Source organism: Diuraphis noxia, unplaced genomic scaffold (genome assembly GCF_037042655.1).
Source record: "Diuraphis noxia isolate RWA-SAM2 unplaced genomic scaffold, SU_Dnox_SAM2 contig0001, whole genome shotgun sequence".
NCBI classification, from domain to species: Eukaryota; Metazoa; Arthropoda; class Insecta; order Hemiptera; family Aphididae; genus Diuraphis; species Diuraphis noxia.
This window is the reverse complement of record NW_028301711.1, coordinates 31,458,788-31,566,042: the sequence shown is the minus strand read 5'-3', so window position 1 is coordinate 31,566,042 and position 107,255 is coordinate 31,458,788. Positions and strand designations below refer to the sequence as shown.

General features: G+C 31.1%; 9 protein-coding genes and 1 pseudogene across 13 annotated transcripts; 6 read left to right on the top strand and 4 right to left on the bottom strand.

Annotated features, from left to right (window-relative positions):
• Window positions 1–14,716: 14,716 nt before the first annotated feature.
• On the top strand, window positions 14,717–21,049 carry LOC107170383 (uncharacterized). The gene is made up of 4 exons (XM_015520483.2): window positions 14,717–14,987; window positions 15,051–15,348; window positions 18,430–18,560; window positions 19,610–21,049. The coding sequence occupies exons 2-4, from the start codon at window positions 15,129–15,131 to the stop codon at window positions 20,576–20,578; spliced, it is 1,320 nt and encodes a 439-aa protein (XP_015375969.2). The 5' UTR covers window positions 14,717–14,987; window positions 15,051–15,128; the 3' UTR covers window positions 20,579–21,049.
• A 1,647-nt stretch (window positions 21,050–22,696) lies between these two features.
• Window positions 22,697–26,823, bottom strand: Rab1 (RAS oncogene family member Rab1). 2 transcript variants are annotated; one of them, XM_015520489.2, is made up of 6 exons: window positions 26,400–26,823; window positions 26,196–26,333; window positions 25,940–26,060; window positions 25,618–25,665; window positions 23,923–24,150; window positions 22,697–23,774 (listed from the first exon to the last, which is right to left on the bottom strand). In XM_015520489.2, the coding sequence occupies exons 2-6, from the start codon at window positions 26,207–26,209 to the stop codon at window positions 23,559–23,561; spliced, it is 627 nt and encodes a 208-aa protein (XP_015375975.1). In that variant the 5' UTR covers window positions 26,210–26,333; window positions 26,400–26,823; the 3' UTR covers window positions 22,697–23,558. The 2 variants fall into 2 exon arrangements, with proteins under 2 accessions (XP_015375975.1, XP_015375976.1); XM_015520490.2 differs by having other exon boundaries at window positions 26,196–26,330.
• Window positions 26,824–32,648: 5,825 nt separating this feature from the next.
• On the top strand, window positions 32,649–46,364 carry MTA1-like (metastasis associated 1-like). The gene is made up of 13 exons (XM_015520487.2): window positions 32,649–33,253; window positions 33,558–34,133; window positions 34,212–34,414; window positions 36,753–37,286; window positions 37,973–38,161; window positions 38,281–38,414; window positions 39,107–39,297; window positions 39,491–39,712; window positions 40,557–41,624; window positions 42,388–42,705; window positions 44,048–44,419; window positions 45,030–45,462; window positions 45,606–46,364. The coding sequence occupies exons 1-13, from the start codon at window positions 33,172–33,174 to the stop codon at window positions 45,988–45,990; spliced, it is 4,707 nt and encodes a 1,568-aa protein (XP_015375973.1). The 5' UTR covers window positions 32,649–33,171; the 3' UTR covers window positions 45,991–46,364.
• A 135-nt stretch (window positions 46,365–46,499) lies between these two features.
• LOC107170388 (uncharacterized) lies at window positions 46,500–55,998 on the bottom strand. The gene is made up of 3 exons (XM_015520491.2): window positions 54,598–55,998; window positions 48,911–51,076; window positions 46,500–46,950 (listed from the first exon to the last, which is right to left on the bottom strand). The coding sequence occupies exons 1-3, from the start codon at window positions 55,055–55,057 to the stop codon at window positions 46,871–46,873; spliced, it is 2,706 nt and encodes a 901-aa protein (XP_015375977.2). The 5' UTR covers window positions 55,058–55,998; the 3' UTR covers window positions 46,500–46,870.
• A 15,715-nt stretch (window positions 55,999–71,713) lies between these two features.
• On the bottom strand, window positions 71,714–72,832 carry LOC149060555 (uncharacterized). Its single transcript, XM_089229556.1, has 2 exons — window positions 72,693–72,832; window positions 71,714–72,614 (listed from the first exon to the last, which is right to left on the bottom strand). The coding sequence occupies exons 1-2, from the start codon at window positions 72,830–72,832 to the stop codon at window positions 71,714–71,716; spliced, it is 1,041 nt and encodes a 346-aa protein (XP_089085682.1).
• Window positions 72,833–73,209: 377 nt separating this feature from the next.
• Window positions 73,210–81,533, top strand: LOC149060553 (uncharacterized; annotated as a pseudogene). Its single transcript, XR_016189602.1, has 7 exons — window positions 73,210–73,326; window positions 74,271–74,421; window positions 74,548–74,750; window positions 74,936–74,957; window positions 75,477–75,678; window positions 80,547–80,684; window positions 80,943–81,533. The product of XR_016189602.1 is annotated as an uncharacterized LOC149060553 (transcript).
• Window positions 78,615–80,071, top strand: LOC149060554 (uncharacterized). Its single transcript, XM_089216793.1, has one exon. It carries the CDS (start codon window positions 78,650–78,652, stop codon window positions 80,033–80,035), a length of 1,386 nt encoding a protein of 461 aa, XP_089072919.1. The 5' UTR covers window positions 78,615–78,649; the 3' UTR covers window positions 80,036–80,071.
• A 4,720-nt stretch (window positions 81,534–86,253) lies between the features above and the next one.
• Window positions 86,254–89,225, bottom strand: LOC107170385 (uncharacterized). 2 transcript variants are annotated; one of them, XM_089216791.1, is made up of 9 exons: window positions 88,941–89,224; window positions 88,690–88,818; window positions 88,183–88,214; window positions 87,908–88,123; window positions 87,422–87,565; window positions 87,049–87,253; window positions 86,835–86,982; window positions 86,676–86,762; window positions 86,254–86,619 (listed from the first exon to the last, which is right to left on the bottom strand). In XM_089216791.1, the coding sequence occupies exons 3-9, from the start codon at window positions 88,208–88,210 to the stop codon at window positions 86,491–86,493; spliced, it is 957 nt and encodes a 318-aa protein (XP_089072917.1). In that variant the 5' UTR covers window positions 88,211–88,214; window positions 88,690–88,818; window positions 88,941–89,224; the 3' UTR covers window positions 86,254–86,490. The 2 variants fall into 2 exon arrangements, with proteins under 2 accessions (XP_089072917.1, XP_089072918.1); XM_089216792.1 differs by lacking the exon at window positions 88,690–88,818 and having other exon boundaries at window positions 88,941–89,225.
• Window positions 89,226–91,608: 2,383 nt separating this feature from the next.
• On the top strand, window positions 91,609–96,561 carry LOC149060552 (uncharacterized). Its single transcript, XM_089216095.1, has 9 exons — window positions 91,609–92,044; window positions 93,792–94,228; window positions 94,290–94,421; window positions 94,550–94,704; window positions 95,137–95,193; window positions 95,270–95,453; window positions 95,519–95,851; window positions 95,994–96,334; window positions 96,398–96,561. The coding sequence occupies exons 1-9, from the start codon at window positions 91,676–91,678 to the stop codon at window positions 96,559–96,561; spliced, it is 2,172 nt and encodes a 723-aa protein (XP_089072221.1). The 5' UTR covers window positions 91,609–91,675.
• Window positions 96,562–100,383: 3,822 nt separating this feature from the next.
• LOC107169185 (protein OPI10 homolog) lies at window positions 100,384–103,221 on the top strand. 2 transcript variants are annotated; one of them, XM_089217776.1, is made up of 3 exons: window positions 100,384–100,781; window positions 101,306–101,435; window positions 102,190–103,221. In XM_089217776.1, exons 2-3 carry the CDS (start codon window positions 101,345–101,347, stop codon window positions 102,612–102,614), a joined length of 516 nt encoding a protein of 171 aa, XP_089073902.1. In that variant the 5' UTR covers window positions 100,384–100,781; window positions 101,306–101,344; the 3' UTR covers window positions 102,615–103,221. The 2 variants fall into 2 exon arrangements, with proteins under 2 accessions (XP_089073902.1, XP_015374329.1); XM_015518843.2 differs by having other exon boundaries at window positions 100,385–100,770.
• The last annotated feature ends 4,034 nt before the right edge of the window (window positions 103,222–107,255 follow it).

Here is a 107,255-nt window from a genome sequence, read left to right as displayed (position 1 = left end):
AGTAAAAAATTGTTTAAGAATAAATTTAATTTGTATCTGAGAGCTAATGATTTAGATGCAAAGCCAGAAAAGCTTAAGGTTGCAATTCTACTCAGTGTCATTGGATATGATGTCTATGAGTTACTGGAGACATTAAATATTACTGAAGAATGTTCGTCGACAGAAATAATTTTTAAAAAACTAAGGGAATATTATGAACCAAGGTACAATGTTATAGTAGAGCAATTTAAGTTCTTTAGAAGAGATCAAGAAGAGGCTGAATCGTTTGATAAGTTTCTTAGAGAAATTAAAATGATTGCAAAGCGATGTGAATTTGGAGCATTAGAAGATAACATGGTCAAGGTTCGCATTGTGTTGGGCGTAAGGAATTTGGCATTACAAGAAAGACTACTGAGAGTGCCAGACCTATCGCTTGATAAAACAATTGAACACTGTAAATCGGCTGAAACAGCTAAGTCCCAACAAATGTTACTTCACAATCAAGTTGCAGAAGTCAATTATACTGTTGTGAAAAATGAAACTACTTATCAACATCAAGGCTGGAAGGAAAAAGAAAAGGCTAATGGATCAAGGGTCAAGCCGTCATCAAAAAAAGAATATGATTGCAAGAAGTGTGGCCATCATCATGGACCAAGAAATTGTCCAGCGTAAGGGAAGAAATGTTATGATTGTGGCAAATTAAATCATTTCAAAGTGGGATGCAGAGAAAAACAAAATGTAATGGCAATCGGAAATAATGTAACGGGTAATTATAATATTAATAATAATGGTGGAGAACACTTATTTGACACTTATGTTATTAATGTTAACAAACTAAGTGGAATAAAGAATGAAAAAGAGCGGTTTGAAAATATTAAAATTAATGGTATGGATATAAAATTTAAAATAGATACACGTTCTGATATAAGTATCATACCAGAAAAAATTTTTAAAAAAGTAAAAATTAATGAAAAAATACAAAATTTAAATGCTAAAATACAAGCGTATGGGGGATTTGAGATAAAATATTTGGGTTTAGTAGAACTTAATTGTGTAGTTAATCAAATAAGTGTTAATCATCAGTTTGTTGTAGTAGATAATAAAAATAAAGAATGTGTACCTATTTTAAGTTTAAGTTTTTGCAAACAAAATAATTTGATTAAAAGAATTGAATCTATTAATTGTAATAGTGAAATAGATGAAGTGTTAGAGAGATATAATGTAGTGTTCAAGGGATTGGGTTGTTTTCCAGGTGAATGTAAGATAAAAATTAAAGATAATAGTGAAGCTAAACTAAATCCTCCAAGGAGAGTAGCTGAGTCTATTAAAAAAGAGTTAAGTAAAACTTTAGAGGAAATGTGTAAAGAAGGTGTAATTGTAGAAGTTGAATGACCTAAGGGATGGTCAAGTAATGTGGTAATTGTTAAAAAACATAATAAGACATTAAGGATTTGTTTAGATCCCATAGAATTAAACAAAGTAATTATAAGAGATGCTTTTTTAATACTAACACTAGAGGAGTTAAGATTTAGCTTAAATAAAAAAAAATGGTTTAGTTCATTTGACCTTAAAGCAGGATTTTGGCAAATTAAATTAGATGAAGAATCAAGTTATCTATGTACATTTAGCACTCCATTCGGATACTACAGGTGTACTAGGTTACCGTTTGGTTTGTCTTGTGCTCTGGAGGTATTTCAAAAGAAAACGTTAGAGTGCTTTGTTGGAATAAAAAATGTATTTGTATACTTTGACGACCTTTTAATAGCAACAAAGGATGAAGAAACACATGATGAAACCCTAAGGGCAGTATTAGAAAGAGCAAAAGAGCTGAATGTCAAATTTAATAGTGAAAAAATTAAATATAAACAACATGAAATAAAGTCCATAAGTATGAAGTTTAATGATGAAGGTATGAAACCAGACGAAGAAAGAGTTAAAGCATTAATGACTTTAAAGCCACCCAAAAATAAAGTAGAGTTACAGAGATTGTTGGGAGCATTTAATTATTTAAGACAGTTTATACCAGACATGTCCACATTAATAACACCGTTAAGGGAGTTGTTAAAAAATAATGTATGTTGGTTCACAAACAGGATTGGGGTGCTGTTTATTGCAAGGCAATAGACCAATTGCTTTTTCATCAAGAAATCTGAATGAGGCAGAAGAAAGATAAAGATACCCTCAAATAGAAAAAGAAAAGTTGAGTATACTTTATGCATGTAAAAAATTTCATAATTACATTTATGGAAATACAACATAAGTGATGACAGATCATTCGCCTTTAGTACAAATATTTCAAAAGAACTTTAATAAAGTAATATCAGTAAGACTTCAAAAAATGAAAATGAAGCTAATAATATATGACTTATGTGTAGAGTATTTGCCAGGAAAATTAATGTTTATAGCGGATCTACTGTCAAGAAACTTTATAGACATTAAAGAAGAAAGTGACCAGGAGTTGGAGGGGGTAATACATGCAGTTGAGTATAGAAATATAAATTTTCAAGAAATAGCAAAAGTTACTGAAAGTAATGAAGAGCTGAAAGTAGTCATTAAATTGTATGAAAGAGGTTGGCCTAAAAGTAAAAAACAAGTGCCTGAAAATATGAGACAGTACTGGAATTTAAGAGATAGTATTAGTGTTGAGAATTGAGTAGTGTTTTATGAAAGCAGAATAGTAGTCCCAAAAGAATTAAGATCTAAAGTACTAAGGCTCGTTCATGAAGGCCATAATGGTGACTAAAACAATTTTAAGAGTGAAACAATTAGTATATTGGAAAGCAATGGATAATGAGATAAAACACTTTGTTGATAAGTGTTAAACATGTGCTAAATACAGAAATGCTAATGTAAAGGAATCATTAATCTCGCATGTAGCACCTATGTTGCCATTTGAAATGGTAAGTTGTGATATTTTTACATTTGGAGGAAATTACTATTTAATTGTTATAAATCACTACTCAAAGTGGTTGGAAATATGTAAAGTCCAAAGAAAAACTGCAAGTGAAATGATTAATCAGTTTATGAATATAATAAGTGTTCATGGATGCCCCAGGGTGTTACTATCTGATAATGTACCATTTGGATTTAGTGAGTTTAGAAAATTCTTAAAACCATTCAAATTATTAAGTATAAACGTCTGCACATTTACGCAACACACCACGTACCAATACAATTTTTCTGTGCTATCTCACTGTATAACAATGTGTAAGTAATTCTACCAGTCGTCCGACCAACAATAAGGTAACAAACGGATATTATCTGACCTAAGATAAAATAGGTAGTATTTATGCTATATATTTACGAAAATTTAACGGATAAACCAAAAACTGTCGGTTTTGTGAAGTACCATTTAAAATTAACAATAACTTATAAAAATTAAAAACGTTAGTTAAAAAATATCGATTTCTAAAAAAATCTATGAATATGCAATTATATGCATTATGTCCAAAATATGCAAAAAAAATTGGTCCTATTTAAACGAGAATAAACCAAATCGTGGACAAATCTGACAACCAATCAATTTGGACTAAAGGAAAAAAACATGCAAATGCATATAAATCCTAGCCCTAGTCATAAGACATGGTTCTTTATGTAATAATTGAATAAACCACATGTATTTAACCATCTTAAGAAGTATAATTATTAGTTAGTTAATGTATAATAAACAATACAACAATACTAATTGGATGAAACATTTTATATTTTTATTTTAATAATTTTTATGTTTTTTCTTTATGAATGATTCCATATATTAGAAATACCTACATAAATAAATTCTTACTGATGAATATTTATCAGTATATGGCCAAATTTAAGTTTTAATTAAAATGCATAGGTATGTTTATTTTTGTGTTTTGTTGTATAGACTCATATACTTTGGTACTTAAGTGAATCTAATGATTGGAAAGTACTGTATTATTGTCTGTATTATAATAATTATAGGAAAATATTATTTGGATATACATATTAGAGCATTGTTCTTTGGCTTTTGCATCATTTACCTCCTTGAACCACAATAATTCATTTAGTAGTATTAGGGCTGGCTAAACTGTGGCTCATGTCTTAACATTTTTTATAAAATAATAAGTATTTCTTTTCCTGCTCTTCATGTTATTTTAAATTATATTGTTACTAGGTACATAATATGCCATAAGACAACTTGAGAATAATTGAATAAGAACAATTCATGAGAAACCTTGTATTAATTTTTTTAACTGCTTTTGACCAAACATTTGTCTAAATGTCTAATTAAATAATAATTATTAAATAAAAGTTGCAATGGCGTACCCAGGTGGGTTGGGTCCAATGATGGTTATAACTGACTTTTAAGGGGGGGGCGGAAATTATAAAAATCATAGGACAATAATGAGTCGTTGGAACTTTTCCCCAATATTTTGAAATAATCCAAAATAGGTTCACCTTATACTTACAATTAAATAAAAAAAAGTATAGTCACAGATGCACAGTTAATCAACCATTTTAATAATAAAAATCTACAATAAAAGCATATTATGTCTTTTTTTTTGTTTAGCAAAACGTATAATAATATTTGTGAGTTTATGAGTATACAGCGTTTATTATATTTTTAGATTTATATTAAGAGGGTGCTACATCCACATGTGTTGTCTCCGTCTTACAAGTGCGTAACATTGCAAAAACTGTTTCGCGCGGGAAAGAACCGAGAAAGCTACTACAGTTATAACTAAGAAACAAAATTTTCACCACATAAAAAGGAGAATTTTGTCTGTGCAATATTGTTTTTATTTTTTCGAACTACAAAATAATGCTTAAAAAACACAAAATTAATGTATTATAAAACAATAAGAATTTTTTTTGTTTAAGTGATATCGAAAAAATAAAAACGATATTGCACAGACAAAATTCTCCTTTTTATGTGGTGAACATTTCGTTTCTTAGTTATAACCGTATCTTTCTCGGTTCTTTACCGCGCGAAACAGTGTTTGCAATGTTACGCACTTGTAAGACGGAGACAACACATACGGGTGTAGCGTCCTCTTAAAATTATCGTAATATCAGAATGGGAAATGCATTACATTATTGCGATTATTCCTAGCAGCCATATATATATAATATATAAACAATGACACGCGACGTTCCGAATAACATAATACGTAGAACGTACATATTATACTAATATACTATAATAACAAAAATTAATAAAATGAACTACAATTATTTAAAAATATACGGTATTATTTTGCGCAAGACAACTTTACATATTAAACCGATACTATTTCTATAAATTAGAAACACAAAAAAATAGTACCATGATTAATACTTCTTTCAATAATTTATTATAAAAAAACACGGACCAAGGGTTAGGCCACTGTATAACCGCCACTGGTTGGGTCATAGAAAAAAACGATTGAACTGGATGAAAATCCTACTCCCCACTATTGCCCATATTATAATTATTTGAAACAATCAAACGATTTCCTATTCCTATTAATTTACTTAATTTAAAAACGGTTTTCATAATTTTTCATTTTAAAAATACAGGATGAATATTCTCGTATCTCCAAAATTTGGTTTAATAGGAGCCAATGTAAAATAATTTTTTTCTAAGAATTCTGTAATGAGTATTGTCCACATTTTTTACACCCGTTTAAATGTATTAAGTCAATAGTGAATAAATATTTAATATATATTGAAAACCTAAGAAACTACTCACTAGTTACGTTATTTAATAAATAAAAATTATTCAATAGGTAGCTAACTAAAAAACAATAGTGATGTACTGATGTGGGTAACCTCCAGACTTATAGAGACCCTATAAATTCATGAAATATTTAAAAAAAAAGTCGAACATACCACTACAATGCGTAATGCGTACCATATATTATACCAACTAAATACTTTCATATAAAATTATTAAAATTATTAATTATTGATGAGATTATTGTCATTATTATTTGTGGTATCTAGTATCTACTATCAAAGAACAAACAAGAAACGACACTCTGCCGGGACGGGTACAGTTTTCCCGATTTTGATAACAACTGATAACATCGAACCTGATAAGAACGAAAAAAAAAGGCTCTTGCCAACCTATAAAAGTTAGCACAAATCCGAATTCCCGCATCGTTAACCAGCAATTATATAAAAAATAAAAATATCAGTTTAATACCAATAGTGATTTTTCGAAAAATTCATACCAAGAAATTTAGTCTTCTATAAAATAAAACCCTGTTTAGTTATATTTTAATCAGTGAAGTTAGGCTTTAATCATTATACATTTAAATTTTATTTTAATTCATTGATCAATGTCCAATTATCTTAAAATTATTTTAAACTTTATATTATGATTTAGATTCATTTTATAAGCAATTTGGCTTTTAAAATCGTACTAAAGGTTACCATTGTATTATAATATATTATATTATTATAATATTGTAATCTTTTGATTGAAGTGCAGCTAATATTAGAGAATGTATTTAAACTTACTGAGCTATAATAATTAAATTGTGTATGCAAATTTGAATATGCCAAACAAAACTAATTACTATTTAGTCATATTTATTAGAAATGTATATAATTTATTTTAATTTTTAAAAACATAATTAACTATGGTAGTGTAAAAATATTATTAAATTCTTCATAGGCTTAAATTATGGATTACATATTTTGTTAATCAGTGGTTGAATTGGTAAAATAAATAAAGGTGGGCTCTAAATGAAGTTTAACAATTAAGCTAATCAATTTAATAGTAACCCTATTCCTTGATGAATATAATAATGGGGTACGCTTTAATTTGAAGAAAAGATGAAGAGTAGCTCAGTCCCTCCCGCGTCCTCCCCCAATTCAACCACAGTTGTTAATTAAATAAAGGTAGCATAGCCAAATAGAAAAAATTTAGTAAAACAATATATTATAGTATTCATACATCCAGTAATTGAATTTTCATGAAATACATTTTATTTGTTTATTTGTAACTTTATAATAACATACATTTTTGTGTGATAAACTATTCTATTTATTTATTTATTTAATAGATATCAAACGTTAAAATAATTTTTGCTGTATTGATAAGTAACAATAAAATTGTTAGTAATTTCTTATATGTTAATAGTTTTTAAAATATTTTATAAACAAAATTATTTTTTGAGACAAGTATTTTTGTAGATAATAGGTATAATAACTATAATATAAATATAATTTAAATTATAAACTAAACTTGTAATAGGTGTTGTTTATATTATAACAAAATGGTAAATTGCTATGTGCTACAAGCAGTTTTTTTTACTTATTTATCAAATTTATAATAACTATAATATTTATGTACATATTCTTATTGTGTAAAATTGTTAACATAATATGAATTATAGGTATCATGCTTTTTTTAGTTGGTAAAAAAATGAAAAAAATGATATTTATTTTCTTTAAATTTTATATACTGAGTTATATTTTTAATTGTTATATAAATTATATAGGTATTGTATTTTCTTTATAATATTACCACAGTAATAATATTATTACATTGTAAGTAATTATTTTTATTGTTTTACGTAAAATCATATTTTGTTTTAAATACGAGTATTTAATATTTTCAAAGTGTTACATTTAATTACTTTTCTAATTGTTATCTAGTGTTATATATTTTATTTTCCTTGTACTATTCCCTAAAGCGATATTAGATATTAAGTATTTATTTTGATTTTTTGTAATAAATCATATTTGGGTTTTTTAACATTTTTAAATTATTACATTTAATTAATTATTATGTTGTGTTCCTGGTAATTTGTTTGCCTATACACTGTTACATAGGTGGTAACTATAATATAATACTGCATGTACAAAATCTATTAGCTTATACATTTTTCTAGTTTTTCAATATAACTAATTATCTTAACATTAATTACGAATGTTCAAATACCTACTGTGTTAAAACTAGGTTAAACTGTCCAATGACTGATGTTTTAAAACTGAACTTTGTGTTATTTTTAATGTGTATGATTCAGTATCCTTTCAAATGTGTTTATTATTATGTATTATCCATATATTTTGGAAAATAAATTAATAATACTGAATTTTTGAACAAAATATTAAGTTCAACTAGTCCTTAATTGTTAAATAACTGGAATAGTTATCCTAACTTGTTGTCTAACATGAATTTATAATATATAAGTACTTATAAAATAAGCATCTAATTATCTTAACATCAACAATTGTGTTTAAGAATCCCATTATAAAAATGTAACTATTTTAGATACTTAAAAAAAAAAATGTAATCTGCAATGTAACGTTTACGACTCATGGCCATTGTAACCGATGTCTTTTGATTGATAAAAAAAAAATGTAACTATAATGGATTGAAGAACACAACAGAAATAGAAGATATTCTAAACTAATATTTAGTATAATAAAATAATATACAACCTATACAGAGTGATTTTTTAAACATGCTCACCTAATTTGTATGCATTTATTCAAATTCTGATTTTTGAATTTTTAAATATGCTTGAAAACCATATCTCAAATTTGAGATTTTTGTACCACTTAAGAATGATCCTGTAACAGACAACAGTACAAACTTCTGTTTTTTTCAAATATGAACTTTATTTGCTACTTATTATTCAGCAGACATTTATTGATGTACTTATCTAAATAAAAATTTAGTTGTTCTTAAGTACCTACTATGTATTAATTGGATTAAGTAGCTACTAGTTATCAGTGTTAGATTAAATTAAGTTAACCAATAAGTAATAACCCTGTGTGGCTGTGTCCTGTGATCTATAATAAGTATATTATTATTGCTTTACAAATTAGAATTAAACACTAATTATATATTCTAATTACCATAATTCAACATTTCAATACCTAGTATAGCAGTTTGTGCATAAATAATAATTAATAATAATTGTATTGTGGAATAATTTAATTACTATTTAGTATTCATTCTTTTTTCGTGGTTATATTTGGAATTGGAACGCAAGTACGCAACTAGAATGCAAAAAATATTTTACTTTTGAGTTTTTGATACCTACTCAGTTTATGTATTTTATTAGGTACATATTAAACATTAAAATAAATTAATGTACCTATCGTACGTATAAAAAAAAATAAAAATTCGTTATTAGAATTAAATTAGTAGGTACCTAGGTGGCTAGGTAGTAAGGTATGTAAAATAGACCTCAAACATAGACACTGAGAATAGAATGATCGAGAATCAACAAAACAAACTACAGTTACGTTGTTGGATTAAGATTAACATAGGTGCCTATCTACTGTTAAATACGTTTTATAATATTCAGGGAAGGTAATAGTTTTGTGATGTAATCGTGTAATAAACTAATAAATATAATAATATGTGAATATTAAAATGCTATTTCCACTAACTTTCAAAAATTATCATAGTGTGCAGTGGCACCGAACTAATTTTTTTTAGGTGTGGCAATGGACATTAATTTATATCCACCCACCTACCTCTATGCAGTATGAAACCTAAGCCATGGGGGGCAAAGCCACCACCACCCCAAAGACACTACAGATTTTTTAACTGGGAAAATATAATTTTCATAAATAAATACCTATATATTATTTACTGCATTTTTGCATTATTTCAGTAGGCTACCCCTTTATAAATGTACACACAAAAAGTGGGGGTAAAGTCTATGTACAGCATAACTAGTCGAAATAATCCTTCAATTTCAAACTTTGGGGGTGGTTTCCAATGTAAAAGTGAACATCCTTGGTGCATTATAATGGTCAAAAGTTAACATTTTCCAACAATTTTCAAAAAAATGGAGAAAAACAAAAAAAGAAATGAGCAAAACCAGTTTTCGACCAAATCGGTTTACTTATATGGTTGCAATTCAAAAACTAACCACTTTAAATACTTGAAATTTTCACCAAATGTTTATGTTAGTATTATCTATATACAGTTTAATTTTCAAAATGCTTTGACTTTTTTTGAGTTATTTATAGACCACTGAAATTTTCGATTTTTATGATAATTTTTTTTTGAAGGGTCAGTAAAAAAATTTTGGATGACCAAAAAAACTTGAAAATTTAAAACAAGGTTCCTCATGAGTTATTCTTATTGTAGCTAAAAAAAGTTAAAAATCATTAGAGACAATTTTTTTTTATAAGCGTTTATAGTTGAAATTTTTACAAAATCTGCGAAAACGCGAAAATTTGCAAGTAATTTTGAAGTTGAAAAATTATAAATTTTTTTGCGTTTATAACTAAGGATTAAAAATACAACACTAAGTTTTCTATAAGTTTTTCTTCAAGCAGCTATAGAAAAAACTCGAAGCATCATTAAAGGAAAAATTTTAAGTGCTTTTGAATTTTAAATTTTTACGAAATAGCGTAACGATAACGATTTATCCTCAAACGATTTTAAATATTTGTTATTATTCAAAAAGTATAAGTTACTTGAAAATTTCACCAGTTATTTAAATTGGCATTTTCTTTACATGATTTAATTTTCAAAATATTTTGAAGTTTTTTGAGATATTGATAGACGACTGAAATTTTTAATTTTTCTGAAAATTTTTTTTTAGAAGTGTCGATAAAATTTTTTTGGCCCTATCAAAATATTTGAAAATTCAATACAAAGTTATAAGTTATTCTTATAGTGATTAAAAAATTATAAGAATACATAGGCACAATTTTTTTTTAATAGCATTTGAAGTTCAAATATTGACAAAAATTCGTCAACTCATGAATATTTGCAAATTATTTTGTAGTTCAAAATTTATAAAATGGTTTGTATTTATATCTAAGGTTAAAAAATTCAACACTAAATTTTCCATAAGTTTTGCTTCAAATAGCTATAGAGAGAATTTGAAGTGCCGTTATAAGAAAAATGTTTTGAGCGTTTGAGTTTTAAATTTTTATGAAATCGCGTAACGATAACGATTTATTCTCAAACCAGGTATATGTTATATGTATATGTATGATATAAGGTATTATAAATTATGATAACTACATGCAATGTTTTTGGAAAAATTGATTAACCATGCCTTATGCAAAATGCGTCCTAAAATATTTGTTTCAAAATAGAATATATGACAATATTTAAATATAATATATCCTAGATTGACAAATCATCTCCGTTCAGAATCGTTTTTCGTATACAATGATACCTATTATTGCATTCAAATTTAACCTACCCTAGTCAGAGGTCCACCCCGCCCCCTAATGTACAGCAGAGCGACATCCACTTACCCGCTTTTTTCTAGTTACTAAAATATATTAATTTATAATTTTTTGGAGATGAGTGTTCAGTTTATGTGAATAATTTGGCCATTGGCTGAACGAGGGGGGTGCAGAAGTCCCCTGTCCAAGTTTAAAATGTGCACTCCCAAAAAGGGGGAAAGTGACTGGCCATCGTCATATGAAAGTATACCAAAAATGATGAAAAAATACCCTTTAAATAGTTGGTCTAACTTTTTTATTTTTAAATTATAGGCAATTAACTTTTTTTATCAAAACTAACCTATCGCTCATTTGTTTATATATCTTAAAAACTTTTCAACATTTTGACTTAATTTTGGTATTACAATAATGTTTTCTTTTTATACTGTTAGAAAAATGTCTACCAGAAGTAGTGCTTCGATTTCCACATATTATATAGGTAGTATCTTTTTTTTAGCAAATTGGATCCAGGTGGTACTTAAAGAAAGTAATTTTTTGATTCTCTCTTATTTAACGCCACAGTAAAAAACCACTGAAAAATTACGAAAGAACTGGATTTCAATTTTGCTTTGCAAAAAACGCTTTATTTATCACCATAGAAACGAATAATATTTAAATATCAAATAAAATAAAATATTCTTTCGTCCGCTCAGAATCGTTTTTTTATCGAATGTAATCATTGCATTCAAATCGAATACTGTAAGACTACACTATCCTGTCCGAGGACCGAAGGGACGATGGACAAACTTTCTACACCGCAATGCTGACCTACTCTTTTTAATTTTAAATCTATTTCAGTGTTGTATAAACTACAATACTACATTACATACACGCAATTAAACAAGCAATGTGAAAATGATTATTATTAAATGGAAAAAAGTTATCATTTACTAATTTACTCGTAGTAAATATTAAATTATTTGGAGTACCTACCTAATCCTTTTAAAAATTCAAATGTTTGATAAAAAAATGTTTACTTTTTCAAATTAATAAATCGGCAGGACCTAGGATCGACTGGAAGTTTTTTGAGGACATGGTGAAATGTGCGGATATATTTTATTATAATGGTTAATATATATTCGTGGAGATCATGAAATTTTTATTTGAATTAAATTAAAAATAATTATATCTACCAATTTTATTCATCTAATAAAAACATTGTCTACCTACAATATTAACTGTAGACATAGCTACACAGTTTAACACATCCATGTAGTCTTGTGTAAACTACTTTTGAAAAGTGTTTGGAATAAATACTCGAATACTTATTATGAAAGATATATTTTATATTTTGATTTGTGTCACTCTATTCTTTCAAGGGCTACAACAAAGATTGTTACCAATTCATAAATATTAAATATTGAGCGATATATAACAAATAGTTTGAAAAGTGAACAAATTTCAAATAAATATAATTTTCATTCAAGCAAAATCATGTTAAAATATTTAGTTCTCATTTTGATCATTTAATTTTGTTAACCTATAAATTGTATTAGGTACCACTATAAAAACAAAGTATGTATGTTATTGTATATATTTTACATTGGCAGTTATTTTTTTTTTATAAATGTAATATGAAAACTAATGGGATGAATGGTGTGGTGGTGTGAGGGCTTTGCGGCTTTGCCTCTATGGGCCAGTGAGCTTTTCACTATTTGTGCACCCCAAAAAATATTGGTCTAGTTGCGCCCATGAATTTGGCATTAGAAGTTCTTTTCATCACACATTATGGTAAAAATTAATTTAACATGATAAATGTTTATTCTAAAATGTTGTTGTGTCTTGAGGTATATGTTTCATTACTCATAAACTTAATGTTCATTTTAATCGAACTTAATTTTCAATAGCTTATGATTACATTCTATAATTCTCAAGCACTGTACTAAGGGGTGGCAAGGGAAGGCTTTAGTCCTCTCTAAAAATGGTCCAACCCAAATAAACCAAATATAAAAAATATAACATAGCCCCACATGTTATTTTTATAATAGATAAATTATTATTTTTAAATACTTATAAAATATATTTTTTAATTTTTAAAAATTAACAAGTATTTTATTTATTTATTAGTTAGTTTATTAAGTAACTACTAAAAACAATAATTTAATTTATATTGATCAAACAAAATTAAAAAGTACCTAGTTCAATAATTCAATCATAAAGGATCATCATGTTATAAAACTAAAATTAAATATACTTTAATTTGTACATCATTTTTAAAGTTGTTATTTGAAGTCTGTATTTAAATATTTCCTTATTTACATAAAACAAAACAGCCTTTTAGCCATATAGGCAACATTATTAAAACATTGTACCTACAATGCATATATTATCTATTGAGAACTTAGAATTAAAAAAATTTGGTATAGTGTTATAAAATTTAAATGTGTGGTATATGTTAAAATAAATTAAATTATATAATTAAGTAGTCTCTTTTGTTTTTGAAAAAAATAATGCATAAAATGTATCTGCTCAGCTCAGAATCCCTTGAAAAAAAAGTTTAGTGCCAATGTGTCATTATACTATTATAGTTAAGTACAGTATAGTGTAGGAATATTGCAAGAATTTGGATTTGTTTTTTAAATTAATGTATTATTTTGATTATTCTGTTTATTAAACACAAAAGAAATTCACTATATCAATTAATTATTTTATTATCATTGTAGCAAAATACAAACAAATCTAACAAATTTTATATACTTATACAATTAAAGCAATTATAATATTTAATATGCCTTATTATACCATTTATTTTGTAATTTGTTGTTAGTATATTGATAACCATTAGTTATAATTGATAAGCGGTAGTTAGGTTTTTAGATATTTTAAAGGCGAATAAAAAGGATTTTAGTATTTTTATGTTGGCAAAGTTGGTCGGGTAAAAAAAAGCAATATCTTATGCGGGAATTTTATTTTTCCAATGTTGGCTAAACTGATCTCCCGAATTTTGATTTTGATGATATCTGCTGTTATCAAAATCGGGAAATCTGTACCAGCCCCCACTCTGCCGTGTGATAACATAGTGGAGGCTCGGCCTTGAAGTTATGATCGAATTACTGGAGGCTCCACCTTGAAGTTGGTACCGATTTTTGTTTACAATAAACCACATGTATAGTAAATGTAAAATGACAAAATTGTCATTATAAGTAAATTTTAAGGTTTGTTCTTTGTTATAAGTTAATTGTTAACTTTTAAGTTTCAAATGTAACAAAAATTATTGTGTATATTATTATATTTACAAAATCATGAAAATAAATTAATTTGTTATCAAGAATCAAAATTGTTTAATTTCTTATCAAAACTTTTTGGCCAACACGGCGGCACTTGGCGGCATCCAAGGTCACCCATTTATTTAACATAAAAAGATAGGGAATGTCGTACCCCTGCTACTATCTAGTATCTACGAACAAAATGCGAATGGAGCAGGCTGGTGACTAGCTGGTGAGAGACTAACAGACGTTTGTCAAAATGTCGCGCACGACAACTGTAGGGATAACGCATCTCTGAGATGTAATGTTGCGCCATGACGTTCCAAACTTCCAACTATTAAACTCGCGGCAACGGGCAACCACGGTGGTCGTCGGGTCGTGGTTTATAACCTAAAAAGAGATATATTGTAATATTGTAGGATAAAATATTAAAATATCTGAATTTAAGATAAAAAAACTAATGATAAAATAATGCATTTTTATAAAAACTCGTTTTACTAATCATAGTGTCTACAATTGTCGTCTTTATTAATATTTATTTAAGCTGAAAAATTTTATCATCGTCTCACGTACATGTGCCTGATAAGTCGTCAATAACACCACACAAAATAACAGTATAAACACCGACTTTAAACAGTAAAATAAATAATAAGTAATAACGGTCGTACAGTGTTCGCCTAAACGATTTAAATTATTTAGTAAGGAAAAGGAACCGTGATCCGTCGCCAATGATGTGTGGCTGTTGTCTGTGATTCATCTGGACCTTGAACTCCCATAATGGACAAGTACTTGAAGTGCATCAAGAGAAAAGAAGACGAAACGGACGCAGACAAATTCTACGTACCCCTAGGCCAGTGGATGGCTGCGGACGCTGCTGCGGACTGTGCATTAGGCATTCAACAACCCGCGGCTCCTCAAAAGTCCGAAAGACCGGCCACGCCGCCTTCGCCGATTTCGTGCTTGTCGCCAGTATCTGAAGACTTATCCTCGTCGAAAAGTACGTACTAAATTGTCATTGTCAAAAACAACAACATATTTACATCTATATTGTCCCTTTGCATTGAGATCATCGAAGAGCGCTTACTAGTATCATTCCTCGTGGGCCACCAAGTTTTTTGTGCTTGATCGGTCCACTTACAAACTTAATATCAACTATACTTACAATTATATACTATGTTTTATGGCCTGTACAACACTTAGACTCCATTTTTTCAATTTTAAAACACATTTTCAGTCGGCAAATTCATGACTCATTCGGCCCATCAAGTTTTAATCGGTAACCCGCCGGATCTATCCGACCCTGCTTCATCAGTCTATTGAAAAATTAACAATTACCCGACTATTTCATTGATTTAAATTTAACTTAAAAACCAACGTTACAGTAGATCAAAATACATTTAATACCTTGACAGACATGATTATAATTTGGGAATCACTCTGATTGAATGTATATAGATGTTTTTGAATATTTGATTTTTTTTTTTTCACTAAATAATAATTGCACAATAGGACACTAGATAATTTCCAATGTAGTAAAACCCTAAGAAATAGCAGTTGCATTAATGCATACAACACTAATGTCATTTTAAGACTTCTAAATATTTAACTGTTATAGTAGTCATGTCATGTTATGGCTTTTTTTTTATTATGATTGCTATAATAGTGATCATCTTTTAACATGTTGTATTTTCTATTTGTTATAGGATATATAAACTATAACTTTGAAAATGTAACATTTATGAAATTTGAGGTAAAATTTGGTAATTTTCTATGCACAATGATATGCGATGTATTAAGTGTTAGTGAAGACTGATTGTATTTTGTATTTTATTCTGCTATATTCATTATATTATCAATGTATTATTGATTACGATAGCTGCTTATACTTTGAGTAAAGTAAAACTATTATACTTGATATAATACACATAGTTTTCGAAATAGTTGTTTAATAAAGGTTATATTCATATATATCATATGATAAAATATGAATGGCGGACAATTCCCCCCCGGACATTTTCTCCCCGTCTGTTTTTGGCGTGGTAGGACATTTTCCCCCCAATATATTTTCGATGCGGACATTTTCCCCCCATTTTTTTTTTAAGTTTATTATTGAATAACATAATATTATTTATTATTTAATTAAAAAATTATTATTTTTTGAATAAATATAATCAATTATACTATAATTAACTTTATAAATTTATACTATAAATTAGATTTTTTTTTTTTCATAAACATAATAAAAATTATATAATAAAACGTAAAACAATTATATAAGTATAATAGTCTAAAAATTTCGACATAAAAATGATATAGGTATTTTGTAAAAAACATTTAATTTCTGATTCTTTTTTATATCTAAGCACATATTTTGTAATCGTCTTTCATATTTATTTTATTTTGTGAAAAACCGTACCTTAACTTTTGTAGTGCTTCAATGAACATCCAAATATTTGGATGCTGAGTTCTCACCAAAGTTTTAAATTTGTTATTGAAACCTTCACTTATATTATTTGTTCTACCTGTGTTTTCTTTATAGCATTACGTATAAATAAGGAGGAATAATATTATTTAATATAAAAATATTATTTTATTAAACAAAAAATAATTTCTTATTAAACAATAAATAATATAATATTATTTAATAATAAACTTAAAAAAAAATGGGGGGAAAATGTCCTACTACGCCAAAAACAATCGGGGGGGGGGGGGAAATTGTCCGGATACCATAAAATATATTTTGTATAGAGATATCCATTCAAAGTAGGACATCAATAATACAAATGACTCAGTAAATTAGAAATGAATCTGTGTATTACAGTGTTTTTGCTTTTGAAATTGGTTAATATTAAAATTAAATAGACATGAACTCTCTTCATTTATTTTGATTGTGTTTCCTGTTTGAGTCTAGATGATGATTGTATGAGGAATAATTTCAGGCAAATAATTTTTATTTGGGCCATCTATTTAATAGTAAAGTATTTATTTATTTTATCATAAAACTCAAATAAATGAAAAGATCTGGTATGAATGCAATTTTTTATGAGGCCTATTGCATGAATGATACTCATTAATTCGGGGAATTGTTACCTTTTTATTGATCGTCTTGGCTAAAATACACTTTACCATGCCCCTCACGAATTTCAAAAATTTGTTTTTTTATACTGATTTAGGAATTATTTGGATTTTTTTGCGGAAATCATTATTTTGGAAGTTATAGCCCTCCAAAGTTTGCGATTTTACGTTTATACGCTTTCGTGCCACTCTATAATTTACTGCGGCGAAGAGCAACTCGAGGTTTGACGACTGTAGCTGGCAGACGAAGAAAGGTTCCTTTAGTTTGAAGACCGGAGCCACTTGTGTGTTACTTTAACTAACAAGGTTCAGTTAACTTGTTAGGTCATTTGTCTGACCGTAGTGCAGGGACCTCCTCCCACGACCCCAAAGTGGTTGTCCTCCCCACACAGGTTAGCTATTTAAGTCCCGGGGGGTTTGGAGGCTAACCTCGAGTTTGGCGTCTAGAACAGGCAGGCGAAGGGAGCCACTATATACTTATTTTACTTTAACTGACGAGGTATACAATATACTCATTAGCCTGTCTACTTGTTGATAATTGCAAAATAACTTAATAGAGCTTATTTTATTATCATAAAGATAATTTAATTAACAATTTAGTAATAATGAGATAGTTATAAAATAGTGATATTGATATAAATATAGAACATAGTCAAATTAAAATTGAGCGCAATTGGTGTTGAGTGCCAAATTTGGAAGGCTATAACTTTCAAAATAATAGGTTCCGCACAAAAATTCAAACAGTTTCGAAATCAGCATTGAAAAACACGTCTTTTAGAAAAAAAAATTTCAAAATTTGTGAGGGACGTGGTAAAATGCATTTGTTCCATCGTCTTAAATGATATAGCCATTAGGATAATGTACACATGCCACAATATTAGCATTGGAAATCAATGTTTTCATTGGTAACTATTTCATAGAAGATAATGTGTAACAACTACTAATAAATGTATAACATTAATAATTGATAAATATAATGATAATATCTTTTATTATATTACAGAAAAAATTGGACAGATAAAACGCACTTCTAGACGTTTGCTGTTTGATGATGAAGAAAAAGTTAGCCTAAACAAGCCTGTTAATCAACAAAATATGATCATCTCTCAACCAAATGATGTCTTGGAAGAAAAGGTAAATAATAGTAAAATAATAAGCTAACCAACAGTGCAGTCTTAATAAAGATGAGAGGATAAAAAATAGCCTTATTTGTTTTTTTTTTAAATATGTCTGGTATATGGGGTGATTCACCAAGCATTCCCACCTCCTTTTTTTCTTATTATTAATGCAGTTATTCAAAGTCTGATTTTTAGAATCTATAAATACACTCGAATTTAATATTGTTTTGTACGACTTAAGGTGTGTCCTGTAGTGATACAACTTTTGTTTTTCAAATGAGAATTCCAATTTTTTACTATAAATTATTTAATTGATATTTTTTTTAAGATTTCTTATGTATTGAAATCAAAATTCTAATGAGTTGTTCTTAAGTTATTTAACTTTGTGTTCTAAACTTTGTGGTTTATAAGATATGTGGTCCAAGGTAGATTTGAAAATATTAGTCTTTAATATTAATGTATCAACATAAATAATCTTTAAAAATGACCTAAGTATCGCAAATATTAGTTCTAACAGTACTACTGTATTTTATACTTTTGAAAACAATTTTTAAGGACTATTATTCTTAGTACAAATATTTTAATAACTATGAAACTACCATTCTAATTTTCAATTAGGTACATACCTACATTAAAATTTAAAAATAATTATCTTCTAAATAATTTATAGTAAAAAGGGGGTTCTCATTTGAAAAAACAGAAGTTAGTCGCTACATGACACTCCTTTAGTAGTACAACAAAATCTCAAGAATTTGAAAATATGGTTTTTGAGTATATTTGAAAATTCCAAAAGTTAGAATTTTAATAAATTCATTATTAAAGGAAAAAATGGGGATGACTGGGTGAGTATGCTTGGTGGTGACTCACCCTGTATGTATTATATGCATTTTATTAAAATTAATTGTTTATTTGTAATTTAAATTGTCATAAATAAATGGTCATTAATATTTAATTAATTTGCGATTGTATGATTTTTATTGAGCTGCTGCACAATAATAATTTATGTTGTCACCAGTCCTTGAGCTTGAGGTTGTTTTAAAAACAAAATAATTTTTTGCTTTTCAGACTACTTCAGAAGATAATTCTTATCAGATTATCATTGACTCTCTGTCATCTCGTGGTTTTGTCGTGAACAGTCATAGTTCCTGTGATGACTACTGTGAATCACTTGGACAGTATGGATTTCGAATGTCGGCAGGCACAGATCTGCAGGCAAAGGATATGATAAGAGAAGTTGATGCGGTACAGACTTCGTTGTCACCCGCATGTGACCAGTTTGAATGTCTGTCGGTGTTTGAGGGCATTACTTATACTGTGCGCGTGGCAGCCGTCGGTTTGGCTGGTGATAACTTAATTGAAACAGCAAAAGTATTGGCGACTGTTGGTCCACACCCACACATTGTCTCATACTTTTGCAACTGGATGGATCCACGTTATCATTACATGCAAACTGAACTATGCCAGTCAAGCCTGCAGTCATTGCCCATGAACAACATTGTCGACTGCCGGACTGTGTTGGAACACATTTCGTGCGCACTCCACTATTTACATGACGGCAAAATGTATGCACACAATCGCGTCATCCGCCCGAATATCTATTCAGCCTTGGATGGTGACCGTGTCCTATATAAGCTAGGTGGTTTTGATGCGGCCACTAAGCTGTTACTGGATAGTAGCGCCGCCGTATCTGATGTCCGATCTTTGTGTTTGATGGTGTCGGAGCTGATTAAGAATGGTGATGGATGGTCTGCAGGCGAGGAGGATCTGCAACTGTATCTGTCAAACATAGAGGAAACTGTAAATCCAGCCGTCGTGAACGCTCTGGCCGTTTGGCGTTGGTGTTGTAGTGCCCAGCATCGGCCACCACTACTACAATCGAGCCAGACCAGCTTGTCAAACATGGCATATCAGAAGTTTGATACAAGAAACAAGGACAGAAGAAGTACAGCTGATCAAATTACGGTGGTGCCATCACTCAGAAAAATCAACGCTCGTCGAGCTTCAAAAATTGCTACGGCCTCTTTGCCACGCTAGTGATAATAAATTAATAAAAACATTTTTAAACAGAAAAATTAATAATTACCAAGGTCGGTGCTATTTGTTGCAAACTAACCAGTTTTAGTTTTTGTGTTATGTTTTGTTAAGTTATTGAATTATAATATTAACTGTATGTAGTTACATTTTGTGTGACAAAATTTAAAAAATTTGCGCAAAAATGACGTTTAACTTTTCTTTGATGCGCAGACCAAGTAGTTCCTGTTGTTTATCCATTACCTTTACTTTTATTGTTGAAGAATCTTGTATATTGATTTTTTTTAATAAGTGTACCTACTATTGAGTAGTGATTTTTTTTTACTATTATTATTATAAGTTTTATTTTGAGTATTTTGAACAAATACTCTATTATTTTGTGTAATTGAATTTGTCTTATTGAATTGTAAACAAACGTTAATCAACAGGACGTTGATGTAATAAAAGTTACTAATAAAATTTTTTAATTTATTATTTAAAGTTTATTTCTAATGTCTCGTCAGTTATCTCCAACCTTCCCAAATTTCATGTGGTGTTTAAATTAAGAGGTTGTGATACCCGCATGACGTGTTGTCTGTTTTACAAGCGTGTAACGTACCAAAATTTACGCTTAGCAGATCATATTTAGCTCCACTAGTTTAAAAATTGGAGTGAATTGACCTCTTAAAAAAATTAAAAGATAGGAGTATTATTTAAGCGACCTCTTGAGTTTTATACTATATTTAAATTTTCAAGCGGAGTTGTGAATATTTTAAAATTCCAAATTTTTTGTACACATTAAAATACTTATATCCTTTTAACATATGATGATTCAATTTAAACATTTTGTACTATGCTGCTGAATTTCAAATAGTCAGTAGACTAAATTTAACATTTATGTTATCCACATTGTAAATAGTTGCAGCAGTTACCCTAGAGTAGAAAAAAGATAGGTATTAATCCATTCAACAATTAAAATTTATCACTTCAATTGTTTGTTATGAGATGTAATTGAAATATTTAATTCTTCACTAATGATGAACATCCAATTATGATTGATTTATACAATTTTTTTTATCATTTTCATTGATTTTGTTGTTAATTATTTATCTATCTAATGAGCGTACAGGAAGACCTGACAAAAAATTTAAAAAAGATGCTACTTTAAATATGACAAAATTGTTAAAATAAAATTAATAAGGAGTAATTCAAGAAATATATGTATGTCTGGAAATTCACAATTATACCTGTGCACAAATATTTGTTGTTTCAGTATTTAGTTAACTTATATATTGTAATCAACATGAACTAATAATATTACCTTCCATTTGATTAAACTTAGACATTTAAAAAATATAATAATACAATTTTATGTTAATACAATAAATTGATCTTTAATCTTTGGTTGTTGATCCTGACAGATAAAATATTGCAAGTTAACTCTGTAATATGTAATGCTATAACAATATACAACTTAATATCAGCTCAATATATTTCAATAAACTTACATAATTAGTTATAAAAATACCAACGTTTCCTATAGTTTATTTTAACCACAAAACTCCATTCTACATATAGAATATATATATATATATATATATATATATATACAATTCTTATTTATTTTACTTTAACATTTAAAGTTATTTAACTATAGTTATATTATTTATTTAATATTTTAAATTAAGACGATTAATAGATTTTATTATGATAGTTGGTTGGATTTAGGAATTTGTTGAACATTATTAAAAAGTTGTATCATCCCATATTAAAACTTCATATAATCCACGTACCATTAGATAATAATATTACATATATTTCAAGTATTTGAAATGTTGGATGAGTAAGACTTAATAATAAAATATAAATATATAAATCAGCAAACACATAGGTAATAATAAAACATTCATAGAAAATAAAAAAGGTTAATTTTGTTACTTGATTTGACATTTAAGTGTTTTACCTTGTAGGCATTGTATAATTATGATTCTATCAAGGTTGGTTACATACATAAAACTAAAGTAACGACGGTCATCTTCATTTATTAATTAATTTCTATTTTTATATTATTGTATTGTATAAATATATATATGTATATATATTTATTAATGGTGTAACAAAAAAAGAAAATACCACGACAAAAACTATTTATAATAATTATAATAATAATAATAATAATAATAATAATATATAAAAGTACATTCATATGTATACAGATAATATATATTAATTAACTGTTTGCTGGCAGGCAGATAATATGTAGTATATTATATTTAAAAAAAAAATTTAGTTTTGCAGAGTGACTTTAGTAAATTCTAGAAAATTGAAATTTACACAATGTGCAAAAGTGCGGAGGGAGGGTTCGCATACAAATCTATGTAATTGAATAATAACAGCATATAAGTGTGTTGTGTAAGGGATTAAGGAGATTCATCGACAAGTTGACAATAGGTTGTTGTCGAATTATTTTTAAGCTTTTTTTTATCTGGTTGAGCACAGAGATAATAGGAATGTTTTTGGTATTTTGGAGGAGGTTGTATGCGAATAACATTGACGATTATTATAATAATATAAAGAAACGGAATAAAAATAATAATAATAATAATAAAGAACAAACCACGACTGATGCTGCTATGATGACGTAATTAATAATTAAAGGTAATAATAATAATAATAATAATAATAAAATATATAATATTATGTATATGTACACAAAATAAACGCGTTGAAAAAATATAATAATTTAAGACAGTAGTGGGCAGGGGTGAACTGGCGGTGAGCATGCCAATGGCACACTTCTATTTTATTATTTTTTAAATGTATTTTGGATTCAAAAATGTATTTCCCCAACTTGAAATTTGTTTTAATTAGTAGTTGTAAATATATATATATACATATATATATCATCTATCTCCGTCTGTAGCTCGGTTCTTCATCATCAGTAACGATAGTAAGTTGTCCACAAGCGTTCTGCAATGCTTACGATGACATTGTCATGGTATCATTAACAGCAACCACCTGACCCACCAGATGTGTCGGATGATTTTGAATCAATTGTTACTTTTCCAACCCCATCAGCTGCCCCTCCTGGCCCTTGGCTATCTAGTGGTCCAATACGGTTCTTAATCTCGGCAGCCATAGTTAAAAATGCCAATTCCACATTAGTTGCTTGTTTAGCAGACGTTTCCAAGAACGGGATTTTTAGATGGTCAGCATATTCCTGTTTAGGCATATAAAACATTTGTACATATCTTATGTTATTTATATACTTTTTTATTTATCAACAATATTTAGCTGGTATTTTGCTATATATATAATGACAACTAAGACTATTACATGGTAGACCTGTATTTAACATCTATACTAACTTTGGCTGTTGCTTCATCCACAGCACGCTTGTCGTGCAAGTCGCACTTGTTACCCACCAGTAACTTGTTGACATTATCACATGCATACCTAGCTATTTCCTCTAGCCACTGTTTCAGATTAGTGAATGTCTCCATATCTGTGCAATCATACACGACAATGATGCCATGTGCTCCACGATAATATGATGATGTGATTGTACGGAAACGCTCTTGCCCTGCAGTATCCCACTGAATAAAAAAAAAAATTAATAATATATTATTTAGTAATAATTAATAACTTATTGGTAAGAGGTTTTCATAATTTGTAAATATTAAGAAGATACTACACACATATTTGCTGTCTCCGTCTTACAATTACATACCATACCAAATTTACGCTTAGCAGATCACGTTTAACTCCGTTAATTTAAAAGTTAGAATTAATTGACCTATTATGAAACTTGATGGTAAGAACATATTATCTGTGTTTGTAAGTGGGTTTTTTTTATAATATTTTAATGTTGTAGCAAGTTATACGTGTATAAAAAAGCACTAATTAAAAATTATCATAACTCACTTAAAAACTAAGTTATTGTGAATATCCAAATATAACAAATACAGATAATGTTCTTACCATTAAGATTTATAATAGGTCAATTTATTATAATTTTTAAACTAACAAAGCTTTATGTAATCTGCTAAGCGTAAATTTACTTTGTTATGCACTTGTAAGACGAAAACAATTAATATGTGGATAGCGTCCTTTTAAATTTGATCTATACCAAGACATAAGAATTTTTTGTTCAATTAAAATTTGAGCAACTATGCTATTGAAGGATTCGTATTATATCAAAAAAACAATGAGTGTATGTAGTGTTCAAAAGTAGGATATTTTAATTAAGGAAAATACCCTACACTAAAATCTAAGAGTGGTTGAAGCATTTTTAAGATATGATAAAAATAAAAAATAATTTAAAGAATGAATAAGACTCTTGAGGCTTTTATTTTTACATAGGTAATTATGAAAATAGTTTGAAAAATGCAAAAATACCAAAGGTAAAATTATAAACTTTAATGAAAAAATAAAATTATTCATCAATATTACCAACAATTAACAATTAACCTATTAACTGAACACAAGAAGAAGAAAAAGGACAAAATCTATGTGTATTTAACCAACAAATGTTGTTTGGTAATCAAGTGTTATTTTTCATTTACTAGTATTGATATTTACCTTCATAAAATTATTTTATTAATATTAACTGTTAAACATTTTGAAAATACTGAAAAATATGTTATTACTAATAATAGTATTCTAAACAAAAAGTTATACTACTAAGCACAAATGTTAATCTCATAGGAATGTAAAATATTTAAATTACTAAGAAATGTTTCAGAAACTTATAAATATTTTGTTAGGAATTATAAGTATATTTTTATAAAAATAAAATGTTTTTTTCTATTATATCATTGACCTATAATCAAGCCTATAATTATAATTACATATGTGACATAGAAATTGAAATATATTTAAATCATAATAAGAAAAAAATCAAGGTTGTTAGGTTTTCAGTACAATATAGAACTTAGATCATTTAAACCTTAAAGTAATTGTTTTAACAATCTTGATTTTCTGAATCGTAATAGATAATTCAATTCACAATTATTAATAAAAAAAAGTAGGTATTTAAATAAGATAATAAATATAATACTCACGATTTGAAGCTTCACAGTCTTATTGTCCAGTTTGATGGTGCGGATTTTCTATACGTATACAAGTATATATATTATTGTCATAATAAAGTAATTGTTAATATCATAGTAAGTAAAATAGTGGAATATTATTACATAATACATAATATTTAACACTACTGAAATCTTATACAAGACTTCATAAAAAAATCAGCATTAGAATATCATCAGAATTAGATAGAGAATAGTTCAGTGGCATATCAAAAAGTGTAAAAATATGTACATGCCACAAACAAGTAAGCTCTGGTCACCAACCGTTATATGTTCTAAATATAATTGAACTTACAAAATCCACGCCAATGGTGCTTATGTACGAATCGGTATATGTATCGTCGGCAAACCGCAAGAGCAAGCATGATTTTCCAACGCCTGAATCGCCAATCAGCAGCAGCTTGAACAAGTAATCGCTAAAAACACAAATGGACACATCATCAACGACACGATCCGAATATCGAAAATGACATTGAAGGGAGTCGTGTGGCGGAATGAGGTGCAACGACAAATTAACATCCCCGAGATCGTGTTTAACGCGAGATACTTACTAATCCGGACTCATGTTGTCAAGTTTTGTTGGTAAGTTTTTCAGAGATGACGACTACAATGGCGACGAAGATTGCTTGCGGCAGAGGCTAAGGGGCGTTCGCGTAGATACGACAACGACGTCGAGTGATAACGAGCTGCTGCGGAATGTTAATGAATATATTTGATTGCCTTGTAGTCGATTGCGTAGTTATAATAATACGTACGTTTTCAGTCGAAACGGGACGAGAACGGTCACGAGCGACGTAAGTGAGTGATGTGCGCCGTGGAAACGAGTCGTCGGGATGCGGAAACACAATAAGTGTGATTTCGTGTGCACTGTGTAAAGACGCAATATTGTTACAGCAACGGCGGTGACTATGGCAGTATGGCGCAATGGGCGGGTGTATGTGTATATTTTTTTCTCTCTTTATTTCTCCCGTTTGATAAAACGTCGATGATACACAGACACGGCGGCAGACCTCCCGAACTCCCGACACACACGTCACACAATAACTGAGCTAATAGGCAGGCGGGGCAGGGGAACGGTATGGGCGACAGCGGTGGCGGAGGGGTGCCGATGACGACGACGACGACGACGACGCTTGAACAAATATGGCCGACGGACACGACGGTTGTCTTTCGAGTGTCATGCACCATGCATGCAACCGCAGTACCGCACACCCCGGTCCCCGGAACGCCCACGTCAACCGAGTTGGGCCGACCGACGCGATAACGGCGGGTACAGTCACAGACAACTCGATTGTATGTGCAACGTCATCGCTGTACCGGCTTGGAGGTGACGCGACGCCGCAACGGACGCTGACCCGTTCGGGCCGTTCGTTCCGATACGCTCCGTGACGAACCGCAACGCTTCGCCGGTGACGGATCTGTCAGTATAATCGCCGACCCGTGTTCGTAACGTTCGTATGATGGAGGTAGGATATTATTTTTGGTGAGATTACAATGATTTATATTTCATCACATCAAATAGTTCCGGCAAAATGTCAAAACTTAGTATACAAAATCGTTTGCCACGTCACGGTCGTATAGAAAACATCGATATTTTTAAACTTTGAACACGTGCAATATAAATAGACATTTTTTTTATATTTCGCAACATACCGATAACCAGTGTGGACGTGTAGTAGAAGTTTAATTGTTTAACATAAAATTATATGTATAATCTATCATGAATCATGATTCACGATGCCGGTAGAGGTCATAAACGAAGAATCGTGGAAATCCCCCTATTTTTTTTTATTTTCTATTTGATAACTTTAAATATAATATCAAAATATTGTTTATTATTTAATATGTAATTTTGTTCCCCTTTTGTATCAATGAAATTAGTGGTCCACCTATAAACATCACAAAGACTGCATCAGAAAAATGTATGATTCGCCTAAAAGATTGATATTATTGATCGTACTACTAAAAACAATTACATTCACAGTGATTAAATTCTATGTTAGATTGCCAAAATTCTTGATGTTATAGAGCATTAGAGCCAACAAACTACCTTGTTAAATTGATAATAGTTGTATTAGCATGATCAATGATACAAAACCAATTATCATTATAATCGTAACTATTGTCATTTTAACTAGGTTATGTAAAGTTAATAATGGATTTTATTGATATAACAAAATAATATTATTATAGTGAAAATACTTAACAATCAGTATAAGTTGTGAAGACAATATATACAATCATGATGAATGATAATAATTATTTTTGTACCATTGATTATATACTATTTGTTGAGTGTAATTGTATCTAAAATCTAAGAACAAAATACATTTTCAAATATGTTATGAATACCTATAATAAATTATAATTGTATGTATAAAATTACTGATTATAACTAAATCAATTAAATAAAAATCTGTAATATTTGTAGGTATCGTACCGATATATAGTGTTTGAATTGGAAAAATAAAAGAATCGTTCCTTACATCGATTAAGCTCAATCTGGCCCTTTATTAGAGAGCTTTTCTCCGTCACCGCCAACCAGTGTTGCAACTAGGATCTATTTTAAGAGGTTGTGGGGGGGGGGGAGGAAGAGTTATACAAATAAAAAAAAGAAATTAACAACAAAAAGAAACAACGTAATTCACCGTGATAATAATATGCTGTCTAAAATGATAAACTAAATCAAAGAATTTACACACAAACACGAAACCTAACTTAACCTTACGACTTAATTTAATGTTTTAGATTAATAATGCCAGAACAACTTCATTGGAAGTGATTTCAATGATTCCATCAACGTATAAAGTATTTATTATTTATAGCTATACTGCTATAGCATGTAATATATAATTTATCATAATATATTAATCATATTTATAAAGACCTTTCACCTTTGGGTCATTTAAATAGTAGATAAAGCCCCAGATCATTAAAAAACTTTTCTTTTCTTTTATATAAAATTTAAGATTTACCTATTTTAAAGTTAACAAATAATATAGTGTGGTTTGGTGTAGCCGAATGTGTATTCCCAGTTGCGTAGGCACTCTGAGTAAATGCACTGATCGGCGTCGTTAGCTCCTGGATGGGTGACCACCAGGAAATTTTAACTACAAAATATTTGCCACATATTATATACGTTACGTGCTCTAAACCAACGACCCCTTCCCCCAACAAACAGCTAATGACCATAGTTTCCAGACTTGAAAAAATAAATAAAAAAATAGCATATTAATTTAATAGAGGTCTTACAGTTTTAAATATATATAATTATAATCAAATGAATTGCTGTAAGTACTTATATATTTTAATACTTTAATCGATGACGAAATCCAACAAGATAATTATTTTTATGTTTATCTAATGTTCCATTACGACACAAAATTTTAGTTTGCACATTTATTATAAGAATATAATTGATTGCTAACACATTTAATATCAAATATAGTTCAATTCAGTTGTAATTTTAGGAATGAATTAAAATATTATGATAAGACGTAATGAGTGATAGCTATCAATAACGGTTATCAATAATTGTAATGTGTAAAAATGTATATTAATTAATAAAATAATGTTTTTATTGTTTTTAATCACCAGTCAAAAAAATTGAATTAAAAATCGTGAGTAGTATCTCATAAATTCATAACTAATATTTTTTTTTCCTCATGTTTATAAGTTAAAAAAAAATATAAGAGCATATTTAAGCGCATATATTAGGATTTTTAAGCGCATAAGTGCATACATATTTCGTTAGTTTTTAGCGCATAAACTTCAGGGCCCTAGTAATAATTATTATAACATACCTATTCTATGAATATGCAATATATTAAAATAACCATCATCGCAACTTGACATTTAAATAAGGTGCTTTAGCTCTCGGGTTTTTAGTGACTTAGTGGGACCCAACTTTTTAAACTATTTTTTAGGGTGCTAGTTACGAGGGGACGAGTAAGAGGACGTCTCACCCGCATATATTGTTTCCGTCTTACACGCGTACGACATATCAAATTGTACGCTTAGCAGAACACGTGTAGCTCCATTAGTTTAAAAATTGGAGTTAATTTACCTATATAAAATCTAAAGGTAAGATTATTATCTAGATAACCTCATACGCTTTTTATTATATTTTAATTTTAAAGTGAGTTATGAACATTTTAACATTGTAAATTGTTTGTACATCTTGAAATAGTCATAACTCGCTTTAAAATTAAAATATAACAAAAATCTTAAGAGGTTATCTAGATAATAATCTTACCTATATAGATTTTATAAAAGGTAAATTCACTCTAATTTTTAAACTAACGGAGCTACACGTGTTCTGCTGAGCGTACAATTTGCTATATAGTACGCGTGTAAGACGGAGAAAACAGATGTTGGTGCGACGTCCTCTTTAATAGCTGAATAGATATTTAAAAATTAAAAGTTAGAATGATATTTATTTATGGTTTGTTCTATAAACCATAACATAGGTAGGTAATATTGGTTTAGCTGGAATTGGAGTAATTCATTTGAATTTTGTAATGTTCTTGACTTATTTATTTATGAATGAAATAAGATTAGGTTATTTAGTAAGTTATGATAGTTATAAAACATTGAAAAAACGTCGAATTGAAAGTGAAAAAAGTGAGAAGATCTATCCCACTCAACACCCTCTTTCCGTTTCCTTGACCGCAAATAATGATCCTGTAAGTTATACATCGTGTAACTAAAGAACTCTAAAAGCGAAAAGAGCTTTTTATTCTTTGATTAGGTAGTGTACAAAAAGTCAAAAAGTAATAGTACCTAGTATTTAGTTACTATCTTCGTCTTCGAATGCCGTATTCGTTATCGAACGTTGACAATCATGTTAGCTATTTGATCTCTATATTAACGACTGTTCTGAATAGAGATATCGTTGATAATATATTGAACCACTTTCGAAGGTTGTCCATTCAAGAAATTTGTGGCCTTCCACGGCTGCTTCTTCCAGCTACTTTGCCTTGTATTATTAATTGTAGTTGACTATATTTTTCTGAATGTCGCATAAAATGTCCCAGGTCTACGTGTTTTTATTGACTTATTGTTGTCACTAATCCCAGATTCTTGTTCATTTGTTCCAATATTGTGACATTCGTTATGACGTGATCGCACCAACTTTTATATTTATTGATTCCGCCGGCTATCAATTTCGGTTGTTGATTCCACTGATTGTATATTTTTTAATCAGTAGTGTAGGTATAAGATAACCTAGTTTACCATAATTTTTTAAATTTAAATACAAACATTCCAAAAAACAACTCAAACATTCTTGTAAGTAAAATTTATTAAAATAGTAAAATAATATGTTTTAAAATGTATTTAGTTAACGCCAAAACAGCTAAAATAATATAGAAAAAATAAAATAAATAATAGTAAATAGTAACTAAAATGCAATAATAAAATATAATAATTATATTGATTGATTTAGTTTTCAGAATAGTGCTTTGATGTCAGTTTTATATACTTATAAATCTATCAATTTTTTTATTTAAATAGTCTTCAAAAATTGTTTCAATGTATTTATTTTTTCTTTCACAATTTTTATTTTTATTTACTTCATTATTATCGAGCCCTTTTATTATTATATATGTATCAGTTTGAATCTTTAAATTGAATACATGCCACATGCGTAAACAAAAATATATTAGGATGTGCTTTGTTGAATTGAGCATTCTCTAATATTATGCATTTCTAATAATATCAATGTACCTACGTGTAACAAAATATGTCTACAATTTTATAGATTATATTGATTAAGATATATGAAAACCGATGTGATTAAGTTCGGCGGAGTTGATAGCCGGCAAAATCAATACATAAAAAGTTCGGGGGATTCAATAGATTTTTTACAGGTAAAAAGGTAATTTCGGTGGAATCGATATACGCCCATAGGGTATACCTACAGGTAATACGTATAGATTCTGAATCACTCTATTGTGTCTCATAACCTTTATTTTAGTTTGTCGATTGTGTCCACACTCAGATAGGTAAAATTATTTTTTCGTACCTTTTTTTGTTCCATATGGCGTCCTATATTATATAATATATATAATATATATTATATATATAATATATTATATATTACAGTATTACACTATATGGTTTTAGTACTGACTAATGGACTAGGTATTGAATCATTCATGTTTTTAGGATTGATACATCGAAAAATAAATAGTAATTACTTATTAGTCATGATTTTTAATTATTAAATTTTAATTTACTATACAAAAAGACGCAATCGTATAGGTACCAATATATCCTATGTACTGATGCCCTATACCGGGCTATACCCTACCTGCATTGAATTGTATTATTATTGTATTTGTTTTATAATGACATAACCATTACAATAATAACATATTTTGTTTGAAGTTTGAAAAATTAGTAATTATTACATACGACCACGTCATAATACATTAATACCACATATTTAGTTTTCAATAACTAAAAATTGCAATAAAAAAAGTTTCTTTTAAGTTTATGACAGATTAAAAAATGCTTCACAAAAAAATAAAACATACGAAATGACCATGATTAAGAATTGAAAAAAATAATTTTAAAATAGTTTTAAATGACTAAATTTTGCAAAATAAATGTTTTCAATATTTTTTAAAATAATGCATTGTCACCTTGTACAAGTCGTGAACACGCAACCTATAATTACTGACGATAACTAATTGAAATCATTTATTGTAAATAGCGATTGTCAAATGGCATTTCGAAGTCCTATCTTATTGGTATACTAGAGAGCAGCTCCATAATAATAATATAATACTCGTGCATCAGTGCATAGGTACTGTAGCCAGTAGGGACAGGGCTTCGCCAGCCTCCACACCGGTAATGGAGGTGACGCTGCTGCGCTAACAGTGATTATCCGACGATTTCGACAATTAAATAAATTATAACAACAAACGCTACGCCGCGCCGCTGTCGCATACTCGCGTCGTAAACCGCAAAACAGCAGCGTGTTGTGCTGTGTGTTGGTACATTCGTGTGCGTAGTGCGTGTTCGTGCGGGCGTGCGTGTGTGTGTGTGTGTGTGAACGCGGCGTCCGTGCGTGTGTGTGCTTTTGCTTGGTGTGTGTGTGTGTGTGTGCTTGAGTTTTTGTGTGTATGTGTGTGTGCAAAGAATAACAACACCGACGTCGTAGGTACGTACGTGTTTGTTTGGTCGTCGCCGTTTGTTTATTTACAATCGTGTATTACTGTATTGTTTGTGTTTTCGTTGTTCGACACAACAGCGTAAATAGCCCCGCTTGGTAAGCGGTATTCGCTCTTCAATACCGTCTGAAAATTATACCGGCCGGCGGTGTCGGCGGCGGCGGTTCGCAATACACGACAGTAAGATGCCCTAGCGGCGTCAGCGGCTTGTTGCAGCCAGTACATATTTTCAATTGACCTAGCCAACATCATTACCAGTCAGACGTCGAATTTGCGTTCTTGACGAAAAGTGTTTTCGTGCCCCAACGAGCAGTCAAATTCGATTCGTGTCACAATACACGCTACTCTCATGGCGACCATAAACAGTGGCAGTAACAACAGCAATAGCAACAACACGAGTACCGGCGGCAGCAATATGTACCGCGTTGGAGGTGAGTTTCAGTTGAATTTGGGTTGACACATCGTCTACATTGTTTTGTCGATTTGCGATGTTCTCGTTTATAGTATTAGTTGTTCTAAGTCTTAGATTATTTATGAGATAAGTTACTTAAATAAACTTTGATGGTAAAAGAGCTTATATAAGTTGAGGCAACGTATATAGCAGTGATAGGTACCAATTTGTGAACTAATTACAGGTGTTGAGGGTATATCGTTATACAAACCATATACCTAGGTGGATGTAAAATATCTTTATAGGTGTATATTTTGTTATTTACAAACACATATTTTTTGTAGATTATGTATACTTTGAGGCTCAACAACAGCAACAGCAGCAGCAACAATCTATGCATCATCAGCAGCAACAACCTTTCCAAATACGTAGAATCGAAGAGCTCAATAAGACTGCTGGTGGCAATGTGGAAGCCAAAGTCATGTGTTTCTATAGGAGAAGAGACCTTCCAGCTCAACTTGTAGCGCTGGCTGATAAACACCAACAACACCAGCAGCAGCAGCAACTATCTTTGACTTTATCATTATCTCCTGGTGGAAATAGCACTGTTAAAGGTGGTGGTAAGCAATCATCTATAATCAAATCTTCAGTCACTGATAAAGATGCTAGTACGGATAAAAAAGAACAAGACACTAGTGCTGGTGGGGCCTTACCGATGGTAAAAAAAGAGCAGCAGAATGAAGAACAAACTGCCAAAAAAATAGAAACATCTGAAGTAAATGAAATTGTAAAAGAGGAACAGCAACAACAGCAGGATGTTGAGATGTCAGATGAAATAGAAATTAATTCTGCTGTATCCGCTGTTGTCAAAAGTGGAGATGCTCGAGTAGATGGTGATGATGTTGAAACCAATGATAAATGTAAATAAATTGCTTATATTTTTGTGTATTGTTGATATTAAAATTATGTGTGTAATTATTAATAATTGTGTGTAACAGCTTCAGATATTGTAAAAGACGAAGATAAGACAACTCAAGGCACACAACCACAGCATGACTGGTGGCGTGGTGAACAGCTTAAACAACGGGAATTGTTCTTAAGCAGGCAAGTAGAAACATTGGCTGCAACACATATACGTGGAAAGTGCACAGTAACATTGTACAATGAGACTGAGTCGTTGGACAGTTATTTAGAGAGAGAGGTAAGTACTGAAAAAAACTTATGTGTCTACTTGGGTTTCTATTATTAAAATTAAATTAACTAGGTAAATATTGTAAAACTTTTAAATTCTTTTATTTGAATACAATTTGATGGTGAGAGTACATCACTTATGAACTTTTATGATTGTATAAGTATTGTACTAAAAACAGTTAGGTACCAATATTGATTTGGATATAGGTAGGTTAGTTTATTTTTCTATTAACACGTGAACATTTCTGTTAAAAACATCAAATTAAAAATTATCGATATCTCATAAAAGATAGGATAGTATTTTTAATATAAATTGTTGTAAATTATTATTATTATTATTGTCACTGATAAACAATATTTTTAATTTACCAAGTAATAAAGATTTAAGTGCACACAGGGACGGATCCAGGGGGGCCTAGGGGCCCAGCACCCCTCCAGACATATTATTTCTCAAATTTTTTTTATAATTCTACACATCATGATATTACTATATTTCAAATCACATATATATTATATATATTTATATCTGATAATATAAGAAAATAACTAATACAGGGTGATTCCTGATGCGTAAAACACTCATTATTTATAAAAACTATTTACTTTTTTCAAAATTTTAGATACATGCTGTTCTAAAACTATATAAATTTTTAATATTTTTCACCCTTATATTTATTAGGTAAACCATTATCAACTTTTGATTTTTAAATGGCAACCTATGATAAAAATATCATAAATTAATAAGGCTATTTTTTAAATAAATTTTCACGTTTAAATTTTCATTTTTCGTTAATCCGTTGACGAGATATAGTCTCCCAAAGTTGGATGGTTTTGGGGTGGTGTTTATCCTGTGTAAATATGTTTACCTATTTTGGGACACAACTTAGGCTTAACTATCATACTTACTGAATTTATTTGAAAAGTGTATTGTGTTTTACGCTAGAGTACAAAAATCACAATTGCTGCGGCCGCGGTACTGACATGGTATAACACCTCGTATAACACATTTATACACAAACACCACCCCAAAACCATCCAACTTTGGGAGACTATATCTCGTCAACGGATTAACAAAAAATGAAAATTTAAACGTGAAAATTTATTTAAAAAATAGCCTTATTAATTTATGATATTGTTAATATAGGTTGCCATTTAAAAATCAAAAGTTGATGGTGGTTTACCTAATAAATATAAGGGTGAAAAATATTAAAAATTTATATAGTTTTAGAACAGCATAGATCTGAAATGTTGAAAAAAAAAAATTTTTAAAAAGTAAATAGTTTTTATAAATAATGAGTGTTTTACACCTCATGAATCACCCTGTATATAATATATTAAACAAGGTGTATATATATTATATATATATACATATACATATACATATATATATATATATATATATATATATATATATATATATACAATACACACCACAAATTAAAATATTTTAATTTGTGATACATATTACACACTTTGGTTCTTTGATTTGTACGTATTATCACAGAATAGTTACTTATTACTTATTACCTTACTTCTTTGTGTTTACTATGTGTTCATAGGGAAGTTAAAGTAAACTATTAACCAAATAATTGATAGATTTGGAAAAAGCGACAATGTTAAAAGACGTTTAGATTTTATTATTTAACATATAACATTTATAAATTAAATAATCTAAATAATTTATTTATTACATTGATTACCTATGTCCTAACCTACTATTATGACAACATTTTTAAATTATAAATAAAGTACCTATAAAAAATTTTTAGGGCCCCCCCAGATTTTTTCTCTGGATCCTATGCTTGAGTCCACGTTATTATAAAACTATTATTGAATACTACTATATTTTAGAGACATTATTTGGCGAACCCTTGGTAAAATAATACAATTAATATACTCAAATACTATTATATTACAGTGTTTAAAGTTAATAATAAATATTTATATTCTCGGTTCCAAGTACAATTTCAATCATAGATTTCTGGTATTTAACTTTTTTTAAACTTTTTCTATATCAATTAAGTATATTAAACTGTAAAATGAAATAAACACTGTTTAGTGTGAATTATGTAGTATTTAATTAATTATTATTAATCAATACATTTCATTATTTTACCTCAATGTTTTAAAACAATACTTACCATTCACTATTCGTTTAAGAAATAAGGTATGAATTATGTGTACTACAAGGTATAATATTAATGGTTTTACAATTTTTGAGGATGGAATTATTCATGACTATCTTTATGATATATCAACAATTTTTACAAATAGTTCCATAGCTTTCACTCATGTTTTAAGTGTTTGTATATTACCTTAAATAAATAAATCAATTTTACTCCTAACAGGATACATTTTTCTATTGTCTGGTATTTGATCCCGTCCAGAAAACATTGTTGGCAGACAAGGGGGAAATCCGTGTTGGCCATAAATATCAGGCTGAGGTACCACCAAAAGCTCTCTTTAATCATGGTAGTAGTGATGTAAATACAAAAGATACAACGACAAAACTGATAAAAGGAGAAATATTAAAAGAAGAACACACTACTGATGGTGATGGAGAAGTGTCTATGGTTACAGAATGCAGTCGAGACAATGGTGATGATGATAAAGATATTGATGGAAAATCATCTACTGCATTAACTACTGTGACAGCATTAGGAACTGTAACAGCAGTGACAGTAGAAAGCAATTCTGATCTTGAGACTTTGATATGGACATGCAGGCCGCAGTGGAATCGTTTGACTGATAGGCAGATAGATCAGTTTTTGGTCGTTTCCAGATCATTGGGGACATTTGCTCGTGCTTTAGATTGCACCAGTTCAGTAAAACAGCCTTCGTTACATATGTCAGCAGCTGCTGCATCACGAGACATCACATTGGTGAGTTTTTCATAACATGTCAAAATTGTTCAATGGTAATCAGTGGAATTTGGGACTTATTGACCTATTGTACTAAAATTATTGGAAATTATGCATTGACATATATATCTAAAATAATCGAAATATTAATCTAAACATTTTTTTTAAATAGCATTAAAAACCTTTTGACAATGTGTTTAAATATATAATTTTATTGTTAATGTCGAGTAACCAAATATTGCTTCCTTTAAATTCACAAAACAAAAAAACAAAAAAAATTATTATAATTTTTACTTTATGTATAATGTTTAAAATGTTGTATAATGCAGTAAAGATAAATACTATAAATTATCAAAATGTCTACTTTAAACGTGAAAATGTATACATATGCTAAAAATAATGTTTAAATGCCAATATTTTGCAAATAATAAATAATACTTTTGCAAAGTAATAAATTATGCAATATACATTTTTGTGATTAATTTTGTACCGCCCAAAACAAATTTAAAACTAAATATTCTACAGCCATAATTATTAAAGAAAATTCAAATCAACAAGTTCCAAAACTGGTAATTAATTATGATGTATCATATTATGTTTTTTTTTTTTTTTAAATTTGACTAGTGTTGTTTTAACTATTAGGTTAGTGTTCTATTGGCTATTAAAAAGCTATTAACTCTAATTTTATTTTGTTCTTAAAATAACAGTTTCATGCAATGGACACACTGCATAGGCATGGTTATGATCTAGGCTCTGCCACCTGTTCCCTAGTGCCTAGTACGGGACCTGTATTGTGCCGCGATGAAATGGAAGAATGGTCAGCGTCTGAAGCAAATTTGTTTGAGGAAGCGTTGGAGAAGTATGGCAAGGACTTTGGTGACATACGTCATGATTTTGTTAGTATATCATGCTTTTAAGACCTTGATTTAAATTCCAGTAGTTATCGCTTATATGTACTGTATTACTTGTTATTCAGAGTAAATAATTATTGATTTATATGAACATGATGTTACAGCTTCCTTGGAAAACACACAAAAACATAGTTGAGTACTATTACATGTGGAAGACCACTGACAGGTATGTGCAGCAAAAGCGTGTTAAGGCCGTAGAACAAGAATCCAAGTTGAAACAAGTGTATATACCTTCTTAGTGAGTATTTTTTGTAATATTTAATGTTATCATGAAGCTTAGATCTTAAGGTTGAGTGTATTGTTAAAGATTTTTAAATATTAGTCAATAACATGGCCATAAGAAATAGTTATAATATATCATTGTTAAATGAACTTTCATGTGTTAAGATGTTAACTTTTGATAGTTATCAGTGTTTAAAGCTCTCGTGTGTGTAATTATATTTCATTATTGCTTGTTGATTTATTTCTTAGCAGCATACTATTGACACATATTATTAATGTCTAATTATGCACTCAGAATTTTTGCTCAGGGAGACTTACAAATTGACCTTTTTTCCCTTACATAATTATATATAATTTAACATTCATGACATTGATAATTAACAAAAATAATTATGATTTTTATTCTTGTTATCAATCAAGGGTGACAGTCTACACCATCAAATTAAACCACCACTTCACAAATTTAAAAATAATTTTTTAACAATTTAATCAATTGATGATTTCTATAATCTTTATTATGTACAACTATTAATCTGTGCCTAGCATAGTAATTAAATTTAAAAAAAAATATATTTTCCTTCTATGATGCTAAGTCCAATATAAAAAATAGTTAATAAAGGCTTCAGCTCTAAGCCCCCTGCTTTGGATAATATGCTACTGCTGTCTAGAACAACAGTTTCATGATCCTCAATTTTATCTCTTGTGTAGTAATGGAACAAGTGGTGGAAAGCAGCAGGCTATAACATCGGGTGTAACAATAAAATCTTCACAGCAGCAACAACAGCTTGTAAATGGTAACTCGGCAGCTGTGGAACTGTATTCCCCCAAAAATAGTAGCGGTGGATTATCTATTACAGGGGAGGGACCATTACAACCAGGATTATGTGATCTATGTGATGGTGAGAAAGCATTTATATAGATAGTAGATACTTTTACATTTTGTCAATAAACTATGACGGCGCCACGAAAGCAATGCGAAAGCAATTCCCGCGGCGTCGTTAGTTAAAAACTGGAAAAAAATAAGATATATTTACATTTATATTAAACATACAAAATAAATAATTATTGTGTAACTTATAACCATAAAAATAGCTGTATCCTCGCATCAATGGTATCCAAACACCATTGGAGCTACAACCGGAACCTCAGCAATATCCTATCATCAACAAAATGGAGGACTGTCTTCAACAATATCATCTACATTATGTCACGAGTGCTGGACTCATTGGAAAAAATATGGAGGTCCCAGAACTGCTACTTCTGAAAAGAAAGTTATTGCAGCTGCTAGAGGAGAAAGCATGTCTGGAGATGAAGGTAGTAATAATGACATAATTAAAACTGTATGCTTAATACATCTTAGCAGAAACAAATGAAATATGAGTCAAATTTTTAAAAAGTTCCTGATAAGTATAAATACTCATTCAGTATAATATGTTACGGTAAATTATGATGTTTAGGTATTACCAAAATTATTTCTTCTTTTATAAATTTTTTAAATTTAATATTCATATACACATATTTAGTTAAGTTACCTATACTAATTATAGTATTGATATCTAATAATAAGTGAATAACACCATTTTCTTAGTTTTACCGTAATATAATCATTATTATATACAATATGTACTATGAATGCATGCTGGTTACATTTTCAATTAAATCCTTTAACATGGTTTTCATTACAAGATATAAAGGTGTATATTTTTAATTTATAATTCTCAGGCTTGATATGCAGCTCAGTGATGGCCGGCCCCCGCATAGTCGAGGTCAAAATGAGTGATGCTGAATTTTCTTATTTAAAATAGTTAGGTACACTGCTTTTATCAATATTTCCATTTTTCGACAAATCACTTACTCAATATGAATACTACTTCAGAGGCTCCATTTCAAGTTTTAATATAAAATAATTTAATTTAATTTTTACTTGCATTTTATCTCCAAGTTTTATGTTTTTGCCCTGATTTACCATTTATATGTTATCTCTACTGTGAAAGTTCTGTAGTTATTTTTTTTACTTTTTGTTTTCTAAACTAAGAATTTTTTGATGTGAGTTATTGATGAGTCAATAAAATTAATTAAAAACATCTTTTTTTTTTATTAACTCATAGCTAACAAATATTAAATTATGTTTTGATGAAATTGTGATGTTTGTAAATAGATCGACCACATTCAAATGCATCATCCAGTTCTCTGGCAGCAGCAATGAACTTAAATGTATCAGCTGGCGGTGGCAGATCTTCATCACACGGACCAACCATGTCGACTCCACCCCATCACCATCATCATCTTATGCACCTTGGTGGTAGTGGAAGTAGTCATCATAGTAGTTATCATCATCAGTCCCAGCACCACCACCATCAACAGCTCCACCATCAACAACAACAACATTTACAGCAGCAGCAGCAACAACAACAACATCAGTCCTCAGCTTCTTCACCAGGTGGTGGTGGTCTATTACTACATCAACCACACATTAATTCATCTGGATCAACGACAACTGCTCATAGATGTACTATTATTGGGTGTCAAGCGGCTCCATTCAAGAGTAAGTCTCAGCTGCTACGACATTATAGTACAGCACATGGCATCGGGATAAATTCCAACAGCAGCAGTAGTCCTAGTGCTATCATCACTTCAATTGGTGGTAGTAGTAGATCTTCTGGTAGTGCTGGTATTGATGGTGGTGGGAGTGAAAAATTATCCCCACAGCCGCCACAACAGCAGACTGTTCCTGGCGCAGGACTCCTCCACCACAATTCTGGAGGGCCTTTAAACTTGAACAGTAGTAATCCGATTCAACATTCTATCGGAAGTAGCTCTGCCAACCAAGTAATTAATCTCATTGCATCGTCTTCTTCACCACAACAGCAGCCTAACAACCTATCCACAAGTGGTGGGGGCGTAACAACAACTGCAGTAATTACAGCAGGAGGAGTAGCTACTGCTACTGGGCGGCCGGTTATGAAGACAAGAACAGCATTTTATTTGAGATGCACATCTTTGGCCAAAGCAAGTAGGCGCCGAGCTGCGCAACAAGCTGCAGCCGCACTATTACAGCAACAGCACCATCAGAAAAAAGCATCTTCTAGTGGAACACAATCGGCATCGGTATTATCACCAATAGCTTCAGCCATGGTTCAACCTGGATGTTTAGCTCGTCCTAGAAATGTAGCTCGTAGACCATTCATCTGTGTTCCACAAACTGCACACTCTTACAAACATGAATGTGAGTAAAATAGTAAGATAGTTATAACATTTTGTTTTATATTACTAATGTACTAAACAATTTAAGTTCGGTATTTATCAATAGTGTAGAGTGAATTTAATGCTCGGACAATTTAAAAAACTCATAAGGTCAATAGAATTTTTGTATAAAATAATTTATTTAATTTGTATGTACTTACTTGTTTTATTTTTAAATTTGATACATACAGTTATCTAGAATTAAGTAGGGAGAATAGAATGAACTTTCTTAATTTTTTTTGTTTAAACTGAGGTCATATTTTATGTTAGAATATTTAAATCAAATGAGATCAAGAGATTTGATGGCAGTTTGGAGAGATTTGGGTTCTTGAGAATTTACCTGATGTTTTTAAATAACACTAAGTTGTTTAAACTTTTTAATTTTAATTCAATATCTATCACAGTATATTTGCATTATTTTTCTTTACTTTATAAACGACATTTTAAATTTAAATAGCTAGTGGTCGCTGGCAATATGATAGCTACTTTTTTTTCTCTAAAATTAGCAATTCACCAACTGATATACAACATTATTTTAATACATTTGCTTTAGGTAATTATTAATTTTTTTAGTTTGGTTATTAATTATCTATATCTAATATTATTTCAAAATGAGGGCACTTGATGTTATGAAACCATCAGAAGTTTATTATGAGAAATGTGCTCATCAGTGGCCACTTTTCATTCTTTCGACTAATGTATTGGGATTTATGTATATTTAATTTGAAATATATGCTACATTTCAGGTATGTTGTCAATGCAACATGTTCCAGTCCATGAATTAAGAGCGTACTTGAGGGCTGCTGCTGTTAAAGCACATGCACGCCGACCCGGAGTTACTCGAGTAGCCAACGCTTTAATAGCAGCTAGAAGAGGTCGTGGTGGAATGAATGCAGCCACTGCTGCTGAAATAGCTGTACCAGATTGGCTGTCTCTGCCTTCCCAACAGCATCAGCATCAGTCGTCTCATCATCATATCTCGTCTTCATCAAAACATGGCAAACATTCTTCAAGATCATCAACAGGTGGACGTGTCGCTTTTCCCAAGCCACCAAAAGCTCCTGGTCAGTATTTTAATAAATTAAAATTTAGTAAGTAACTCTTATTAAATATTTTAAGTCTAAGAAAGACAAAAATTATTTTAGACTGAGTAAAATGAAGGTAAAATAATAACCAAGAACCTATTTAAAACATATTTAAATATTATAAATAAAAACATTAACTGTTTTCTCTTTAAAATATAAATAAGTAAAATAATAAAACAAATAACAATAATTAAAATAAAATATATCATTAAAATATTCATTGATTAAAATATCAACCTAATAAACAATTATTTTAATTATTTTCCTGTCACTTATGTAGATGATTCTAATTAAAGTCCAGGATCTTAAGATGTTAATTAGTTGAATTAAGATAATTTTATCCATTTTTCTTTCTGAATCTTCATATTACATTGATGTTAAATTAGTTGCATAAGAGAATTACAATCTTAATATTTACACAAGTTAAATCAAATAAGTTTGAGAATTTATAATAAATTATTTTTTTCCCTTATTTCATTTATCTTTAGAATAACTGTATGAATAATAAATATTTAATAATAGTCACTATTAAATTATTATTGACTTCATTAAAAGTGGGGTTAGCTATAAGGAACCTATAGATACTAATATTATTCATCAGATGTTCAAATTTAAAATTATTATTATTTTTGTTATTTTAAATAAAGTTTTTGTTGAATAATTTTATCATCTATCTACCTCTCTGTATTGTTGACTGTATTCCGAATAAGAAAGCTACCAGGTGGCTACAGATTTTTGTCGCTGGTAGTCAGATGCTTCTTCTACCAACGTTGGCACATGATTCAAAGCTTCAGAACGCACAAGTTGACCACCCGGTACTTTTTTATTCTTAATAAAGTATAAATATCAATGGTTAAAGATTTTTTTCAATTACTGTTCATATTGATTTATTGGTGTATATATTTAATAACTTTTATAATTTTAAAACTAAAAAAACTAATAAAATAATCTCAACATTGTTTGTTAATGCTTAATATAGTAAACATGCTCTTCAACTGTTAATGGTTTAGTATAATAAACCTTAAATATTACTTAATAAGGTTTCAATAAATTAATGTAATAGATAACTTTTATGTTTTAAGCATACCCTTGCAATTTCATTTTATAGTAATAATGGTTTTTTTGACCATCTAATTGCATAATATCTGTATAACATTGTTAAAATCGAGTATAAATCAGTATAATATATATTATAACGACCGCAATAGTATAGTATGTAATATTTTTTGTTGATTGAAATATATGTATTTCAAAGAATAACTAAAACAACGTACTTCATCATAATGTTATTTTAATAATATGTGTGGATGTATAATTGTAGATGGCAGTTTGCTATACGAACGAGTGCCTAATAAGCAGGAAGCGGCTGCGGCTGCAGCAGCTGCTACTTCTGCGTTGAATAATCCATCTGCGGCTGCGGCAGCAGCAGCAGCTGCTGCAGCTGTTGGACTAAATCCAGCTGCAGCAGCTGCAATACTCGGAGCTTTAGGTCCTCCGGGATCTGTCAATAGTAGTAATTCTGGAGGGACATCTGGTTCAACAAATGATCAATCGGCCACGGGGTTTGACGTGGCAGCTGCGGCCGCTGCTCTATACCAACAGCAGCAGCAACAACAACAACAGCAACAGCAACAGCAACAACAAAGCTCTTCGTCGTCAAGCAACAAGAGGCGGTTATATGAAACTGATAGTGGTGAGTGTAATTGGGTATTGTGCACCAATTGTCTTACAAAACATTTGTAATAGTAATGGACTGATTAAATGCTTTTGTGATTTCTGTTAGATTTGATTGATTGATTTTAATCTGCTTAAAATCTAAATATTAAAGAAACTACAAAGAAAATTATAGTGGTCTTAACTCGCGATTCTCAAATTTTTTAGTTTACGACACTTTTGGGCGCTGTATAAAAACTCCAATGTATCTTTCACACTACAATATTATGTATAAATGTTTTATGCTTTCAATAATTTTGGGGCAAACCAAGCATACTAGTTGAGAACCATTGATTTTTAACTCTTCAATTCAGATTTTTCTGATAATTTAAACTTGAAATCCTGAGATTTTGTTTGAGTATTGATCTGTATTTGAATACCACCTCTATTATTTTTAAAATTTTATTTAATACAATAAAGCTTATGCTGTTTACACTTTTTTATAATAATACATCTCTAATAGAATAAGATTCTTTAGTGGTATTTCTAATAAGAGATCATTTTTCATACAATGCTTAGATTACAAAGTAGGAGAGTAAGAGGAGTACTATTCATACAAATTTTAATGTAATTATGAATATTTTTCTCAGCATCTATACAACAGCAACCACAACCACAAGCTGGGCCACCATCAAAACGTATGCATCGCCAGCAACATCACTCACAGCAACAACAGCAATCCACTGGTCATCTCCACCACAGCCAGCAGCACCTACAACCTTCATCAACATCACAAGGAGGTAGTGGAGCTGGCGGAGGTGCCGTAGACGGAATGCTGGCATCAATTGTGGCGCATCAACAGCAGCAACAACAACGAGGTAGTATGTCAAGTGGAGGACCTTTACAATTAAACGCCTCTGGGAGTGGTGGTAAATCCAGTAGCACGGCAGGCCACCACCAGTCACAGCATCAGCAGCATAATCATTATAGGACACCATCAATGGCTCGGACTGGAAGGAAGCATGTTATATCGTGGACGGATGCTCCTGATGACTTGTATTATAGATGCACCACATTGTCGAGGTATGATAATTATTTAGCCTATTACCACAGCACAAGTTATGTGGTTTTATAAAAATGTTAGCTCAATTTTTCATATTTAGATTATGGTTATTAATCTATTATGATTATTCGAAACGTTTTATTAATTATTTTATTATATGTAGATCATTGCGGAAAGCTAGGATGACGGGTAAAGAGCTAAAGCGGTCAGCGCGCAAGCCTTGGCAGCCAATCGCTGCACTTCTCGGTATATCATTTGCAATGCCGCCTGCAGCTGCTTCATCGTTGGCAACACCAGTAGGAACAGCAGGGACTACGGGATCTCCGGCACCACCAACTGGTAATACAACCGTGAATTCATCATCAATTGGGCCGGCTACACCATTTGACATGTCCACTGGCAGTGTTGCTAGTGGTGGCGCTGGCGGTAGTAATAGACAATTGTCTGCCATGTCGAATCAGTCAGCGGCACCGATAGTAGCACCATGTATTAGTGGCACACTTTCAATGTCATCACGTACCAGTGGCGGTGGTAGTAGTCATCACTAAGTACCACGATTTTGTGTGGACTTTGTGCGCTATTGGCGGCAATCACCATCAACCGTCTGAACGATAATTTAGAATTTCAATTTTTTTATCATCATCGTACTATTTTATTTTTATACATTAACAATTTATAATCATATTATTTTTAATCCGAATCATTTTTATAGGTTGAACCTAAATAATATGCTGAAATTATTTTTATTATTTTTTTTTTTTTACTATTATTATTTTATTATTACACACACTATGATTATCGAACTTTATTATTATTGATTACATAATACTTGTAACATTTTTAATTAATTAGGTGATTTTTATTTTTTTGGCTACACTGAGTATTTATATTAAAATTAAAATACATATGATTATTACTTTGATACTGACTATATTGTAGTAATAATAATGAAAAATATTGTAGCTTTTAAGATATATTTTTACAAACAAAATTAGCTGTCTAGCAGCCATAGTTTTTTTTAGCTTAATTAGTAGTTGCGATTTAAAAGAAAACAACCTTTGTATGATTGATTGTTTTTTTTATTGTAACAAATAATTTTCTTATGACTACACGCACATGCGACTTTTGTTTTATGTCTATTTACAAAATAATAAAACAATAAGACGCGACATTTGAATAATTGATTATATATATATATTTATATATATATATATATATAGTATCATTTTACATAATATAATATATGTACGCATGAATATATATTTACAAAATACAATATTGTTCTTTTTATATTCATACATACATTTTTGCAAATTCAGTACATAAAGTATTTGACACGATAATGAAATAGTATACTCAGTTAGCCTTTATGAAATGGCCAAACAGTCTAATGCTAATAGCTAATCTATTGAAATTTCTGCTCGAGTGTCACCTGACTCTTGCCGTTGGACTAGTACCACTGACATTTTCAGTTATAGAATCCTTGGATAGATTGAGCGGCACACAATCTAAAAGAGTAAAATAAAAATATTAAATATATAATTATAATATTATGTATAACTAACATGCATAGAAGTTAATTTTTCGGTTAAAAATTAGAATTTAGTAAATATTTTCACTCAGCAGAACACAATTCACTCTGTTAGTTGAAAGTGTAGAGTAAATTTACCTCTTATAAAATGTAAAGGCACTATTATTATCTAGGGCGTTTCATAGGCTTTTATAAAATTACAATTCAGGTTAATTTCCAAACTAACGGATCTAAACATTATCTGTTAAGCGTACAATTAGACATGTAATGCACTTGTAAGATGGAAACTATGTCCCGCTTACTCAACCTTTTATGATGCCCACCACAAGATTTTGCGTTTCTCAAACAAAATATTGAAGAATACTAAGGAAAGAAAATCATGTAGAAACTGATAAGAAGCGCCAGAATGACATTTTGAAAATAGAATGTAGTGTTGGACGAATATTGTTTTTTTAATTTCGAGTCGAGTTTAGCATTCGAGTACTCGATTTATTCCGAGTATGAAAGAAATAAAGTCGAGTACTCGATAAAAGCCGAGTATTAAAAAAAGTCGAGTACTTCACAATTTCTGAAAATTAAAAATAGTCAATCATTGACAAAAGTATTTGGAGTACCGGGAATTGGTTTAATACTCTAGTATTTTCAATTGTACTAAAAATAGATTTTCCGATCTTTCATGCATGCAGCAATTTATTTTTATAACTTAAAAATTACTCGATTCAAGTCGAATACTCGACCAACACTAACAGAATGTTAAGAATAATGGAATACGGAGTCATATATATTGATATTTAATTTTATGAATAATATAGGCTGTTTTATAATAATAATAATAAAGGTTACTTGGCTTCTTTATACGTGCGATAAGATTAGGACTGGGAAAAATCAAATCCGATAACTGAGGATAGTTAACTTCGCTAATCCTACCATATTATTTGATCAAGAAACATGAGAATGTCGTCACATCAAATAAATTGATAGTAGAGATGCAATACGAGATTCAAATGTTCATCGAATAAACTAAATAAATACTCAAAATAATAGCACGGACTGCCTTCGTACCATAGACCTTAAAGTATAAGATCTATGCTTGGCACATCCAAATTAGCCACAACAAAATAACGTCCGATCTTCTACTCCCAGCAATACGTAGGCGCCTTGCAATAGCTATCGGAGTAGCAGGCAACGGCAATGTGTGAGGTAAGTTTAAATGGCAAGGACTTATTATTATAAGTTAAGCACTCATAGGATTTAACACTAAGTCACTAATTTGTGAACAAAGTTTTCGTACTGAGCGTGATATATGTATGTCTGCAATATAAATTCGCCATCGAGCGAACATACTTTAAACTTTCTCAAGTTACTTCTTATAAAATGTATACATGGTAATACAAAGATCATAAGAGCCTTTTAGACTATAAGAAAATGAAGAGGTCATTACTTGTTCATAAAATATTAGGTGTATTAGCATTCATTTCAACAGCGAAAATAAAATAGAAATCAAAGCAAGTAGATTAGTAGAATCTGGTGCTGTTAAATAAAGAACATACCGAGGCACAAGGTAGGAAACTAATTGCACAACAAAATCATGGGCAGTTTCACTGGTAGACGCACCCCAGAAGTTTAGACAGAAACGCAGATAATGCAGACGCCTTTTTTAACAACTTCCGATGGCAAAGGGTTTTTAACAATTATTGATGACTATTTTACACTAACAGATACCAAGCGGTCGTATTTTAGTGGGTGAAAACTTGTGACGAACACATGGGAGTTATCATTTACAAACGTCAAGGATGTGGATAATGAATATCGTAAGCAAATTAACAGAATAATAATTGCACTGACATCATTAACAATTTTATGATAAATAATTATCTTGTAACGTAAACTTTGGAAAATTCTCCATATAAAGCAATTCGAGTTATTGGTACACTTACCGGCAGAAGAGGATGACTCTTCATCTAGGGTAGCTACAACTCCAGAGTTATTTTCTTCTATGCAAACGCCATATTCAGTAGCACCCAACGCCATACCACTTCTTTTTTTGAAGCTACTACCCTGTTGTCGATGGTTGAGCTGATGAAACGATGATGGTTGTCGTTGTAACGTGGGTGCTGGTTGATACTGCTGCTGACGGTGTAACAATAAATGGTGACGGTGAACATGATGAGGATGCAACATTAATGGAGGAGGTGGTGGCGACGGAGTAGCAGGTGGCAATAAACTACTGCCATTGACAGTGGCAGCTACCAAAGGCGAAGAGTAAGGTGCCACGACCGTGGATGTAGACGAAGGGATGGCGGCGTTGGTAACTCCACTTCCAACAATCGCTTCTGGTTGATGCACAAGAGACGGCTGCCGGTTCAATTGACGTTGCCAAGTGCTACTGGTACCACTGGTGATGGGAAATTGTGAGGACAACAAAGATGGTGGTTGAGATTTAGGTAACGGCTGAGGCAGTTGTGCGTTGGTTTGATATGCCATAGCAGCAGCAGCCATTGCGGCTCGATGGTACAACACATTAAAGTAACCAGCTGCGGCTAACTGCCCAGCAGCCGGGTGGTGAATAGTTGGAAGTTGATGAAGAGCAGTTAGAACGGCAGAAGTATTATCTGATGTATTACCACCAACAGATGGTATAGAAATGGTCGGAGTTCCGAGGCCATTTTCAGCTTTAATGGCAGCAGCGTTAATAGATGGTGTTGATAAAACAGCTGTAGATTCGACTGATGATCTTTTTCTGCTGCTATTTGTATGATGTCTATATCCAATACCATTTGTACTAGTAGTTATAGGTGATGAACCACTTTCACAGCTCGGACTCTTAAGCAACGTACGCAATAAGGATAGCGGCGCAGGTGACGGCGTATGAAGGTTTTTATGTGGTGACAATACTGCACTAGTAGTAGTAGTTGTGGTAACAACGCCATTTTCTGGATCCATTATCATTGAAACAGCACTGCTAATACTAGAGCGTTTGGCCGCAGTCGCACCACTAGACAATATAGCAGTTATACTATGGTCGTTGGTGGAAATAACTTGCGGAGGAGGTTGTGGAATAGCTTTTTTCGCAATTTTATCTACTACCACTCGTCGTTGCGGTGGTAGTATCTGTTCTGTCGGCTGCTCGTATCCTAATTTATATTTTTTGTGAGGACTACTATTGCTACTTTTATTATTAAGGGTCATTGAAGCAGTGGTGATAGGAATTAGGACAGCGGTGGAGGGCGATGGAGAAACCATCGATCGCCGCTTGCTACCTCCAGTATTGGGACAAGCGGCATCGATAACGCTTGGCACAGAAACGTGGCGTGAAGCCACCGTGTGGGTAACATCAACAACAGTGGAAATAGTAGCAGTAACATTGTCTCCACTATTGTTGATCGAGAGTTGCCTGCGCAACAATAATTCCGTTGTATGTCGCCGACACCACAGATTCCGTATAATGCATTCTAAATTAATTTGTGGGGGATTAAGTTCTTGTAACAAGGAGTTTTTAGTCATCGATTTTCTATTTCGTTGACACCAGAGATGCTGCTTTTTTGGCAATGACAATAAACGCCTCTGAACCTTGATTGCCTCAGTGGCAACCATTATGAACGACTGATGTTGGTGTTGCTGTGAGCGTCTCGGTAAACCTCGAAGTTGGGTTGGTGGTTGACAGCGTTGATGTTCAAAATCGGTAATATTTTCTGCTGTTACAGTAGTTGAACACTTTCTAGAAGGTCTGCGAACAATATTTGTCGTTGTTGCAACTACTATTCCACCTGTATTAACAGCACCGTCAATGAGAGAAAGTGGAGGGGGCGTCGTTCTGTGTTGAAAATTCGGTTGCTTCCGTTCACCAATCCTTACAGTTGGTGGTTGTGATTGCTGTATCGGTTGAGGTGTGTTACTGTCAGGGGTATTATTGGTAGCCGAGTAAGGCCATATTGTTTTATTTTGCTGATGCTGTGACCATTCACCTATGCCCTTAACATTATTTTTATGCTGCTGTATCACTGTCGGAACTGGTACCCAACGGCATGGAGATGTCAAAGCAGACGGATTGTTGCATGGATTTTGTTGGTGATGTGCTGCTAGTTGGAATATAAACTTGCCGTCTGTAAACATGAAACCAAAAAGCTTATTTAATTTACATTGACATATTTAAATGGTAGCAACTAATAATCTTATATTCATTATTAAAATCTATTTTTATACTAAATTAATACTAACATTTCAAATTTAATTAATTCATACAATACATCAAAATCTTAAAATAATACATACTTACTCAGTAATTGATTATTTTAAGATAAACATGTAAAAATATTTTTACACCTGAACATATCAAATATTATATATATTATATGAAAAATTGTAATCAGTTACTAAAAAAATATTTATCCAAAGTAAAAACGAAATGTCATAATAAAAATAAATTTAACTACACCAAAAAGTCAAATATTGGATTAAAATTCATAGGTAATAGTTGATATATATATATATATATATTCTTATAATATGTAAGTACTTATAACGGCTGTAATTATTATGCAACAAAATTAATCCAAAATATTTACGATAATGAGTAATTTGCATAATCTCAAATTGTAAAAAATATGCATTGTAATTTGCACTAAGTTTTAAATAGATTATTTTTTTCGATAGAATGTATGCACATTTCAATGGTAGAGTATAAAATATTGAATAATTGAGATTTGAGATTTGAGAAACTAATAACTGTAATAAGAAATAACACAGAATATTCTGTTTTAGTTTCTTATTTCACACTGATACAGTATTACTGGCTTAATTAAATATGAACACTTTCAATATATTATATAATCACCCTAAACATAGGTAAGAATTTAATTTATGTTACTACCTTTATTTATTCAAAATATTTAATATGCACGCTAAATATTTCATGTTTAAGATCAATGTGACATTTGTTTAAGAACATTACTTTGTAAACGATATAATTTTTAATTAATAAGAACAAATAGGATTTGCTTAGACAGAATACATAAGAAATTGGTTATATTTTGTTGCATTTAAACAGGCATAAGACATTGAATTTATATGTAGAATTTGATAGCATAATAAATCATAATATTATAAAATGTAATGCAAGTTTACTTAAATAAATTTTGTTGATAGTTCAAAAAGCAAAAACTTTTGTAATGGCTTTTTGATATACATAAGTAAGTTATGTATAATTAAAATAAACTAGTAGTACCAACACAAATAAAAATAAATTTTAAATTGTATTCTAACAAACAACAGACTTAAGTTAGAAATACATGAAATAGTATTTCATTCAAAACTTCAATAACAATTAGGCAGTATTTATCATGATTAAGACTTATCTCAAATAAAAATGAATACAATTAATTAATAATCTATAGACTGTTCAAAACGTTGATTAACTATACCAGTAGTTCCCAACTTGTTTTTCTGCAATGGCTTTTTTGGACCAAATACAGCCGTCCTGTTGTGAATACCATGAGAGACAGGACTTGAGAATACTCATCAATAATGAAATTTTGAGTCTTAGACCACGATGCCCTTAGAAAATGCTAGTGGTGCTTCTAGTTCACAGTTTGGGAACCACTGAGCTATACTAATCACTTTTTTCCAAATAATTGGTACTAAAAATGTAATATGTCTAATGTCTTAACTTTTTTTTCTGTACCTATATTATATTTTTAAGAACTAGAAAAGCTTAATCAATAGAATAAACACCTATATAAAAACTGATACCATAACTCTGGTTTAAAGATTACTAAGAATATTCTAACCTATTTAAAATCCAAAAACTTCATAGTGAAGTCCTTTAAGAAAAATTAAGTAGAGTTATGTGTAAGACATATATAACTCATACATTAACTTTAACTTAGTATTATGAGGTTATTATTAAACTTTAGGTACTTTAGTATTAGCTCTTTTAAAAAATTATGAACAAAAATAAAATAAGAGGTGTGCATAAGCAGGCGCGTAGCCAGGGGGGGGGGGTGTTACAGGTGTAATAACACCCCCCCCCCCCCCCCTTAGCCGTGGAATACTTAATACTTCTTTTATCAAGATAAAGATGCACGGGATCATAAGCACAAATTATCTTACATCATGATTTATTTATTTATTTATTTATCAAAATTAAGTATATTAGTTTATATTACGATAACAATAATGTAAACATGTAAAGCATTAAAGCCGGGATCCAGCATTAATTACTATTTTAGACCGTTCTGTGACGTTTTATCGATTACTCGTTTCATGCACGATTTAAAATATCTTTTTATGCAGCGTGTAAGAAAACGTTTACAACTTCTTAATTATTGATTATGTGATTATGATAAACTATCGTATACCTACGTAAAGTTATCAATTTTGTGTTTATATTTTTTTCAATTAATTTTGAATAACAACCCCCTAAGAAATTTCTAGCTACGGGCCTGTGCATAAGTAATGGAAGAATGAAAAATAAAAGAAGTTAAAAGTTTCTAAATTTAATGGTTATTCAAGTGTAATTCATAATATTAAATAACTTATTATACCTAATATACAATGTATTTTTATCTAAACAAAAATCAAATTAATGAAGTGCAATTGGTATCATCAAATTATAAAATTAATGTGTTATAATAATCACGTTATTTGTAAAACATTGAGTAAAACATAAAGGTAGTATTTCAATGTCGTTAAATCGATAAAATATCATTATTATAATTATTAAAATCAAATTTGGTAGATATTATTTGATAGGCTATCAAAGTTTATAAAAATTTTAATGATGATAGGTAATATTGTACAATATTAGGAATATATTATATTAAATAAAAATATCTAAATATCCTTTACATACTTTAATGTCCACTTGGCATTAAAGAAATATTGCAAATTAATCAACATTCAAAATTAAGTTTCTCACAGCTGGATATTGAGATCATACAAAAATATATTAGAAGTTATTAATGAAGTTAATAGAATTAATAAATTACAAATTTTTTAAAGAAGTATATCAATAATTTTTTTCATGTCATAAGAAATAAATTTACCTAATACCCATAAAATACCTAATATTGAAACACTTATTTAACAAAAGTTTTATTTAACAATTATAATAATAAATGTTTAAAATTTAACTATGTTACCTATAATAAATAATAAAAAAATGGGGAAACCATTTTAAATTGAATAATATACATATGGATAAGCTTATTAAGTATTAGCTTCGTAATATTTTTAATGGAATTTTTGATTATGCAATATGCATAGATATATGTACAACTTTCATATTATGAACTCAGCTAACTTTAAATCCTACCTCAAATAATGCTGATGTCTAAGTATTGAAAAATGAGTTGACCAATTTCTTATATTATAACATTAAATAATAGAGATGGTTAACAAGTCCGAAAGTGTTTTGTGTGCATAAGTGTTAATGTTCAAAAACAATAGATTTTACATTTATTATCTTAAATATAAGTATGGTATAAATTAACTGAATATCCATTATATTATAAAATATAGCAATATACACTTATCAATTTTATCAAATAAGAATGACACAGACAGTAAGTATTGGTATATTATCTAATAAAACAATACCTACATTATTTTTGAATAATTAACTTACCTTTATAAAACGTTAGACGTCCTCCAATATTTGTTGGAGCGGTTATCATGGCTGCTTCATCGCCATGACTACTGCTAGAAGAATCTTTATCACCATTATTATCGTCTTCCTTTTGTTTGTGCAATGACAGTGGTGTTGGAGTCTTGATGGTTGTAGAACAACTATCATCAATTGCTGTAGCCAACCGGGTAACAGTAGCAGAATCGTCATCATCGCTACCACTTCTACTGCTACTACTGCTACCACCAAAGCAGCTAGTTGTTGTTGACACTTCAGATGAGGATTTGAGGCTACCACCTTCATCTCCACCACCAACGTCATCATTGCTAATTGATCCGCTCATAGCAATACTGTTTGTCATCAATGTTGAGGCATCGTCCACTACGTTGGATGCCGCCGATATAGGGCAGCGGCGGCGGCGGTCGTCTAGAGCGGCGACCGCCGCCGAATCTCGTGTCATGGTTATTGCCACCACAACTATTATAGAGACGACGGCAGCGATTCGATACTGGTGCTGTTGGTGCCAATGGCACTGCTGTGGCGAACGATTGCGGCAGATTGCAATGTGTTGTAGACTCGGCAACTGCGACGACAGCACCACCACGGCTGCGTACCATGGTATCGAAAAACCATTTGATAGATTATATCGCTGCTGTCCACGGCCGGTAGATACGCATATATATAATGGCGGCAGATTATAAGCAGGCTAGTAGATGAATATCGTACTGTACACGGCGGTAAGACGACTTTACGACGACGCGAATAACGCTCGTTTCCGTTGCCGACAGTGAACGATGCTACCGTTGTAAACTGTGGCTTTCGTGGACGTTTGTATCAGCATAGTATTCACGATCGGTAAGACAGATGGATAGTACGACTTAGGTAGGTACAACAATTTCACTATTGTTCCGTAGTATAAATACGTTAGTGTTTCGTATGGCAATAGGATTCTGAGGACTGAGAGGCCAGACGACGGTGCGGTGATATTGTGACTTTTGATAAAACAATATGCGACATTTAGCGACAATGACGATTACCCCGATCGCCGGCAAAAAATGAAACAAAAAACACAATCGTTAGTTAAATTATTATGAATCTCGTTCAATTTTATATTTTTATTCGTCCGCGACACGCGTGCACGGTGGTGAAAAAATAAATAATTTTATATTTTATCTATTATATTTTAGTGGTAGTAGTCGTAGTCGCATTTGTAGATCAAGATGTAGTAGTAGGTAGTGGAACTGTAGAAGTAATAACAAGTAGTAGTTGTAGTCGCAATAATAGTTATAGTATTATTCACTGTTCAGAACTTCAGAAGTAGGAGTAAACGTAAGTAAAAAAAACTTCTCGACGGCACACTCACAACTCACAACTACGGCCTGGTAGATAAGTGATTAATAATAATAATAATAATAATATGGAATGGACGTACTGCGGTCTACGGAGGTAACTACAACGTTTGTGTGCGTGTGTATAACATTACGTTTGCGTGAAGCGTGATGTAACGCGCACGCGCGACATGGTTGATGACAAACATTGAAGATGAAAATAATAAATATACTCCAACAATTTATGACAGTACATTTTGATATTTTATGTAATCATGTCACGGGTTTACCTTATCGGGCACTGTATGGGTGACTAGATGCATTTGACCATCGATTATTCGTTACCTGTGATATACGGCGCTGTTGGGGGGGAGGGTACCTACACTGTATCGTATGTACTATGTAGGTATACTAGTGATGATTTTAAACGAAAGGCATTCATTATTTCAGAAAGAACTTACATTTTTGAAAATATCTATTTCTGTTACATAGTTTTCAGTCTGTTACGGACCGTCGTTACTCGACGTATCGTAACCGTAAATGAATGTACACGATTTGCATACAAATAATGCCTTTTATTGTAAATTTATATATAGTACAATTAATTATGTTATATACATACGGGATAAATTATACCGGGCCGCGCGGCTGGCTAGTGGAAGCGGGTCGCGACGGGCGGGTTCGGACCTGTAGAGGTGCGAAGTAATTACAGGTATTGGGTGTTATTGGTCCATTGGTTATTGTAATTAATTATATAATCATAAATGGAGAGTTAAGCTCGCTCGTGCACGGACTCAAGCAAGTCGTGTTCCGCGCGGTACTTTCTCGTAGTGACGCCTAAGCAGGCGCACCGAGGGTGGCAGGGTGGGACGTGGTGTTGTGGTTGGTTCTGAAAAGAACCAATTTTTTTGACCGCGCTGCGAGGTCGGCCGTTGATATATTATCTTGATACCGTTGTTGTTGCACGGTTGGCTTCGTTGTCTCGTTGATGTGCTCGTAGGTCCCGGCCGGTTAGTTTGATTCGCTTACGTCGATATGCTCGTGTTATGGACGATCCTGAGATGTCCTCACAAATAAATTCACAAACACTTTAGGACTGATTTTAACTTTCTGTATTTGTAATTAAGAATAAACGTACAACTATATCAATGAAAAATAAGGCTCTGAATGTTCTGTACAAACGTAATGCTCTGTCTCCAATCCTGGACTGCCGCACTCGCCTTCTATGCGCGAGGCGTCCAGGCCGGTCGTCGGGTCTCGATGGCTTCATCAGCACATTCCTTGAGCCCGACGACGGCTCACACATATACATATAATAATATTAACATATACATATTAATATATTATACTAATATTAACATATACGTATACTAGTTAAAACAGTGGTTCTTAACACCCCCTAACTTAAATGAAACATATATAGGGACTAAATAGTCCCACATGTTTCTTATATAATATAAAATTTTAATAAAAAAAAAAAAAATAATAATAATGGCGGAAAAAAAATATTCGTGAATAAAAACTTATTTTAATCATTTTGATTTCCTTTAACTTCTATTTCGGCTAAATCCGGGTTGTACAACTTAACATTTTTTTTTTTTTTTATATATACTTATACGCTAAAATAATTGTAATTGTAAGGCTTACAGTCAATGTACTATACATTATGGCTAGATGAAAGCTTACATTAATAATAAAAGAAGGTTCTGGTATAATTGTTTGTAACTTATCTAGTTCTTTCAACTGTTTCGCAAATTCTATCAAGTCTTTAATTAATTGAAATTTTGTAAAGTTTTGTGGTATAACTACTATAACTGAGTTTAACATTTCCATTACAAAAAATTTTACATTTACTTTTGAATTTTCAGGAATGATATCTAAGTTTTGTTCTAAATCTGATTGTTCTGATGGTAACAAAATTGAATCATGTGTGTGAAGTTCACACGAAGATAGGATGGTCAATTTACCTACACCAGAGATCTCTAATTCGTAGGTTCCGGAGAGATCATTGCAATTAACTACTAGAGTTTCACCTTGTGTATAAAATAACCACGAGTTTGATGATATCAAGTGATGCCAAATAGTTATATTTGACATTACAAATTTAATTTTTCATGATCGAGGGAGGGTCTGTGGTTTTTTAAGAATTGCTAATTCACATAAATTTGATTTAGATCTATGGTGTAAGAATTGTCCACCTTTACATAATGTGTAATGGCTTAAAGGTTTACATGTTTCCCATTGGTTATTTGTTAACGTTAGGAAACGTTCGCTATCCTTACTGAGCGCAAGATTTTCTATTTGTGTTTCAATTAAAATCAAACTATTCCCTTCATAAATTATTGGTAACGGAATTGGGCGGTATAGCATATACTCGTCCTCTGATATTAATGGAATGTTTGCAACGAATATTAAAAAATAATTTCTTTGAAATATTGTAGTCTCAGATATACTAATGAATTCGGAAATGGATTCTGCAGTTACATCTAATGGAAGGTGTGTTCCTTTAGGTAGCATAAGTTTAATTTATAATAATTATTATTATAATAAGAAATTTTTTTAGGAGATTATGATGAATTCTCTGATGTTTTCCTTTTTTTTTTAGAATAACATTATTTTGTTTAGGATCTGTTTCTAGTATCTCAAATGGTCCTAACCATCTGGGAGTTAATTTATTTTTCGATGTCTTATCTTGTAACAAAACCTTGTCTCCTACGTTAAAATCTTGTCGCTTTGAGTTTCTGTCATAATATCCTTGGGATTTTTCCTTGGCTTTCAACAAATGATTCCTGGCTAATGATTGTGATTCTTGCATCCGTCTTTTTATTTCATATTGATAGTCGTTATAGTTGTATTGAGGCTCTGGCTCGTTCGTGAGATATTTAGAGATTGTCACTGGGTTTCCATAAACTAAATGGTATGGTTGATATTTTGTGGCTGAATGGGTGGTTGAGTTATGGCAAAACATCGCGTAAGGAATTTTGATATCCCAATTTTGTGGATCCTTCTCAATGAAATTTCGCAAATACTCCCTGAAGGTGAGATGGCTCCTCTCAAGACTCCCATTACTCTGGGGGTGGTACGGTGTGGTTGATGTCTGGCGGACTTTGAGAAGCTTACACACTTCTTTAAATATTTTGCTCAAAAACTCCGTACCACAGTCAGTTACGAGGCTTTGTGGCAATCCATGCAACCACACGAATTGAGTCACAAAGTGTTGTGCTACTGTATTAGCTTCATGGTTCTCCATTGGAGAAGCCCATGCAAATTTGGTGAGGTCGTCTTGCATTGTCAGAATGAATTAGTTTCCATTATGAGATCGTGGTAAAGGTCCGACGACGTCGAGGAAGATCTTTTCAAATGCTCTAGTCGCTGTAGTGGTAATCACCATAGGTTCTTTTGGTATCCGCGTAGCAGTTTTATTTATTTGGCATGACGGACATTTTTTTATAAATTCCTTGATTTGTTTTCTCATCCCTTTTCAATGATGTTCTGCGTACAATCTGTTGAAAGTTCTGCTTACCCCTTGATGTCCCCCCAAGGGATTTATGTGGAGTTCTTTAATTAATTGCATTTTCTCTGTTTCTGTTAATTCGTCTTTCATATAGACGTAAACGATAACTCCTGAATTTTTGAAAATATATCGCAACATTTTGCGAACAGTTTCCAATTGCAACCCGTCCAGCCCACATCCCATTCTTGGGCATGCAAGACTGTTAATTTCTAACTCGGTACATAGTTCTTTGAGTCTAGTTAAACTAACATAGATCGACTGATACGTTGGTTTTTGCCAATGATGTTCTTTAGTTATTAAGTAAAATATCACTCTCTGTTCCAACTTAATGACGGCTACATCAGTGACTGATTTGTTTTGTTGACGTAATTGCTCCATTCCTCCGAACTTCCGTCTCATTTGGAGGGCAATGCCCTGAGATATTTTGAAATCAGCGGAAACGCAGTGTACCAATGAAGTAGTAGGCTCCGTATCAAATAGGTCTCCAGTTAATTCGATCATGCTTGGTGTCGGTTTGTTTTCGGCATTGAGGAACCGTTGATAATCATTCTGAGGTTCTGTGTTGCATGGAGGTTCTGGAGATCTTGAAATTTCTGGAAGTTCTGTATCTTCTGGTTTCTCGATTTCTTCGGAAGATTCTTGAATGATTGCTCGGTCTTCTTTTGATTTTGCTCTCGTTGTGACGGTTCTAATTCGACTTAACGCATCTGCATTAGTGTTATTGACTCCTGGTTTATATTGAATTTCGTATTCGTATTCGTATTCCTCTAATTTCAGTCGCCACCTAGTTAGTCGGGATCCAGGGTCTTTTATATTGAATAACCAGCTTAATGCTCTGTGATCGGTTATTAATTTATTATATTAAATTTCTGTCCAAATAGATAGAGTCTGTATTGTTTCACCTCCCAGACTATAGCACAAAGTTCTTTTTCGGTAGTATTGTAATTTTGCTCAGCTCGGTTTAATGTCCGAGATGCATATGCTATAGGAGGGTCATTGCCAATAGGCCCTTGAGATAAAATACATCCTATTGCGAAATTATTAGCATCGCAAGTAAGGTCGAAAGGTCTCTGGAAATCAGGATATTGAAGTAAGGGTTCTTTGAGTGAGTATGATCTAAGTTCATTGAATGCTGCTTGACAAAGGTCGGTCCATTGAAACGGTACATCTTTTTTTAATAATGATGTAAGAGATTTGGAAATACGGCCATAGTTTGGAACGAAACGGCGGTAGTATCCCGAAAATCCAAGAAATGATTTAATTTCTTTGGCATTGGTTGGAACTGGGAACTTTAAAACGCATATAATTTTTTCGGGATCTGGTTTTACACCTTTATCCGTAATGATGTGTCCTAAATAGGTTACTTCTTTTCTCATGAAAGAACATTTGGACGGTTGTAACTTAAGATTGTATGCTCTGAGTCTGCTAAATACTTCGTTTAATTTTTCGGAATGGTTTTTAATACTATTTGCATAAATGATTATGCTATCTAAATACACGAATGCTTTTAACCCGGTTAATCCGGTTAAAACTGTATTCATCATCCGTTGAAATATGGCTGGGGCTTCTTTTAATCCAAATGGTACTCTCAAAAACTCGTAATGTCCTTTATCAGTCGAGAAAGCAGTTTTCTGCCGATGCTCGGGATGCATTTGTACCTGGTGATACCCTTGCGCCAAATCTAAAGTCGTGTAATACTTGGACTTACCTAATTGATCCAAAATGTCGTTAATATTCGGGAGAGGGTATGCATCTCCTGTAGATATTTGGTTCAGCTTCCTGAAATCAACGCACACGCGATATTTAACAATCCCGTTTCCATCTGGTTTCTTTGGAACTACCAAAAGCGGTGCGTTCCATGGGCTCTTACTAGGGGTAATTATGTTATCCTCTTCAAGTATCTGTACTTGTTTATCAATCTCCTGTTTATGTTTAAATGGCAGACGATATGGACGCTTGTTAATGGGTTGTGCCGCTGCACTGGTTATAATCTCATGATATACCTCATCTGTGCAGGTTAGTTTATCCCCTTCTAGATGGAAAATGTCTGAAAAGTTTCTGCATAGATTGAGTAATGATTCTCGTTCTTCTTGGTTTAAATGTTCCGTTTTCACTGATTCTTCGAGTATTGAAATTCTGTTCAGGACACTAGGAATTTCTGGTGTTTGTTGAATGGCATGTATCTTTGCTTTTTCAAACTTCTCGAATTGTACTGTCTCTACTAAATCACTGTTGATAGTAACAGAGTAATCTGTTGGGTTAATTACCGATAGTAGTATTTGTTGACTTTGTACTCTATTTATTGTATTGCAGCATATTACTGTCTCCGTAATGTTCTGTGCAGGGATTAGAAAGGTCTCTCCTTCTTCTTCCTTTCGGAATGGAATGGCAATTAAGGTTTCGGTCCGTGGTTATAACTCAATGTCAATAGGATCTGTGAAAATCAATTCCTTAGTTCTAAAGTTTAAAATAGTTTCTCTTCCGATGATAAATGGTTTTCCCAATAATCCATCATGAGGAATCGGAAAAGCTGATTGTACTACATGAAATTCTGTAGGGTATATTAAACTACCCATTTTCAACTGGAGTATTGTCGTCCCTAATGTACGCGTTAAATGTTCTGTAATCCCAGCAAGACTGAGAATAGTGTTTTCGTATACTATGGTATCATCTTTCAATGCAGATATTTTGATAATGTTTACCTCACTACCCGTATCAAGCATTAATTTAACTTTATCATTAATTGTCTGAATGCTTGGGCAAATTACATGGTCATAGTCGAGTTTCTTTCTTGTAGCTTCTGGAGATGTGTCTAACACGATCCTTGAAACGAAACAACGGCTGTTTTTACACTCGGTGCTTGGGAGTTTTCCGACTTCTCTGGTTGATTTGAGTCATTTCTTTTCGAATTCACGTACCTTTATTTTCGACATACATCCTTCGTGTGTCCAGGTTTTCGACAATATTGAGATGTAACAGCAAATACAGTTTTAGAAGTTCCGGATGACATGTTTGTGCTTTTCTGATTGTTATGAGAATTAGGTCTCGCGGACCTACAATCGCGAGCCCAGTGTCCAAGTTTATTACATATGTTACAAGATCCAACTGTTTTTTTCGTTGTCACAGGGTTGGTCTTGTAGAGTTTCTTGGATTCTTCTACCGATGATTTAATCCGTTCTTCCTCCCTGGCGGCCTGTATGGCTTTTTCTAAAGTAGGGGATTCCTAGCTTTGATGAAATCCTTTAAGTTTCCTAGCCCTTCCATGAAAACTTGAATCACCTGCCGTTTTATAGACCTTTCCATAGCCTGGGCTACTTCGGATGAAAGATCTACGGTTTCCTGTTCAACTTTGAGGTTCTGTAGTGTCTCTACCCTCATGGAGTAAGATAAAATGTCTTCACCACTTCTTTGTTTAGTGGCATACAATTCTAAAAATAGATGTTGGGTGGTCCTTTGAGGTTCCAAGCTCGTCTTGAGTGTTTCTCTTAACTCTTCCCACGTGTCAAAGGTTTTGAATTTAGTTATTTGCCGTGCCTTTCCAGTTAGCCTTGTTTGAATCGCCTGTAATAATCACGGTATTGAATTTTCTACCACAGAACACACGACTAATTCACATTTTCCCAAAAAGATTTCTAAATTTTCGGTATCCTTTCCATCGAAAGATTTTGGTTGTAATCTAATGGCATCTTGTAATCCAATTTGGTAATTTGCCATTGAATCACTTCGCCTTGGACTAGTATTATCCCTAATACTCATTATTTCTTGAACCTTCAGATCGATTAATCGACTTAATTCTGCATCGCTTGTGCCTTCCATTACAGGCGGCTGATTGTTGCCACTACTCGCTCCCTGACCTTGGTTGGAATCTATGATTTTTATGGAGTCTTGATTTAAAAACCACCTAATATTTGGGTTTGGTTGCTGGGTCTCGTCACCCGCTGACCAATCCAAGATTTTCTCTTGATTGTCTGAATTTTCAATTTGTTCTGTAGGTGTTGGGACGTTGTTATTTTCTTGAGTTTTGGTTAAACTTGATTCGTGATCTACGCGGCTTAAACTCTGATCTACTTCGGATATTTCTTGAGTAACTTCTACCAATAAATTATTCGTCGCGATAGCTAAATCAGCTTCCCTAACTAATAAATGGTCAACTGTTATCTCATCTACTAAACGCTCTGTGTTAGGTTGGTTAGGATTGGCAACCCTTATTGTCAAACTTACTCTAGGAGGGGGGATTGTCGAAAGAAGCTTAGCTGTATCAGCACCCCCGAGAATTTGACTCTGGTCCGGATTCTGGCTCATTAATTTTTATTTTATTGAGCAACAAAATGGTCTGTGCTATTCTTTAGAACGTTAAAAAACGTTGGGAAACATGTATTTAGAACACTGTTATTTTAATAAGAATACTAAATATATATATTAATATGAAAAAAAAGAAATTTTTTTTTTAGTTAAATATTAAAATCGGTTCTTTAATGTTAAGGCAGAAATTGTATTAGGTACTCACGATAACGCTGTTTGAAACTTGCCTTTGAAAGTGAGGACGTTTGGTAATGATTTGAAGCTTGAATGAACAGTAAAACAGCTACCAAAGTTGTTGGACCCCTTCGTGGAAATGTAATATGCCGATACTCCTTTTCGGCTACTATTTGAATTGATACGAAATTCTACGCCCCGAAACTGCTGGCGCAGGGACCAATAATTAATTATTGGGTTTCACTTCGATGTTCAGATTTAGTGACGTGTATTGTAACAGTTTAATGCTAATGTTACACAAACGTCACAGTGCGCGACAACACTCTCGTGTTTGTAAACAAACGACGGCGGCGGCGGCGATGTCCTTCACAGCTCGTACGCGCTCGGAGGCAACACGACCGTTTGATGAATTGCGTTCGAAGTCCCCGGTCGGGCACACTCGTGCAATCACGGTTTCAGGCGGCACCCGATGACGGTTTGTGCGTCTTCGAAATTATGACGGCGACAGTTGCGACAATATCAGTAAAAATTCTACGTATACGCTGACCACGCGTATTTGTTTGTTCGTATTGTAGACGTATATAGTTATATATATACGTAATACGGCCAACACGTAATATATTATACAATTATATAAATTTTATATTATATTCTGCGTGTTTTTTTTTTTTTTTTTAAATATTATTGAAATGTAATATTTCGTGTTTTAAATATTACCGTAGTTTTTTTATGTCCTTGGTAATAATTTTCTGTTTGGAATGATCTGGTTCGGTTGTTCGTTTTTCTTTCAATATACCTTTGAAAGTCTCTGCCCGTTTGATGTCTGTAATAGCGAGATACTGGTGTTTGGCATATCCCACCACTGCCACCAAAAATGTTATGGACGATCCTGAGATGTCCTCACAAATAAATTCACAAACACTTTAGGACTGATTAACTTTCTGTATTTGTAATTAAGAATAAACATACAACTATATCAATGAAAAAAAAGGCTCTGAATGTTCTGTACAAACGTAATGCTCTGTCTCCAATCCTGGACTGCCGCACTCGCCTTCTATGCGCGAGGCGTCCAGGCCGGTCGTCGGGTCTCGATGACTTCATCAGCACATTTCTTGAGCCCGACGACGGCTCACACATATACATATAATAATATTAACATACACATATTATACTGATATTAACATATACATATACTAGTTAAAACAGTGGTTCCTAACACTCGTGACTACCGTCTGGTCGGTCTAGATCGGCTTTGTCGAGGTTCGTTGACGTCGGCCGGTCGATCCGGGTTGATTACGTCGATCAGTTTGGTGGTGCGGCGCCGGCTGGTCGAACTGGGTCGGCTTTGTCGAGGTCTGTTGTCGTCGGCTGGTTGAGCTTGATCGGCTTCGTCGAGGTTTGTCGTAGTCGGCTGATTCGTTGGCTGGTGGTCTTCGGGTCTTCTATTCTTCCAAACTGTTTGAGTTGTTGACTGGTGGAAGATGAATTGAACACTGATGATGATCCTTTGCTTTTCTTTGCTTTGTTGGGGGGGGGGATGGATATGCCGTTACTATTCCAGGCTTACGCCTCTACTAGTGGATGGAAGTTTATTTGGAAGGTTTAGGTTAGTTTTATTGATTTACCCAGGTGAGTGGGTAAGGTTTGAGTATGCGTTTGGTAGTTGGAGGAGTGTGAGTTTTGCCTAGAAGTCGGATGTGGTCATGATTTGAGAAAGAGTTTTTGTAGAACATTGAATTGGTTTGGGAACGAATAGAATTTTGAATAAATTTGAAATTAGTGGATTTTAGAAGGACCGAGTTTTTAACGAAGGAAGGCAAAACCGTTCTAGTGCGTATGCCGATGTTTTGGACGGATTTAATGCGGTTCCATTGTGAGGGACCTATGAAGGGAGTCCACGAAGAGCCAGCGTACGTTAGGATTGGAGCGACATAAAGTTTAAGAATGGTTAGTTTTGTTGTCGTTGGGACGGGGCTAGTGTGGTTTAGTATGGGGTAAAGCATACCTCGGGTGCGGGTGGCCTTTTTGGTGATGTTAAGGATGTTTTTGCCGAAGGTGAGTCTGCGCCCTATGGTAATGCCGAGGTATTTCGCTTGGTTGGACCAGCTAATGGGGTGGTTGTCAAGTAGTAGTGGTGTTACATGTGTGGTATTTGAACGTCCGAAAATGATACCTACAGTTTTGGTTGCGTTTATTTTAATTTGCCATCTGTGAAACCAAGTGGTCGCCACGTTAAGTTGTTGTTGTAATTGAATTGCTGCACGTTTTTGGTTTTTGTCGTAAGTAAAGAACATAGTGTCGTCGGCGAATAACGAGAGATGAGCTTTAGGAGTCGTTGGTATGTCGTTTATGTAGGTCAAGTAGAGAGTTGGTGAAAGGCAGGATCCTTGAGGGACGCCTGCGAGAATGTGTCTGATGGACGAGAAGGAGTCTTCGATTTTAGTGATGAAAGTGCGGTCGGTAAGAAAGGATTCGATGATTTTAACGATTTCGGTCGGGATATTGAGTTGAGAAAGTTTGTAAAGGAGTCCAGCGTGCCAGACTCTGTCGAAAGCTTTCTCCACGTCAAGAAATATAGAAGCTGTGTTTATGTTGTTGTTAAAGTTCTGGCTGAGTTGGTGAGTGAGTTTTGCCAGTTGCTGGGTGGTAGAGTGCTCAGCTCTGAAGGCAAATTGTTCTGGGCGGATTTTGTCTCGAAGGTTGTTTTGCAGGTGAGTGAGGATGAGACGTTCGTAGATTTTAGATAAGGAGAAGAGGAGAGCTATTGGTCTGTAGTTTGCGGGTATTTTATGATCTTTGCCTGGTTTAGGAATGGAAATTATGAATGCTTTTTTCCAGGCAAGTGGAAAGTAGCAGATTCTGAAGGAGCTGTTAATGATTCGTGTTAGGGATGGTAAAATATTGTTAGGTCGTCGCCGGGGGTTTTCTTTTTGCGAAGGTTGCTTATGATGTTTTGGATGGTGCCGGGGGTGGTGAATAGATTAGAATTTGTGGTATTTAGGTTTTGTAGTGATTGGTAGTGAGCGGTTACTTCTGGTATGTCGGGACCGGGATTTGTTTGGAATTGTTGCTCGAGGGACTCCGCTATCAGTTCGGATCGGTCTTTGGCAGGAAAGACAAGGCCGTTTGGGCCGGTCAGTGGATGGGATGCTGGACGTTTGTGGAGGAGGCATTTGTTTAGTTTGTAAATGGAGTTGTCATGTGGGTCAAGAGAGTTAAGGAAGGTGTCCCATTGGTCAGTTTTGTGAGTTACGAGTAGGGTTCTGATTAGAGAGATTTTGGCGTTAAGTTGGCGTTTAATGGTCGGGTCACAGTTTCTTTGCCATAGACGGCGTAAGCGGTTTTTGTCGGTTATTTCCAGTTTTAAGTAGTCTGGTAGTATGAAGGATGAATTTTTAAGTTTGGGGGTAAATACGCTTGCTTCAATCGCTTGTTGTAAGTTTTTGGTCAGACAATCGATTGCTAGGTCGATTGACGGTTTGTCGTTGGTCGGTAGCGCGGCAGTGTTAGGTAAATTGGTGAGGTATTTGGTCCAGTTTATGAAGTGGTTTGAAGCCGAAGGAGACGATGAGATCGGCGTACATAATGTCTCCAGAAGAATTGGGTTGTGGTCGGAAGATAGTTCGTTGAGGTTGTCGATTTGCGTTGCTTAAGGTATTCGTACGAGTGCGATGTCGAGTATGTCGGGTCTGTGGCGAGTGTAAGTCGGAAAGTGAGTGGGGGATGAGGGGGCAGTAACGGAATAGTCTGTGAGTTGTACGTGATCAAAGAGGGTACGGCCGGCCGCGTTCGTCGAGTAGCTGTGCAACATCGGGTGTTTGGCGTTGAAATCGCCAGCCGAAATTTGCCATTCTGCGCTTTGAGTTAGTAAGTCTAAGTCGTTTGTTGTGAGTGTAGCACCGGGAGGTTTGTATACCGCTGAAATAAGTAGATGACGGGCGCGACCTTACGCCAAGAGCTGGAGGTTAGGATGATGAGCGGAGGTCTGGAGTTTGTTAGTTTAGTCGGAGGTTCGATTGTAGGAGAAGCTAGGGAAGGAGTGATTTTTGGGACGGAAGTTAAGTTATTTTTCGGTACGGATGGTGAAGCGGGTTTAGTTAATGCAGTTAAGGTAGGAGCTTTGTCAGAGGAACAGGATTACATGGTGGAGGAGCTTGAGTCAGAGAGGGACTCGATTGTCTCGGAATCGGAGGAGTTTGGCGGTGGTGAAGGGGAGGGAGGCGCTGAGTGTTGGTGAGCTAATTTGTGTTTTGGGTTTGAGGCAGAGGCGCTACCTCCTTTACGATTAAGCGGTTTACGACCGCCTATCACGAAAGTGGCAGTATTTTTACTCGTCGGATCCCAAACGGCTCCCGTCTATTGTTCGCTTATTTCCAAACGGCTCCGTCCAAAAAGGTCTAACGAACAGGTAAATTCCGAAACGGCTCCTGAATAAATGATTCAGTCAGTGGGACTTGCTTCAGAATTCAGAGACAAAGATTCTAGAATCGGAAGAGCGTTGAAATATTTATTTGGCCTTCCTTATTTACCACCGTCAGACGTCTTAGATTATTTTACAGATGATTTAATGGCTATAAAACCTATAGATGATAAAATAGACAAAGTTTTCGACTATATTTTTGAAAATTACATAACTTCAGATAGTCGTTTCCCTCCTAAAATGTGGGCTGAGTGTTCATCTGCTCTTTCTTTGACCACAAATGGATGTGAAGCGTTCCACAGTAAATTCAACAAAGAATTCAATACTACACACCCAAATATTTTTAAGGTTATTGACATCCTACTCAATATACAATCTGAAACACAAATTAAAGCTCGAAGTTATTTTAATACACCAAGATTGAAAAAAAAGCAAGAGTTCGTCGAAAAAATCATTTGCGAGGTTTCATCAAATAAAATATCACGCATAGACTATATAAAAAAATTGTACCCGATATATGATTTTTTTAACATTTTTATTTATACATTTTTTACATTTTTTAAATATTTTTTTAACGTTAAAAACTTAAAATTTAATATTATACTATGCACTTTTTTTTATATAATTTTAATAACTTACATAGTGTATACCAAGACATTTTTAACCACACCTCTTTTGAGACAGTCCTAAGTCTGTATTAAGTGGGAAGGAATTTGTGGTGTACAAAACCGGAGCCGTTTAGGAATTTACCTGTTCGTTAGACCTTTTTGGACGGGAGCCGTTTGGGAATTGACCTTTTTGTAAAACGGGAGCAGATTAGAGAAACGGGAGCCGAATGGGCTACGACCTTTTTACTGTCGCTCTGAAAAGAACGTTTTATTTGGGGGGAGTGAAGGTGTTGGATGGGGGTGTGAGTTTCCTGTTTCCGTTGGTTGGTAGGGATGGGATGCTGTGGCAATGAGGAGGCGCGGCCCCACGACAGCTGTTACGGAAGTACGGTTTGCGACGCTTTCGCGGCTTACGTGTGGGCGATGGTGCCCTGTTGAAACAAGCGGCGAAAACTGCTGATTTTGGCACTGGTGCCTGTCGAACGGTGATCGAAGACAATCAGTGGACGCTGTTGCCTGTTGAGAAGCGGTGAAAACTGCTGTTTTGTGGCGCTGTTGCCTGTCGGTTGGTTGGGTTCTTGAAGAACTTATGATGTTGACTGACTGACTGACTGTGTGTGATGATAATGACTGACTGATGTGTCACTTGAATGATGATGAGATGACTGATGATGATGATCCGGTAAAATGCACCGGTATATATACTTTATATTGTGTTATTCTCTTCTCTGATTGGTCGAGGATGGTTGTTTCACCAAGCAACAACCACACCTCGATCCGTTGGTTTCTATTCTATCCATGTGGTTTTCACCCGTCATATTGGTGAAACCTACTCGATGAAAACCTATCTTTTTCCGGGTGTCACACTGGGTAAATGTGTTACATTATATTGTCACTCCGTTGTGTTTGCTTGATGGTGGTCCTGAAAAGGACCGTTTTATGTAGAAATAGGAACTCCGTTACAAGTCGTTACAAAAGAGCAATTTTGGAAAAATGTGTATTTTTACTACTTATTATTGTTATTACTCGTATTATTAAGTATTTTATTTTATTGAATATTGAATGACATAAAATTATCATTTTGAAATTTGTAACAAAAAGTTATTTTAGTATACCAGTTAATTTCAAAAAATAATGTTAGTAATATATTTTTAAAATATATACCAATATAAAATTATAATTAGAACCTGATATTTTTTTTATTAAATATGACCGTAAACAAAAATCCCAAATAGGTATAGAAAACGTTTTTTATTTATTTTACTACCTACATTTATTTATTCAAAATATTTAATATTCATTCTAAAATTGTCATGTTTAAAATATTTTGTCTTCAATTTATGTTATATTTATTTAAGAATTTAATTTTATACAACGATTTTTAATTAATTAGAACAAATACAGAATATTAAATTCAGAAACTGGTACCATATATTATTGCATTTACGTCACACAGTCAAACCCAAAAGAGCGGATGATTTATAAATTCTTCTAAAACTAATTCACTTGAATCATCATATTATACTCTTGCAGTTGTGGTCTGCTCTAAAATAGTATTGCTCTAAATAATTCTCAGAGTACAAGTTTGACATCAGTAGGTATGCCTAATTTATACGAGAGACCTTTATTGTTAAACTAACTCTATGTAAAGATTGTAAAGACATTATCAGTAATTCCCCTAAAGAAACATCTTGGATGCTTACTGATGACTGTACAATGTTATCAAGAGTAACGCCTAAAGTCTAAAAGATTGACAATTTTTTTTTTGGGATGAATATACCACCATACATAAGTGTCAGTGGCGTAAATTGGGCTAAATTGTTAGGGTTGCAATCAGTTTCTAGGCTGGACAGGCTTGTGGGGGGCTTCGCGCACTCGAATGATTTTTGAAAAAATCCGATCGACGATGGGTGTAACAAATCGAATGCCGCGTCTCGAGTGTTGAGCTCTTGCAGGTACCTACCGCAATAGCATTACCCAAAATTGAGTTGCCAAAATTTGATTAGGACATAGTCCAATGGTGCTCATTTCGTGATATGTTCTGTTTACTTTTGCATGACAACCAGTCTATTTCGGAAATTGAGCGGTTTTATTTTTTTAAATCATGCTTATCAGGTCCAGCGTTATCAAGTCTATTTCGTTGATGGCCAATAATTACAATATTCTGCGGAATGCTCTTCAAAAATTATTTAAAAATAATCGATTATTAGTGACAGCGCATATTGATCGATTATTCGCGTTCTCACCTCTCAAGAAGGAGAGTCTACGGCTGCACTCGCTACTTTTGTGAATACATTCCACAAAAAATTTATTAATTTAATAGTGCCAATGCACCAGATATTTTTACAATGTTATATACAATTTCCAAAAACAAAAAAAAAATCTTAAATGTGAGATAATAAAGATTTAATGTTATTTTCACATATAAATGTAAATAATAAATTATGTATGTTATATTTGGATTTATATATATATATATATATATAAATATATAATAATACTTAATTTTAATAAGTATAGATAACGTGCAACGGATTGAAATTATTGCGCTCTGGTGGTAACTGTATCAACTAGTTTCGGGAAAAGTTATATTGAACACATATAGACAATAGCTTATAATAACATAGGTACAACTATTATAAATTAATTATATTTGTGTTATTAAATGTTTGCTTCACAAAATGTTATTGTATTATCTGTTGATAACTGATTTCGACTTGCACATTGAAGTTTTTGAAAATTTTGAATTTAAAAATTTATAATGAATAATTTAGTGATCAAATATGGTTATAGTTTTGGGTTGTTCGACTCTGATTTCAGAGCAATCTATGATACATCTACAGTTTGGATAATTTTTTTTTAATACAACAGGTAGAGTATCCAAAATAGTATCTTTAGAAGGCCAAAATATTAAATTTTTGCATTTTTTAGACAAAATGTGTAAACATTCTAAAAAAACTCTACTAACAGTAGTTCTGTGAATTTTGAAAAAAACACTCAGTGCAGAATAAGTTAAACCTAACTTAAGTTTCATTAAAAAAATCAAAAGATAATTTTCTTTACTTAGAATAGTCTGAGAGTTTATATTATTTGGTATTAATGATAGCAGAAAGTCAAATATTTTAAACGTTATGCCTGTTATGTCTTTTAATGATTGCTCAGATTCAATGGATTGAAAACCATGGAAAGTATTACAAGATAAACAAGAATTATTGTTTGATGACTCTATACCACAAGACATATCTTCAGTTTTTGGTTTATTAAATTCCATAAAATTGTTCGGAATAGTCACTTGAGTTGCAGCATTATTTCCTTCGTACTCACAATTAAATACAAAATAATTTTCTATTCCATCAAATGCTACTTGGGTAGATTTGTTGATCATAGTTTTATTGTAACTGCATACTGAATCATTCAATTCTATTAAGCTTTCAGAGATATTAGTTGTAACAGTAGAACTTAAAGTATTGGATTCTAATGCTTGTCGTTTTTTAGAACGTTCATATCTTGCATTCTTTTGTTCTTGGTTAGTTTCCTTAATTTTATATACCTTTGGGAAAATAGTAGGAATGTAGGATGGGCTGCTAGGATCATGTGATCTTTTGTTCCCTATAAAATGAGCACTACAAATAAGAGTACGCGGTTGTGGACGCCAAGGTTTACCATCTTCTCTACAAAATAAACATAATTAATTATTTCAATTTGACTATTATTAATTAATCTTGATCAGAAGAACAAATTATACTTACTGAACTCGATTGACTGCTCTAATCCATTTTTCTTTCAATGCTACTTCATATTTTCTATTAGGAAAACTATAAAACACTATGCCTGTACTGTTTTTATAAGTATTAGAACAATTTACAACGCAGCAATTGTTTTTCGACATTTCAAGTGAAATTATTGAAAATAAAATAGAACTTCTAAATAAACACAAAGTTATACAAACAAAAAGTAACTAAGATACAGTTTGCTGCCGCCCCGAAAATAATGCTCTTATAGTCTACCCAGAGCGCTAGTAGTACCGGTGCACGTTGTCTATAGGAAAAAATAGAAAATCAAATTATCTTTTCAAATATCTGCATTATTTTCATCACATTTTTTTAAATTTAAAAATGATCAAATATCCATAGGAAGTTAAAAATTTAAAATTTAAAAGAATAATATCCCCTCCCCCTAGTATGTCTTGCACTACATATTAGATATTTTTTAGTATCTTAGGTACTTAATTCTGTTAATATCTATTAATGTATTTTAGACACAGAGTTTCTGCTGGTTTTTATCCTTGGTCAACCGCAGAAAGTATCATGCGCTCTGTTAGAAGATCTTCCCTACCTGCTTTGCCTCAATCACTGAATGAGTTGGCTGTTAAATTTGACAATGGTGATTTAATTAGATATACATGTTGCAACAATTCCATATTTAGTGGATCCATTAGAGCAGTAGTTCTCAACCTTTATTGATTCATGTCACCTTTAGCCACTAGAATCAAACACTGCGTCACACTAACATCAAAATAATAAACAATCTTAGCTGTATATTTATTACTAGGTACACGTGTTTATCGGACCAAAAGATTAAATATAAATAATACAAACTATTATAAAGATACGAACATTGAGGTATGTTATGTACATGACAGTGGTGGTATAGGTGTATAATATATTTATTATAAGAAATTATATGACTGTTTTCGGAAAAATTAATTTTTTACATTTTTTTTCTTTTCTTGTTAAAATTCTGCGTCACCCCTAAGCTAGGTCCATGTCACCCTTAGGTGACATGTCACTCCGGACCCCGGTTGAGAACTACTGCGTGAGAGATTTGGATGGTAATATTTATATTTAATTTTTAACTGCTTACCTATATATTAAATATCTTTATGAATTATAATTATACCCTGTAGAATTTAAAAATTTGATTAGAATTGTCAAAATTGCATATTATATATACAATTATATATAATATAATTTCATATATAATTACTATTTTAATTTTTTTTTATTATTTACTATGAATTTTTGTGATAATGCCTATTTATTATACTTTAAATTTAATAAATATATTATGAAAAATCGAGAACCCATAATTTATATCAGATCTTTATTATGTTTAAAATCTAGTTACACAATTAAAATAAAATTATGAAATAAAATAGTCTATAAAACAATAAATTCTTAGGCAGATTACAATACCTATATATTATGTATATATATGCCTACGCACAAAATATGATTCTTTATAAAAATATGTTGTGCTTTATTATACCTACTATAATATTTATTTATTTATGCAATTAATTTAAATTGTGTGATAAAATGCTTTAGGTAAATACAGTGTTATATTAGCATGTACACATCTAATTAACTTGGTATTATCGCATGGCATAACCGAGATCCACGCAGATGCCACATTTAAAGTAGTTCCGTCTAATATGGGCAGTCAACTGCTGAGTTTCATTTTATGATTGATAATGATGTAAGTTATATTTAATTTGATTGATGTATAATTAAATTTTGATAATTATTATTTTTATTTATATAATATCAATCTAACAGAAAATGTTAATTAGTAGTAGTTAAAATATGATATTATATTTTGCAGTCCATACCAATAGCTTACGCATTAATGGAAAGTAAATCTAGGAACTCATTACAATGCGTAATGGATTATCTGAAGAATAATCTAATTCCTAACCTAACGCCGTCATTGATAATTACTGACTTTGAACCAGCGCTTAGAGAAACATTATCTACTAGTTTGACTGTTGAATGGACACGTGTCTTAGGATGTTGGTTCCATCATAAGTCATAACCCGGTTAGTAACCTACTGTTGATTAGTACTATAAGTTGATATTTCATACATAAACTAATTTAGATTATTCTGCTAGAAATGTTAATGTACCTACCTAGGTACCTATTTTAAATACCAATACATTAATCTAATGTAGACTTAAGTATTTTGTTTATAAACATTTTAAATGTTCATGAGTAGGGTAAATATTTTAAATTTTGTGAATTACCTAAGTAATTAGTTACTCTAATTTTTAATTGTTAAGTTGACTTATTGGACATTTTTCTATGCATTAGGTATAATTTTTTATCTGACTGATATCCACTTTTGATGTCTAGTCTACGTTGATCTGACTGAAAATATAGCAAAATTATATTGTATAAAATCAAAATTATACTTATACTTTGGTTGAAATAAAAATAATAATAAAAATATATTGCAGGTATTTTTAAACATCATATTCTTTTTGATAAAATAGGTATGTTTTTTCTGAAAAAGAATTAAAAGTGTTGTATATTTTCCTGTTTTGAATTAATATCACTAATTTCTACAATAAAATATGACATTTTTTCGAATATGGTCTATTTATATTCGTTGGATGGATGAAGACAGCAAATTAGGTTATCACTTCCTCTTAAAGTTTTATAACTTTAACAAAACTAAATTTACCTATAATTTTACAGAAAAAATATCTAATATGTTAATCACTTTATATTTTCTTATTAAATTTAATTTACAGGCAGTATGGAAAAAAATGAAATCCCTGAATTATTTACCAACAATCAATTCAAATCCATACGCATTGAAAACATTGAAGATCCTTATGTGTTTACCATTATTACCCAGTGCAGAAATAGAACAAGGTTTTCTTATTCTCACAAAGGTATATGCTATCCACCACAACGTTCCATTGCCTAATTTATTTGAATATAACCAAAAGTAATTCATCATAATAATTTTATGTATTACTTTAACATGTTTTAATTATTAAAATACTCATTTTTTATTATGGTTAAAATTTACAGTTACTGGTGTAACGATCGAAATTATATTTGTCATTTATTAATTATTATGAACCATGATGCGATAATGCTCTCCGTCCCACGGTCCCCTCTTGCCACCGCTCATAGGTAACACCAAACAACACACACACACTGTCACGTATACCTACCTAGTACCCGTGGTTCGGATGACTGGCCGACACTGTATCGTATTATTAACACCTCATTAACGGCATAGGTAATAATAATGTAAAAATGTAAAGTTCACCGGCCAAACATATTTGATGATTATTACGCAACATTATTATGCAACGCTGTCCGGTGAACAACCCGCCCGGTCACGGCCATTTCGCATTAGTATATTTTCTTCGCTTCTACGGACCACAGCATGTCGGAGTAAAGAAGAAGAAAGTCGCCGAGTGCGTCTTCGGGACGACGCTCAACGGCCCTGAACGATGATGGTAGTATAATTTTATTAATGTTGTGAATACAACACACACACACCCACACCTTGGCCGGTGAATTTGTATTAATAAAAATTAAATAGGTTTTGACACCTTTGGTGTTCTTTGAAATTATATATTATAATATTCTGATGATCCGTATACGTATACTATGTTTTATGTGGATATGTTATTATTGATTTATTTATACGCTGGTGACCGATATCCGGAGCCATGCTTGAAATTGACATACAGTCAAATTCCATATTTTATTCTATTATGTATTTATATTTTATATTGATCTATTGTATCTGATCGGTGACCTTCAGTGGCGGCCAAGTTTTTATGCCGTATGGCTTTTCTTGGTCATAAATTAAAATTTTATTCCTAATATACTTTAAATAATCACTCCCCATATCTATGTTTTTTTTTTTTTTTTTTTTTAACTTTTTCCCCTTTTCCGAGTCACTTATTCATTTTATATGTAAAAAAAAAAAAAATCCCATATGCTCCGGTTTCCGAATCTCGGCTGTGGGTTGGCGACCTATGCTAGCCTCGTCAATGTGCACTCCACGCCGAATCTGGGTATGGCCCCGTGCGAGATGTTACAGATGGCGACCTTGCCAGGATTATTTCAAGTGTATATACCATGCACTGATGACCTGTCGGTCTAATATAATATCTATTAGATATATAGTATCCCACCATGCATCGTGGTAGTGTAACAATACCGGCCATGGGAGGTGTATAAATGTATATATGCGTATGCCTAAGTGTTGCGTAGAACCAGTACTGTCTGCGTTAATTTCAGAAATGCTCCGGTGATTAAAACAGTGTCGGGCTATCCGGTTCTCCACCATGCTGGGATCGGAGGATGATAGTGTGTGTGTATTCCCGTCGTTCCGGATGTTGCCGACCCAGCTCTCGGAGGTTCCATCGACATCCCATCGACATCGCGAGGAGGTGTTCGTCGTCATTGCAGTGCAGATTTGAGCGGCAGAGCATTAGGGCTTAATTTTAAGTATATTATTTGTACGCGTCTTTGTGTGCACCTGTATATTATATGTCTCATCCTATCTATTTTGGTTCTATTGTGTAACCGCTCGTAATTGCTTCTTATCGGTCTACCGCTGTTGAACGACAGTGTTAATATTTATAATTGGGTGCGTGTCGTTCCAGTACGGCTGTGCGATCGTTCCCCGATATCTATCTTTAATTACTACAACGTTTTGCATAATCATTAATATTATCGTATCTCCTCGTCCTAATTTATGACGTTTTAATAGTTTATTTTATTTGAACATAATATCGTATATATAAAATATATTTATTAATGATTTGGCGTTATCACCGATCAGCGAGTATGTCGACTTTCTCGTTTGATATCGGTATTGTGATAAAGACTTCTCCGTCCGCCGTATTTATTTCCGCGTTTGCGTATTATTTATTTCATAACAATGATAAATCAGTGTCATCGATATTTACATACTATGTATACTGCATAAAAAAAAAAAAAAAAAAAAAAAAAACCGTTATATTATATTATCTATGTAACCGTGATAGGTACGGTTTGATCTCTAATCATATTCTCACGGTTGGTAGACCGAACTTTAAATATTTTATCCCCGTTAGGCCCGTGCACACATTGATGTTTAGTTATAAGTTGTCCACAAATTGTATGTCCCGTGGTGACCGGAGAGCACGTATATCGCTCGCGTTATAGGATGTCGCACGCCTGTGCTTTTCGTTGTACGTTTCGTATACGTGTTGTTAGGTCCTCGTTGCATTACGAGTAGTATATAATTTGAAGAAAGAGTATTGATACTTAATGTGGTGAACAATTATCTATATATATATTTCTCTACTTTCTCTCATGAAATTTTCGTCATGATTTTTGTAACATTCGCCACCATTTCTGCGTAGGTGAATTTTGGTAGACATGCTTTCGCATGTATGTTGTCTTGATTTTACTTTTATTCCTTTTTATTTTTATGCGAGATCTCTGATGACAGTGTATATGTTGTCAATTTATTGTGTTTATAGATAGTTTGTTTAAGTGATTTATGAGATTACCCCGGCCAAGGATGATATTTGAATATATTACCAAATTTGTTAGTGTGCTTTGAGTGTCGTCCCGACGTATCGGCGATGACATCCATCCATAATATTTCATTAGTATATTTTGTTATTGAAAGCGAAGTTTTCTATCGTATTATTCTTATTATATATATTATTATAATATCATATATATTATATTCACTACTCTATTATATCATTTGTTTTTTTTCTCTGTCTTGAATTGCGTAATATACGAATCACGTTTGGTTGTGTTCGTGTTGTGTCTAGTCAACAGTAATATATATTTCTTTTTGAAGTAGTCATTTTATTTATCTTGAATTTTGATTCACTCATTACGAATAGACACATGTTTTCTGTATTGGCTGTGTGATTCTCGTTATTCGTCGTTGATGTACGCGGCTGGCAAGCGAGAGACTCGTCCCCCCGATCGTTTGATTGATAGTCTGTTCCCGCAAGAGAGAACCAAGATGCTGCCCGTTACGAATACTACAACATCAACCACACCATCGACTACGTCAATTTTGAGTACCACCACAAATCCTACTATGTCTGTAGTGACAACTTCTGGCCCTCAGGCAAAAGCCGTATCCGAGCAATCGAAAACAGACCAAAGTGTTCAATCGGTACTTCAGCAAATGATGGCTAAAATGAATGCTAATCATTCCCGAACGGAGACACAGTTTGAAACTCTACATCGAAAGACGGAAGAGGGAATTAATCAATGTATTCAGCGATACCAACTAACGGATACTCGTTTGGCCAAATTAGAGGATGAGAGTGTTGTCATAAAAAATCGGGCTATCCAACAAACCACTGACAAACAGGTTACCGATGGTCGTCTTAATACCTTAGAATATGAAATTATTCAAATGAGGAAGGAGGTAACTCGGTTGTCGGATCAGTACCGAGCATCGACGAACCCGGATCTGTCACAAATTCTGAAGCCCACAATCTTGTCATCTACTACTGTCCCTCTCAATTCGTCTGATAGCAATAACGTGTCTTCGATACCCCCGACGATCCCTGAAACCAGCCTCTTGAATACCTTTGATTCACAAAGATCATCTTTTTTGGGATCTCAAGAGCGGTTTCAGGACGCTGTAACTGAATTCTCCGGACAGATCAAAGTCATACATCCACAGAAGTTTATTGGTCAGGTCGATGCCTACTTCGAAAGCGTATTTGTGTCACCGGCCCAACAACTTATTTCTGTACATCGTCGTTTAGTGGGAGATGCACAAATTTGGTGTGAGTCATTAATCCCATCACCCCAATCATACGTTGAGTTTCGCCGATTATTCCTCCAGCATTTTTGGTCTTCGGCAACTCAACGCAAAGCCCGAAATGAGGTGTTTCGACCGTACCAATACACTAGATCCGACGGTCTAGCTACGCATGCCATGAAATGGATTGCTGGGGCCAAATACCTCAATCCACCAATCGAGCAATCTGATCTTGTGTCCACCATTATTCAGCACTATCCCACACCGCTTGGAATGGCCATTCGAGGTCGAGGACCACGCGATACCAATGAACTGCTATCAGTTTTGATGGAGTTTGAAGAGTCTGCATCATTTTGTGATCGACGTCGTGAAGACAACCAAGTTCGACCACCATTCCAACATCAAAACAATGGCAATCAACAACCACGCTATAATGCTCCTCGTCGCGACAATTATCGTTTCCAACCACGGATGCAGGCACCGGAGAACGCCGGGCCCCGCCCCGTAGCACAAGTGGATCTGTCGGGAAATGCCGACGAGACTCGTACGTAAGTATGTCACGTCACGAAGTCTCGCATATCCATGAACATACACAGATTGTCACAGATGGAGTCTTGACATAGTATACTATGTTTTATGTGGATATGTTATTATTGATTTATTTATACGCTGGTGACCGATATCCGGAGCCATGCTTGAAATTGACATACAGTCAAATTCCATATTTTATTCTATTATGTATTTATATTTTATATTGATCTATTGTATCTGATCGGTGACCTTCAGTGGCGGCCAAGTTTTTATGCCGTATGGCTTTTCTTGGTCATAAATTAAAATTTTATTCCTAATATACTTTAAATAATCACTCCCCATATCTATGTTTTTTTTTTTTTTTTTTTTTAACTTTTTCCCCTTTTCCGAGTCACTTATTCATTTTATATGTAAAAAAAAAAATCCCATATGCTCCGGTTTCCGAATCTCGGCTGTGGGTTGGCGACCTATGCTAGCCTCGTCAATGTGCACTCCACGCCGAATCTGGGTATGGCCCCGTGCGAGATGTTACACTGGATAAGGTGTGTCGGGGTTGATATTTTATCTGTGAATGGTGTCTCAAGAAGGACAAATAATAACTTGGAAAGCTTCCATAACTTTTTGAGACATAAGTTCTCTATCACACATCCAAATTTATGGGTCTTTCTTGGTAAGTGTTAATTTAATTTTTAGCTGTGTAAAAACTAAAATTTTATTAATACTTTGAACATACCTACCTATACCATTTATAATATTGAATTCATCATATTTTTAAATTTGATGAAAAGTGTATAATCAATGTAAATCAATAAGACAATTCTTTGTTCGCTAAGCTACATAATTTGATAATATAATTGTTTTACTATGTTTTTATACTAACAAACATAAACATTATAAAATATAATAATTAATTTGGTTTAATCATCAGGTCAGATATGTAAGTTGAGCCAAAAATATCACACTATGGTTACTCAAATAGCCCATGGTCTGCAACTGACTAGAAATTTAAAGACCAAGTATCTTCTGAATTCTATAAGAATAAAAAGGGCTGTTATACATCATGAAGCAGGTTTATTAAGTGTGTGGCAATTTCTAGTGAAATGTTCGCATTCCTGTGATGGATACGAAAGTAGGCAAAGACATTGGGTACTAGGTATTGAACATGATCAGGAATCAAATGATGATGGTCTAGGTGGTCTAGCAGATGACTTTGTTGAACCAGAAGTACCAGAAGTACCACAAAATACACCAGAAGTTGTACCCAGTCCAAGAAACTGTATGGTTTATTTAACTACTACTCCTGGTGATAATGTAGTTCAGCATATAGTTTTGCCTTGTGGTCACGCCTGGGTGTGTGAAACATGTGTTTCAGTGTTGGATGGTCAATATCCTAGAATATGCCCAGTCTGTCGAGGAGATGTACATCATTTTCAAAGAATGTTTTTATCATAAATAAAATTAATAATTAATAATTCTGTTTTGAAATGTAATAAAAGTTAATATTACCTAGTTACCTAGTTACCTGCATCATGTACCTATATTATTTACCTAGTAATTATATAATAGGTACTGACAGTGGCGTATTTTGGTTGATTTCTCGGGGGGTGTCAACATTTATTGAACCTCAAAAACAAAATGTTTAGTATTATTTATTAATGTAAAAAGACATTGAATTAATTTTTTAACAAATTAATATGTTAGGAATTGACTAGAAGTTTTACATTTGATAAAAATAGTATACTATAAAATAAGTGACAACACTAATGTCCAATATATTAGGACTTTTTTTTAAATGTCGGGGGGTGTCAAGACATGGAGGACCCCCCCCCCCCATAATATGCCATTGGGTACTGACTAGTGTTATACCTACTGTTTTATTTACTATATGTAGTTATTACTTTTTTGTATTTTGTGTTGTTTTAAACAATACCAAACTGAAAAAGAAATTCTGAGATGTGAATGAAATATAGGTATCATTATAAAAGTAATTAATTAAAGATTCTTTAGATGAAATTAATTTACTTTTAATATGATGGTTCGGGGATGACCAGTATAGTAGAAATGAGAATCTAAATCAAAACACATTTAATTTTTATATGATGAAATACAAGCCACAAGATATTAGGTACTACTAGATTTGTAAAGAATACCTATAAAAAGTGTTTTAAAACTTTTACCCTCATTAGGTAATAATTTATTTAAAGAAACAAACACAAAAAATAAAACAAAATAAATTATTGCACAAGTATTTGATGAAAATATAAAAGTTCCAGTGTAAAAAATAAATATAATATTGAATAAGCATTTTCAAAATAAAATGTATTAAAAAAAGATGAGTTTTAAATACTATTGAGTTTTAAGACAAAGCGTTCAATACCAAAAAAACTTTAAATAGGTACTTATCAACACTGGTTACAGAGCTTAATACATAAGGTAGGTACAATAAAAATTATATGCCCACTACCTATTGGCTATTACTTATTATTCAAAACTTTGCTGCATTAACAATACAAAAATATATATATTATAAGAATTCATTAAAAAAAAATTAGAATTTTTTTATAAATCATTGTATACACCTACAAACATTTAATTAATTCCTACTTATATTTTATATAACGTGATTTAAATTGTGTGTACACATTTTATACATTTAAAAAAAATAACAATTAAAATATATACACTGGATATAAAATACATCGAATGTGCCATATTCACATAAATATTTGTATGTAGGCATGTAAGGTTGGTATAATTATCTACACAAATTGATGCACATAATATTGTCTATAGTAGGTAGTATTACTTCTGAATTGTTATTCTTTTATCTATTATTCTTTAAGCCTCAAGGGGTTTCCACCCAGTCATTTTTACCTTTGTCTAAAGCCGGATTCCCACGACTGGTGTACTTGCCAAATACGCCAATAATTGTACATTTGACCAGTGCACGAATATGGTGCTCACACGTCTGGCGTACTTGACAAGTACGCCAATACCGGAGCACTAGTGCAAGTAGCCAAGTACACTGTTGTCTGTTCCCATTGCTGGCTGTTATACGAACCGGTCGTGGGATCAATAGTACAAGTATATTGGCCGTTCCTTTGACTTGTGTCACATTTACCGACAATCGCCGGGAACGACACCAGTGACAAATAATTGTACAAGTATGGCGATCCGACGGCATGGCAAGTAACCACCAGTGCCAAATATTGGCCAAATACACCAGTCGTGGGAATCCGGCTTTATACGTGACATATGATTTAAAAAATGGCTTTATTGTTTAAATGTGTTAAAGTTCAGATCTTAACTAAATAAGTACCTAGGTATTTAATTAACCTCAAAAATGTGTTTTTAATTTTAAAAAAAATATGTTTGAGGCACCTTTGTGCCTTCCATTCAAGATAAAATTATATTAGGTATGTACCAGTGGCGTAGCTAGGATTTTTCTTCGGGGGAGGCTATCAATTTTTTCACAATGGTGGTTTACCTAGATTCTTCCATAAGTATAACATGCAGATGCCGAAATATTATTAATATATAACAAATAAAAAAAAGCTATGACAATTTAAAATCAGTAAAATTTAAGCCTTTTGTAGCGTTTTTCATAGACCAATAAAATAATTTTTCAATTTTCTTAAAATTTAGGGGAGGGCTACAGCCCATCACCCCCTCCCTGGCTATACTACTGTTTCCAACTGTAGTTAATTTTGTCAATAATGCATTATTTGTAGAAGATGTAAAAAACAAAACCAAATTATACAAAGTTAGATATCCCTATGTTGAGAATCATTGGTTTATGGTATTTCGAATTCCGTAATTTTACTTTCCGCAAAATTACGGTCCGTGAAGTTACGTTTCTGAATATAATACAGTCCGGGGTATTACTATCCGTGATATTACATTCCAAAATTTTCTGGTTCCGTAATTATACGTTCCAATCTATTTTTTTCCGCATTTTTCTGGTTCCGTAAATTTACGTTTCAGAAATTTATGATCCGAATTACTACATTCCGTTATTTTACGTTCCGCGGTATCACGTTCCGTCATTTTACTTTCCGTATTTTTTATCATTCCGGTCAATTATTATCCGTATAATTACGGCCTACCGTGGCGATGTGTCTGGGCATTGGAGCCGGCAGAAATTTTTCTAGGGGGGGGGGGGCAATGTTAGAATTTGAGGATAAATATTATAATTTTACTAGGTGTTTTAAAATAATAACCTTTTTATTATACTCGTACACAATATATTATATTTTATTATATTACGACTTATTTTATACTTTAAATTTGTTGTTTAGTATATAGTAATTTATCTTAAAACTTTCAATTAAAAAAAATATTTTGAATAAGCCAGGGGGGCAAATTCCTCAGCTTGCCCTCCCTGCGGGCGCCTATGTGTCTGGCTATCGTATATTTTATCTTATCGTATTAATTGAACAATTAAAGGGAAGTCATATTATCGTACATACAGTCGTAAATTATCTTGGCACCATTCGGTGCTCGGAATAATCCGTAGATCGCCTATTTGGGTAGATCGCATACGAGGTACGACATCACTACCGGTTTTTGTTACTTAGAATCACTCATTGCCGGTATAAAATATAAAATATAAATTTTAAATAAGCTATCAAAGAGAAATCTTAAGAATAAAAAAATATCACGGACAGATCCATCCCTTTCATCCCCTTCCCACCAATCACATATATGCTCATGCATGGCACCTAAACCTAAATATGGCACTGACCAGTGGCGTAACTAAGAGCGATCAGAGGGTGCGGTCGCACCCGGGCCCGTTCGTATAGGGGCCCAAAGAATTGTTTTCTTTTTTTGACAATACCAGTGACGGTGGCCACCGCAGAATGAAGTTTTTCTAAACTCAAAATAATTAAAAACTATCTTCGAAGTACGATGTCTCAAATTCGTCTGTCAAGTTTGGCAATAATATCAATAGAAAAGAAAATTGTGAAAGAAATTAATACATCAGATATTATTTCTACTTTGGCAAATAAGAAGTCCAGAAGAATGTTTTAAGTTTTGAGTTAATTGTTATTTGTTACAACTGCTATAACTGTTTACTAATTTTTTTTTGTATGTATATAATATGAAGTATTAAATTAATATCTTTTATTAAAAAAAAATTTTTTAGTTATTTTAGTAAGGTGATTACACTCCCCCGGATTTTCTTAATATATATACCTGGACGATGGGGGGCCCGTTGAAAATCTCGCTCCCGGGCCCGAATTTTGAAGTTACGCCACTGGCACTGACAATATGCAAAGCTGACCTTGGAGTTAAGACACAAAAGAATATTTAATTTTATATGGTGGAAATATTTTTAAAACATTATATCATAAATACTGCTTTCTCTCAATGGCAATGGTATATTTAAATTATACGGAGTCACGATTTATGACGTCTATATAACATTTATTTTTTGTTAAAAGCATTTGAAATACTGACAAGAAAACTTTTTGCAAAAAAATATGTTGAGTTCAGTAAGGTTATTCAAATAATATCAGGTATTAGAAATGTGATAATAAACAAAACCATTATGGCATTATAAATATATTTAAATATGATGAAAACATAACTTTTAGAAGAATTGGGCAATGATGTGAATTTAATAAGCAGGTATATTACCAGCTATATTACCAATATAGACGTTGTTAGACTTATTAGGTTTAAAAATATGCATTTTAAAACCTTAAGAAACAATTGTTAAAACGATAAATAATGACCGAATTATTAATGGGAATAACATTATGGGAAATATAATATTGCCAACTGATGAATAACAAAAACACTATAATTATTAATGAACAGTGTGGTTTAAAAATATTTCATAAAACACTAGAAAAAGATAGAAATTATGTAAGAACTTTCAATAATTCCTCAAGAGGAGAATTAATTTCTTATTAATAACAAAATATCTTGAAACTAAACAAAGATCCATTGAATAGGAAGAAATAAAAGCAGTTTTTCAAAAACTATATACAATTTAGCAATAAAGCATTTCCTGATTCTTGGAACATCTGAAATATCTGAATTTTTTAGTAAGGCTGGAGAAACAATAAATATTAATTTAATATACAAGTTAATTAGTTGATTTGTGATTTATATAATTAAATATTAATATTAGATGTTAAAAACATTAATACATTATACAATTATTTATCAGTATTAATGCGATTATGACCAATTATGAAGATTTACAAAAATGAAAAACTGATTTTAAAGCATTATTTAAAATTATACTATCATTATATTTCACTATAAGTCGTTTAAAAATTAATATTTTATACTATTACAATTATTATTATTAATACAAAAATAAATATTGTAGATGTAAAATTTAAAAAAAAAATGTTGTAAAAGAAGTTTTTTAAACTTTATAAATATTCACAAATTAAACAAATCATATTATAGAATAAACATCAATAATTTACTTATTATACAAATACAAATACTTTTTATAATTAAAAAATCAAATGATTATTAAAAAACAGATCATTTTCATCATATGGGTAGTGAATTTCTTCCAAAGGAGATTTCCATGTTATAACAGCTATTATTTCATCAACAAGTATAGATCCATATTTTTTTTTCTAAATACAAAAAAACATTAGAAATAATTTTAATAATCATACAAAATCAGTTTTACCTTGATTATGGATGAATTATTTTCATCACAAATATCTGTACATTTTCTATTTTCAAATACACGATCAATAAGACAGTTAATTGTTTCCTGTAAGTGATTACAATTAAATTAAATTTTTAAGGTAATTGTTATAATCAGTATTATTAATCAAAACTTTACTTTGGCTAAGAACAGAAGAACATCTTTTACTTGATTATCGTATGTAATATCCCATGGGAGAGCTTTGTGTACTTGAAACAATAACCGTTCACCTATTTTGGATTTATGAAAATTTTTTCTTCTGCACATTTCAAAGCCTTCATATGCACTAAAATCGTTAAATAAATATGAGTAAAATTAACATACAACAAACAGTAACAAAAAAATGCCATACTCAGGTGTTAGTATAATTGATATATCATTAGCTCTGATCAAACGTATTTCATTCGATTTTCTTACTTCTTCTTCAGTTATATTTATTTTTAACTTCAAATCCACGATTGCATTCCTAAGTTTCTTAAAAATACTTTTGACTTTGATATTGCTAGGTGATAAGTCTTTTGTGGTAAAATCAATTGCAGTTAAAGCAGTAACTGGATCTAAAAATTATTTTATCATTCATCAAATGATAAAAATTTCTATTTTAGTTTTCACTGTTACAAATAATATAAGTGTACTAATAATCTATAAAACTTTGTAAATTGAATTACATATTTTTTATTTTTTTATTTATAAAACTATTCTATGAAATATAAAATAAATAATACCTGTTTTTACAAATTCATCTTGTAAATTTGTAATATTTTCTACAACATTTTTATCAATCAACTCTTGCTTATGTTTCTTATTTTTTTTCTTATTTTCATCAATATTACTTAATGCATTGAGTTTAAAGATAGTATCTTTTAACACTATAAAAATAATATAATATATATTAGTAAATTAGAAATACCATTGATTTTAAAATACACAGCTATCATGAGCTAAAGAATTAGAGTTTCTGCTGACTAAAAGTATGCTGTCAGTAGCTAGGTTTGCTGAACCTGTTTACATAGTGCTTACTGTGAACATATACAGCAAATCTAATGGCTGACAACTTAATTTTAGTCAGCAAAAACTCTTAAGCTATGGCTTAGCTGTGTATTTTAAAATCAATGGCTATATTCTATAAATAATTTAGGAGTGTTTTGATTTATCTGTTGATATATTTTGTTTAGGTATATTATATATATACTTTTACTTTTAATACTTACTATAGTATGATAGAATTCGAATAAGGATGATCTTATGATTTTCCAAAACATATAGTAAATGTTGGATTGATATATTCTGGTGATTAAGTAAAATTGCAGCTTTTCGAATTCGGTAAATCAACAAAATCATTTGTTTTATTAATACTGACTGAATTACCACAACTGTATCTTTGCGTGGTAATCTTTCACCCAAACCATGTATGATCTCACAGAGGTCTAAAAAAAAAGAACATTGATTTGATTCATTAGTTTTATAAAATAAATAAATCCCATACCTGTGAGCATATTAGTATTCATTTTCATGTTCCTAAAAAAACAAATAAATAATTTAAGTAGACACACAAAAATAGATTTTAAATAAATGAAGTAAATAAACACAAACAATTTTTAACACATTGACTGCCAGTGATCACACAATATGTATTATTGACACAGCAACCATATTTTCCAATATCATTCCAAATTTTATTTATAATATTTTAAATGAAAATACATTTAAAATTATTAATAAAAATAATATGTTTATTAAACCAAGAACCATCTTACTATGCCTCTGTACTCTTTTAAGAACATTATTGTAGCACCATCGGAAAGTATGATAATATAAAACTATGTTATAGATAACCATAGACAGTCACAAGGCAATCAATATGTTAACATGTTTCAATATGTTATATTTAAAACAGGGAAAAAATATAATGTTACTCAAACATAAATTGGTTAACAATTCTGGAGTTGAAACATAGAAGTTATAAAAAACAAAAGATTAACAATATCAATACTTTCATATTTTATGTTGTTCTTTTAAGGTTCAACATTGCAGGGTTGAAGTATGGCGTTTGGGTCTGGAGAAAACCCATTGCAGATATAGTTATAACAGATTTATGAACCAGCAACTAATGACTGAAGCGCTAGAAAATAAAATTTGTTTTAACATATCTTTGTAGTATGCCTCATGCAAAATTCAAGTCACTTGCAGAACTCTAGAAAGATTTTGATCGTTTTTTTTTTTATATATAAATCATATATTTACCCGTAGAATGTCACGATGATGACAATAACTTCAATGCAACATCTTTAGAAAATACAATAAACGTACAACAAAAAGTCTTGATTTGGTTATTCGGATATAGATTGAAATTTAACCATTGTTGAAAAAATAACTAACTCGTCGACTCAGGTCATAATAAATTATAATACCATTCATCTACCCAATAAAGAGTAGAACATGTAAAAGGTATATTCATTGTTTTTTTGTAACAAAAAAAAAAAAAAAATTACAATATTTTATGTTCCAAAATATTTATCTACTTCTTCGTTATCACGGATATCGTTACAAACGGGGGCTGGTACAGATTTCCCGATTTTGATAACAGCAGATATCATCAAAATCAAAATTCGGGAGATCAGTTTAGCCAACATTGGAAAAATAAAATTCCCGCATAAGATATTGCTTTTTTTACCCGACCAACTTTGCCAACATAAAAATACTAAAATCCTTTTTATTCGCCTTTAAAATATCTAAAAACCTAACTACCGCTTATCAATTATAACTAATGGTTATCAATATACTAACTACAAATTACAAAATAAATGGTATAATAAGGCATATTAAATATTATAATTGCCTTAATTGTCTAAGTATATAAAATTTGTTAGATTTGTTTGTATACAAGGCATTGTATGCATTGATTATTATCACATGCTACATCACTTTCTTTAGCAGATGGTACTTTAAGGGATTTAATATCTGAAAAATATAGAGTTGTAATGGTCCAAGTGCTGAACAAATTGGAAATATCAAATGTATTCTCTCCTTTATATTTTTTACTGTTTCAACAATAAATATATTTATTTATTTATTATATTATACAGTTTGCTAGAAAACATACTTAATATACAGCACTAAACACATTACCTTTCTTTTGCTACAATGATAATAAAATAATTAATTGATATAGTGAATTTCTTTTGTGTTTAATAAACAGAATAATCAAAATAATACATTAATTTAAAAAACAAATCCAAATTCTTGCAATATTCCTACACTATACTGTACTTAACTATAATAGTATAATGCATGGCACATTGGCACTAAACTTTTTTTTCAAGGGATTCTGAGCTGAGCAGATACATTTTATGCATTATTTTTTTCAAAAACAAAAGAGATTACTTAATTATATAATTTAATTTATTTTAACATATACCACACATTTAAATTTTATAACACTCTATAGCAAATTTTTTTAATTCTAAGTTCTCAATAGATAATATTATTAATATATGCATTGTAGGTACAATGTTTTAATAATGTTACCTATATGGCTAAAAGGCTGTTTTGTTTTATGTAAGTAAGGAAATATTTAAATACAGACTTCAAATAACTACTTTAAAAATGATGTACAAATTAAATTATATTTAATTTTAGTTTTATAACATGATGATCCTTTATGATTGAATTATTGAACTAGGTACTTTTTACTTTTGTTTGATCAATATAAATTAAATTATTGTTTTTAGTAATTACTTAATAAACTAACTAATAAATAAATAAAATACTTGTTAATTTTTAAAAATTAAAAAATATATTTTATAAGTATTTAAAAATAATAATTTATCTATTATAAAAATAACATGTGGGGCTATGTTATATGTTTTATATTTGGTTTATTTGGGTTGGACCATTTTTAGAGAGAGCTAAAGCCTTCCCTCGCCACCCCTTAGTACAGTGCTTGAGAATTATAGAATGTAATCATAAGCTATTAAAAATTAAGTTCGATTAAAATGAACATTAAGTTTATGAGTAATGAAACATATACCTCAACACACAACAACATTTTAGAATAAACATATTTTATCATGTTAAATTAATTTTTACCATAATGTGTGATGAAAAGAACTTATAATGCCAAATTCATGGGCACAACTAGACCAATATTTTTTGGGGTGCACAAATAGTGAAAAGCTCACTGACCCATAGAGGCAAAGCCCCCGCACCACCACACCATTCATCCCATTAGTTTTCATATTACATTTATAAAAAAAAAATAACTGCTAATGTAAAATATATACAATAACATACATACTTTGTTTTTATAGTGGTACCTAATACAATTTATAGGTTAACAAAATTAAATGATCAAAATGAGAACTAAATATTTTAACATGATTTTGCTTGAATGAAAATTATATTTATTTGAAATTTGTTCACTTTTCAAACTATTTGTTATATATCGCTCAATATTTAATATTTATGAATTGGTAACAATCTTTGTTGTATCCCTTGAAAGAATAAAGTGACACAAATCAAAATATAAAATATATCTTTCATAAGTATTCGAGTATTTATTCCAAACACTTTTCAAAAGTATTTTACACAAGACTACATGGATGTGTTAAACTGTGTAGCTATGTCTACAGTTAATATTGTAGACAATGTTTTTATTGGATGAATAAAATTGGTATTTATTGGTAATTATAGTAAATATAAATTCTAATACCGGCGAAAAATCATTAAATAATATAAGACCTGTCGAGTAAGTGTCCAGCACTTTTTTTTAAAACTTTTAATTTTATAAAATTGAAAATTAAAATTAAAAAATAATTTTTAATTTTTAAAGTGTGAAATGTAGTGGTCGCCGTTTAGTTGATATAATGTTTTTATTTGATGCCATTAAAAATATTGACCACCACCCATTCGATTGTACTTTCAAAAACTTAATTTTGGTAAAAGAAATCAGAAATGGATTTTTTTCTGAATTCGTTTTTATGTGTAATTTTTGTAACAAACAAGAAATAATTACAAATGAAGATCGTGCTAGTATGCCTGTAAATTCGGCAATGGTGGCTGCAATCGTAAATACTGGACAAGGGTATACACAACTAGACACATTTTCAGCTTTTTTAAATATGCCTAATATGAGTAATCCGTTATATCAAAAAATTCATAATGACTTAATTAAACATACCGAGAACACAGCTATAGAAGCAATGGAAATGGCTGGTAAAGAAGAGGCTAGACTTGCAGTGGAAGAAAATAACGTAAATGAAAATGGAATACCACTAATTACGGTTGTAGCAGACGGTACATGGTCTAAAAGGTCTTACAAAAGTAACTACAATGCCCTTTCTGGTGTAGTAAGTATTATTATTATATTATTTTTATATTATCGTAAATCATTTTTTTAAATTTTTATTGGTAGAATTGAATTAATATTTTTAGTGTGACTTAAAAACAAATAGGCGTAGATACTTAAATTTTTCACCAAATCTTTAAAATTGCATTCTTAATACATGATAAAATTTTCAGAATATTTTAAATATTTTTTAACAATTTATAGACATTTCAAATTTTATTTGTATTGTATTATTTGTGTTGATTTTACTATGTTGTGTTTTTATTTTGTCTGTGTTCACGAGAAATTGTCGAAATAATGCTTCGATTTTAAACTTCAGTAGCTTTTCCGGTTCGAAAGTGAATCTAGTTGGTGCATTTTTGAAAAAATCGATTTTAGATATTGGTGTAACTCTAAAACAAATTACCATAGAAACATGACATTTTCACTGAATGTTTATACTGGCATTTTCTATACATGATAAAATTTTCAATCTTTTTTAGTTTTTTTTTCTATAAATTCAAAATTTGATACAATACTTCTAATATATTTTCGCAATAGTAGTTAAAAAATATTAAAAATACATGGTCACAATTTTTTTTAATAAGCATTGAAAGTTCGAATTTTGACAAAATACGTAAAAATCACGAAAATTTGCCATTTATTTTGAGTAAGAAATTCATAAAAATTTTTCTTTTTAAATCTAAGGTTTGAAAATTCTATACAAGATTCTTCATGAATATGTCTACATTTATCAAGTAAAAAATTTCTACCGGAAAGTCAAAATAAATTTTTGAGCATTTAAATTACAATATTAGATATTCACTCAATTTCTATTGTACTGATATTCTTATTTTGTTCTTATATAAAAACGAATAATTGTAGAAATTTGAAATTTACACCAAATATTTATTTCATCAATTCCTATACTTGATAAAATTTTCTAAATATTTTATCAATTTTTAAGTTATTTATAGACGTTTGAAATTTTCCGTTTTTTAGTTTTTTATTCTATAATTGTCAATAAAATTTTATTCGTTGGGTCAAAAAACTTGAAAATTTAATACAAGGTTCCCCATAAGTTAATATAATAGCAGATAGAAAATATTTAAATACATAGGCACGATTTTTTTTTATAACCATTTAAAGTTAAAATTTTGACAAAATTTGTGTAATTGAAAATTTACAAATTCTTTAGTTGTTAAAAATTTATAAAATGCTTAACTTTTATAGCTAAGGATGGAAAATTTGAAGCAAGGTTCCATGTAACATAATGGATCTAATTTGATTAATTTGAAAATTGTTTTATTTATAGGTACCTACATTTTTTTTAAAAATAATAACAATATAATTAACATTGTATAAAAATCCAAGAGTGACAACTCGTCTCCGATCAGAATCGTTTTTCGTATACAATGATATTATATCATTGAATTCAAATTTGATACCATCCATTACAGTAACCACTATTAAACTACTGTACAGTATAGAGCGACATCCACTTCTTACCCGCATTTTTGATTTTTGAAACTATAAATTTTTCGTTAGCTAAAAAAAGCTTAAAAATAGTAATTTAAAGTATCATAAATATTGAATTTACCTAATATAAAAAGTTAAGTAACTCTTCAAATATTTTTTTATAAAAGGGTTAAGTAGCGTTAAATTTGTCGAAATTACGTAAGCTTTCGTAGTATTTTATGGTTAAAAAATTATAAAATATTCAATAAGTCGTTTTTAAAAATAATAACATTATAAATTATTTTATATAGGCGACAATTATTGGATACCGAACAAAAAAAATACTTTTTATGGGAATTCGAAATAAATTTTGTGCTGTTTGTCAAAAAGCTGAATCCAACGAGAAAGAAGTTTCTGTTCATAAATGTTTTAAGAACTGGGAAGGAACTTCCACTTCAATGGAAGCAGACATTATTGTTGAAGGTTTCCGCCAAAGTATGTCAATGCACAATGTAATTTTTAATAAACTTATTGGTGACGGGGACTCAAGTGTCATGAAAAAATTATCATTGGCAAAACCTTATGGACCCGATATATTTATTAAAAAAATAGAATGTGTAAATCATAATATTCTAAGAAATTATTGTAACCGTATTGTGGATATATCCACTCGTCGGAAGAGTACCTCCGGGATAGTAGTACCAGGAGTTTTGAGGAAAATTTTAAAAGATAGACGACTTAAATTACGGTTATGAGTTTTTATGAATAATTAACAAACCTATGTATAATAATAATTTTTTTTTTTAAAGATGTGCAGTGACGAAGGCAATAGCTTTTAGAAAAGAAATGAATCTTAGTCACAATGAAAAAGTCGCGCTTTTAAAACGTGATATTTTAAATAGCCCATACCATGTATTTGGCTACCATGATGATTGTGCTAGGTAATTAATTTTTTTTTAAATTGTTACAAACCAAATTGTTACAAACCAAATGAACAATAATTATTTTTAAAATTAAGTTAGTGGGTTACAATACATATATGTATAAATTATATTTTATTTATTTTTAGTTATTTTTGTAAAGGCCCGAAAGAAAATGAAGTTAATCTAGTTCCTCAAATGCAAACTTCTGGATTATGGGCTGATATCTTAGGGGCCAGAAATATAGTTGCACATCATGTATCGAGCCTGATCTATAACGTCAATAACAATGTGGTTGAAGGTTTTAAGAGGACGTTTCACCCGCATGTGTTGTCTCCGTCTTACAAGTGCGTAACATTGCAAAAACTGTTTCGCGCGGGAAAGAACCGAGAATGATACAGTTATAACTAAGAAATGAAATTTTCATCACATAAAAAGGAGAATTTTGTCTGTGCAATATCGTTTTTATTTTTTCGATATCAGAACTACAAAAAAAGTTATTCGTGCTTAAAAAACGCAAAATTAATGTATTATAAAACAATAAGAATTTTTTTTGTATAAGTGATATCGAAAAAATAAAAACGATATTGCACAGAAAAAAATCTCCTTTTTATGTGGTGAAAATTTCGTTTCTTAGTTATAACTGTATCTTTCTCGGTTCTTTCCCGCGCAAAACAGTTTTTGCAATGTTACGCACTTGTAAGACGGAGACAACACATGCGGGTGAAACGTCCTCTTAATAACGTCATTGCCAAGTACGTTGGTGGTAAAAGAATCAACTTTTCTTTACGAGGTATAATATTATTATAAAAGCATATCATATTGTAGGTAATTTTGTATTTTTTTTAAATCTTGAATTATTATTTTAGGATCGTATGGTGCTAGGTGTCATACTGCAGTGACATCGTTTAATTTGGGATCTAACTACATTAGTCAGTTACATAAAAAAATGACTAATTTAAGTCCTGGTATAATTACAAAAAAATATATTAAAAAAGTTGATAAAATGCGCGAATTATCAAGAAGACGACGTTTAAATTTTAAAAAACCGACGTAATTTAATTTATATATTTAAAAAAAACCAATATCACGTTACAACCACTTAATATTATTTATAGATTTACAATGAATAAGCGTAAATTATTTTCTGGACCCGATGATGATTATGGAGCTGTGAAAATGGGTTGCGAAATAATTGATATGCCTTTTGATGAGTATCAAAATAAAAAGGAACTATTTTTGAAAAAAATAACATTAAAATCTGAAGAGATAGTAGCAATTGAACGAAGTACAATTGGACAGCAAGATAATGATATGTGGCAACATTATAGAAAATATCGACTAACGGCGTCTAACTTTGGAAAGGTTTGTAAGCTTCGACCAACATTTTCCCGTGCAAATACTGTAAAGCATATTTTGTACGATATTTTTCAAGGAAGTTCAGCTACGAGGTAAGCTAAAGTTTTTTAATGATTGAGACGTAGTTACTAAATATTATTTATTGATTTATTTTAATTTATAACTATAATTTGTAACTATGTTAGATTAGTATGCATTATATTAAAATATTATTTTGTTTAACATTTAACATAGGTATGGAATCGAAAATGAGTCAATTGCCAGAAACGCCGTTCAAGAAACTTTAGGAATAACTATACAGTTAGCAGGTTTATTTATTCATAAATCCCTGCATTATTTGGCTGCGAGTCCGGACGGGTTAATAAACGAAGACTCGATAATAGAAATAAAATGTCCGTCGAGTATAAAAGAATACACACCACAGGAAGCTGTTACTCTCAAAAAATTAAAGTATATGACTGATTATAAGGGAAAGCTTGTTTTAAAAAAAACAGACAATTATTATTTCCAAGTACAGGGCCAACTTAATATTACAGAAAAAAAATATTGTTATTTTGTTGTATGGAGTCCCAAAGGTAATCAAATTATTATATACCTAGTCGTTTTTTGTCGTTTTTAAATGTATATGATTTTGGCAGGTTTTGTGATAGATAAAATACCTAGAGATGAATCATTTTGGAATACTAAAATTGAACCATTTGTTACTCGATTTTATATGGAGTCATTACTTCCAGAAATAATCGATTCTAGGTTTGATCGAGGATTACCAATAAGACCAGGCATTCCCGAAAAAATTGTTTAATTCTGTAACCTTTAGTTTTTAATTTTATATTAATTAATACATCTTGATTTTTTGTATATTTATTTATGTTTTGCAATACAAGAAATTTAAACAAGCAAAAATTGCACACTTCTTATAAGCTAAAAGCTTGTGTTGGAATTAATTAATAATTAGATGTTATAAATATTCGTTCTAAAACTTTTTTTTTATAAAATTTTTATTTTTAACTATATGAATGAATTATTTGTGATTTTTATTTTATGCAATTATTTAGCAGACCTAATATGGGTCACACACGCATACTACTCTAATTGCGACTTAATGACTATTGTTATTGTATTATTAGATAAAGTTAGTTGACTAAAACCGGTTTTCGATATTTTGATGAATATCGCACCGTTGTTGAATATGCGGGTAGTAGTGGTGGCGTGTTGGACACTCACACAAATGAGCATTTACTACTCACACAACAGCAGTAAGCGACTTCAACTGTTAAACTAAATGCCTATCGTTTACTCCTTAGAAATGGAGCACTTCCAATCCCCTTAAGCGATTTCGTAAAAATTTAAAATTCAAAAGCACTTAAAATTTTTCCTATAATGATGCTTCGAGTTTTCTCTATAACTACTTGAAGAAAAACTTATAGAAAACTTAGTGTTGTATTTTTAATCCTTAGTTATAAACGCAAAAAAATTTATAATTTTTCAACTTCAAAATTACTTGCAAATTTTCGCGTTTTCGCAGATTTCGTAAAGATTTCAACTGTAAATGCTTATAAAAAAAAATTGTCTCTAATGATTTTTAATTTTTTTTAGCTACAATAATAATAACTCATGAAGAACCTTGTTTTAAATTTTCAAGTTTTTTTGGTCATCCCAAATTTTTTTTACTGACCCTTCAAAAAAAAATTATCATAAAAATCGAAAATTTCAATGGTCTATAAATAACTCAAAAACAGTCAAAGCATTTTGAAAATTAAACTGTATATAGATAATACTAACATAAACATTTGGTGAAAATTTCAAGTATTTAAAGTGGTTAGTTTTTTAATTGCAACCATATAAGTAAACTAATTTGGTCGAAAACTGGTTTTGCTCATTTTTTTTTTGTTTTTCTCCATTTTTTTGAAAACTGTTGGAAAATGTTAACTTTTGAGTTTTGACCATTATAATGCACCAAGGATGTTCACTTTTACATTGGAAACCACCCCCAAAAATTGAAATTGAAGGATTATTTCGACTAGGTATGCTGTACACAGACTTTACCCCCACTTTTTGGGTGTACATTTATAAAGGGGTAGCCTACTGAAATAATGCAAAAACTTAAGTTGAACTATTCATAGGCATTTCAAATTTTCGATCATTATTAGTTTTTTTTTTATTAATATCGATAAAAATTTATTTGTTTGGCAGAAAAGCTTGAAAATTTAATACAAGGCTCTTAACATATTGTTACAATAGCAGTTGAAAAATAAAATAAATTCATAGTCATAATATTTTTTTATAAGCATTCAAAGTTTGAATTTTGACAAAATACGTAAAAATCACGAAAATTCACAAATTATTTTAAGCTAGAAATTCATAAAAAATTTTCTTTTTAAATCTAAGATTTAAAAATTTAATACAAGATTCCTTACAAGTTTTTCAATCTTTATCACAAATAAAAATTCCACCTTAAATTCAAATTAAATTTTTATGAGCATTTGAAATTTAAATTTTTACAACATTGGATTTTCACTTTTAGCGATTTCCTTATTTTGGTGTAACTCTAAAACAAATTACCGCAGATACTTGAAATTTTGACTGAATGTTTATATAGGCGTTTTATATATTTGATAAAATTTTCAAAATATGTTTTGAGCTGTTTACTGACATTTTAATTTTTCAACTTTTTTAGTTTTTTTTTCTATAAATATCGATAAAAATTTATTTGTTCGGTAGAAAAGCTTGAAAATTTAATACAAGGCTTCTAACACATTGTAACAATAGAAGTTAAAAAATATTAAAAATTCGTAGGCAAGATTTTTTTTTATAAGCATTTAAAGTTCAAATTTTGACTAAATACGTAAAAATTACGGCAATGTTCAAATTATCTTAGATAGAAATTCATAAAAGTTTTTCTTTTTAATTCTAAGATTTGAAAATTTAATACAAGACTCCTAACATATTTTTACAATAGAAGTTGAAAAATAAAAGAAATACATAGTCACAATTTTTTTTTTAAGCATTCAAAGTTTGAATTTTTTTCAACATATTATGTAAAAATCACGAAAATTCGTAAATTATTTTAAACTAGAAATTCATAAAAAATTTTCTTTTTATATCTAAGATTTGAAAATTTAATACAAGGCTCATAATATATTTTTACAATAAAAATTGAAAAATAAAAGAAATGCGTAGTCACAATTTTTTTTTTACAAGCATTCAAAGTTTGAATTTTGACAACATATGTAAAAATCACGAAAATTCGCAAATTATTTTATTCTAGAAATTCATAAAAAATTTTCTTTTTAAATCTAAGATTTGAAAATTTTTAATAATCTATAATATATCCTAGACAGATAAACCGTCTTCGCTCAGAATCGTTTTTTGTATACAATGATATAATATCATTGGATTCAAATTTAATTCCATCCATTACAGTAACCCACTTGTAACCTACTGTACAGCAGAGCGACATACACGACTTTACCCGCTTATTTTTCTTTGAGACTTTTTTTCCGGATACTTTTTTTCCTGGATTTTTTTTCCGCGAGACTTTTTTTCCTACCATCATTAGATGCAAGTAGCTGTGATGGAACTAAATATTTAATAAACACTTATGTAGGAGATAAGAAGAAATGAAATTAATTTTCAGTACTTAGTGTTGCTGACAAAACAAGTATGTTAATAGTTATAGTAATATTTTTTAAGAATTAATAAACATTTTAAATTTTATTATTCAGACAATCATTAAACAACAATATTTATTTATATTTATTTTTATTAACAAAATAACATTTACAATCTGTACATAATAAAATACAATAAGCAAATATGTTTAGCAATATTTAAATCAAATATTATGGATATTGATTAAATTTTGTGTAATTAAACCATACAAGACTATAAAGATAACATTTATAACTAATACTTAATCTTTTCTCTCTTTGGGACATTGGGACCCAAAACATACTATAACAAAGTCAAGGTAGTTTTATATATTTTTAATCATTCAAAATGTACAAACTTGGTAAAGAGAATATTCAACAGATATAACACATGGGTAACTGAATACTTGGATTAGTGATATAAATTTTTAATTAAAAAGTTAAAATTTATATCTAATGAAATATTACGTAATACAGTAAAATAAAAATGTTGGTATTTTTTTATCTTTTGCTGTTTTCCCTTGATCTTTTTCTTATGGTTTTTGAACCGGCAGGTGTCCTGGTCCAATTAAAAATTACATGCCCAGATCTTATCCAATCAATATTTATCTTATATTCTTATAATATTTGTGGAATCCATTATTTGTATCACCACGAGAAGGCGACTCTCATTAGTCATTATCCTCCAAATATAATATAATGTATTGCATTATTGCTTATACTTTATAGAATCGGACCGATAATTTTTATTGATAAGATAAAATAAACATGATTTAATTTAAACTTAAAATAATATGTATAAAGTGTATAATATATTTTATTACGTACATTTTATATTTATAGTTTAATCTTAATTATATCCTAAAAAATAAATATGTTTATAAAAGCCCCTTTAAATATGTATATACATAGGCAATAGAATATACAGTATTGCGGTATTTACAATCTACCTTATCAAAAGTGATAAGAGATTAATGAACGAGTCCTAGAACGGCTAGAATGTGCCATCTAGTATCATTACTCTTTCGTCTTCTCAAACATCTAGAATGTTCGCTGCACGTCTGTGGCTTATTTTAGTCGTCGTTTGAATCGAATCCCAATATCACTGCCTCCACCTTTTGATATGTTTCAGACGCGGTGACGCTAAAAACCAGCTCTTATCCTCGTGGTCGATTGTTTAGGAATCTCGCATAACTTGGATTCGCGATCAACCAACTAGCGTGACTCAGATATCTCACTCAAGTCCGTTATATTTACATATTTAACTTTTAAGATATTCGATTGATCCCGTCCAACCGTGATTTGTTGCCATGGTGGACTCGGTGCCTGCTATGTTTGGATTGTTGGTCAGCGGCAGACTGGTGAGTAGTAGGTGATTGCATAACCCATTGAGTTATATACAATATAAATTGCAGTAAAAAAGTACTAGGATATAAAGTCCTCTGCAGATAAGTCTTAGTTCTAAAAGTCCGGTATATATATTAATATATTAAATAATATAAAAAAACATTGTGATAGTTATAATGTTACTAATAGTATTTGATCATTATATGTGCTAAAAGTTTGAAGCAGTATTTAAAGTCCAAAAAAACTTGTAATATTGTCATGTTGATATCCGCCTTCAAGATTATTTATTAATTTTATAAGGTAAATCATTTAGTTAATACTAATTGGAAGTTTGATAATGTATCACATCTTATTCTTCATTTAATCTAATTATATGTACCATGGACTTTTTTGCCTATGAATCTTTTACCTTTGACTTTTTGGTAGTATACCCCTGGCTGCAACCATTATTTCAGATTTTTAACAAAGAACTTCAATTCATATTGAAAACAATTTTTTTATATACTTTCTATTTTCATTATTATACTCAGTATTAATGTTTATTATCAGGTACGGACAGATTTTGAACGTTTAGAAGAAACAAAATTTATGATAACTATTAACTCTGCCGAATCCGTGAATTACATTTGCGTGTTTTTAACTGGACTTGTGCCATTTCCTGAGGGAACAGCTGGTTCAGGTAAGAATGTATCATAAATTAAACAGCATACATAGTATTAATTTAAAACTTATAGTTTTATTATAGTTAAATATAGCAATAGGTACTGTTCAATGTATAACATTGAAAAAATTAAGTAATTTGATTAAACATCTTACACTTTATAGCTAAGGTTCCTGTGAACCAATTTAGGAAATGTTAGGAATTATAAGAATTTACTTAAATACATATTTTAATGAATTTAAATTACATTTTAATAGAACTTATATGAATTACATTCTATAACTCATTAAAACAAAATATTTCCTTTTGATCTATATCCTTGTTTTATGTGTAAATTAGTTACTTATAATATTAATAACTATGTTTCATATCAAGTTTTAAAGTTAATTTAGATATCATATTACAAGACAATATTAATGACCTAATTAGTTATGAGTCGTGCAGTACTATTTGATAGTTGTCCCAAATTCATCTGGACTTTAGAGTAAATATAACAGTAAAGTATCATTAATTTTTTTTTAAACTACGTAAGTCATCTTTATTTATATGACCAAAGGTCTTCAAGTAATAATAATTACTTAAATATATATCATACGTTTAAATATTTATAGCAATAGTTTTTGTTAAAAATGTTATATTTTTCTAATAAAGGTGTGAATATGATATATAATCTAATATTGTTATTGTTATATCTACAAACATTAATTATTAATAACTGGGTTATTATAAAACTACAATCATATGTGATTATTTTATTTTATTTTTATTTTAGTGTATTTCAGTTGGCCTGATGAAAATGCAAGACCAAATTGGCAACTTTTAGGAATTCTATCCAATAACAAGCCATCTGCCATATTTAAGCTTTCAAATCTTAAACAGCATTTTGATATGACAAACCAACCAATAAACGCATTCAGTCAATTCCCATCAATTTCTATAAATGCTCAAATTGGTATTTCTATCGAACCTTTGATAAATACAGAATTGCAAACAACTTGCACAGAATCAACTCAAAATGTATCAACATTTGTCGAGTTCACACAAAAAATGGTACAAAATTTATACAATTACGTATCTAGTTATGCAATTGATTGCGGTCCACAACAAACATCTATGGTACCACTTTTGTTAATTCAGAAATGGTATGAAAATTTTGAAAGAAAGTTAAATTTAAATCCAAATTTTTGGAAATCCTAGTACCTAGTTTTTAATATAAAGCTAATTTTACTTGATACTTGGTACTATTGGACTTTTTGATACTAAAACGATAAATTGACATTGAATAGCATATTATATAACTATTTTACAAGAAATACACAGACTGTCTAAATTATTGTTAATGATAGTCTTAAAGTTTAAGCTATGTGCCTTATATTAATGATAAGACTTTGTTAAATAATATAAAAAATGTATAATGTTTATGCTTTTAAATACTTAGATATTTTTAATGAATGATTTGTATAGTTTTTTTGCTTCCCCTCAAAATTTTATAATTTTAATACTTTTAAAAACCAAAATACCTATAAAAATAAATGTTGTCCATTCCTAAAAATATTAATAAAATTTAAATTCTCATTTTTGTAACTTCATTTTTTATTAAATATAATAATATTTATTTGTCATCAAATGTTTATTACAATTTTAGTTGAAATAGTTTAATTTTAAAGGTAAGCTGTGGCCTACTATAAAATGTATATTCATGCAAAGATTAAAATTAAATGGAAAGAAAAGGGTAAACAAAGCATTGCATTTGTGTATTTTTTTAGTAATTAATAAACAATATTGTAATATTTTATAAAACATAGCCCATAGGTATACATATTTTTATTTTTTGTACATGGCTATAAAGAATTTGGTTGTATATTTTATTATACAGTTAGCAAAACACTGTTTACATATTTGGAAATTATGTTCTATATCAAATTATTATTATTTACTAAAAATTATTTTTGGCACTTCGCATATATGATGGAGTTTTGTTAGAGTTATTAAATAGTGTTTTTATTATTATTATTTTAACTTTATCGTCTATGGAATCTAAGTTTTATTTAGATTCTGATTAGTTTTATAAAACATTAATAGATTGTATTTAAATATTATACACAACATGATACAAAGCTTCAGAATTAAGTCACTTAAGACATCATTGTTTCAAAAAATAATGAGAATGTGTATTGTCACCACCTAGATTGATTTTATTGGTACAAATTGTGTGCAGAAATTTTACAATAGATTTTTCCAAAATGTTACCTATTTTGATTTTATAATTTGGTAATATTTTAGCTCTAATATTATAAAGTTATTGTACTTAACTCAGTATATAATAGCCGATTTTTATCTACAAGTTTTAACGAATTATTTGTATAATTTAGTAAAAACTAATAATGCAATGTATTATCGCATTTTTTAAACTTAAATAGCTACATTTTTTCATCAACTTGATATCAAAACTACAATAAAAATGGCATAGTCAAGTATAATTTTTCTTATTTTGTGTTTAAAATTTGTTTTCTTACCTGTAGGTTATAGCCATCTTGTTTTTTCCCTTCATGAAATAGTTTTTCTGTATTGTAATTTTGTGATTATTGACAGTGCGACAAATATCTTAGATAGGTACTACCTATTTAACATAGCTGTAGCACTGAACTCATATATCATGTAGAGCAATCGCTTCACTTCTTAAATAGGTGGGTGGGTGGGTATAGGTGAGTTTTATGGAGTAGTAGTTAATGAGTTTACAAAATTAAATCAGGTGTTCTACACATAATTGACTAATTGAGTGTATTTTTATATCAAATGAGATGGCTGAAGAACTATAACTAATAACTCCCGGTGGCCAAGTATCTATGTTAATTTTTCGGAGAACAAAACGTCTTTATACCAATTACCAAATTATCGACTGTCGTTAATAAAAAGAAAAATGTCCGTCACTGGTGAATATGCCGTTAGAGCAGGGGTGGCCAACAATAAGAGTAGCGATCTGCACAATATAATCAAAAATGATACATAGAGCAGGAATTACAGTTTTTTTTTTTAAATTTATTTAAATATACTCAATCTGAGCACCAGTGATAAGTCTTAGGGCAATTGATTGGAAGGTTTGAATAGGGAAAATGTTTGCGGGTTTAGCTGGTCCGTAAATTTGGATACCGTAGTATGACCATACTGGCCTGATGATAATTTTGTATAATACCTAGTAATCTGTTTTTAAGATCCAAGTTAATTTAAATAGATGAAGACGAGAGTTTAGTCGTTTGCGTTTGTTTGGCATGGTTTGACCAGGTTAATCTTTTATCCTGACTGATAAGTACCTAAATATTTAATTGACTGTTGAAGTGGGGGTATTTTTAGTGGGGGCATTCCATTTTGTTTAGGGAAAAGTTCACATGAGTGGATTTTTCATAAATGATTTTGATTTTCCAGTTTTAACCCAGGATTCTATTTTGTTTAGATGTGACTGTAAATGTTGAGACGCGATATCTGAATTTATATTTGATGTACCTAATTATTTTAAAGGTAAATATATAATTAAGTGTAAGGGAGAGGTCACTGCCCTGGAGACTTAGGCTTTAATATTCTGTACAGTTGAATAATTATTTTACTAAAAATTACCGATTTTCTTGGTATGAATTTATTATTAAATAATATGGCGAGGGGAGGAGTGTTGTTTAAGCTTTAATAGGAGCCCGTCGTGCCAAAACGCGGACGAGCGCCTGCGGTAGATATTTAAAAATACGCCGGGAAAATATTGCTTGATCTCGAAGGTGGCTGAGATTTTATCTGTAATTTTATAAATTTTATGGATTGCGTTGTGTTTGCAACGACACCCAAATTGTAGTTTGACCATGTTGGTCAATTAATGGTGTAATTTAATGTAAAATTGTTTTTTCGAAGAGTTTTGTAAATGTTAGTAGTAGTTAAACTGAGGACGTTAAGAGCTGCTGGTGAAACCTGTTATTATATTGGTAAAAATGTTAAAGATGCGCACCACATGAGCCTTACACGATCCGTAGTTAGGCCACCCCTGGATTATATATTTAGTTACGAATGTTACGATGGACTTTCAAACGTGCAAGCTGCACTGCCTGCCAGTGAGTGCCAGGCACCAGTTATATAGTATAATATACAAGGTGTAACAGAAAGAACTAATTTAGGCAAAATTTTTCAAAATATCCATCATAGTCCATAATATACAGGTTATAAGTCGTGTCAGAGTAAACACCTAAGAATATATTACACCTATACAATGTATAGGTGAAGAAATTGAAGAACCTCCTTCAGTTTAGTATGATTTTTAAATCACTACCTACTACCGTTTTTATGAAAAATAAAAATGTAAACTCAAAATCTATTATATTTTTTTTTTTTTTTAGTGCAAACGAAAAATTTAAAGACGAAGCTCAAAGTTTATTATAACTATTTAATATTACCTAGGTACTTAACAAATAATAAATTGTGAAAAGCTGATTGATCGATACGGCTAACTATAAGTTATTCAAATATAGATACTGCACAATACTTTAAACACTACCCGGTCAATGAAATTGAGGGGCTAGGTAAATTGAGTCCAAGATAAGTTTGGCACATTTTGAAAGCGGTAAATTGAGTCCCGGGAAAAACAGGTAGTAGGTAAGTTGAGTCCCGGAAAAAAATTAATAGTAAGTAAATATTTTGACTTATGCTAAGCTATTTAGGTATATAAGGATATTATATTTAGATTTATATTGATTAAAAATATAAAAAATATAAATAAACTAAAAAAATGTCATTATTAATAAAAAAATTATTATCATTAAAAATTATTATTATATTTTATATATTATATTATATATATATTATGTACTTGGTAAAAACTTCATTGATATTGATTTGCTAAACTCAAATCGAGTAATATAACATTACTGGTGTATTTGGTCATTTGCTTCCTTTGGTTTAGTTCATTATCGAAGGTACGATGTTACAAAGTTATTGACTGTGAGTGCTTTGGTATTGTTAAGAGTGCATGTATCGTTATTTTATCGTCGGAGAAAAAAATAATTATATAATTAATAAAAATACATGTTGCTATTTTCAAAATCATATATACATGCAGTCAATTAATGTCCACTAATCACAAATAAAAATGTTTAATGCATATAAATCGTTTTTCCCTGGGACTCGAATTACCTACTACCTTATTTTTTCCAGGACTCAACTTACCTACTACCTATTTTTCCCCTGGACTCAATTTACCGAGTTAGGGTCATTTGGGACTCAATTTACCAATCCCGGAAATTGATATGGCGACTGTATCAACAATGAAAAATAGGTAAGGTTATAATGCTACCAAAGAAGGCGAGCCGTAAGCATATCATAGTAATTTATGGTATTTCATATTAAAGGACATGATAGGCAGCAGATACCTATATGGCTATCCTATACTATTGATGCGGAAAAACAAGAATAGAAAATATACATAATATTACATTTGTTGACGAATTAAATGAAAGTTAAGTGGGAAGATGAGATACCATATATTATTGTATATAGCAGGGGTTTACAGTTCTTCAAGTGCGTTGAGGCTCCCAGGGGCATGTCAGATTATTATTGTCAAAAGGGTTGCGCTCTCAGAGAAAATAGAAATTGATTAATTTTATTTTTATCACAGTTTGTAAGGAAGCCATTTAATTTTTTTTTTTAAATCAGAAGATCCGTGGAACCACAGAACAATAGTGGAACCAAAAACGTGTGTGCAGACGAAAACCAGTAAATATAATGATAAAAATATTATAATAATTATATACTTGACAAGTACAATAAAACATTTGTTTTGTTTATGTTAACCGCTTATATTTGACA

Bases quoted from the DNA above. Each gene is read 5' to 3' on its own strand.
- LOC149060555 (XM_089229556.1), bottom strand. From the start codon at position 72,832: ATGTCGAAAAACAATTGCTGCGTTGTAAATTGTTCTAATACTTATAAA. The intron at 72,615-72,692 runs GTAAGTATAATT...TTTATTTTGTAG, and splicing joins AGAGCAGTCAATCGAGTTCA to AGAAGATGGTAAACCTTGGC.
- LOC107170388 (XM_015520491.2), bottom strand. From the start codon at position 55,057: ATGACACGAGATTCGGCGGCGGTCGCCGCTCTAGACGACCGCCGCCGC. The intron at 51,077-54,597 runs GTAAGTTAATTA...TCATGTTTACAG, and splicing joins ACGTCTAACGTTTTATAAAG to ACGGCAAGTTTATATTCCAA. The intron at 46,951-48,910 runs GTAAGTGTACCA...TTACTCTTTTAG, and splicing joins AGAGTCATCCTCTTCTGCCG to ATTGTGTGCCGCTCAATCTA.
- LOC149060552 (XM_089216095.1), top strand. From the start codon at position 91,676: ATGTGTAATTTTTGTAACAAACAAGAAATAATTACAAATGAAGATCGT. The intron at 92,045-93,791 runs GTAAGTATTATT...TATTTTATATAG, and splicing joins ACAATGCCCTTTCTGGTGTA to GCGACAATTATTGGATACCG. The intron at 95,852-95,993 runs GTAAGCTAAAGT...CATTTAACATAG, and splicing joins CAAGGAAGTTCAGCTACGAG to GTATGGAATCGAAAATGAGT.
- LOC107170385 (XM_089216792.1), bottom strand. From the start codon at position 88,210: ATGAAAATGAATACTAATATGCTCACAG. The intron at 87,566-87,907 runs GTAAGTATTAAA...TTATTTTTATAG, and splicing joins TCGAATTCTATCATACTATA to TGTTAAAAGATACTATCTTT. The intron at 86,620-86,675 runs GTAAAACTGATT...TTTTGTATTTAG, and splicing joins ATAATTCATCCATAATCAAG to AAAAAAAAATATGGATCTAT.
- MTA1-like (XM_015520487.2), top strand. From the start codon at position 33,172: ATGGCGACCATAAACAGTGGCAGTAACAACAGCAATAGCAACAACACG. The intron at 34,134-34,211 runs GTAAATAAATTG...TGTGTGTAACAG, and splicing joins TGTTGAAACCAATGATAAAT to CTTCAGATATTGTAAAAGAC. The intron at 45,463-45,605 runs GTATGATAATTA...TATTATATGTAG, and splicing joins AGATGCACCACATTGTCGAG to ATCATTGCGGAAAGCTAGGA.
- Rab1 (XM_015520489.2), bottom strand. The intron at 24,151-25,617 runs GTGAGTATTATA...TTTTTTATTCAG, and splicing joins AGACTGTGAAGCTTCAAATC to TGGGATACTGCAGGGCAAGA. The intron at 23,775-23,922 runs GTTAGTATAGAT...ATGCCTAAACAG, and splicing joins TGGATGAAGCAACAGCCAAA to GAATATGCTGACCATCTAAA.
- LOC149060554 (XM_089216793.1), top strand. From the start codon at position 78,650: ATGTACGCGGCTGGCAAGCGAGAGACTCGTCCCCCCGATCGTTTGATT.
- LOC107170383 (XM_015520483.2), top strand. From the start codon at position 15,129: ATGGACAAGTACTTGAAGTGCATCAAGAGAAAAGAAGACGAAACGGAC. The intron at 15,349-18,429 runs GTACGTACTAAA...ATTATATTACAG, and splicing joins AGACTTATCCTCGTCGAAAA to AAAAAATTGGACAGATAAAA. The intron at 18,561-19,609 runs GTAAATAATAGT...TTTGCTTTTCAG, and splicing joins ATGATGTCTTGGAAGAAAAG to ACTACTTCAGAAGATAATTC.
- LOC107169185 (XM_015518843.2), top strand. From the start codon at position 100,720: ATGGTGGACTCGGTGCCTGCTATGTTTGGATTGTTGGTCAGCGGCAGA. The intron at 100,771-101,305 runs GTGAGTAGTAGG...GTTTATTATCAG, and splicing joins TGTTGGTCAGCGGCAGACTG to GTACGGACAGATTTTGAACG. The intron at 101,436-102,189 runs GTAAGAATGTAT...TTTTTATTTTAG, and splicing joins TGAGGGAACAGCTGGTTCAG to TGTATTTCAGTTGGCCTGAT.